Source organism: Paramisgurnus dabryanus, chromosome 7 (genome assembly GCF_030506205.2).
Source record: "Paramisgurnus dabryanus chromosome 7, PD_genome_1.1, whole genome shotgun sequence".
NCBI classification, from domain to species: Eukaryota; Metazoa; Chordata; class Actinopteri; order Cypriniformes; family Cobitidae; genus Paramisgurnus; species Paramisgurnus dabryanus.
In genome coordinates, this window is record NC_133343.1 from 23,925,172 (window position 1) to 24,069,350 (window position 144,179).

Consider the following 144,179-nt stretch of genomic DNA (forward strand, 5'->3'; position numbering starts at 1 on the left):
ACTTTACTTTCTATGTATTATATGTATTTAATGTATTAAAAATAATTTTGGCCAAAGAAAATTTGGCCAGTCCCAAATGCTGCACTTCATGTGGACTTCATATAAGTCTTCTTGACTTATATGGGCTGTGTCCATTATGTCGAAAAGACCTATTTGTCATTTTAGGTTTCAAAATTGTGCTCATAGGTACCCCTTTTCGGTTGATATGTGTATTTTTGATATGCATTTTTTTCCTGTGCAGGCAACAGACCTCCTCCTCACAGTCAAAACGCCATTACGTCACAAAAGTACAGACTTATGGGAAGACTGTGAGTGTGTAGGGTGTCATTTGGGACAGGGGCTACAGACACTTTTTTCTGTTACTGTAATTGAATCAGTTTATTCTAATGCACATAATTAAAACAGTAAATAAATAATAATACAGCACAATCTATATACTGCACAAAGTAATCGATAAACATTTAAAGCAACACTAAAGACTTATTGCTCTTTGCTCCCCCTACAGGTTAGAAGCGTAATTGTTCATTACCACTGTCGAAAATACTGCAGCATAGCTGGCTCTGATTGGATTGTAGGTCTGCCGTAAAGCAAGTTTTTGTAGTTTTCACTCGAACTACAGGACAACTACTCGGTTGGAAACTTCTTTAGTGCAGTTTTGGCCGATAGAGGGCTGCAAAGCTAATGTGAAAGTGCCATTCACCCTGTTTTGAGTGGATGAACCACTGAAACTTTTTTGGAAACGTTATTTTAAGGTTAAAAAAACTCTTTGGTGTTGCTTTAATAGGTTCAATAACAAGATACATTTGAAAAAGAACCTAGTTTATTTCATCTGAAGGCATTATAGTGTTATATATGCCTAGGTTATCTCTGCATCTCAACGGCTGATGAAACATTGCATTTCATTGTTTTACAAGGTTGACTGGGTTCCCTTTCAATACGGTTCACTTCGCATTGCGTCAGTTTGCTGACGCTATGGGGGGAAACTCCTGTTTACTCCGTGATTGAAGCCTATTGGTTAACGTCTGTAGAAAATACAGACCAATGACGTTTGAGCCCGCGCGGGGGCGTGGCACACGTCCCTATATAAGCCGGTGAAATACGTCAAGAGCTCATTACTTTTCTCCTTCAGCGCGAACCTTCTCGCTGCTCCGAAGAAGAAGCCCTTACTCGCCGTCGATCCAAGCACTGCAGCGGACTACAACACACCAGCGTGTTCCCCTGCCGCTTTCCGGTGAGCCTACAAGAGTATCTAAAAGAGCAGAAGCGCGTTGAGATAATGTCGCTTCGGCATTGCGGCTCCTGCCGAGCCCCTTTGCCCGTGGAGGATTTCCACAAAGAGTGCGTCATCTGTCTGGGTCCTGCCCACGCCGAGGCCGTACTCACTGAGGCGGGCTGCGCCCACTGCGAGCTCCTTCCTATCGCGGTGCTGCGCTCCCGCCTCGAGATCTTTAAACGGAAGGCTTCCCGTGCTCTCCCGCCTAAACAGCAGCGGAGCCGTGAAGCTGGAAGACGCCCTGAGACCGAGTCCACGCCGGCTCATCCCCCGCGTGCTCTGTCTCCCCGCCGTCATCCTGTCACCTTCGCCCGTGAGGACTTACGCCCCCTGCCGAGTGCTAGCGGCATGGTTTCCTTTGGGTCCGGTGACAACTTGGAGATGATGTCATCCTCTGAGGAGTTGGAGGATTGGGCGGCTTCGGATGACGACGCCCACGCAGCCGCCGCCGATGAACCTACCGAGTCGCGTCCTCACGACTCTGAGCTCATCCGCATCTTGACGCAAGCTACGGCGGAGCTCAATATCAAGTGGTCGCCGCCGTCAGAGCCTCAACTCAGCCGGTTGGACGAGTGGTTTCTGCAGCCCGGGCGCCGTCAATCATCCCGCCAACGGCAGGCGCCGTTTTTCCCTGAGGTTCACCAGGAGCTCACCAAATCCTGGCGTGCTCCCCACTCCACCCGAGCTCAGAGCGCCGTCTCCCACGTCCTCTCCGTAGTGGACGGCGCCGACGAACACGGCTACTCTAAGATGCCGCCGCTCGAGGAAACTGTCGCCGCCCATCTCTGCCCGTCTTCAGCCGGCGGATGGAGGGCTAAGTTGAACCATCCGTCGAAGCCCTGTCGCCTGACATCGACCCTGGCGTCGAAATCCTACGCCGCCGACGGACACGCTGCATCCGCTCTCCATACGATGGCGGTACTGCAGGTATACCAGGCAAAACTCCTCCGTGACATGGACGAGTCAGGTCCGGACCCGTCGACCTTTCAAAACCTGCGCAGCGCGACTGATCTGGCCCTTCGCGCCACTAAAGTCGCCACTCAGGCTGTAGGAAGAGCCATGGCCAGCCTGGTTGTTCTGGAGAGACATCTGTGGCTGAACTTGACGGAAATCAAGGACACGGACCGGGTTGCCCTTCTTGACTCGCCCGTGTCACCGTCGGGGCTCTTCGGCTCCGCTGTGGAGGGGTTCACCCAGCGCTTCACTGAGGCACAGAAATCGTCGCAGGCTATGCGGCATTTTCTACCGAAACGATCTGCCTCAGCGTCTGAGACCGGCCGCCCAAAACCGCCGCCAACTCAACGCCCTAAGCCAGCACCAGCTCAGCCCCAGCCGAGAGCTGAACCGGAGGTCAAGCGCCAGCGTCCTGCACGACCGGCTGGCCCGCCTCGACGCCGCGGTCCCCGTCCTAGGATTACGCTGGACCCGACGCCGGCACCGCCTCCCTGAAGAGAGTCTGAGGAGGAAAAGAGGCTCTGGTCCCGCTTCGGCCGGCCCGCCCTCGAAAGTTCTGCGTGTTTCAGTCCCCTCGGGCGCTGGACACACCCTCGCTGTAACAGCGAAACACAAATTTTTACCTTTTCACAAAAAGAGCAAATTTCCTCCTCTGTACACACAAACACACACACACGGCTTAACGTCCATAAGCATATCGACGCTCGCCGTCAAATTTCACGTTTGGCAATCCACCCCCGGTATGCCGGGCTGGATTCTAAACGTAATCCAACACGGTTATTCACTTCAATTCGCCCGGAGACCACCCCGGTTTCGCGGCGTTCTCTACACCACTGTCCCAGACGATCGTATACAGATCCTCAGGGAAGAGGTGCGTTCTTTATTACTAAAAGACGCGATAGAGACGGTCCCGGCGGATCAAAGCGAATCAGGCTTTTACAGTCGTTATTTTCTCGTTCCAAAGAAAGACGGCGGCCTCAGACCGATATTGGATCTACGCGTTTTGAATCGCGCTCTTGCCAAACGGCCGTTCAAAATGCTTACAGCCAGACGAATCATGGCGTTAATTCGACCGGGCGATTGGTTCATATCAGTGGATCTGAAAGACGCTTACTTTCACATTCCGATAGCGCCACGTCACAGGCCGTTCCTAAGATTCGCGTTCGACGGGACAGCATACCAGTACAAAGTTCTGCCCTTCGGATTATCTCTGGCACCACGCACATTTACCAAATGTGCGGATGCGGCTCTCGCCCCTCTCAGACAGAGCGGCATCCGCATATTGAATTACCTCGACGATTGGCTTATTCTGGCACAGTCAGAGAGGGAAATTACTGCGCACAAGACCGTTGTACTCCAGCATTTGGAGAATTTGGGGTTCAAAATCAACCTCCAGAAGAGTTTGCTCACCCCCACGCAGCGAATCACGTTCTTAGGCACGACGCTCGACTCATTAAAGATGCGGGCATGGCTTACACAGGAACGCGCGCTCACGGTCAGACGCGAGGCGGCATCGTTCAAAGCGGGTTCACATCTCCCTCTCAAACGATTCCAGAAAATGCTGGGTCTGATGGCAGCAGCATCCCCACTAATACCGTTGGGAATGCTGTTCATGAGGCCGCTTCAGTTTTGGTTGAAAGCGAAAGTTCCGCCCCGTGCTTGGTTGTCGGGCCGCTTATTAATCAAAATCACGTACAGCTGCGTGAAAGCGCTTTCGATATGGACATCCCCTCACCTTTTCCTCTCGGGCACGGAGCTCGGCTCCGTGAGCAGGAGGAAAGTGGTGACTACGGATGCGTCTGCGACGGGTTGGGGCGCTCACTGCGACGGCGAGCTCGCCTTCGGTGCGTGGAACAACCAGTTGTCTCAGCTACATATCAACCACCTCGAGATGTGGGTGGTTATCTTAGCGCTACGACACTTTCGACCGAAACTCCAACATCAACACGTTCTAGTGCGGTCGGACAGTATGACGGTGGTTTCGTTCATAAACCACCAAGGAGGGCTGAGATCTCGCTCCCTATCCAGGCTGGCGAAACGGCTTTTATTATGGGCTCACGCGAACGTACGTTCGTTAAAAGCGACTCACGTACCGGGTGTAGCCAATACGGGTGCAGACATTCTCTCGCGCAACGGTCCGCCGCCGGGAGAATGGAGACTGCATCCTCAGACGGTCGAGAGAATATGGACCGTCTTCGGCCGGGCGGAGATCGATCTGTTTGCATCAGACGAGAACGCGCATTGCCCGATCTTCTTCTCGAGACATCACGATGCCCTGTCGCAAGCATGGCCGGCGTGTCTTCTGTATGCTTTTCCTCCGGTGGCCCTGTTACCACAGGTCCTTCAGAGGATAAGAGAGACGAAATGCGCGATAATTCTGGTCGCTCCGTTTTGGCACAATCAACCGTGGCTCCCCGACCTATGGCAGCTGAAAACATCAGCACCATGGCCAGTACCGCTGAGGAAAGACCTCCTATCTCAGGCGAGAGGGACGATATGGCATCCACAGCCGGAGCTATGGAATCTACACGTTTGGTCTCTGAACGGCAACCTTCACGCCTTTCAGGACGAGTGTTAAATACTCTAACTGAAGCTAGGGCCCCATCTACCAGGCGCCTTTACGCTCAAAAGTGGTCTATTTTTTCTGATTGGTGCACGACGAAAGACTTAAACCCAAACACCTGTGAAGTGGAGCATATTCTCTCCTTTCTGCAGGAAATGCTGGACAGCGGTCGCGCGCCCTCGACGCTTAAAGTGTATGTGGCGGCGATAACGGCGAATCACGCCCTTATCGCCGGTCGCACCGTGGGAAAACATGATCTAATCATTAAATTCCTCAGAGGCGCTCGCAGACTACACCCACCGCGACCTAACACGGTCCCGTCTTGGGATCTGTCCACGGTCCTGAAAGCGCTGCGCGGTCCCCCTTTCGAGCCCCTCGAGCAGGCTGACCTGCGCGCTCTCTCGTTTAAAACCGCTCTCCTCCTGGCGTTGGCATCGGTTAAACGAGTGGGCGATTTACACGCGTTTTCAATTGACCCGTCGTGTCTGGAATTCGGTCCTAACGATAGCAAAGTGATCCTTAGACCGAGAGCGGGATACATTCCTAAAGTTTTGACCACGCCATTTAGAGTTCAGGTGGTTTCACTTCTCGCCCTTCCAACGGCGGACGGCGAACAAACCCCGAACACGCTCTGCCCCGTCAGAGCGTTAAGAATATACACGGACCGTTCTGCCTCATACCGCAAGTCAGATCAGCTGTTCGTAAGCTTCGCACAACATTCCTTAGGTATGCCGCTCACTAAACAGAGGCTATCTAAATGGATCGTCGAAGCCATTGCTTTGGCTTACGCCTCCCTGAATGAACATTGTCCAGTTGGTTTAAAAGCTCACTCCACGAGGGGTATGGCTTCATCTTGGGCTTGGTCTACGGGGATTTCTATCGTTGACATTTGTAACGCGGCCGGCTGGTCCTCGCCGTCTACGTTTGTCAGATTTTATAGCCTGGATGTCCCTGCCTTACAAGCACAGGTCTTATCGGCTTAATGATTCACGCGATTGCGTTTCTGTATGCCTTCACGGTGCGTTGCTAGCTCACCGTCATGGCTACCTATTAATAAATCATGCACAGCTCGCGGCGCGCTCAGGGAACCCGCCGTCTCGTGCTCTATTGTATATGCATCATGGTGCGTTTAGAAACTTCACTGTATGCGTATTACTGTCTCATATATGGTGCTTACACTTGCGCTCGCTAGAGCTATGTATATGCTGGGTTAGGGCCACATGCAGTGTCTCTCCGGTAAGGGCACCTCAGTCCGTTGTGTATGCACGGCGGGATGGGATTACGTTCCCCCATAGCGTCAGCAAACTGACGCAATGCGAAGTGAACCGTATTGAAAGGGGACGCTTAGGTTACTCACGTAACCCCGGTTCCCTGAAATAACGGGAACGAAGCATTGCGTCGCTGGCCGTGCTACAAACGTCTACGCAGCAAGTGTTATTCGGCTGCGCGCTTCAGTCGAATAATAATGAGCTCTTGACGTATTTCACCGGCTTATATAGGGACGTGTGCCACGCCCCCGCGCGGGCTCAAACGTCATTGGTCTGTATTTTCTACAGACGTTAACCAATAGGCTTCAATCACGGAGTAAACAGGAGTTTCCCCCCATAGCGTCAGCAAACTGACGCAATGCTTCGTTCCCGTTATTTCAGGGAACCGGGGTTACGTGAGTAACCTAAGCGTTTTTACAGAGACCCGTGATTTATTTTGAGTCTTTCATGTTTAGCACTTCAGATGGCATCATATATCTTAAGAAGAAATAGAAAGGCGGCTGTCAGTTACCTAGAAATTCCATCAGCTTAATAAAGCAAAAGCAATTCTGAACACACTGTCTAATGTTGGTCTTGGCCAGAGCGAATGAGCTAGATGCCTGATGGTCTGTGATGACTCTGGTTGAGAGGATAATCACTGATGTGGCCTGTCTCTCCCTCTACGCTAGAGTGTTTACATCCCGGTCCTAATGGAACACACATGGTTTAGCACATTGTTTAGCCAACAGTTTATCACAATTAAAGTCAAAACGCATTGCTGTCTAAATGACACTCACTGTAAATGTGATGTATTTTACACATACAATACAGTTTTAATCAGTTTTATTAAGTCATTAATTAAGCTTGTAGGTGTTTCTGTTCTGTGCTATAAAATTTATTCTTTTGAGAGTTGATGGCTTAAAGACCAACTGAAGTGTCTTGAAATGTTTAGCTTTGTTTGAGGCATGTTGTTATTGAACGGGGTGTCTCCTCCTCCTTTTAATAGTGTTTAGTTAACCCTTACATTCTGAAATCTCATGAGAAGCTTATGTACAAAATGAGGCTATAAAAATCATCGATCTGTATTGGCAGAACTGAGAGGCTTGAGTTTTGAATGTGTGCATCTTCTAAATGCGATTTATGTTTTGGAGAAAACAAGTTTATAGATATCCTTAAGGCAAACATTTTCATACTAAAAGCCTAAGTAGTATTCATAACAACTGTAGCACTGGTTTTAGTGATGACATAATTAAAATACAAATACTGTAAATATAATATTTTTATAATTAAATATTTGTAAATGTAGTATATATATAGTTCACATTTTAAATTTTACATATTACAAAAATCTGACTTTTCATGTTTTAGTGCTATAATTGGGTGCTTCTATCAACCTAGAAAATGTGAATAAGAACAACCCAGTATATTTGGTAAACCATTCTCTGCAAGCATGTGAAAAATAGATCATTAAATTGGCTCCCCTTGTGATGTCAGAAGGGGATAATACCGCCCCTCAATCTGCACTATCCAACCACAAAACTGCAATTTAGTGCAAATATCAACTTATTTGCATTTAAAGGGACACACCCAAAAATGGCACATTTTTGCACACTTACAAAGTGGCAATTTTAACATGCTATAATAAATTATCTACCGTATTTTCAGGACTATAAGTCGCACCGGAGGATTAAGTTGCACCGATCAAAAATGCATCAGTCAGACGAAATAACATATATAAGTCGCAGTGGACTATACGTGGCATTTATTTATAAAATAATTTCACAAAATCCGCGCCGAAGAACACACATTTGATCTGAGGCAAGTTATTCAACTAAACAATAGCACACAGAACAGCAGTCTGAATAGATGTTCGTACGTAATCGTAACATTATTTACATGATAGACTGTCAGAAAAAACTGTACCATTTTGTCGCTGGGGTGGTACCTCAAGGTACCATTTTGTACCTTAGGTATATAAACATAATACAATGTTGTACCTTTTAAGGATCTATTATGAAGCCTACCTTTAAAGGTACAGTTAACTGTTTTGTATCCCTAAAATTTAACGGGTACAAAATTGTTTCTTTAAGGTACACAATTGGTCCTTAGGGTATAATATTTACCCCATAAGGTACAACATTTCAATGTACAAAAAGGTACCTTTTAGGGTATCACCCCAGCGACAGAAAAAGGAACAACTTTGTACCTTTTTTTCTGACAGTGTATACAATAGCATACAGAACGTACCTGGAAGGCTGAAGAGGATAAATTAACCGAGCATCAAGTTTGCCGAATTGTAATTCAACATCACTGAATTCACTGAATTGCATAAATACTGGAGCACAAAACTTTTGCGGCTGTAGACGGTAATGGTCTCTCTTGCCTCAAATGTCAAAATTAATTCAAACAGACTTACAAGACGCTCCTGAGAATAAGACGCAGCACCAGCCAAATTTAAAACAAAAAAGGCGACTTATAGTCCGGAAAATACGGTATATGGTATTTTCAGCAAAAAATTCACATACTCACATACTCTGGGGACACTAAAAACTTATTTTGCATCTTAAAAAACTTGTGCCATTTAAATAGCTTTTGTTCATAGCATTTTTACAGAGCAAAATGCATATACAGAAAAGACTGTGGATAAAACTGGTTTTGGTTAAACATTTATAGACCACTTTTAATCGTTTTTTTATGCCCGTTCTCTACACAGACCTAGCAAAACCCTGTGGAGCAACACAAGAAGAACCTCCAGCAAACAAGTGTTTTATTAGCTGTTTGTATGCCGACCACAATCACCTAAGGGCAGCTCTCAAGCGCCTCTCTATTGTGAATGCTATTCAACGCAGCAATATATGTGTTTAAACGTGTGTATTTGTTCAAGTGCGCCTGTGTGCGAAATTAAATTCCACTACGATGAAATTATTATCGCCAACCTGTTATTTAGTATCAAACAACCGATGATTTGATCGTGCTTATCACTAAAAGTATCTTTCTGTTTAGCTTTAAAGTGGATAGATGTGACCCAGAGGTCACATATATGATGTCATGATTATCCTTAATCCCTCTTTGTATCTACTATATAGCATGTTCCTATTAAATATCAAAGGGATACTGTAGGTGTCGTGTATGATAAAGCAAACAAACTGAGACACGGCGAAGAATAATTAGCTACAGAAAATAAATCTGTTCTCGGGAAAACAAAAAGCGCAAGATTCTAGATAAGACTGAACCTGTCTCTCCAGCTGCTGTGCCGGCAGGGGTCGGCTGTTAAGGCGTAAATTACATTGACAAAGTGATAATGAGGAAAAATCGACACATATAATAACATGATTCAGATGCCTTGGAAAGAAAGTCAGTCTGCCCTGTACAGCAAGGTAACTAAACTGTAAAATAACTGAAACCATCATACAAATATCTAAAGGATTTGGTTATAATAGGAACTTTGTAATTGTAAGAGTATAATGACTAAGGTTTTGTTGTAATTTAATTATGTGACAGTCACAAAAGAGCAAGCACAGGCATATTTGGAGTTTTTTGAATCCCAAATATAAGGCTCCCTGCCAAACTTTCGCAGTGCAGCTTTTAAGTTTCTACCCTGTGCCTTTTTCCTTGACAATTATGTTTCCACTATGAAACTTCAGACCGACAAAAGGTTAGTTGCGACTTTCCCTATGATGGTCACCAGCACAGCAATTAGCCGGTGTTCCAGCGGAGGGGCCAGGTTTGCCGGAGCATGTGAAAATGCCATCTGTCATTGGGACACACTTCATGAAATGCTCTTCCCTGCCTCGGTTTGACTGTTCCCTTCAGGGAGCCACAAGGATCGTTCAACTCGAATGGAGCTCCGAGAAAACAATAAATTGTTTGCTGTGAAAAATAATTTGGCAGGGGCTGTGGGCACCGTACGCTGTGAAGTGTAGAAGAGCACATTCTCTCGCAGCTGCCCTGAATAGCAGACTGATTTAGAGCAACACCTTGCGCCCATGATTGGGTCAATGTGTGTAATATATATTTAGCTCATTATTTTTTGGCTACATCCAAGGGTGTAGATTTGTTTCGAGCATTGGGGGGTTGAAGTGTAAACTGTACATATGTTTTCATAAATCACTGTATATTGGAGGGGATGTAGTTGCTAGTTTTGATTTTTCGGGGGTTACTTGTACCCATCCTCTGGGAAACTATGCCCCTGGCTACATCATGTTTTAAGCTGAACAAATGAACAAAGCAATGTTGTGCATATAACGTTTTATTACTTGACAATATTGTTGACTAATAATTGGTTGGTTATCTTTCTATAAACATCCTACATTATTTAATTGTTTAGGTAAAGTGGTGTTTATACTGTAACAGTAACAATTTGCAGTTACAAAGTGACCTGAAGTCAATAAATGTTAATATAAATTGGATTTCTTTAATAATAGTTGATTTTTATGACATGACATGAGGACCAATGCTCATGTAGCACGGTTAAGCAGATCTCAAATGTATGAAAATAAGCACCAACAACTAGTGGGAGTGGAGACAGTGACCAAACTAATGATATAGTTAAACACATTGATGCACATCTATTAATATAACCAACAGTCAGGGATTCAATGACCTCCAAAAATTGCATTGCTATAAGTGTGAAGTGACTTAACAGTAAACAGTACATTATTAAACGTTTATGTAACACGTGTGTTCATTAAAAACATAGACTGTAAATCTTATTGCACTTAAAGGGACACTACACTTTTTTTTGAAAATATGCTAATTTTCCAGCTCCACTAGAGTTAAACATTTGATTTCTAATGTTTTGAAATCCATTCAGCTGATCTCCATGTCTGGCAGTACCACTATTAGCATAGCTTAGCATAATCCATTGTATCTGATTAGACCATTAGCATCGTGCTCAAAAATAACTAAAGAGTTTCGATATTTTTCCTATTTAAAACGTAACTCTTCTGTAGTTACATTGTGTAACTAGGCCGATATGGCTAGGAACTATAATCTCATCCTGACATAATAAAGGACTTTGCTGCAGGAGGTGCAATGATATTACGCAGTGCCCGAAAATAGTCCACTGCTTTTAAAAGTTACCAGGGGACTGACGCTGCATAATATCATTGCGCCTTTTAATTTTCTGTTGGTCTTAGTACACAATGTAACAATGTAGAAGAGTCAAGTTTTAAATATGAAAAAATACCGTCTCTTAGCATTAATTAACATTGGCCAAATTTGACCCGTGGGTTCTCCAGAGTTAATATAAATTTGGGAGGAGTTTTAAATTACAAAAAAATAAAGTTCAATTAACTTGATTTTTAAACTTACTTTTTAATTTATAGCATTTATAAATTATAATTTACTTTTTAATTTATAGCATTTATAATTTATAGCACTAGTCAAGAAAGTTGGAACTAGCTGTAAATTCAAGTTGATTTAACTTAAAAATTGAAATGCAACAAATAATTTTCACAGTGCAATAAATATCGGCTGCTTAACAGAACAGTAATTGACATTCAAATATGCATATATATATAAATAAATATATATATATATATATATATATATATATATATATATATATATATAATATTATATATATATATATATATATATATATATATATATATATATATATATATATTAAAAATATTAGATTACATTTTTAAAATTAGCTGTGTCATTATCTTGTCTGCTCAATAACTTTATCATTCTTACACTGTAAAAAACTTTGCTGCCTTAAATCTTTTTGTTAAATTTTGTTAAATCAACTCAAGATTTAAATCAAAGATTTACAAGTCATGTCAACAGAGATGAGTTGTCACAACTTATAAAATATAGTTGAGAAAAGTCAACTTAATTTTATAAGTTATAACAACTCACCTGTAGTTATAACAACTCCTCTCTAGTCAAGATAAACAATAGTAAGTTGAAATGACTTGTAAATCCGAGTTGATTCAACAAAAAATTTGAAGGCAGCAAAGTATTTTTTTACAGTGTAGTATAAATGTAACAATTATTGTGGTGGAGTGTTTATGTTGTTTAAAGTCATGCTATCACTAATAAATATCGATGACATTATACAAAAATATTGGATTTTATTCAATAATTATTGAAATTTATTTTTTATTAAATAAAATCCAATATTGTTGTATAATGTCATCGTAATTTTTTAGTGATAGCGTGACTTTAAACGACAAAAACACTGGTCAACCTTCATACGTAATATATAAAAAATGCTGAGTTATTTTTTCTACCCAAACGCTGGGTTAAGCCTTTTGGGTCGTTTTTTGGGGAGTTTGATGTAACCTAATCATTTGGGTTAATATTTGGGTTGTTTTTTACTGACAGTTAAATAAATGCACCCACCCCCTGTGATTGATCAACCCAAATGCTGGATCAAATTAAAGCTGCCGTCGGCAACTCTGGAGGATTGAGCAGTTTCCAAATATTTACAATTTCATGTCCCTCCCCCACTACCACCGAGTAACCTCCTTCGAGCTCGTCCTCGTCAGCGCGTGTGCACCAGTATTATTTTGAACGCATACTTAGCAAGAATACTTAGATTACTTACATAAAACTACGAAATACAATCAATGGTTGATAAACGCTTCGATCAATCCAACACGCTTGTGCACTTCAGGCGGATGCATGTGATATTGTAAGGCGCGCGAGGGGGAGGAGGGATCTGCGGCGCGTGCAGGTACTGTGATTGACAGGCAGATTTTACACAGCCCTGTGCTGATTGGACCAAATGAACTGGCCTGCGATGATTGGACCAAGTCAACCGGAAGCAGTGGAATTTTGCAAAACAAATAACAGGTTCCAGGTGGAGCTAGAAGCGGGTTTTTTTTCTTACACAGTCTAATTTGTGTTGTTCTGTGGGAGCATAGTGTTGGTTTCAGTGAATATGATCAAAAAATATGATCAAAAAAGTTGCAGACCGCAGTTTTAACTCCAACTTGACGATTTTGCCGCTAGATTTAGCGACTTTTCAGACCCCTTTAGTGATCCCAATATGTTATTAATAAAAAAGTAAAGGGGATATCATGTTGACATGTGTTTTTAATGTGGTTTATTTGATATCTGCAATAAAGTAACAAAATAAAATTAAGATAAATAAATAAAAATATATTAACTAAAAGGGTTAAAGTGAACAACCCAACTCAATGGGTCAAGTTAGCCCAGCGTATGTTCTATCCTTTATTTACCAAACCGTTGGGCTCTTTTTAACCCAATGTCAGTCTACATTTCAATGAATTGGGGTTTAGAGTGTACTGAAGCTGTACATCATAGTGTCACGGTAGGAAAATCCAGTGTTTTCCTCCGTGTCATGTTTGTGTGTGTGTGTGTTGTTCACTTACCCCTGCCATGTGCTCGTTAGAGCAATCCCTTTCACCTGTGTGTTGATTGTCTCGCTCCAGCTGTTCATCATTACATCATCTCCATATATACTCACCTGACTTTCTGTTCCCTGCCAGATTCTATTGTTTGCTCAGTCTCCGTGTTGCTTGGTTGTTTCGTGCTCTCTGGATTACGTGTTACTGTTGGATGTTTATTGTCGTCGTCGTCTTCGTGTGGATGTTCCGTGTCAGCCTGGATTTCACCACTGTTCACTACTCCACCAACGCCGCACTCAAAGCACCAACTTCCACCGTAGTCATCGTCGCCATTGCCTTCAACAACACCGGACTGGATTACTTCCGCATTACCTCTGAATACTCTCTCTTTGTTTACATTTAATAAACATTGTTATATTGTTCACCTGCGTTTGCTTCCGTCTTTTACAAGTCATTACAGAAGAATCTGGCCAACATGGAAGCAGCAGGTGGTCAACCAATCTCCACGTTGGAGGAGTTTCTCCAACGATCGCTGGCTCGTATGGATCATCAGGATCAAGCCATCGAAGATATGCGGAAGGCCGTCCAGGTAATGGTGGCGAAGGTTTCCGAGCTTTCTCAGCGATCTCCGGACATCACGCCTCCCACTGCGCCACCCATGCCGCCCGCACCATCTTCACCTCCAGGGGGTAGTTTCATCCAGGAACCGAGACTACCTATCCCGGAGAAATATGCCGGTGAGCCCAACTATTGCCGTACTTTTCTCTCTCATTGTTCTCTACATTTCGCCCAACAGCCCCGGACATTCTTCCTCGAGGAGACAAAGGTGGCGTTTACGCTCTCGCTTCTCTCCGGCAAGGCTGCCCTCTGGGGGACGGCGGTATGGGAAAACAAGGACAGCTGTTGTTCCTCGTTCACCTCGCTTGCAGAGGAGATGAAGAGGGTTTTCGACCGCTCCGTCGCCGGGAGGGAGGCCGCCCGTCTCCTCACGGATCTCCAGCAGGGGGAGCGGTCGGTCTCGGACTATGCCATCGAGTTCCGTACCCTGGCGGCGGAGTGCAGGTGGAACGAGGAAGCGCAGTGGGATCATTTCCTGCATGGGTTGGCGGATCGGATCCATCGAGAGATCATCACGGTGGAATTACCTAAGTCGCTCAACGGGTTGGTGGACTTGGCGATCCGGGTTGACGCACGCCTCTCCACCGCTGCCAGAAGGAAGACTCGAGGTCCGTCCCTACGTCAGGCAGAGTCCATGGATCAGCCCATCGAAGTTTCCGCCGGTGGTCTCTCAGATCCGGAACCCATGCAGGTGGGTCGAGCTCGGTTACCCCGGGAGGAGAGGAAGCGGCGGAGATCCTTGGGTCTTTGCATGTACTGTGGCGAGTCGGGTCACCAATGCCAGAGGTGCCCGGTAAAAGACCAAGCCCGATAGTAAAACAGAGGCTACTATCGGGCAGGATCTCCGCACAGAAGACCTCTACTACATCTACTCTCCTTCCGGTGAGACTACGGTGGTCCACTATGTCACACTCAGGGCACGCACTGCTGGATTCGGGGGCGGAGGGCAACTTCATCGACAGCTCACTAGCACGTAAGCTCAAGTTACCCTTCACTTCACTCACCCACCAGATTGCGCCCTTCGCCCTCAATGGACATCAGTTACCCACTATCAAGTACACCACAGCACCTATCACACTCATCACTTCCGGCAACCACACAGAGACTATTTCATTTTTTATTACTGACACTGCTCTCTCCCCCATAGTTCTTGGACATCCTTGGCTTCATTCCCATAACCCAAGAATTGACTGGAAACTGGGTTCTGTTACCAGCTGGAGCGAGGAGTGTCATAAGTCCTGTCTTGTCTCTGCTTGTGTTTCTGTTTCTGAGTCTGTGTTTCAGGGGAAGGCGGTGGATTTATCTACCGTGCCCGCGGAGTACCACGACCTGAAGGAGGTGTTCAGTAAGTCGCGGGCTGATTCTCTTCCTCCTCATCGTCCCTATGACTGTGCGATAGACTTATTGCCAGGTACGTTTCCGCCTAAGGGCAAGTTATACTCTCTGTCCGTTCCGGAGATGGAGGCCATGGAGAAATATATTTCTGATTCTCTGGTAACGGGGTTCATTCGCCCTTCCTCATCTCCAGCGGGGGCGGGGTTCTTTTTTGTGGGTAAGAAGGACGGATCCTTGCGGCCTTGTATTGACTACCGAGGGTTGAACAACATCACGGTAAAGAATACCTATCCTTTGCCGTTGATGTCTTCAGCCTTCGAGAGGTTGCAGGGAGCGTCCGTCTTCACTAAATTGGACTTACGTAACGCATATCATTTGGTTCGCATCAGGAAGGGGGATGAATGGAAGACTGCGTTTAACACCCCTCGTGGCCATTTTGAGTACTGCGTGATGCCTTTCGGGCTAACGAACTCGCCGGCAGTCTTCCAAGCACTCGTTAATGACGTGTTGCGAGACATGGTAGATCAGTTCATATATGTTTACCTGGATGACATATTGATTTTTTCTTCGTCTCTCCAGGAACATTTGCAACACGTACGACGAGTGCTTCTGCGGTTGCTAGAGAATGGGCTTTTTGTCAAGGCGGAGAAATGCGTTTTTCATGCACAGTCGGTTTCTTTTTTAGGACACATCATTTCGACTGAGGGTGTTCGCATGGATCCTGAGAAAGTTAAGGCTGTGGTAGATTGGCCATCCCCAGAGTCTCGCAAGGCCCTGCAGAGATTTCTGGGGTTCGCCAATTTTTACCGGCGTTTTATTCGCAATTTCAGCCAACTAGCCGCACCTCTGACCGCTTTGACCTCCCCTGGTTTGACGTTCAGGTGGTCAGACGCAGCTGAGGCTGCGTTTGCCAAACTGAAAAGCTGCTTTGTTTCAGCTCCCATTCTCGTTACCCCTGATCGTTCACGTCAATTCATAGTGGAGGTCGACGCGTCAGAGGTGGGGGTAGGAGCAGTGTTGTCCCAGCGCGCATCCTCAGACGGAAAGGTTCATCCTTGCGCGTATTATTCCCATCGTTTATCTCCTGCGGAGGTTAACTATGACATTGGCAATCGAGAGTTGTTGGCGGTCAAGCTAGCACTGGAAGAATGGCGTCACTGGCTTGAAGGGTCGGGTGTACCGTTCATTGTGTGGACGGACCATAAGAATCTCGAATACATTAGAACTGCCAAAAGACTTAATTCCAGGCAGGCTCGGTGGGCGTTGTTTTTCGGTCGTTTCGATTTTACACTTTCTTACCGGCCGGGTTCCAAAAACATCAAACCCGATGCTTTATCCCGTCTTTTTGAGCGTTCCGATCGTACTGCTACTCCCGAGCCCATTTTACCGGAGAGAATCATTATCTCCGCGCTCAGATGGGAGGTCGAATCGAAGGTTTTGACAGCCTTAGAAGGGGTAACGCCCCCGGCTCGCTGCCCACCGAACCGTTTATTTGTGCCGGAAGGGTTACGGTCAGACGTCCTCCAGTGGGGTCATGGTTCCAGTGTTGCTTGTCACCCAGGGGTTAGTAGAACTAGGTTTCTAGTCAAGCAACGATTTTGGTGGCCTGGTATGGCTCGTGACGTCCACGATTTCGTCTTGGCTTGTTCGGTTTGTGCCGTTGGTAAGACTTCCAATCGTCCTCCGGATGGGTTACTTTTACCGCTGTCTGTCCCTTCGAGACCCTGGTCCCACATTTCGCTAGATTTTATTACCGCCCTCCCACCCTCTAAGGGGAATACGGTGATTTTGACCGTAGTGGACCGGTTCTCGAAGGCGACCCATTTCGTTCCCTTGCCCAAATTACCATCAGCCAAGGAAACAGCGGTAGCTGTCATTGACCACGTCTTCCGAATACATGGCCTCCCGACAGACGTGGTCTCTGACAGGGGTCCCCAGTTTGTGTCCAAATTTTGGCGAGAGTTCTGCAAATTGCTAGGGGCGACTGTTAGTCTTTCGTCCGGGTTTCATCCCCAGAGCAACGGTCAAACTGAGCGAGCCAATCAGGACGTCGAAAGGGTGTTGCGATGTCTGGTTTCCAAGAATCCTTCGTCCTGGTGTCAGCAACTCTCAATTGTGGAGTACGCACACAATTCACTGCCGGTGTCATCTACGGGCATGTCTCCATTTAAGTGTAGTTTAGGGTACCAACCACCTAATTTTGTCAGTACTGAATCCGAGGTGTCGGTTCCCTCCGCAAACGCACTAGTCCAGAGGTGCCACCGCACCTGGACCAGAGCTCGCAGAGCTCTGCTCCAGGCAAGGTCACGCACCAAGGCCAAGGCCGATCGCCACCGGTCGAAGCCTCCCCGATACGTCGTCGGTCAAAGAGTGTGGCTTTCAACCCAGAATATTCCGATGCGTTCCGTCTCGAATAAACTTGCTCCCAAATTTATTGGCCCGTTTTCTGTTACCAAAATCATTAATCCGGTAACAGTGCGTCTTAGTCTTCCTCCTGCGTACAGGAGGGTTCACCCCGTCTTCCACGTTTCCAAAATTAAACCGGTTATTTTTTCCCGTCTTAATCCGCCTGCCCCGGTTCCCCCTCCGCCTCGTATCGTTAATGGGGAGACCACATATTCGGTTAACCGTATTCTGGACTCCAGACGGAGGGGACGCGGATTTCAGTACTTGGTGGATTGGGAAGGTTACGGTCCGGAGGAGAGAAGGTGGGTTCCTGCTCGGGACATACTGGATCACCGCCTTATTGATGAATTCAATCAACAGGTAAAGCAGGCTGGGAACGCCGAGGGGCGTTCCTAGGGGAGGGGGTACTGTCACGGTAGGAAAATCCAGTGTTTTCCTCCGTGTCATGTTTGTGTGTGTGTGTGTTGTTCACTTACCCCTGCCATGTGCTCGTTAGAGCAATCCCTTTCACCTGTGTGTTGATTGTCTCGCTCCAGCTGTTCATCATTACATCATCTCCATATATACTCACCTGACTTTCTGTTCCCTGCCAGATTCTATTGTTTGCTCAGTCTCCGTGTTGCTTGGTTGTTTCGTGCTCTCTGGATTACGTGTTACTGTTGGATGTTTATTGTCGTCGTCGTCTTCGTGTGGATGTTCCGTGTCAGCCTGGATTTCACCACTGTTCACTACTCCACCAACGCCGCACTCAAAGCACCAACTTCCACCGTAGTCATCGTCGCCATTGCCTTCAACAACACCGGACTGGATTACTTCCGCATTACCTCTGAATACTCTCTCTTTGTTTACATTTAATAAACATTGTTATATTGTTCACCTGCGTTTGCTTCCGTCTTTTACAAGTCATTACACATAGTGCCAAAGAACCAGTGATAATATTAACCACCACCACACACACAACAACTTTCCAAGTTGTCAAAGCAGCAATTTTCACTGTGTGCGTGCCCGAACACTTTCACGTATGAGAGCTTTTTGCCAATGTGAGTATGTGTCTGTCAATGCATGTTATATAATTAGTGCCGTCTCCTGAACCACACAGCCTGGTCTTAACAGGGTCAGCTGGTCTGAGTCAGTGCTGTCAACTTATCCTCCGTCAGACCAGATGGTGTCTGCACCATGTGAAACTCTCCACCAGTCTCTCTCTCTCTCTCTCTCTCTCTTTCTCTCAAGGTGAGAAGAGCAACAATGACATCCTGACCCCAATGACATTCAGTTCTAGCACTGCTATTTGTCCACTATAAAAAAACCAGCGGTACCCACGGTTGGAACAGAATTGAAGTCAGGCAGAACTAATTGGGCAGCAGGCTATTTATGAATCTATTTTTCACGGCCACCTTAATGGTGGTATGAATTAGACTGATGGTTGCTTGTTGACACGCACATAGGAACCATTTTTTTCTTCTTCTTGCTAATGTTCAGCGCGTATAGGAGAGGTACACCAAGGCTAATTGCTTTGTATTATGAAAAAAAAAAAAAACATTTTAGTGGAATAAATCATCCTCCATTTGTACTAAAGTGCTTTCCAATGGTGGTAATTATGTGGTCTGTACATTAAAGCTGTAAATATGCATCTTTCTCTTTGTTAAATGAATCTGTAACTTTAACCTGACAATCCAACGTAAAGATACATTTAACATTCTGAATGAAAATGTAAACACTTCACACTTCTCACATTGCTGTTTTACAGTAATTGCTGTTTTCTGACACCACTGTTAATTCCCAATTCAAAACGCATGCAGCCACATATTACATATGACTGCATCTTGTTATGTTGATGCTATTTTGCGCGTTTAACCTGCCAGCATTTTTGAAATCTGGAGGAGTTGCACACCTTTGCTAAGGTAAAAGATTTCAGAGCAAGCACGAAAAGGCACTTACTGTATGTGATGTGTCATGCCTGCATCTGCCCCGGTGGAATATGTGATATTTAATGCCTGTCTACCCACAAAAATACACAGCACACTGACGGTTGACCGGGAAGCATCACTGTTAGTCTAAGTAGCGTAACAAGCTGCAAACACACAACAACATCACCATGTTTATCTGAATAAGAAAGGTAGAAAGTTTGGATAGGGGTTACTGTTGTGAAATATGCATCCATTAGGAAGCCAAACACTGTCGTAACCTTCCAATGTGTACCGTATGTCAGGCTTAGTATTATAATGACCTGAAAATAGTAAATTTGAAAAATATTGCATGGTTTTATTACCCTAACCTCTCTGCGCTAAACAAATGCCTACTCTGGTATCTGGATAGTTTTAGTTTACCTTTGGTAAATAAGACTGCTGGGCTGTTTTATAGATGCCTTTGATTTAATTTGAAAACTCTATACGCGAAATTGGTTTGAGGACACGGACAATATACTCCAAAGGAGTTTTCATAATGGCCTATCTTCTCTCATGTCTTGAATGTAGACCCGGCTGACCATCTTTTACAAGGTTCTCCATCAAAATCATCACCCTGCATCTAAGGAAAACTCTCCTATCTCTCATTTATACGCGAATTGAACATTTTAAGATACAATCAAAGTCAGATGTATTTACATAACTCGCTCTTCTTTGATCTAAGAAACTTGCATTCGCTCTCCACTGCGGTTTTTGCTGATGTCTGAAGACTTGGACATTTCAAAGGCGTTTTGAAAGACTCGTAATTTCAGGTGAATTATCAGTCTTTGCATTAGGTTATTCTTTTGTGAAGTATTACCAAAAGGGAAGGATGGTTAATTGGGCCGAATGGTTTAACATTTGTAAAGGGACAATGCATTACATTTGACATTGTGCAAATCTAATTGGTGTGGACAAAGACAAAAAGAAGACTTTAACATATGTAGATACAGGTGGCTCATTTCCGTCTTATAATTTCCTGATAACACCTAGACCTTCGGTTTTATTTTTTTACAAAGAAAGGGACACAGGCTTACCAGAATTTAGTTCTTGTCATGAGGAAAAAATAGACGTGTGCACAGGGTAGCGTGTGTGAGAGAGTATGCCTGCCTGTAAAGTGAGATAAACTGACAGGAGGTGACAAATTTATAGCAGCTTTGTGCAACCACGATTCTGAGGGATTCAGGGGTTGGCCGCAAATAATGTGACATGTGTGACGGGGATTTCATCTTCTTGAACTTGCCATACTGCTGCAAAGAGACTACGTCTGATAAGACGCCTCTTGGAAAGACAGACATGAAGGGATGTGCTGTCATCTGTTTGCAAAAATGCAGTAAGAAGGGGATTTGAGGAAGGCATTAAGTCTTTTAAAACAATTAGAAGGATTAGCGGGGTTATTAGCAGTGTTATAAACAAACATACAAGTGGGAGCTCAATTTTTCTGTTGCGGCTGACATCATTTGACTGTCGGTTTCAAAGGTGCGATATTCCAATGGATTTTCTGCTAACATGAATGTCTCTTTTTCAGAAATTGTTTTGTTTATGGTTGGAAATCCCTTTACGGAATATAACACTTCACATAAAAGAATGAGCAGCTTTTTGTGTGCTTTTGTAGATATTATGAACATTAGAGACATGTTTTTATTCCAAAACAATCTATTTTTTTCTTTCTAATCTTTAATTGCTGTTTCTGTGTATTTCTTTTTAAAACAGAAAGTTTGGGTGTGGCATCGAACGCTTTGACCAGTGCAGGATGAGTCATTTTTATTTCATTTTCAAAGAAGACACAGACTATTCAAGGACACTTTGCTCATTATTTTTTAGTACACTACATTAAATGAGTTTTAAAAGCTAATGGTAATGAAGTGAAAGTATAGTTGCGTCAACTCCATTCACTCCAATGAAAAAAAATCAGCAATGGCAAATCACGGAGCCTCTTGAGAGTTCCCGGAAGTTACTGTCAGCTCCATGGTGAATGTGATGAACTTGATGAATGTTTTAAGACTAACGATGTTTAAAATAAGATTGTATATCAGCAAAAATCTCTTTGTGCATCAATGTTTTTGTAGTGTATTATTTCTCATTAAATAAATCCGTTTAGGGTATGTTAGTGGAAAACGGATCAGGCTAGGACAGGCTGAGTATAATGTTAGCAACACATAATAAAACCACAAACAGCTTTTTAAAGGTACAATTTGTAAAATATTTGCAGTAAAATATCCAAAATTATCCATTTTGTCTAGCTGATTACTACAATATATCTATAATGTTTTCAATTACTTGTAAATCATGAGAAAATTGGCCATTATAAACAGTGAAATGGGGCAGTGCAGTCACCTGTCATTGAAGATAATATCCACGTTACCCTCTGTTACCACCTTTACTGACGTTGAAATCACATGACAACCGTGTGGTGGACGATTGCTGAACATAGGCGCTGTCGGGCTTCTTGCTTGTTTATGGAAAACTTAATTCTGTGCTGTGTCAACACGCAGAAAGATCAAAATACGCACGTCCAAAAAAGTCTTGACCAGGTGCAAGATCAAAGGATGAATAAAAATGTAGAAAAAAGATCTGTTATATCACTTTATTTTAAAAATGTTTAAAAACAGCAACGTTTCAGTCAGAGACCTTCGTCAGGCAAACACACACACTGTGTATACACACCATCGAATTTGACTAATACTGTAACATCTATGACTAACAATTTATATTTGAACATTACATGAAACCTTACATGTAAGGGATAATGTAGAGGCAGCCGGTAGTTATCGGGAAATAAGCCCCGACAGTGTGATCAGGCGAAGCGGAGGGTCTTGTATCACACTTAAGGGGCTTATTTCACGATAACTACTGGCTGCCTCTACATTATCCCGCTTATTACACGGCTACTTGCCACATTAGAAAAAAAACTGGACATGAATATGAATTTGAAACATTTTATTGGCATATTTGTTCTAAATTAAATTTTTTATCCTTTAGCGAAACTTTGCACAGATGCATAAAATGATATTAATACCTTATTAAGATCCTCTGCTTCATACTTGTCTGTCTCCATTTTTTTCTCTTTTAGCCAGTCTTTGAGAAGTTTTAATGCCCATTCTGTTTTTTTTTTTTTTGGTGTTGGCTTCGTAGCTGTCATGCTCTATTTTGTCAAGTTCAGTCTCAGGAGGCTCTCTGTGTCTTGTCGTTGTTCGTTCTTCTATCCACTGTTTAACTGTTTAGTTTTTTCCGTACATGTTAAAATTAATGTCAAAATTTTCCATTCTTAATTGTGGTTGTCCAGTGTTTGTCACAAGATGGCGTCAAACAGTAATCTTTGTTGGTGTTGGAGGGATTTTAAACATACAAGTAGTACTGGCTATGCGTTATTACTTTGGAGCGGTTATTATTTGAAAAGAATGAACCTGCAAATGTCTCAACTTACCAATCCGAATCAAGCATTCCAGAGAGCTGTGTAATAAAATTAAAGAAAACAATGTCATGAAGCGCAATATTTATAATTTGATCACTTTACCTCATCTGTTAACATGACTTCTTGTTCTCGTCTGATTGATGGCCATCATCGGTTGAGTTAAAGACAAGAAATCCCATCATTCCATGCTGCTTCAGAGTATCATTAATCTACGTCATTGTAATTGTTTTGATCATGCACCTTCTAGCGGCGCATTATACAAATTGTATCTTTAATGGTATATTTAATTCTCTTTCTTCTTCTTCCTTTATTTCTAAACACCATTCCAGAATCTACGGCTATATTCATGGTGAGAACCAGTTAATCCATACACAAGTTTTATTCAGACAAGTTGATCCATACCCACTGAGCCACTGTGCCTCCCAAATTTCATTCTGTTAATGAAACAAACTACAATCTTTGTGTTTTTTTGTAGTCCAAGAAAAAAGATTTACATTGGAGACGATAACTCGCGTCATTGTTTACGTTGGGGATTGTACCTTTTGCATAGTTAACATGTACTAATATACACACTTACACACCAAAGGAAAAGAAAAACGTGAATCGGACAATAGGTGCTCTTTAAAGTGGTCGGAGGTAGTGTAAAACATGTTAACAAGGCACATACCAACAGCTGACCATACTAACATTCCTATATAATTAGATTGTATTTGTCAAAAAACGTTGTTGATGTAACGTCATAAAATACTACATACTGATATTGGTGTGACATATAAATGTTGTAAATCAATGCACTTCTTAACTATTAATTAAGAAAAATCACAGCTCTTTGCCTCTAACTCAATGTATTTCAATGGCTTACTATGAGCTTCCAGGAACTAACTGAAGTCTTCATGAATCACGTGAATCAACGTTCTTTCTAAAGGGCTCTGAGTTAGACCAGCATCAATAGAAAAGGTCATTATCGGTTCTCTCTCTCTCTCTCTCTCTCTCTCTCTCTCCCATAATTAGAGCATTAGAGATTTTTAGTCTAGCACAGCAGGGAAACTCTGGCTGAAAAGTCTGTCAAAGAAAAACAAAGAGTGATGTGGCAAGAGAGGGTAATCAAATTTTATAATCTATTTCATAAAGAACATTCTTGCCAGGCTTTTCTACAAATCCTTTTTCCTCTTATAAAAGACGATTTTCATTCGGAACTGGTCTGAGCTCGATATTTCATTATTAAAGCAGTTTCAAACTCATTGCAAAGACGTACTTAAATAGACTTAGGGTTCAGAGTCAACATAAAGTTCAACAAGTATCCACATATTTATACATCTGGCAGATGCTTCAATGCAAAATGACTTTGCATTATAAGATACAAATTGCTTTTATCTGTGTACGTGATCCCTGGGGATCAAACCATGCATTTGTGTTGCAAATGCAATGCTCTACCAATTATTGAGCTACAGGAACACATTTACCCCAGTATATACTGTATGAGGGTCAGTAGAAGCAATTGAATAGTAAACCGAATATCTTTTTATTCTATTACATGCACTTAGGATCTCTTTGCTCTCTGCCATTTGCAAAGTATTAAACACAATAATGCAAATATAACCTTTAGCTGGTTTTACATTTTACTGAAATGGTTCTTGTAGGCTGGATTTACACTTTATGTCCAATTCCGATGACTATATCCAACTATATATTTTTTTGACAACCCGCTTACATCACACAGCAAAAGTCCAGTGTTAAATTAACTTTCATAGAGTTGATTTCAAAAAATTTTCAGAGTTTATATAGCTCCACTCATCAGAGTTAAATGAATACTTTTAAAATAGTACAATTTTTAACACAAGGCCAGAGTTTTGACTTTGACTATTAAAATAACACTAAAAGGGATTCAGAAATTCCACACTGTTCAGAGTTCGGTTTAACTATTATAGGTAATACTATTTAACACAGTACAAAGTTAAATATTTAACACAATGCCAAAGCTTCTTTTACTCACAAAAGTGTTAAAGGGGTCCTATTATGAGATTTTTTTAAAGATGTAAAATACGTTTTTAGTGTCCCCAGAGTGCATATGTGAAGTTTTAGCTCAAAATACCCCTCAGATAATTTATTACAGCATGCTAAAATGGCCACTTTGTAGGTGTGAGCAAAAAATGTGCCATTTATGCTGCCCTACAAAGGCTAAGTGCAGTAACTACACAAACATTGGAACCGAGAAAAGTGCCCTTAAAGTTTTTACACCAGCCAGTCAAGCATGTTACTGCAATTTTGGCACACACTTTTCTCTGAAATGGGACAAAATTGAACCATGAAACTTTGTCACAAGACACAACAGATCTCACAAAGCCCATTTCAACCCTTAACTCAGTTTTGATCAAATGCGTAGTTACTGCGTTTTGGCTTTGTAGGGTAGTATGGGTGTGCCCTTTAAAATGCACATGAGCTGATGAAATGGAAACACATAAAACTTTCATTGCGGAGTCATGTGATCTCGGGTTGATGCAAGTTGACATCATTTGCCAATTTTGCATTTGTTTAATTGCATAATTTGCAAAAAAAAAAAATATCCTAGTATAACTAAGGCCTAGTCCTGGATTTATCTAAACCCTAAACTTTCTTGCGATGGAACAAGACTAATAAGAAAATTTGAAATATTAAAGTTCATGTTCTTCTTGATCCAATTTTTCAAACTTTAGTTAGTGTGTAATGTTACTATAATAGCATAAATAATACCTGCAAAATGATAAAGCTCAAAGTTCACTGCCAGGCAATATATTTCTTTAACAGAATTCCCCTTCCAAGGCCTACAGAGAACGTCCGGTTTGGACTACAGCCCTTTACGTCCCGGATGAATGACATCAATAGAAAAGTTTTTGACTAAACTCCGCCCACAGGAATATATCAATCGCCAGCTAAACGCCAGCTCAAACGGCTCTGCTAAGCTAAGCTGCTTTCGAATCACAACACATTAAGCAAATTACACAATCAGAACTCGATACGTATATCTGAAGGATGGACTTCATAGAACAAGGAAGACATCAGAACGTTTTTGGGATAGTGAAAGCAGCGGTAAATTGTGTGAAAAATACCTCGTTTTTTACATGTCAAACATGAACACATGTTATATTGCGCACTGTAAACACATTCAAACCTTAAAAAACACAGAAAGAACAGGACCTTTAAAGATTCTTAATGTAATATTTAAAAAATAGCCTATATTTGTCCCTAATAAAAATGTAGTGTCTATGGATGCTAATTTGATGGACTAGTAAATTATAAGAAGGAGGAAAACGTGAATGAAAATAATCTAATTTCTTTAAATTATCTGAAAACGATGTTATCTGTGGAATTCAGGGGTCCATTTATGGCTGTCAGTAAATTGCCCGAGTTCATTTTTGCAGATATCCTCTTAGGAATAAACCTGCCTGGAGTATCCAGTATAATTGGGACATTTGCATCATAATGACCTATGAGTCAATTTCCTACTCTTCTAAATTTTATGTTCTTGAATCTCAACCAAAAGGTATATAGTAATAAAATATGAACTTGCATCTATTTTGGCTAAGTACAGAGTTACAGAACAGTGTATGCAGTGTTTTGTGGTGGTAATTATATAAATATATTTCATTTACTTCTGCAAAAAAAAAATTCTCATTATCTGTGTCACATAAGGTGCCAATCCTTATTTTAATGGAAGTACAGTTAAAGTGGTCAAAAAATGGTCCCTATCTGTCAATGGGGCAGTGCCCTTTAAAAAGGTCCCAATATGTACCATTTAGGTACAGATACAGTATGTGTACATTTGGGTTGGAGTGCTATTGCTAATGCTGTCACTCTAATGGTTTTTGGTTTTGGCTCTATTATTAAAAAACTATTTGAGTTTGATTGCATTATATTTTTACACAAGCAACACATACATCTCTGCTACAAATTAACATTTAAAGTTTGTTTCTAGTACCATTCTTGGACAATTACACCAAAGTGACAGAAGTGCAAACGTTACAACTTACCCCTTACTTAATTGTAACAGGCAGGGGGTTAGTTGTAACACTTGCTAAAAATAAGGTTTGCAGGCAAATATTTCAATACTATTTTGTCTATGTACTTGAAGTGGATATTGTTTATATATCTGTCCATAATAGACATGTATCTACACTATGTATCCCTCATCTAACCATAGTTCACTTATTAATGGATACAAATGTCTAAATATGTTAGAAAAAGCAGCACAATTATGAAAAAAAAACATTTATTTATATGTGACCCAGTCTGTTAAAACCATACTAAAGTCTCAAAATCAAATTCTGAGATAATAAGCATCAAAGTCTGATTTTAGACATCCATTTCATTATGATTTCAATCTTTGACGTGACCTTATTCAATCAATATTAAAGATATGAACAAAAATTAATTTTGACACACAATTTTTGAGAAGACAGGCTCATTTATTTTGTTGGCAGCCAGCAATCATTAATGTGTAGCCTATTTAAAACAACGGCAAGAATTACGCTAATATTAGCTGTTTTCATATCATAAGAGCTGAGCGGTTAGTTGTAACAAAGCGTTAACTTACAACTAACCTCCGCTGAGTGAAAATATTTTCAAGCCTACCCAAAAAGCATATTTGATGCTATGTTTTAGTCAACAAGACACTGATTAATATGACATAATATTGGTTATGTTATCTTCCACACCCAACTCAGAAACCGAAAAAAACATATGATGAAAGAATTTACTTGACATGACACCAAAACACTCGTTCATCAATAACTCTACGGTAAAACATTATGCCTTCCCATACATTTGCAGGAGACCGTCTTTTGGCAGCGTGAAAACATTACGAGAAAAACAAATCGCTCAACTCTGTGCAACAATGTAAACGGTCCATGTTACAAATAACCCTGCGTTTGTTTTTTTTTTTGTTTTTTGTTTTTTGCCCCAAGCACCCCAACATGCAACATATGTATAACCATTTTGGCAGAATGCCATTTTACCACATCATATTTGAAACATTTGGATTTTATACTCACTTTAAAAACTGTGATCCTGCCTATGAAATCCAAGATAAATCCCATTATCTAATGTAAGATTAAGATCATCAAAGTTTGATTTTAATACTCTCTTTCATATTTATTTCAATCAATATCATAAAGGTTACATTTTCACAAAATATTCTATACAGTAAATCACATTAAATCAAAAACTGGTTCACTAAAAGATGATGAAAAGATTACTGGCACTACTGAAATGGAAACTAAGATATACCAGTGTTCCTTTAAGCTGATCCATATTGTTTAACCTTTGTAATGGACACGCGCTATGAATTTTAATGAGATAGGTATGTAAATGACAAATGAAAGCTTATCATTTTGGGGCTGTAAAAGGCTCTTGAAACATTGTGCACCATTAGTCGTGCCTGCCATTATTTAACAATTCATCAAAATGATTGAGCTGTAATTTAACACGGCTGTCTTCCGAGGCTTGACCTCTCTGCGATGCAAGAAACGCAGGCAAAAGTGCCACCATTCGAAATCACAGAGGAATAACATCAATGCATTTTATGTCATGCGGTGGCTTAAAACTCTGCTTTGAGAGTGTTCAATGCATATTAAAATGAAGGATCTGTGATAAAAGCCCAGTGCATTTAGATCTATTGAGAGGCCGTATCTGATATAGCAAATCAAATGTAATTAATCTTCATTGTGCAGGATACATCACAACAGTAATCTGCTGCAAGGCCCTAAGCGTCATTACACACTAGGGTGCCCGCAGGTCTTTAAAGGGTGTTTGGTGCTCTATTTGGGTATTGGAGCGTGCAGTGAACAAGCAAGGCCAGGGACATTACCCTTGCTTTGTGTTTTGACACCCACCTCATCAAGATAGCACACTCGGAGGTGTTTCACGCAGCGATAATCTCCATTTTAATTCCAATGTCATGTCTCAAGGAGCAGCTATTACATGGTTGTATTAGAGACTGTTTTCGGAGCAAGCTGTAAAAATGCGAACAACTTGCCTTGCTTGAAATTTAATCTCAACAATTTAAAGACACGATGTGATTGCATTTGAAATGAGTGGTATTAGCATGTTGTGTAAAGCATTTATAGTGTACAGTAGTCATGTTGTGCTGCTCATGCATGTAATTAAAATCCTATGTTCGCACCAACCTCATTTATTGACTTTGGGGCAAAGAAATATTGCCTGGTATGCAAAGAAATATTGTCAAACCTTCTTGAAATGATACTTATTCAATGGCCCATTGTTATTTTGAAGTTCAGCCGTCTGCAAGGAACAGACTTTTTAAGTCGCAAATCATTTTACACGCGGATGAACGAGTTCGGGGCAAATTGTATTTCCGTAATGTAATGTAAATTAATGTGCTCATCTGCAAAATCATTTAGGGATTAGGAAAATGCTGAAATAAATATTTTCTTTCATGAAAGATTAACCTTTCACGTATTCATATCTGCAGGCGGATGCCTGTCTGCGATGGGCAACTGGGAGCATTCAAATGGTAAACACGACAGGTCGATTGGTGAGATAATGAACAGGGTAGAAGATAATTTTTTGCCATTAACGCCTTTCATTTCAGAAGGCCTGGATACAAGCTCTGTTAATCAGATTGTGGGATGCAGGTTATAGAAAAATAGTAGCAGAAACAAGGTTTGCTTTGGGTGTAGAAAGATGTGCTGGAGGGAAAGGATGGGGTTGAGGGGGTCATGGGAGAGATGGAGGAAAGGGGAAGCGGGAAGGACTGAGCTCTAGGGAAATGTAATGATGAAAAGAGCACGATGAAGGTTAAAGGTGACCGCAGAGACTGGAAGTTGAGGTGTTGCCCTTGCTTGGATGTGCTTCCTGAGGGTATTGGGAATCATTACAGGGTCATGGAGTGGGGGAGCAGGTGTTGAATGAATATGTTGTCCATTCCGTTTCACTTAAGAGATTTACTGTAGACAATGAAGGATTATTTAATAAAAAAAAAGAAAATCCAGATCATTTACTCACCTCCATGTCATCCAAAATGTTGATGTCTTTCTTTTTTTTTCAGTTGAGAAGAAATAATTTTTTTAAGAAAAACATTCTGGGATTTTTCGACTTTATTGGCCCCAACAGTTTACAGTTCAAATGCAGTAAAAAATCGCAGTTTCAACGCAGATTCAAAGGGCTCTAAACGATCCCAAACGAGGCATAAGGGTCTTATCTAGCAAACGATTGTCATTTTTCGGCAAGAAAAAATAAAAAATATGTACTTTTAAACCACAACTTCTCGTCTTGCACCAGCCATGTGACCTGCCAGCGCGACCTCACGTAATGCATCATCACATCAAAAGGTGTGAGTACGGGAGACCTCCGGTGGGGGGGATGTGGGGGGTTGTGTTGGGGGGGTTGGTGGTCTGTGGGGTTAGCAAAGAGTGGCAGTCTGCATTCGATTTAATAGCGCTAATAATTATAACATGCAAACCCTTCTCGTCTTTCAGCAATCTCTCAATGCCTCTTCATACGGTATGTTTCACTTTAGGAAACCCTAACAATTTAATATAGCTTAACAATTTTATAAAAAACTAAAAAAAGATTGTTAATTCTTGTTAAGTACATTTAGCTAAATAGTGACATCTCTAGCTATTTGTCTGCCTTGAATTGACAACTCTCTTTCAAAATAATGTCATAAGGATTGTGATCTAATGATCTAACACAACCAGAAACAATGGTTTAGTCTAACTTGTGAAACGTAATTCCCAGAGACTCGTTTTAGGGGGTGTGATGGTTTGTACACCTCTAAACTGCACACGACGGAGGCATTTTTACCTCCAGTTGCTATGAGATTCATGAAAAAGTTGCCACCACTAATATGGCGGCACCTTTGACCCACGATCCAGCAGCCAACACGCAAGTATAACATTTCTTTAATGTCTATGATCTTTGCCTTCCCAGTGCGATTGTCCTGTTGTGATTTTTGTGCTGCGTTGTGTCTTTTTCGCCACCGTGTCCGATACTAAAATCAGTGCGGCATACTTTGCAAAACCGTAGGAATTGCCGATGTTGATTCACAGTAAGAAAGAAATTAAACTCCTCCGTCCAGCTGTTGTTAATTTGCAGCTATATTTTGTTTTTCCGCCGTAGCACCATCTGAGCTTTCTAATGCCATTTTTAAAAGTGATGCTTGACTCATCTTACCCTGTTTACCTGCGCAGAAATCAATAGCGCAACTGAGTTGTAGGTTGCCAGGTTGCGGTCAAAAATGGGTTCATATTTTAATGATGTGTTTATCGTGTGAGTAGGATGCATTTCATACAAGATCTGGCATGTTGACAACCTTGGAATAATATATTTATGTGATTATTCATATAATGAGGTAGGGCCATTTAAATTACGTGAGTTTTTTAGGAGAAATAACAAAATGGGAGGGGGTCGGGAGGTGTGAAATACAGGAGACTCTCGGGAAAAACAGGATTGTTGACAGGTATGCGTATGATGTATGCGAAACTACTGCCACAGTGTTAACAAGTGTTGAGAAAGAGGACCGTTCAGACATTATTGTATGTGGAATGAAATTAATTAATGTCTTTGTGTCAGTTTATTGTTTCAAATGGTCTGCAACATATGTAACTTGTGACCTTTCGACGTGCTTACGCAATTATGTGAGGCTGCGTTGGCGCTTCACACGGCTAGTGCAAGACGAGATATCGTGGTTTAAAAGTGCATATTTTAATTTTTCTTGCCAAAAAATGAAAATCGTTTTGCTAGATAAGACCCTTATGTCTCGTTTGGGATCATTTAGGGACCTTTGAAGCTGCGTTTAAACTGCAATTTTAACTTTTTCACCGCCATTGACAAAATTTCTCATCAATCAAGAGAAAACGCTTCCCTGCCAATGACGAGTAGTTCCGGCTTTCCGCAATAACGTTATTATCCACCAGGTGGCGCCCTTCCCCAATTTTTTAAACTCGGAAGTATTGCCCTATGGCAAGCGGCTGCATGTCCGTGTCTGTTTTAAAAATCGCACTGAATGGCATCTCTATGAAAAGTCAGTCACAAAAATTTTATTATCTCTGCTTTTTGCTCAAAATGTGGTGTTTTTGCAGAAAGAGCTGATTACAAAAGAACTACTGAAGGTAGGATGACACAATTTTTTTTTTTAAAGCAGAGGGTCTGTTCCTTCATTTGGTATATTGTATGTTTATATATTTAAAGAAGTAAATTTTCTGGAAGCCATTAAACTTTTGTGAAAATCATGAATAACGCTGGCTGGCAACTTAAAAAAAAAATGCTGGTGGTGAAAGAGTTAATCTGCATTTAAACTGTAAACTGCTGGGGGTCCAATAAAGTTTATTAAACTGAGAAAAATCATAGAATGTTTCTCAAAAAACTTAATTTCTTCCTGACGAAACAAAAAAAGACATAAACAACTTGGATGGCATGGGGGTGAGTACATTTTTTTTCTTTTTAAGAAAGTCGAGTAATCCTTTAATGTCAGTGCATAGCGAAAATTATGGTGCCAGCATGTTATACGCAAAATAACATGCAGATTTGCTTGTCACATGGGAAAAAAGTGAATCTAAATAATGTAAAATGTCCAGTTATACAAACAATCTGTAAACTGTTTAGTTTCAAAAAAAATTCCAAATTTAGCTAAAAGGCTAAAAGAGGCTGTTTAAAGGTGGGGCGCATGATCTCTGAAAGCCAATGTTGATATTTGAAATCACCTAAACAAACACGCCCCTACCCCAATAAAATCTTGACCTTCTTTTGATAGATCCGCCCCACACATACGTAGCCCAGGCAATGATGTCGGTTAGTAGATATGCCCCTTACTGCTGATTGGCTACAAGTGTGTTTTGGTACTCAGCCCGACTCCCTTTTCCAAAGTGTTTTTCAAAAATCATGCACATTGCCTTTAACAGGCATGTTGTATTACAAGGTCAATAATCATTAATAAATTATGTTTCCTGGGCAATAACTGTAGCCAGGATTTAACATTTAACACAGGAATTACATAATAAAAAATTTTACTCACAAAATGCCATTATCAGTAGCTTTTTTAGAAACTCTGTGGTAAAGTAAAATGACTTTAACATTACAGTTTCTTCAAAAATTGTAGCATTTTCTAACTAAAAACTATTTCTTGCCTTTACATTTTCAAGTAAATCCAAATGATCCAACATTGATTTTATAAAATTAATAATTTCCAACTAATATTTGTTTGAGCTTAAAATGAGACAACTAGCCCCAGTCTCTCATATATTGACAGACAGACATTTTGTATGCTTGTTTGTTTCATGCAACAATGCTGATTTTGATCAGTTTATGGTGACTGCACTGTAAAAAAAAATCCGTAGAAATTGCAGCTGGGTTGCCGGTAATTTACCGTAAATTTAAATGTATGGCAACATTTTGTTCAAAGTTAAATGAAAATTAAACATTTACAAGTCTTTGTCTTTACAGAGTAAAACTAAAAAGAACAGCATCAAGCAAAACATTCTGGGAAACAAAATCTGAAGCAAAAAAACAGAAAAAGGTTGATGATGATTTTTGGTTACCAGAATGCTTTGCATAAGGCTGTTATTGTATAGTTTTATTCTGTAAAGATAAAGAAATTTATTAAACTTTGAACAAACTCTTGCCAGTAAATAACATACATTAAACGGTAAATTACCGGCAACTAAGCTGCAATAACATTGGCATTTCTACAGAATTTTTTTACAGTGTGTTATACTTTAAAATATGATACATTTTGGTATTAAAGGGTCTTATTTTGACACAATTGCATGTGTTTTCCTGAATAAAAACCATTTGGTTAAGTGTTCACACAACAAGAAAATATATCATAAATGTCACCTTTAAACAACAAGGATGCCATTTTGTGTTCTTTTTTATTCTTGACCCCAGTCTCCACCTTTCTTTTTCGGTTTGATGAAACCAATTCCCAAAGCAAAAGACTGCCAGACGAATGTTTGCCTGCAGATCACAGCACCTCGCTTCAAAGGTGCATTTTGTATGTAGACAACTTTTAGATGATTTCCCCCGACACGACAGCTGAACACACCAGACTGTGTAAAATGACAGGCGGAGAGGGACTTTTGTTCCCCTCTGAAAAGCTTATGATAGGCATCATGATAAAAACTAATTTTGCCCAGAGCAGACTTCACTTGGCAAACAGGTGCGATAAATTAGCAAATATCCTCGAATACTTGCCGTTTTGAAAACCTGCAATAAATGTATGAGTTTGGGACTTGCACCATCCCACAAGGAACTGTGAAAAATATTAGCGAGGTTCTCTTTTTGCCCTACAATAACAATTGCAAATGTCAAGCGAGAAAAATCATGACCATTATGCCTTCAAGGACTTTTTAGAGGATGACATTGTGAAAATAGTGTGCATATTTGCTTAATATTAATGTTGCCTGTTTTCTGTATAGTACGTTAACTTGAGCAACATAAAAATAGCAATCTGTATACAGTACTGCAGGGGCTTGCAATACAATACAATAGTTTGCAGATAGTAATTTGACCAAAATAAGTACACGTTTCTAACTAATTGATTTGATTGAGATGGCTTTTTAAATTGACATCAATGAATTTTAGACTTCAGAGGACTGATGTGTGAAGTCAAAGTGAATTTGAGGAGTCAGAGGTTGGACACTTTTGGAACAGTCCCTGGAAAACTTAGGTCAGCCGGGATTAATTAGCTTTCTGAGATCCACACAGCAGATGTCAAGGTAATCTTGGGTTGCCGACTGCAGAGGTCAGTGCAATATCTCAACTCTGCAGATGAAAAGCGATCTCCCAGAATCCACTGGGTGGATAAATGGGGGCCTCATCAGTCACAAACAAGTCTACATCACTCAATGCAAATGCAGAGACGCACCACTTAACAGTGGCCTCATTACTCAGTTCAAGATACATATTCAGGTCACTTACTGTAGATGGTGCAGCTATAAAATGTATAGAAATTCAAAAGACTTGCAGATGTTTAAATGAATGTCATTATAATTTATAATTTAAGATCTATACCAGAAAATAAATAAATGGCAAATCTCCTTGATATTTTTATATTGACTGAGTAAAGCCATGTCAAAGATTAAAAATCAATTACTGGTATCAAACTTGTATGCTCCTAATCTGATCATTACAGTACATTATGAGACTTTACCCTAGTTTTCACAGACAGGGTCAGATATGTCCGAACCCCACTATCTCTTTTCTTTTCCCATTGGTGGAGAAGTCCATTCCCATATCTCCTCATGTGGGTCTTTGCAGTGGCATGCAACTAAGGATTTTAAAAATATACTGTAGCCAGCCACAGCAGAATTGGGATAAGGGACCTCATGCACCTTCTTTTTTTTTTTTTTTTTTTTAAGGGGCAACAGTGTACACACCCTCGTACTGTAATCATAATTATTCGTGTCAATTAAACATTATTATATGCCATATATTTTATAGACTATACAGACAAAAGAGAAGCATTTATGAATTATTGTATTGCTAATGTACACATTTACCTAATGAAAAACTCGCTCAACAGTCATGTGACGTCAGTAATTGGATGTGATAGGTCTAGATTTTGTTTTTGTTTTATTTTTTATTTAATTGCATTAAAAGCACATAATTTGTTTAACCTCCTAAGACCCTAAAAGCTTTTTTTGTCTATTATTTTCCAGATTTCTTCTAACTATTTTGAGGTTAGGAAGAACCAATAAATATAGTAACCAAATATTTTCTTTGAACATGAAGCAGTGTATTTGTCCATGTTTGTGTACAACAGGTTCCAGTTACACAAAATTAAGTATTATGGCACAAACAACAAAAAAAAATGTAATGTTCACATATGTGTCTTACGAGGTTAAAAATAGCCTATAAACATTATGGCTGGGTTAATCGTTTTTTTTTTTTTTTACGTGGTCGATTCAAAATCAATTCTCAAAGAGCAGAATCCAATTTTTTGTGTTCATATTTATTTTAATACTAGTCTTCTTCACTAGATCACTCTTTTTTTCCTTGCGCGATGTTACCAAGGAGCGAGAGGCGAGCCTGTCATTAATTCATTCAGTGCTTAAAATGGTGGTTTTAGGTGCTTCACATAAAAAGTCAGAGGTATGGAAGCATTTTAGATTTCGCAAGCAAGACGAAGATGATAGTGTTGTGGCTTATAATTTCTTTTTATTAATTACCCACTTGTAAACAGCTGTTCACTGTTCTTTTTTATTAATATACAGTAGTATTTATACAAAATCTATATTCATTGAGTTGAATCGAGAATTGAGTATAAAAATCGACCCGAGAACTTGAATCGAAAATTGAACCGAGAATCGAAATCGAATCGATAGCTTGTGAATCGAAATCGAATCGATCTGGAATATCTGAATCGATACCCAGCCCTAATAAACATATTGGTAAAACTAACACTTTACAATGAGGTTGTATAGGTAAACATTGGTAAATGCATTAACTAATTATGTTATAGTTATAACCTTATCAGTGTTGGAAAAGTTCACTTTAAACATGAAATAGTACACAGTTCCAAAAATTAACTAATTTATAGTTCTTTTGCCCATATTATATTTTATTATTATTATTGCCATTATATATAGAACCACAGACAGCAGTTATTTGATCAATTTTAACACTGAAGCTAAATGCATCAGATTTCATCCTCAATGGGCATGACGCCTATGACTGGGATGACCACCATCAATGTTCCCTCAGGCTTTGGGTTAATAATTAAATGTACCACTTTGAATGTGTTTTTATTTTAATAAATGTCCGTTTTTTATCTGAAGGACGTTGGATTTTGGCACTCAGAGTTGTGATAGAAAGAAATTATTATGTATTATTTATGTATTCTATATATTATCATAAGCTTCTGTTTTGTCTTATCTCAAGTGCCAGTACAGAATACATTTAGCTGTAAAGTGTCCCTGTAGCTTAACAGGCACAAAATTGCATTTGATTCCCAGCACTCTTAAAATAAATGTGCTAAATTAACACATCTTGTGTCTAGTTAAGGACAACACATCTAGTGTGTTGTCCTTAATTTAACACATATCTGTGTTATTTTTGGAACAACACACTTTGTGTTGTTTTAACACATCTTGTGTTGTCCCTTTTATTTATATGAACTCAAAATCAACACGAAATGACACATAATGTGTTAAAAACAACACATAATGTGTTAAATAGTTTAACACAAAACAGTGTGTTAAAATTAACACATCCAGGATGTGTTAATTTTAACACATTATTTTGTGTTACAATATTTAACACATTATGTGTTGTTTTTAACACATTATGTGTCATTTAAGTTCATAAAAAATAAAAGGGACAACACAAGATGTGTTAAAACAACACAACGTGTGTTGTTTCAAAAATAACACAGATATGTGTTAAATTAAGGACAACACACTAGATGTGTTGTCCTTAACTAGACACAAGATGTGTTAATTTAACACATTCGTTTTAAGAGTGAGGGAACACAGTAATAACATGTATACGAATGCATTGTAAGTTGCTTTGCATGCTTTGCATATGTAAATAGACTGAAATATGCCAAAATATTGTAATTATATTGCAGCATGCATGTACTTTATAAACCATGAAAAGTAAATATTTGCACCAGTGTTTTGCTGTTTATGTGCTTGTTTGTTTTTTAGCTTACCTTAGAAATGTAATCTCCCGATTCCCGAACACTTCCTTTGTGAGGTGACGTGTCAGCCTAAAAGCTTCCTCTCGCACTGTGATAAAACAATCGATAAAGGGAAAGCAGATATTTCTTCTCTCCTTATCTATGCTGCATATAATTATATAATATGCATGTGCACATATATAAAATATTTCCTACAATAGGGAGCAATGGTTTCTGACACAGAAAGCTTTGTCCATGTAAATCAGATACAGCTACTGTATGAATAATATGAGCTTTGATAAATAAATCAGCTGCAGAACCTGATTGTTGTACAACAGTTTTGCCACAGAGAGGAGCTGTAATGATAAACCACGTGCATTGTATTACAATAACATGCTGTTTGGTTTTATTAAAGTCAGGTTCAATTTTCTTTTTCCCTTTTGTTAGAAGTACAAATATGAGATATCAGCAAAGGGAAAAACAATGAAAAGAAAATTGAACAAAGGAAGTGACACAGTAACTTAACTGGATTTGCTACATTAACTCGGATGTTTTATAACACGCAGAATTGCAATATCAAAGCTGAAGATAAATGAGTTTCTGAAAGAAAATAAAGCACAAGAGCTTCTGCCCCTCGGGCAACAAGCTCTCATGTTAAATATACAGTACTGTGCATAATATGATGAATAAATCTGGAAGAAGTGTCACTGTGCAATTAATGCAGGAATTTCAATTAGAAAAACAACACATTAATTCCAAGCATAGCCCCAAAAATGCATTTACATACAATATATTTCTGAAGTTATAACATGAGAAAATGCTATTTTGTGTTAGTAAGGCAATTACATACAGTATAAGCCTGTAAAATGTGTTCATAAGAGCAGATACAAAGGTCTCTGGCAGTGATAAATGCCTGATACAAACGGGGTCTTTATACCTTTAATCCCCTTTGGTCATTCACCAAGAGGTATCACCGCAAAAGAATACATCTTAAATACAGAGATTATCCTTTTAAAAGCACTGTTAACACTCGCAGAGGTGACTTATTTAAAAGCCAAGCCTATTCAAACGACTTTAAGCAAAGGTAATGTGTTAATATCGACTTGTCCTTGAAAACACATCTGTAACGTTAAACTCTAAGAGCTCTTCTGTGTCAAGTGTTCAGTGTTAAGCTGTTTTTTTCTAAACATGTTTGTGAAAACAGCTTTAGCACACCAATCGAAGACAGCCTTGAATGCAATGTCGCTTAAATATCACATTGAAAACAACCTTGTTCTCACTTAGTGCAAAGTTAATTATGGAGAAATGACTGTTTGGGCATAGGCCAAAAGTTTGCCCTGCTGAAATCAAAAATTAATTGGCTGTCTAAAAAGGCATTTGTGCACTTCACAAATGTGTCACACGCAATCCCAATCCTAAAGGATAGGAGACAATGACACAAAATTATAATAAATCTCAATTCACACGATGCATCATTTCGAATTGATTATATAAATACATATTGATGCAAGAAAAACAGATGGGGAATAGAGTGGCGTAATACATTACAGATAAAGAAAACAAGCATAATTTGCTCAAAGAAGACGTCTTCCCTTCAGGTCAAAGAAATTGCGTGTTGAATGCTAACTATCCTCAGATGCAAATTCTACAGGCACATTAAAGTCCTGCAAGTATCTAAAGTCACCATAAACAGATGGCATTTCATAAAGACAGGAGAGTTGTTACACCCCTCACATACTAAACATGGAAAGAGATGCATAATGGCTTTGGATAATGACTACATCGCTGATCTTAGTTTTTTTTCTTTTAATGGATCTATAATTAATGCTTACAGGTCGCTGATGGCTCTGAGTGTACGTGAAGAATAACCACCAAATAATTCTACATCATTTTGAATCAGTTGTGGTTAAAGTAATGATGATAAGGTCTTTCTGAGTCTGCTGGAGCGGAACCATTATATTCTTCAGCTCAGCTGAGAGCATCGTTTGTCTCGAGTGTCGCCGGCACTTGACATTAAAGACGATCGTGTGTGCATTATAGCGGGAGCCAGCTACGATCAGCCAGCTACTTCACACCGAATGACCCTCTGTCAATCCTTTAGAGCCGGTGTATATTCAAAGTTCTTTCGTAGATGACTTTGCGAAAACAAAATAAATGCCTGCCCTCTGGTGTTGAAAGTAAAGCAGGCTCTATACCACATACAGATATTGATCATCAAGGTGAGAACATCAATGAAGCTATAAAAAGCAAGCCTTTTATTATTTTCACTTGCCGATCAATCATCATACTTTGTGTTTCAGCTGGGTTTCATTCGCTGTCATACCTGCAGCTTCATTATTTGTGACCCTGCACTGTCAAAAAAAAAGCTATAAAAAATTATGTCGCTGGAGTGGTACTCTTAGGACGGTTTCACATTTGGTGCGATTGCCTGGTCCGAACCCGAGTTCGATTGCTCCCCCCTCCCCATGCCCCCCAATGGACTGTGTTCACATATTATTTTTGCATCCGAACCGCGGTACGCTTGCATCATCAAGCTGCAGCCGGCGCGTTCTCATGTTGCTTGGTAACCGCTGTAAACGAGAAGACGACAAGCGTGATTGATGAACTCCAAGCAGAGAGATGGGCTGCGTCCCAAACCGCATACTTCCATACTATATAGTAGGCGAAAAGCACTACTTCTCGTACTCTTTGCCTACTATATAGTATGGAAGTAGGCGATTTTGGACGCAGTGATGATTTCTGAATGCCTCCGCAAAAATTGACGTCGGCGGACAGCCCGTTGTCATCGAAACGACTTTAGTATGTTTGGGGCAGACAGACGCAAGTGCGTTTCTGTATTATTTCTTTGAAAACAAAAACAAAGGTTTAAAAAAATAAGAACAAAAGTCAAGCAAGCATTCTATGCATTTTGTTGTCAAGGTAAGTGCACGCACACAAACCCACACGTCTATTTTGGTGGGAAATTCCATATAATACGTAATTAACAGTGGTTCACTTCTGCGATTTGGTACGATTGCGCTCACATTAGCAGCGAACCGATCTGGAGTTCATATGAACCGGAACCCAGACCACCCTTTTTAAGCGGACTCGAGTACGTTTCGCGGGTGCGCACCCGAGTTCGGAAGACAGCGTTCACATCATCCAAATGTACCGAACTCTGATGTCAATCGAACCCGGGTGCGCACCAAAAGTGCCAATGTGAAAACGCCCTTAAAGGTTCATTTTTGTACCTTTATGGTATACAACACATTGAAATGGTGAAGCTTTTTCCTACCTACATTTTAGGGGTACATAATAGATCCTTAGGCTACGGTAATGTACCCAAAAAGGTACATCATTGTTTTATGTTTAGTATGCATGTGAAGGTACAAAACGAAACTTTAGGGTACCAACCCAGCGAAAGAAAAGGTACAGTTTTGTATCTTTTTTTCTGACAAACAGTTTAATGCAGTTTAAAATTGCATTTTCAAAGGACTCTAAATATCCCAAACGAGGCATAAGGGTCTTATCTAGCGAAACGATTGTCATTTTTGGCAAGAAAAATAAAAAATATGTACTTTTAAACCCCAAATTCGCGTCTTCCTCCGGCTGTGTGATGAGCCAGCGCGACCTCACGTAATTGCATAATGACGTGGAAAGGTCATGTGTTGCATATAAACGCACATTTGTGGACCATTTAAAACAATAAACTGACACAAAGACATTAATTAGTATCATTCGACCTACAAAACCGTTGGAACGGTCCTCTTTCTCCACACTTGTAAATACTGGGGCGTAGTTTAACATACGTCATCCGTGACCTCTTGAAATGATGATGTATTACGTGAGGTCATGCTGCCGCGTCACAGGACCGGAGGAAGACAAGAAGTTGTGGTTTAAAAGTGCATATTTTTTATTTTTCTTGCCAAAAATTACAATTGTTTCGCTAGATAAGACCCTTATGCCTCGTTTGGGATCGCTTAAAGTCCTTTGAAACCGCATTTTTAAACTGCATTAAACTGTTAAGTGTTGGGGTCCATTTAAGTCCATTAAAATGAGAAAAATCCTGGAATGTTTTCCTCAAAAAACATAATTTCTTCTCGACTGAACAAAGAAAGACATCAACATTTTGGATGAAATGGTGGTAATTTTTTTTAGAAATTGGACTAATCCTTTAACTCTTACCCCGCCATCGACAAGTTATCATGTCAATAAAGAGAAAAAAAACATCATCATAAAAAACAATTTCTGATGAGTTTTTATGGTAGTATGTAATACAGTGATTGTCCACTAGATTATCTATGTTTTGATAATCATTCTGAATCTGATCTCTAACAAAATTCCTTCACAAAAATGCAATTATTTCAGCTTTTCGCTCAAAATTTTGTATTTTTGAAGCAATATACCCTTATTTAACACATTTACTCCTAAAAGGCCTAAAACCTATGTTATTCTAGGATAAATACCCTTATCTCCTGAGGGTTTTCAGAAAAAATACTAAGAATTGTCAACGTCTATACCAAAAACTTAATATCTAAGCCTCTGTAGCACTTAAAAACATGAAATAAAAGTAACCAGCGGTAGATGTAATGTTTCGGCACGCAGCATCAGGCACAAATGGGTTAAGAGTTTATAAACAGAGACATTTTTTTTGTTTTGTTTGTTTATTGTTTGTTTGAAAGCAGTTCTTTCATTTTATATATTTGTTTGTTTAGATATTTTCAGAAGAAAATTTTTCTGGAAGGCATTTTGTGAAACTTTTGTTAAAATCACAAAAAATGCTGGGGGGCAACTTAAAAAAAGGCTATGAGTTATAAAGATGTTAGTCTGATAATATCACTTCAGAACACATATAAGACAAAATCTCAGCACTTGAATCTTTTGATCAAGTGTTGCTGATCAAACGTCAGGAAACAATATGCACTACGTCTGTAATAATAATGTACTGTGCGTAGTCTGATCTGCAAAAGCTTTAGCCCCAGTTTCAGCATATGTTACTGGCTTGCACCGCTTTAATTTATTATGTGAAGTATTTAATTAAGGTATTTTACAGCTGCATATTGAGATGTCATTATACTAGAGCCTATCACCCTGTCTCTTCAATTTGGCCTCAACACAGCCACTATTGCAGTGCTCTCAAGAGAGAGTAAATATGTCACACACATGAAGGCGCTCTTAAAGAGAATGTTAAATCAGAACCTGAATGATGAATGCGTTCAAGAAAAAAACTGATTCATAGTCTGTCACCTCCAAAAACCCTCTGTTTCCATTTTCAGCACAGGCTGAGAAGCATCGCCAGGAAATGTGGGCTGTGACAGAACAAGAAGGAAGTCATTAAAATTTGACACATTAAAACAAACTTAGGATAAAAACGGTAGTATTGGAAATATGCAGTGACACATATGTTAACACCTCTATTTACAGTAGGCAGGTATGTTTTGATCACAGCTGCAAAGTAATTTATCTGTCTAAAGACTTTGTTGTGGTGTGTGTGTGTGTGTGTGTGTGTGTGTGTGTGTGTGTGTGTGTGTGTGTGTGTGTGTGTGTGTGTGTGTGTGTGTGTGTGTGTGTGTGTGTGTGTGTGTGTGTGTGTGCGTGTGTGCGTGTGTGCGTGTGTGCGTGTGTGTGTGTGTGTGTGTGTACCTGGTAATTATCACGTTGTGGGGACCAATTGTCCCCACAAAGATAGGAATACCAGTGTTTTTGTGACCTTGTGGGGACATTTTGATGTCCCCATGAGGAAACAAGCTTATAAATCAAACAAGATGATGTTTATTGAAAATCTAAGGTACAAGAAAGGTTTTTGTGATGGTTGGGGTTAGGGAATGGGGCAGGTAAAGGGAATAGAATATACAGTTTGTATGGTATAAAATGCATTACGTCTATGGAATGTCCCCACAAAACATGGAAACCAGAATGTGTGTGTGTGTGTGTGTGTGTGTGTGTGTGTGTGTGTGTGTGTGTGTGTGTGTGTGTGTGTGTGTGTGTGTGTGTGTGTGTGTGTGTGTGTGTGTGTGTGTGTGTGTGTGTGTGTGTGTGTGTGTGTGTGTGTGTGCATGCATGTGTACTATACTGTGACAGAAGTACATATACAGGTAGCAATAAAATATGTAACTTGATGACATTTTAAATGTTTTGGCTTTGATCATTTGTAGTTTATGTAACAGACTGTATGCTATACAACCATTATTTATAATAATTTAAGGACCTAATCAGGCTTCAATTTTAAAACTAAACACTGAAGGCTTTCTTATTTCAAGTCCGTCACACCAAAGTTACCTCAAAAACTTATTCTTGTGATCAGTTATCTGTAAATAGGAAATGTAATGCGAAACATCAATGTCAGAGTAATGCGTGCTGCCAAGATTCTTCATTGTATAATTTAGTCTGTTTGTTTGCTATCGACATTTACCAAATATGCACTTATGTGCGGATGAAGGACGACCTATCGTCACAGAAATATTTGAGCAAACTTTGAAATGTAATACATGTAAGCAGCTTCCAAAGATTTCTTATATATACCTGTAAAGCTGTTGACCTACAGATCAATTGACTAAAACTAGATTAGCATCTATATAAAAGGCATGGTAGATAATGTTTTCCAGAATGTTTTCCATGTTATAGTGGTTAAAGGAACACTCCACTTTAAAAAAAAAAATATATATATGCTTATTTTCCAGCTCCCCTAGAGTTAAAGATGCAATTTGTATAATCCGCGCTGCTAGAGGGCGCCAGATCAAATCAATAACAATGACGTAGATTAATGACGCACTAAAGCAGCGTAGACTGATGGGATTTGTTGTCTTTAACTCAAACGCTGATGGCCATCAATCAGACGGGAACAAGAAATCATGTTACACATGAAGTAAAATTATCAAGTTTTATAAATGTTGTGTTTGATGACATCTTTTTTTTTTTATTCATTATGTAAGGTTTCATGTAATGTTCAAAACACAATTGTTAGTCATAGATGTTGCAGTATTAGTCCAATACGATGGTTTGTAGCACAGAATTAAGTGTTCAGATGAACAAACTTACCATAAAAAAGCGAGTGGCCCGACAGACGCTATTACTTCCGCATTTGTCCACGACACTGTTGTCATGTTTTTTTTACGTCAGTAAAGGCGGCAACAAAGGGTAACGTAGATATTAACGTCATTTACAGGCGACTGCACTGCCCCGTGTCACTGTTTAGGGCAGCAATTTTCTCATAATTTACAAGTAGTTGAAAACATTATAGATATTGTTAGTAATCAGCTGGACAAAATGTATAACACCGGACTAGTGGTTTTTGGATATTTTACTGCAAATATCTTACAAATTGTACCTTTAAAGGCGGAGTGCACAATGTTTGAAAGCCAATGTTGACATCTGAAATCACCTAAACATACACGCCCCTACCAAAAAAGAATCTGGACCTTCTTTTGATAGACCCGCCCCACACATACGCAACCCCGGCAAGGATGTCGGTCAGTAGACACCCCCCCTTACTGCTGATTGGCTACAAGTGTGTTTTGGTAGTCGGCCCGTGTCCCTTTTCCAAAGCTTTTTTCAAACATTGTGCACCCCGCCTTTAAACTTTCGATTTTTAGAGTTTTGGAATCCATTCAGCTGATCTCCGGGTCTGGTGGTACCACTTTTAGCATAGCTTAGCATAATCCATTGAATCCGATTAGACCATTAGCATCGCGCTCAAAAATAAAATAAAAATAACCATGTTAAGTCCTTGATTATTACGCCAGAATGAGAGTATAGTTCCTAGCCATATCGGTCTAGTAAATCGAAACTTTGAATTTTCTGTGGGTCTTAGTACACGATGTAACTACAGAAGAGTCAAGTTTTAAATAGGTTATTATTTTTGAGCGTGATGCTAATGGTCTAATCAGATTCAATGGATTGTGCTAAGATATGCTAAAAGTGGTACCGCCAGACCCGGAGATCAGCTGAATGGATTTCAAAACTCTAAAAATCTAAAATTTTACTCTAGGGGAGCTGGAAAATGAGCATATTTTCAAAAAAAGTGGAGTGTCCCTTCAAAATCACTTAACATTCTGATAGTAATCACTTATCAGTAATCAGGGCTATAAAATGTTCAGCATTCCAACAACGCTCTCACTTGTATCATGTCACAGCAGTAGGCAGCGCAAATATAACAGCATGCCTATAATCCCTCCCACTCCGAAGTGTTACTGAACTCGATGGAAAAGCTAAGTGAGGTGAGCTGACCCGACCTGACCCAAACCAAACCGTCAGGAACTATGCAATGGAAAAGCGCCATTACTGTGGCTAGCCTCTACAAAATCTTCTGGCATCTCTCCTCTTCCATTACAATGCCTCCTTTTAACCAGTTTACTTGTCCTGAAAAGAGGTTTAGCTAAAACCTTGAGTCTCCATATTTGTTTACCATTACCTTGATGCAAGTAAACTTACAAACCAGTATTTTAAATAATACATTTCACTCAAACTACTTTTCAGTTTGAATCATTATTTTTCGGAATAGATGAAATGCATGACCTTACAGATAATGGGTTGTTGTTTTTGGCCTTATTACTGTGCTTCCAGATTTAGCTTCCAAAAGTCAACCAGCATGGACAGTGAATTAAACTTATCTGATAAACAAGCTTGTCAAATTCATAATTGTCCTCTCTTACACTTAGAAGATCAAGTTTCATCTGCTAATTGTGAACAAATGACTTTTAAAAATGTTGTTCTGTCCGTAGCGCACAGAACAGACATCATAATTTAACATCTGTGAAACAATAATATTACACATCTTTATGTGCCAAATAGCCCATATGGCCTTCACCAAATGTCACATATGGGAACACAATAAATGATCATTTTGGACCTTTATACTGTATTTCTTTCTGTAGTGAGTCAAAGCAACACTAGACGACGTTCAGTAATAAAGAATTTATTTGTAAAATTTGTGACGATGCCCTTGACAGATTTTATTCTGCGGTTGTAAACATATTGTGTTTATACAACTCTTGTTCAAAAATGTGTACAAATGTAGCATGCTCGATAAGACTAATGGGTTAGAAACATTCACGCCTCTATCTGAGTTTAGTTTTGAATCAAAATTTCACCCACTGATGCACATGCCACAATGACGCAGATGTCTTGATCAGGCACCCTGAAAAAATACATTTGTAAAATGAGCCTTTTGGTCCCATTAGGTCGTAAATGACTACTGCTCTGTCCACTGAATTTGGATTATCTAATAAAAGATGCATTTAGGACCCAGTAAAGGCATCCCCAAAAGCAATCCACTAGCAATTTAAAATGCTGCACATAGTTTCTTGTGGGTTCAGAATGATTTTGGTCTATTTGTTTCTGTCTTGCTGAGCTTGTCTAACAATCACCTAATACCAGTAGGTTTTATTGTTCAGATGTTGCTCTTTTATTACTCAGGAGATTTGAAATGTGATGAGAAATGTTTGAGTTCATATCGACTATAATGTCAAGAGATGCTTAGGTCTCCTGAGAAAAGTCTAGGAGAAACAATTAAGATATTGAAGAGATCTCATTTTTATTTATTTATCCGTCTTATGAGTTGGCTTTATTCTCTTAGATGAACACAGTGCATCAAACATCAATCGTCTGTGTTTCTACCTCCACAAAATGCTGCTTAATTTGTGTTTTCAATAGTTGATTTCGCTTTGATCGCAAATTACCGAGCCTGCTGAGAGAAATCATTAAAGACATAAACATAAATGCAAATCACATGGCACGTATTTAAATGGCTTTACAAATAATGCTTGCCTTAGGGTTAAGATGCTGATTGCTTTAAACCACTGCATATTCACAGACAATCCATAAAGCAAACTGCTTTTCAAGTCTATTATGAGTTAAGTAGTCTGCATCGCTCTGCAGGTCTCACTTTATTCATTCGTAAAGTGCTAGTTGAATTCTGGGACCTGGATGCAAATTTTCCAAATCCTCTGACTCTACATTACAGTAAAGCTCATCAAACTGTTTTTTAAGCAGGTGCAGGCCTGTCCCTCAGGGACTTATTCCACTTGTTGTGATCAAGAGGGATAATGTAGGACTACATAATCCTTTAAAAGTCTAAAAGCGAGGGGGTAGTTTAAAGAAAAAATCCTGGCGGATTTGGAATATTTTTTTTTGTATTCGGACTGGAAGGTGTGAGATTATGTAGTTGAGATTTGATGTTTAAAGTGGCCAGGTTGTCAAAGTCATTCTTTCATTTCCTTGCATCCCGCAGACACCAGGCAGCTTTCAGCACAGCAGTGTCCTTTTTCATTTTTGAGCCTATTTATATCAGCCGGTAGAGAGGCCTGAATTCCCAAAAGGACCAATTTTAGAAGTTGTTTATTCAAGTATGTTTTAGATCAGCAACATCTTTACTTTACCTACTTGTCTCCCATCTTAATGTTTTTTTGTGCTTTATCTTTATGTAAAGATAATTCTGGGTTCTGCAATGCCCCTGGGCCAAAAAGTATGTCTTGTTAAACTAGCAAAAGTGGATTCAGACACGCCCTAAATGCACTTGCGGATTGCGTTTTAGACCATGCGCTTAGATTGTTAAAACAGGGCCCCTTGTGCTTATCTATTTAAATATTTGGGGAGTTAAAAAATACATTTGGCAACTCTTGTTTCATAAAACCTCACTGCTTTAGACACAAGCTGCATTTTCACTTCCCTTTACCGTATTTAAAAAATGCGTCATTACGATGAAATAACATATACTGTATAAGTCGCAGTGGACTATACGTCGCATTTATTTAGAAAATTATTTCACAAAATTCAAGCCGAAGAACAGACATTTAATCTAGAAAGGCAAGCTATTCAACTAAACAATTAAGCACACAGAACAGCAGGCTGAATAGGTGTCTGTACGTTAATGTAACATTATCAGTTTTTTACACGATACAGAATAGCATACAGAACATACCTGGAAGGCTGAATAGGCTAAATTAACCGAACAAGCCAATGAGCATCAAGTTCCCAGAATCGTCATTCCACATTACTGAATCCATTACATTTCATAAATACAGGAGCAGCATATAGCAGATTTTCCTGGCTCTAGACGGTAATATGGTCTCTTGCCTCATAAATGTCAAAATTAATTCACACTATTACAAGGCGCACCTGACTATAAGACACAGAACCAGCCAAATTATGAAAAAAAAAAAAACGTGACTTATAGTCCGGAAAATACGGTAAATTTTACAAATTAAAATAGCGAATTGAAAAATGCCCCCAATGGAAACACAGCAATTTTGAAAATTGCAAAAAGGTTTTATGGTGAGGTGTTTTCAGGCAATTCAAACAAGGAATAAATTCCAAAACTCCAAATGCAGTTCTAAACGTAGGTTCGGGAGGAGCCAAAACATTCAGGCCTGTCAATCATCATCATCATGGGTGTATATAAGGCAGCCTTCAGGCCTTCCTGTCCAGCTGCTTTCTTTTCCGACATCCCTCCTCCTCCCCATCTCCTTCTTCTCTCTCTCTTTCTTCCTCTTTGCAGTTCCGTTGCAGGGGGTTGAACTTGTGGCTCGAGCCCCAGCCTCAGGTTCGCTCTCTCTGAAGGTTCAGAGCTCAGGTACAGAACTCCCTTCGAGGACAGCAAGCCAAGTTTGTTTACCATTAATCATTAATGTCGAGTCTTGCTGTATTTTGATGTCATCTGCATATCAGTCTGCGTGCACTATATAAAGTCAAACACACCTATCACCATGGTTTTTATAAGGAACAAAATTATGTTTTAGTCGCATAACATCGGTTATTAGTAGCATAATATTGTAATATATTTTTGACGACATTTAGAAAATGACGCTCAAGTTTTGCGCAAATCTTTAAAGGTGCCAAAAATGCATTGATACAATATCCAATGTCCAAGACAAATTTCCTTCAGGACCAGTAAAGTAATCTTGGATGTGTTACATTAATAAACACTGCTTATGTGTATATACAAGGAAAGCTCATTGCTACATTGCCAGCAAAGTGACTACAGCATTTCACATCACTAGTAAATTCTAATTGAGTGTAAAATCGCGATTGATTTGTGGACATACAAACCACATCAAGCCGAAAGGACAGTGCGAGTAATAAATTGATGTTGATATGATCCTGGCCCTGGGCAACAGGATGCCAAGTTTGTGAGTTGGTGCATCTCAATGCCATTGATCTTCCTGCAGATTCTTTTGTTCTCACAGGTAATAAAGCTCCACATTGATTTATTGGCAGTAGACGGCCACCATTCGCCTGCCTTCGCTCACTGCGGTATCTGAACCTCCAGAAGCCCACAGCAAAGTGCAAGATAAAGTTTGTGTCAAGTTACCAATGCATCTTCATCCTACAAGAACATAACAACGTTTACATTGAAGCGATCGGGGTGACAACATGGCCACTATTGATCAAGCACTGGCCCACTGCCTCGATGTTCTTTGTGAATTAAGACAAAACCTCCTCAACTGATGTTTGCTCTTGTTTTCACTGTGCAGGATAGTTTTCCTTTTTCATCGAGGATGGTGCACAGTAAATGTAATACAATGCACAGCCATTACAGAGGAGTGATAAATTGTTTTGTCAGTCTGGTGGAAAGACTGATTGTCTATATAATGTTTAGCTATTTTTTATTGTCGTATTTGTCATTATAACAACATGTCAACTCATTTTCTGCTCAACTGACAAACTCTCATTTTACAGGCTGCTGTGCAGCACGCAGGTGATTTGTGTACGCGTTCTGGCAATAACTGCTCTCTTGGTCATTTGTGTGCGTAGAGCGATTGCTACAGCGTGTGGTGTTTCACATGTGCAAATGTTGCAGTTACTGCAATGCGGTCGGGTCTCTGAACAACTACCATTATTCTGTACTTTTTCTCTTAAAGCATAAATGTAAAAAAATCAGCTTTTTAGATGTTAAAGGTTCCTCTTGCCATCTTATTACATGCAATTTCTTAGCCGTACGATCTTTTGACCTTTACAATATGAAATCTGTGCAACTCGTAAGTAGCACATTTGTGGAAAATATTCCTTCCATGAGTTAACCAAGAGACTTCTTAGCAAATTGACCTGCCCGTCTTTTCCTGACTGGAAATTCTGAATAGCTCCCAAACACTTACATTAAAATGCAGTCTTTTGGATACTTTTAGTCTTGTAAAAGGACTGTGCAGAATTATGACGAGACATTACATGCATTAAAGGAATAGTTCACCAAAAAATGAATTCTGTCATCATTTACTCCTCCTAATGTTGTTCTAAACTTTTACGAGTTTCTTTATTCTGTTGAACACAAAAGAAGATATTTTGATAAATGATGATAAGCACACATTGACTTGCATTGTAGAAAAATCAAATGGGTACCATCACTTTAAAAAATCTGCCGCATTTTTTTGTCAAATCAACATATATTTTTATGTTACTTTAAAGGGACATTCCACTTGACATAACGTATAAAAATCAAGTTGAAATTGTTTAACTTAATTTTTTAAGAGTTAAACATTTGATTCTTACAGTTTTGGAATCCATTCAGCTGATCTCTGGGTCTGGCGCTAGCACTTTTAGCATAGCTTAGCACAATCCATTGAATCTGATTAGACCATTAGCATCACGCTAAAAAAAATGACCAAAGTGTTTAGATATTTTTCCTATTTAAAACTTGATCCTTCTGTAGTTACATCCTGTACTAAGACCGACAAAAAATTTAAAGTTGTGATTTTCTAGGCAGATATGGCTAGAACTATACTCTCATTCTGTCATAATAATCAAGGAGTTTGCTGATGTAACATGGCTGCAGCAGGCGTAGTGATATTACGCACTGCCCTAAAATAGTCCCCTGCTATTGAAAGTACCCAAAGGGGACTATTTTCGGGCACTGGGTAATATCAATACGCCTGCTGCAGCCATGTTACAGCAGTAAAGTCCTTGATCATTATGGCAGTTTGAGAGTAAAGTTCCTAGCCATATCTGCCTAGAAAATCGCAACTTTAAATTTTCCGACGGTCTTAGTACACAATGTTACTACAGAAGAGTCAAGTTTTAAATAGGAAAAATATTGAAACTCTTTGGTTATTTTTAGCGGGATGCTAATGTTCTAATCAGATTCAATGGATTATGCTAAGCTATGCTAAAAGTGTTAGCGCCAGACCCAGAGATCAGCTAAATGGATGTCAAAATGGTTAGAATCAAATGTTTAACTCTAGGGGAGCTGGAAAATGTGGAATGTCCCTTTAACTTAAAAAATTTAGTTAAACAATTTCAACTTGATTTTATACGTTATGTCAACTTTTCACAAACCAAAACTTAAAATAGGTTGAATTGACTTGCAAAACCAAGTTGTTTTGACTTAATGCTGCATTTATAACAGTGTGTGTGCTTTCTATCATTTGTCAAAATATTGTCTTTTGCATTCAACAGAATAACAGTCCCTCCAGAAAAAAAGCAATTATGCGATCACATGATTCAACGCATAATCAGCCAAAGTCTGCATATTTATGCTGGGCCGCATTTTTTTTTTAAATATGCCACGCTCTCGCCGCATTAATTGCAGGTTTTCACATGCAAAATATGCAGGGCTTGCATGATTTCATAATCCCCGCATTTTTGTATCAAAATGTCACATATATCTTTGCAGAAAGGGCAGCCATGTCCCCTGCTGACATGAAAACTTTCCGAAGTGACGTAATTACGCGGCGTGGACATCAAGGTTTCATTGGCATCGCAGGGTTTGCAGCTTTTCAATGAAGCCTGCAAATCAGTCTAATTTGCCAACAAAAGACTGTGCAAAGCAGTTTGTGTTACATGTGTTACCCCAGTGTGTTACATGACAGTGGGAGCAAATTATTTTGCAGTCCGTGCAATTGCGTGTTGGACCACACGCGGAAGTCGAAGTAATTAAAAGTAACAAGTAAGTAATAAGAAATGACTCTTTACATTAAGGTAGTAGCCTAGTGAGAACAGGGTTTTGGGGAATCACTTTTTTCTCTTTTTTATCCATTTTAGCAAGTTCACGCACTTTTTGCAAATTCCCGCAATTTTTGCAAATTTCCACAATTTTTGCAAGTTCTCGCAATTTCATCATATAAAATTGCATAAATATCCCACATATTCCATCGCATTTTTTAAGAATACGTGCCGAAAGATCAAAGATTTTTGCCCGCAACAATCACAACAACTACAAAAAAAAAAAACGTGGCATTATTCTGGAAGGACTGGGATAAACAAACAAACTTTCATTTTTGGGTGACTATCCCTTAAAAAACTAATGTTGCACTGTAAGAAATCCTTGTTGCACATAAATATTTAAATATAAACAACTTTAATTAATAATTTATTTAAACTTTTTTGACTATTTAGAATTTGCTATAAATTAATAAAAAATAATATTGTAATAACTTAAGCCCATTCAATATATATATATATATATATATATATATATATATATATATATATATATATATATATATATATATATATATATATATATATATATATATATATATATACATATATATATATATACATATACACATTATACCAAAGAAAGTTTAAATGACTTTTTTACACTGTGGGGGATTCAGATATGCGAGTTGGCAGTAATAGTCTTATGGATCCTTTCTCTTTTTTTGGCTGAACTAACATAAAAAAAAGATTAATAATACTTTTTTCTGAATCCAGAAAAAGTTTATTATTCTGCAAAAATCAAGTAAACTTTCAAAAAAGAAGGTAGCTAAGTGTTTTAGATAAGGCTCAACTTATTTACTGTGCTAATTCTAGGGAAAATGTGTGAACACAGATTATGAAGAGGCAATTGACACTTTTTTGACAGCATAAATGTCATCTGTCATCATCTGATGTGCTAACACTATATGATTAGCATTTACACCATCTAAATGAACGCAATGTGAGAAATGGTGAGAAATAACTGATGTGGAAAAAACATAAAAAGTGTGAACATGAAAAACATGTGTATGTATTATATACTGAGGTGCACAAAGTAAGTAAAGAAAATCTGTACATTGTACAATATATTTACAAAGGCACACTGGATTTAATAATCTCTGCCCCCAGTTTGGCATCACTGTTACATTCCAACATAAGGCTTATTTGTTAAGCCTATTAATAATATATATTTTACGGTTCCGAGAAAGTGTAGCAATGCACTGTGTGCTGAATGCAAAGTGTGCTCAAAACAAACCAATTACAAAAGATATAATTAAGCAATTAAAATACAAATCCTAAATAAATAAAGTAAAGTCATAAAGGGAGTAATCGAAGAGAAATTCAGAATATCAAAGTAGAAAACACTGCATCTTAACTGCTGCCAGTGAATAAAGATCTTTTCATAATTACCTCAACAGTGCATAACAAAACTGTAGGGGTGCATTATCTTTCATTACATGTTCAGATTTTTGAAAAATCTGATATAGTTCTGGTAAAAATAGTCTATTGGCAAAATTAAACACAGAAAATGCTAGGTCAGCGTTGGGTCAAAAAGGGACAAACCCCCATTGGGTTGTAATTTAACCTAGGCTGAGTTATATTGTTTGATCAAATAGAAACATTTTCTAGGTTAATTTACCCCAATGGGTGGATTAGTACCTTTTTTAGAGTAAAGCTTAGTATTACCTTCCAACTGTGGTTTAAAATGGCATTAGAGGGGACCATTTCGTGAATATGGGGGCATATACACCACACTGCTTATATTCAAAACTCTGTGTCTATAAATTAATAAACAAATCATATCCGGTATTACAGTCAAAATTCTGGACATTCAACACCCTCCCTTCAATAAAAATAAACACAGTTATCTCCCTTCAATAAAATAACACAGTTATCTTACTAAATCTAATTCACTATTTGATCAAAGTCTTGCATCAATATACTTCTTCAAATACTCATCATATATTTTTTCATTAAGTGCACTCAATTGCAAATATAAAATATCTTACATTTTCCAATAATCCAAAGTGCCATTTAGCAATAAAAATAGGCTGATACGTAAATAAAGCAACCATTACTCGATAACAACCATGATGTTTTAATAACAATTTATCTACAAAACTGACTGACATCACTGTATTCTTTCAGAAAAAAGCTCACCGTCACTGAAGCAAAAATGAATAAAAAGAAAAACATATAAAAATTACAAACAAACATGTATTCTTAAAATCCTTTTCTTTGATCTAACTATCGTTTTATACAATAAAATGTCTCTTTTCTTTTGAGTACGATGATCTGTAAGTCAAAAACGTCTCTTCCGTTAAAAGTCTACAGCTTTGACCCATTAACAGTCTTTTTTGCATTTTTACACTTGTTCTGTAGCTTCTGTCAGACGGTTGTCACACGTTAGCCGTTAGCTGCAGAGTTTAGTGGTCTCGTAATCCAGAGAATTTGGGAGACGGGTGCTGAAGGACTGTAGTGAGGTGTGAATGCGCACCACCTCGTTGGCTGTTAGTTTGAGCCGGTGGCGTAGCAGGCAGGAGAACAGATCCAGAGGCTGCTGGCCCGGAGGAGAAAGTCTGTTCACCCGATCTCTGATCTCTAACAGCTGCAGCAGGGCCGAGTCCTGCGAGCCCTGCGTGTACGGGTAGTCCAGCTGCAGGATCAAGTCCCGGATAGCCTCCGGGTCAAAGTGCATGCTGTAACCGAACACTTGAATGCTGTTGATCTTCATATACCCCAGATTCTTAGTAGGATCGGTTATTTCCAAAGGCTCCAGGTAAACGCTCTCATTGACCCCGGCGCCTGGAGTTTTAATGCGGCTCCTCAGGTAAATGTGGATGGTTTCGAAGAAGGTCTTCCACTTGTTGCCCAAAGTCAGGGTCCAGTTAAAGCACTCCAGCGGAAGGTCCAGCTTAGCAGACTTCCAGTCTGGAAAATTGTTCTCGTTTACGGGAATCAACCAGCTCTCCGAGTGGCTTCCCCCGAAGGGATTTATAAAGAGGGTGAGAGCTGGTTCAAGAGTGCTGTTTTTGGTAAGGCAGATTTGAAGGGAGATGCCTAAGAGCATGTGGACCAGGTTGGATTTGTATTTGTTACTCTTCAGCGTAAGCAGCATCCTCTTCCTCCACGTAGGGTCGAACCAGCTGTTTAGCCGCATGTCGTTGCTGATGAAAATCGCGTGGACCTCCAAGCGTCGATCAGCTCTTTGAAGGAGGTAACGTAGCTCTAGGTCCTGAAGATCAGTCTCGAAGCCCAGGTAGTTCTCTGTGGAATCTGCCACCATTGGTCGGCAGGTACCTTGACTTAACGTGTATCCCGCGTTGCAGCTTCCGCACCGCGTGTGGTTGTCGGTAGCACAGACGGCACAGGAAGCACCTTCTCCCACGGAGCACGGCGTGGATACCTGGCACGAACTGTGGTCATAAGAGCAAATGCAGGTGTGCAGCTCTTCTGAGAAGGAGCCCAGCTGGTTGTTTTCAGAGCAGTAGAGCAAAGACTGAAAGTGGTTCAGCCAGTATGATTGTGGCCTATATTAAAGAAAAGATAAGATAAATATCAGTAAGTATGCCTAAATGATAACCTGTGAGATTAAATTGTCATGTTTCTGAAACCAGAACAGCAGCAGATGACAAGATTAAAACCTTCACAAACAAAATGAAAACACTATAACACACAAAAAACAATGCCAAATTAAAAGCGTATATAATGTACCTACAGGAATGTCCAATATTGTATCTTTAGACCTTCAAAGTTCAAATTGTTGCATGCAAATTCATCTAACAGTTCGTGGGGGATGTACATGGGTTAAAGGTACAATTTATAACCTTACATAATGAAATAAAACAATGTCATCAAACGCAACATTTATAAAATTTGATAATCTCATCTGTTAACATGATTTCTCATTCTCGTCTGATAGATGGCCATCAGCGGTTGAGTTAAAGACAACAAATCCTATCATTCCATGCTGTCTCATAGTGTGCGTCATTAATCTGTGTAATTGTTATTATTTTGATTGTGCGGATTGTACATATTGCATCTTTAACATACACGTTGGTTATCATCCTTATTTTTTTGTCATGACTAATTTATTATTCATTCAAAATACAATTAATTTAAGTGTATATATAATTACAATACACTCTGATTTTAATGATTTTTAGGGGGCAACCCTCAGATGAGGTGGGCTTATTTGCAGCAAAGTAATAATGGTTTAGTGAGTGTTAGCCAAATATGACCAACAAAGCAGAGAAAGCATTTTATGTGAAATTATATAAACTATTTAAAATAAATAAATGAGTTAAACAATTGTTGAAGCCAATGAACAGTTAATTCCCTCTAAAGTTTGGCCTCTGTATGTAAATATAGAACTACAGGAATTATGAAGAGTTTGGTTCCAAAATTCAAAAAAAAATTTGTTAACACAAAAATCAGTATTGTATCAGGTCATTATTAAAAAGTAAATTCTTAATTTTACACAAAATCTGATATCCGCCATGTTTTTTTTTTGTCATCTTTTCTCCCCTTTTTCCCATACTGCTATAAACGCCAGTCCTCAGCAGAATGCAATAAATCCGCTCAACCAATCACAGCACACCATTCCACGCATTGTAAACAATAATAACGTGCATTGAATACACACAAAATCCTAGTTTTCCTCCTCTACTTTGTACTTCGTGACCAACAAACAAACAAAAACAAAACAGTAATTTTGATGGCATTGATAAACCTGTGGTGGTTTCTGTGGTGGGGAAGACCGTTAGCCAGTCAGGCGAAGGAAAAATGCTGGCTGTTGTTTGTTCTCACACGACAGCATCAAGCTTTTGTCATGCTAACACATTGAACCCAGGGGATTATTTTACTCGAAGTGAACGAAAATCAAGCAGGACCAAAACATTTAACAGCTGATCGCTGTCAAAAAAGTTCAGAGACAATGTCCCAAGGATGACAGCAGCAATGACAGTGTTCTTAATATGACAAAGTAAGTGTTTTGATTAATGCCATTAATGGTTTTTTATTTTTATCAGTGTATACCACTAGTCAACTAAATTAATATAACATGGCAAAGAGGAATGAACATTTATATATTGATTCAATAGATTTATAGCATTTTGGAAAAAACAAAAAAACTTTTATTGCATTTTGTGGAAAACATTATCAGTTTTTTTAATAATTAATCTTTGAAAATCAAATTATGGATTTACATTTTTTATGTTTTTATAACTTAAAGATGTTATGTGAAAATTGTAAAAGAAAATTGTGGTTTTCATCTTGTCACTTTCTTGGTATAGAAAACAAATTTTTACCATTTTTTTTTTATTAAAAATGGATTTATTACGTTTTGGAACCAAACTCTTCATATATTACATCTACATGTACTGTATGTGTACTTATTTACAGTAACATGGATCACTTTTAGGAATTACAGTAAAATTTTGAAAGCTCATCGATCCTAAAACCGCTGTGTCCCTCATTGGCCAGCTAATCTGTACATTGTGATTGGCCTGAATACCTCTGACGTCAGCCTAAAATGTGATGCTACTTACCATGTTTGAAAAATTTGCTCACAATGCAATGGTGACAGGAGTTTACTTACAGGCTATGAGTCCAAGTGAGAAGAGTTATGATAATGTCGATAATTGTCTACACACCAATCCCAGAAAGTAAACTGTTGCCTATGTTGCAGACGATAACTCCCATCATCGTTTACTTTGCGGTATGTACCTTTTGCATATCATTAACATGTATTAATACACAATTACACACCAAAGGAAATGTAAAATCTTAAATCGGACGATAGGTGCTCTTTAATCTTTGACTTTACTCAGTCAATATAATTTTTCTTTGAAATGAATGTAGTAAATCACAAAAACATGATGTTAGCTGTGTTTACATAGATTGGGTAACCATTTGTTTTGTTTTTCTGCAGGTTGCAAAGACAATCTTTTCTGCTTTGTTACAGCAATTTCTTCATGTTTTATTTTCCCAAACCACTGAATAAAATATACTGTATACAGTAACAAACCAATACCAAAATAACTGTGTGATACAGAACAAACAAACAAGTTGTGCTCTAAACCAACTCTGGCCCTATTGTTTATGAGTAAAACTACACTTATTATTCCCCTGAGAGTTTTGAGAATAACCGTCTGCAGAGCAAAGCTGATCTTGGAAGCAGAAATCAATCACTTACAGCTCATTTATGTGTGAAGCCTTACAAACAGGCACTACACAGGCCTATTCAGCACTCCCTATTACCGGTAACCACACAGACGAGCGTTCCTCCACATAGCCTGCGGAGTTCGAAACACGTGCCACTCCAGAAAACAAGCAATAATGATGATAAACCCCGCACACAGAGTCCTCTCCCTGGATACAGTGAGCGGAGGCATTATTTCATTTCCGAATTAAGTATCGCCGTATTCATCACAGCAACAATGAGAAGATAATGAGGACGTTCTCCGCACCTTTCCCGTGGTAAGCTGATGTGGGGTTGCCTGTGGCACCTTTTGCTCAGGCTAAAGAGCTTGTACACCACACGCTGGGCTCTCCTGTAGAGAGTCTTCATGCTCGCCTCCAGCTGCTCGTAGCGTCGCTGAAACACGCCATCCAGCGACCACAGATGCTGAATCATGGAGGAATTGAGGAAAAAATTCTGAGGGAGCCGCATCAGAAATGTTTTGAACTCATCTGGCGGGGAAGAAAAAAGACACAAGCATTGTCATGTCTGAGAGAGGAGTTAAATGCCCGAGTATGTCGTCTTTCATCGCTCTGACACATATGAGGAATAGTTTGACTAAACTTTTCTCGAAGCGTTCGTTCCGAGATGCATTTCATTTGAGCTGATGAGGCAGAACCTTTGATATCCCTCATAGGAGGACACATTTACGACACCTGAGGAAGTGTGTATGTCTGGCACTTACTGGCACTTTTTGATAGCTTTAATAACATAAACTTGAAAGTAATTGCACTCGGTGATATTTTAGGTAGAAAAAAAAAGATGACGGTGTAGAAGAGGAAAAAAGCAGTGCGTTTTAATTTTGCCTGAGCTTTTATGGTCACTGTGGGGTGACCTCGAGAGGCAGTAATACAGTACCTAAACATTATGCTAAGTGCTTTTATTCATGCTTGATGAAAGATGCTGGACAGGCAATAAACCATTTTACAGGTGATTAATCCTACTCAACATATTATAAAGCAATATGTTAGCAAGATTTTTTTTTTGTCCAATTCAGCTTTATCTGAAGGGCGTTGTGCAATATATATCAGTATACATTGAAAGTTGTTGAATATGTACTGTACTCAACCTTTATCTTGAAATGGTCCGGATACATTCTTGAGGACGTCACTGCTTCAATTTTTTAGGTGTGTAGTGCTGATTTTGCTACAATTTCTCTAAGGTTTTTACACTGCTATGTATTTTTGCAAATTTCTTGTGTAATATTAACTCATTCCCTGCCAGCCATTTTTTGAAAAGTTGCCCTCCAGCATTTATTTGTGATTTTCACAAAAGTTTCACAAAATGTCTTCCAGGAAATTTTCTTTTACAAATATATAAAAATACAAATATATCACATAAAAGAACAGACCCTTTGCTTTCAAACAAACAATAAACAAACAAAGAAAATGGGGAAAACATTTCATCCTATCTATATTTTTTTCTTTGCTTATAAACTCTTAAATATGGGTATCTTTCTTTAGCAAAAAGCTAAAATAATTGCATTTTTGTGAAGGAATTTTGTTAGAGATCAGATTCAGAACGATTATCAAAACATACATAGAGTTTAAAATGAGTAAATAACGTTTTGGCTTCAGTTTTTTCATAAACTGGGTAATCACGGGATTGTAGATTAACATAAAATTTTTTATTTATTCAAATGTTTTTTCTTAACTCTTTCCCCGCCAGAATTTTCCATGATTTTCACAAAAGTTTAATGCCTCCCAGAAAATGCTCTTTATAAACATACATGCTTTAAAAAAACATGTTTCATTCTACCTTCATTAGTATTCTTTTTATCATCCCTCAAATATGGGTAGGTTTCTTCAAAAACACCAAATTAGATATAATTAAATTTTTGTAAAAGACCTTTGATAGAGATCAGATGCAAGATCGATCCTCAAAACTTAGACTAGGGCTATCATAATGATTAAATAATTAAATTAATGATTAAATTAAATGATTAAATTAAATAATTATCACCGCAATGATTGCACATCTCTTTAAAAAACACATGGGGGAGCTGCAGTGCCTGTATAAACAGGAAAGAGACAGTATCAGATGTCTCCTATCAGACTGGCTATTATTTAAGGCCTGTTCTGGTATAGTCAGTTTATTTTGATTGCATTTTTATTTTTAGTTCTTTTTCAGACACTTTATTTTGTTTATTTTATGAAGAATTTTCAGTTTTTGAAAGATATATTTGTGTGAAAATTATTTCATGAACAAACGAAAAAAAAGTATGAGAATTAAATGTCAAAGCAATAAAAAAGACAATTAATCGTCAAAGTCCTAAAACAGGCAATTAATAATCGTCACACTTTATTAGACAAATAACCGCCAGCCAAATTTCATAACCGTGACAGCCCTCACTTAGACAGACATACAGCTGTTTGCCCTAGGGCGATACTTCCGGGTTATATAAGTTGCGAAAGTGCGCCACCTGGTGTATAATAGTGGTATTTCGGATTGACAAGAAAACTCGTCAATGGCGGGGAAAGAGTTAAACTCCTATTTGTTTGATAGTCAATGAAAAAGTATATATAAAATTTAATTAGATTTTTATTTATTTTTAAGGACAAAAAATTTGCAATAATACTATAGATTCTCTTATACAGTACTGAATATACTACCAAGGCTCCAGACTAACTTTTTTCACTAGGAGCAAAGTGGCCCCCAACTGAAAATTTTAGTGCCGCAACCAGAAAATTTAGGGGCACACACCAAAAATCAACATGCTTACCAAATATTCACATTACTTTTATTTTGCCACTGTGTTACTAATAAATACTTTAATAACAGATGCAGAAAGTACAATGTGCTGTTTCAAATTCAGTGTCACATCACAAAAAAATGTGAAATTTACTGGTCGCACATGTGCAATTGGATGTAAAATTCAGTGGCACACTCTCACATTTTGGTGGCAAAATGCTACAATTTGGTGGCAGTCTGGAGCCCTGACTACTATATAATAAATTTTTCCATATGAAACACAATAAAAAGTGCTATATAAATAAATGTAACTTGACTTACCTGAATCTTCAAATTCTTTGTAAATAAGGGCCCATGATTCAGAGATTCGTGTAAGGCTTTCCTCCATGGCTTGAATATCCGTGTAGGGACAGTTGCATTCTGGAAATTTAGGATCACACTTGCACCAGCAGTCATTGTCTCTGCAGACAAAAGTTCCCTCTCCGTTGCAGGCGATATAACTAAGAGCTGCTTGGACAAAAGTGTCTCTGAGATAATCTGGCAAAATGACCTGCAAGCCTTTGGTTACAAAAAAAAAGAAAGGTTGTTAAGAAAATAACCGGTCTAGGTGTCATGATCAGAATATATTATGTAGAATATTTGGTGTTAAAAATTATAAATATTTATGTAAACTGTTTTCCATGAAGCTGCTTTGAAATAGCGCATGTATGCATATGAGAAAATGTGTTATGCAGTCACACAGGAAGTCACTTAAATGAAATGTTTCTCATGATCTTTTATCTGAAGGTGTATGATTTTGTTTTTGCAAATAGAAAGGTACTTGTTCCAACAAAGTAATCTTTTTTTATAACATAATTTTTTTAGAACTGCATAACATCAATAATAAATAGCCCAGAACATCAATACTCTCAAAAAGAAGAGTACTCTCAAAAAGGTGGTTGACTCTTAAAAAGTACATTTTACAAAATCTAGGCAAATGGTGGATGCTTTGAATATACTAATAACATTCACTTGCAATATTTAAATTTGTGTTTTCAATAGTTTTACTGTTATTCTAAAATGTGTGTCTGTTTTACAGTGACAAACAATAAATGTGCAATGCGTAATGTCAATCCATAGGCAGTCATGATGTAAATACCCAGTAAAGTGGTTTGCGGGCATGTGATTACCAGATGAGATGGTGTCGGCAATTACAGTGTTTTATATTCAGCAAATGTGGCACATGCCCAAACTACTTCATGAGTATCTTTGCAAAGCTGTTACAAACACTTTATTTCACACTGAAGCAAATATTAACATAAATGTCAATCACAGTATTAAAATGTTATACTTTATAGCCCACACGGCCTGTTTCCCAGACAGGACTTAAGTCTAGTACAAGACTAAAATGCTTGTTTGAGCTGTCTTAACTAAAAACAGCTTGCACTGACATATCTTAAAATATATCATTGCCATTGTTTTGTCTCAATACCAGGAAAGTTAATTTTCAAGATATGTTTGCAAAAACTACTTAAATGTCCTATTATAACCAAGGCCTAGTGTTGTTTAATCTAAACCCTGTCTGGGAAACTGCTCTATTATGATACAACTTATACCTTGCAGGTGGACTTTATTTTCGGGACTCTGAACCAGTACAGAACTGACAGAATCAAGGTTGTCATAGTTACTGCAACCAAGAGGGCCCGTCCTGGTTTCAGTTACCTGGGAAACAAAATTCAGACCACAAAATTAGCAATTTCATCATAAGATTGCCATGGCAGAAAACAGTGTGTGAATATCCTAACATGAGTGTTAAAAGGATACTCCAGTGTATTATAAAAATTGTTCCATGATTTTCTCACCCTTAAAGAGATACTCCACTTAAAAAAAACAAATAAAATAGGCTCATTTTCAGTTAAACATTACTGTTTTGGAATCCATTCAGCTGATCTCTGGGTCTGGCGGTACCACTTTTAGCATAGCTAAGCATAATTAATTTAATCTGATTAGACCATTAGCATCACGCTCAAAAATAACCAAAAAGTTTTAATATTTTTCCCATTTAAAACTTGACTCTTTTGTAGTTACATTGTGTAATGACAAAGCCTGCTGTGCACTGCTCGATACTTGTGTTTGAATAGTCACTAGTAAATTCTTTAAATATAAAACCATAGGCTACTTACAGGCTGTGTGAGTCAGAAGCGGGCCGAATTATGATAATGTGCATTGAGTACACGTTAACTCTTTAAGGAAGTAAAATGTTGCCTACAATACTTGTGTTCATTGTAGTCCAAGAAAGGAGATTTCAGTTGGAGACAATAACTCCTGTTATCATAGACTTTGGGATTTGTAACTTTGCGGATCATTAACATGTACTTACAAACACTTACACAAAAAAAAAGTTAAATAATGAAAAGGAATATAGGGGCTCTTTAAAATCCTTGATTTAGACTTCTTATTTGTGACTAGTATTTTGTTTTTGTCTCTTCTCTGCATCTCCGCATCCGTCACTATATCTAATGGATGCACTTTTTTGTGCTTTAAAGTCAAGTTGTTCCCTGGTCCCTGTTTACTACTGTTATAAAGTTTGGAAGCGCAAGGAGATTTTTTAAAATAACTTCGATTGTGATTGTCTGAAAAAACAAAAATAATGATGTTCATCGAAGATGGATTGAGGGGGAGTAAATCTTGGGGTAATCTTCATTATTCACTGGAGTATCGCTGTAAGTTCACCTGTTTACCTGGAATCCTGTAGTTTAATGACATAAGCAGATCTAGCCTGATAAAAGGTTTAAGCTTGAGCCTCTACATTTAATACAACCTCCATTCCAAACTCATTTAAAGGTGCCAAAGAATGCATTGATATTGATTTTAAATTGTTCTCTAATATCTACAAAGAAGGTATGTGACTTTGTACGTAAAAAAATATCCAGAGATGGTTTTACATGTCCACTTACAATTGTTCTCTAGAACAGCGGGTATGCACGTGACGTCACCTTCTGCAAAAGTGACTGTGGTTACGCCCACTAAGTGGCAAAAAGTCTGAGCGAAAGCATTAGCATAGCGTGAAATACGCGTCGAAAATAGGAAAAGTAATTAGTTGTGTAATTGACTGTGCTAACAGATTCAACAAAAATTTAGAGCAAAAACTTTTTCTAGACTGCAAAAAAACACTCAAAGGAGAAGTAAATCAGTAGACGTAGCCATATATCAGGTATGTCAAATTTTGGGATAAAAAATCCTATAAAAAATACACCAATGAATACTCTTATTCTTTGCAAAGTTTTGTCAGTGAGCCTTCATTTAAAAAAAAAACATCCATTATGATGAGCCTTGTGTTCTACAAAGGTGGGATGGTTTAATAGTGTTAGGCAAGACAAACATATGTCAGGAAAAGCAATGTCGGGCCATATGCCAATGTCCACAGACTACTGGTTGTTTGGCAAGTTGTTAGGGTCACTGTTAAGGCCAACTAAATTCAATTTAAGCTGATAATTGTCCGTTTTACTGCCGTTTTCGCAGCAGCCACTATGAAAACCAGCCATTGTCTTTAATGTTTTGCAATTCAACAGGACGAGCTCCAGCGTGGTCACGTGGAAAAGTGACGTCGTTGCATACCTTCCAATAAATGAGCTGTTATTACCTTATTTGGAAGGGTCATGAATAATAACGTTGAGCTTTGCTCTGAAACTGATGAGGCTGATGTCAGTAGCTCACCTTAGTAAATAGACCTTATATGTTTGGGGCTGTATCAGATTAAGATATTGATTTTGAGGAACAACCAATTGTTTGGAGATTGGAAATGGATGTTTCTGCGTGGTAAGTTTGTGTTTTTTAAGTATGGACCTGCAGTATAGAACTTCAGCCAAAATGCTAGCACATAGCATTAACTAGCATAATGTGCTTACTTTGCAATCAAAACTGTGATATTGGAATTAATTTAATGTTGGGTGCATACATCCCGAATGAAATTTTCACGGTGTTAGGTTGAGGCCATGTTTACATTAGAGCATTTGCGTTTTAAAACGGCATTTGACAATGAAAACGATCCTCGTTTATACTGGCATTTTAAAAAGAATCTTCATCCACACTATACACCACCATAAACGCATGAAACATGACCAATCACGTAACTGGGCATGCGCATAAAAGTGTAAAATAACTTATTACTCTAATAATAGCTTACCTTTGCGCGTTTACGATAGTGCGATATTGACAAAAAGTCATACATGGGTCCATTTGCTGGCAACTATAACAGACACTATTTTTGAACCTATAAAAATGTGTTTGGGAAAGTCTTATACTGTTCTATTTCCCCCCTACAACATATTAATATGAATAATAGGTTAATTTTGATTTTATAACTAAACAGAAAGGTCTTTATGATTTAAAAAGAAAGCATTCAAGTGAACAGTACTAAACAGTAGCAAACTTGAAGCAAAAATAAATTTCAGCAAATGCAAACTTCAATCAAGCATAGTAAGAGGTGAAGTATTGCTTTAGCCTACCAGAAATTAATTTTTAAAAGTGTGCGAGGTCCGTGCACTTCCTCCGTTAGCAACACACAAATAGCTAAAAGCGCAAGCGCCTAAACGAGCATTATATTAATGACGTTGATTTTATTGTTTTTATTAATTTATATTCACAAAACGTATCAACAAAACATCGATTAAAATTAAGAGACAAATTATCTGAAACGAAATTCATTTTAAAGTAGCAAACAAAACTTACATTAAACTGGAAAATAATGTCTGACCCATTACAATTCTCCCTTCATATTGGCCTTTACAACGCCTATATGGAGTTTAAAATTACAGTCTATCTTTCGTAAGCTAACTAAATTTAAACAAAACATAAACACTTATACTGTTCTAGCTCCCCCTACAACATATTAATATGATTAATAGGTTAATTTAGATTTTATAACTAAACAGAAAGGTCTTTATGATTTAAAAAGAAAGCATTCAAGTGAACAGTACTAAACAGTAGCGAACTTGAAGCAAAAATAAATTTCAGCAAATTCAAACTTCAATCAAACATAGTAAGAGGTGAAGTATTGCTTTAGCCTAGCAGAAATGCTTATTGCATTAATTTTTAAAAGTGTGCGAGGTCCGTGCACGTCCTCCGCTAGCAACACACAAATAGCTAAAAGCCAAGCGCCTAAACGAGCATTAATATTAATGACGTTAAGTTGATTGTTTTTATTAATTTATATTCACAAAACTTATCAACCAACATCGATTAAAATTAAGAGACAAATTATCTGAAACGAAATTCATTTTAAAGTAGCAAACAAAACTGACCCATTAAAATTCTCCCTTCATATTGGCCTTTGCAACGCCTATATAGCGTTTAAAATTACAGTCTATCTTTCGTAAGCTAACTAAATTTAAACAAAACATAAACACATTAAACCCAACAACACTCAAACATTCATATAAAACAGACATTATATATAAGGATACATGTTAAAACAATCCGATATAGCGTTTATAATAGCTGGTTGGTAGATGTTTAATATTTTTGGCAAAACCTCCGTTGCAAACCAACATTTATATGAATAAAATAATTTTTACTTTGAAAATGATGCGCTGTCACGTTAACGTCAGCTGTTCGTTTACATAAGACTCCGTCTACGTTCATTTACACTCAGAGCAACGTCTGAGTTCTCAAACTAAAACAGGGTCTTCAGCGTTTGCGAACGAATCCGTTTATGAGGGTCGAAAACGGTGATGTAGTGTAGATGAAAGGCGTAAACGTAGCAAAAGTAACGCGTTTTAAAGCATAAACGCATTAATGTAAACATAGCCTGAGATTACCGTGTTTTCCAGCGTTCCTTTGCATGCACGGGGGTTTTACATTCTATGGCACCTTTAAAATAGACTATAACCATTCTGTCCATTAACATAAGCATTATAACAACTTCACATGCTTGGCGTCCTTGTCCCAGACATGAAGATAATGCAGTGCTGTTAGTCTTGTAGATAATAACCTACAGTTCTTTGTCACACTGATTCACTGAGCTAAAGGAGAAGCCAAGCAGACAGTCGCACAATGAGCTTTTCTTCCTCTGTTACGAAATGTATTTAATCGATTTTCCTCTTTATTTAGGAAAACAGCAGCCTCTTGCTCTCTACACTGCAGAACATCTAACCTCACTGGAGGGTTCGGTACTTAATGATGGCCAGGCTCTGTATAGCCGTATTGACTCAAGCAACTCAATTGACCTTTATTGCAAGCTAGCCCCACTATAATCCGCATTTGCAATATGAGATCACACTGAATTTTCTTCTGCTTTTCACCCGCTCCTCTCTCTCCTCGTGACACGGAGGAGTGCGCATAATTGATTCACACTTTTCTCTTTCATGGTGCCAGTGATCCTTCATCAATTCAGCGATTTCTTTCGATTCGGCCTGTCACATGAGATCTTTGCCAGACTGGCAGCTAGATAAGGTGAGACAAGGTTGTCTTATGCCACTCCATCACAAACGCACTGAGGAGTCCAGCGCCCGTAACGTTGAGCTCCGAAGCACGCGCATTTGCAATATATGCATGTTCGCTTTCGGCGAGATTCAAATTGACATCATCTTGACCTTTAAAGTTTATGTTAGAGTAGATTGCAGTGCAATCTACGGTGTCTTGCATTAAAATCAACTTGCAGTAAAAGCATGAACTGTGAAAAAAACACTAAACTCGGTTACGCTGCAATTGATTTAATAAACCATACTCGATGCAATCATATGATATATCTTTTTTATTATTTAATGTGCCATATGATATGCCATATGCTAAAAGAGAACTGATTGATGAACAAGTGGGGCGTGATATTAGATTCTCTTTACGGATAACAGCTGTTATTCAAAGCAAATACTTTGCCTGTCATAAAATACCTGGTAATGGCAAATTATAGGCCACCTGGACCTTAATGTGAAACATCAACAGTCTGCTGTTGATTCTCACATCGCACAGATTGCAGGTATTTTAGGAACACTTGAAATCCAAGTTTAGAGGATTGCTATCATTTTTTCTCTCTAGTTTCACTAATAAACAAATGCAACATGACTTGTGCATGGCATTCAATGCCACACCATTCACAGTAATATTCTTTTCAAAGCATGGTGGAAAAACCTTTTCACAATAGATGCTTTTTGCTTCAAAAGGTCTAAGAAAAATGCCAACAGTCAATTCTTTTTAAAGTGAAAAAGGTTTGGCTCTCTTCCTGTAGTTGCAATTCTGTCAGGCGAATGCAAATGCTACTGAAAATCATCAAATCGGGATATAGCGACAAATTCTCGATTTGCTAAGTAAGCACACAAATAGGCTTTCCCCTCCACGGTGCCCAGTAGGGGGTGCTAGGAACCTCTTTGTGCATTTAGTCTGGTATTAATACAGTGAAATTTTCTCCTGGGCCTGTCCTGTGAAATGCAGGCACGGGTCAACCCCCCTGCGGAAATGATGCATGTGTTGAGTACCCCTGCTGTTTTTGCGATTCATTTAGTTGCGCTGTTGGAGATGTGTTATCATGCCTTTAAGGCTTCTTCCGTCACTCAAAGAGCTCTTTTGTTATTTTCACCAAACACTGCATATAGCAATACACAAGCACACCACTGACACCTGAGATCTGCCCTACCAATAATAAATATGTCTAGGCACTGCAGCATTGGTGCTGATGGAAAGCACAGTTGTATATAAAGAGATATAGGGGGTAATCTAAGTGTTGCCTGTAATATATGCGTCGTACTGAGCATTGCCAAGCCGGAGTAAATAACTTTATTGGGTTTTCAGACAGCTTTGATTGATAATGACCAATTCAATACAAAACTTTAATGCCGGTGTAAGGTGTAAGAACAACTGCAAACATAATGGATGGTAGGTAAATGTGAAAATCAAAGATTTTCTGCAATGATTTTGTTACCTAAAAATATACATTTTACCAAAATAAAGATTGGGATGTGACATATGTGATATTAAGAATTCACAAAGCCTTATTACATATTTTAAAGAGCACCAATTATCCGATTCACAATTTTACATTTCCTTTGGTGTGTAAGTATGTATTAGTACATGTTAACGATATGCAAAAGGTACAAATCTCAAAGTAAACAATGATGTGAGTTATCATTTCCAACGTAAATCTGATAAGGTTGTAAACGTAGTTGATAAGGTAGTAAAGACGATATTAGCTCTTGACAGCTTTGCATTGTGAGCTAATCTTCAAAACATGGTAAGGAGCGTCACATTTCCGGCTGACACCAGAGGCATTCAGGCCAATCACAACGTACAGATTAGCTGGCCAATCAGGGACACAGCGCTTTTCAGATCGATGGGCTTTGTATAAAATTAAAGCATTTGAGGAAGGCAGGGATATCTGGAGCAACAAAAATGTACGGTATGTGGAAAACAATGTGTTTTTTTTAACCATAAACCACACTAACACATTGTATTATACCAAAAACACAAAATAAAGTTGTTTTTTAGCAACAAAATGGGTGCTCTTTAAAATGGGACTCATGGATAAACAAGTGTTTACTTCATACAGTAATGCAGGACCTCCCTTTTTTAATAGATTTAGAAATATAATTGTAATTTATCTTTAATTATTGGTTTTAGTGACCATTTACAGCTGGTTGTAGCATATGCGATACTCTAGCATTTTGTCGTATAATAGGGTCTTAACAAGGCTAAAGGCCCCCCAGAGTAGAATACCCTTTCGATTTTATTTTCTCCTAAAACACTAAAAAGCAAGAAAAAAAAGCCCACTGCACTTTCCTAAACATCTGTTTGTCTCTAGCGTGAAATGTTCCGGATCTGTTGTGTTTAATGACAAAATAATGAATCTGAGGTAATTTGATCTAACGTTAAACAACTATTCAAATGCAGATGCCGCTAATGAGACGACATGAAACTTATTACACATATTTTATTGAACTAGCCCACTGTACAATGTTTTAAAAGGTTTAAAACTGTAGCTTTTTTGTCACTGGGGTGGTACCATCAAAGGTTAATTTTTGTACCTTTTATGGGTATACAACACATTGAAATATTGTACATTTTGGGGTCCTACAAAGACCAATTTTGTACCAGTTAAATGTTAGGGGTACAAAACATTTAACTTTACCTTTAAATGTACACAATAGGTCCTATAAGATGCAGTAATGAAACCAGAAAGGTACAACATTTGTTTATAACATTATTAGTGTTGGGGGTAACACATTTCAAGTAACGTGCAATACATAATAATATTAATTTTCTAAGGTAACGAGTTAAGTAACCCATTACTTTTTAAATGTACACATTAATATTTTAGTTATTTTTTCAAAAAAGTAGTGCAAGTTACGTTTTAAGTTTAATTAATTTGATAACAAATGTATTGAATTAAACTAAACATAGTCACATTATGCACTCTATATGTACATGCCTGTGTGGGAATAGTTTGAGTCAAAAACTGAGATGTGTTCTGCCATTTGCCCTATATCTATAATCCAGTATATACGTATACCCTCTAATGTAACTTCTGCTAATAACATAAAATTACCAGGCATTCATTGGTCAACCATACAGTAAACGAAAGAACGTGCAGACCAGCCAGTATACGGAAATTGACTTTTACAATGCAGTACCGCATGACACAGATAAAAGCAAGAAAGATAAATGCAGAATGCACTTTGTTAAACTGAGCGTTATTATTGTGCAGTTAAAAGAGGAAAGCTGTGGATTCTGACTTTAATAATGATATACCTTGATGGCAGTGGAGGCAATCTGGATGTGATGTAGTTTTCTCAGAGTGCTCTCTCTGTCTATGAAGTAGGAGGCCGCCAACTGGTGAAGGGCTTCCAGAGTCACAGCGGTGCTATTGCTGGTGTAGTCGCTCGCCTCTACTTTCTTACTCAACTTCCTCTTGTCCACAAATATAGTCAAAGCCTCTTCTCCTATAACACAGGATACCACGTTTACCAACACAGAAATGGTTAACAGTAGGAATAACATTGACTAACAGAATAAAGGGCAAACTGTAGCACCCACACGTACATGTGAAAAGTAAAAATCATAAAAATGTAGCCAGCTGAATAAAACAGAAGGAGAAGCTACTTTTAAGTAATTCCTTATACCCCTAGATAAAGTTAATGTTTTTATTCATATTCTACATTAAATATGACATTTTATTCAGGGTAATTTCTCTATGTTAGGGCCCATGTCAAGAGATGTCTGTTGCCTCACCCTCAGTCTTTGTTTGATATCTATAATACATGTAGCAAATCAATGCCTTTTTTTTCTACCTCTAAATGATTGCATGTTGCAAGTTTTTCATTTGGTCTACATTTCTTATCCAAACACTCTAGCTAAGTGAGTTGTGTTTACAGTTGACTGTAGCCCTGTCATTCAAACTATGCGTTATCGAATTATTATGATTTATGTCCATATGTTCCACTCCTTCCTCTGCCAGTTGGTTTGTATTCCAGGCAGAACGTTGTTGCAAAGCCAGGACTTGCATCTTCAGTTTTATGTTTTCACCTTACACAATATTGCTTGTTTTCCAAAGCACTGAGGGCCACAATAGTTGTGTCTTACTAATTCATTGCATTACGTGAAGCAACTGTTAAGCGCATCCTATTGTGGGTTTGAGAGCTGAGCGAAGTAATAGACACTTGTGGATTTCAGAAGACACCCCTTTTGCAAACATAATTCTGGCTTTTGTTACCAAAATAATTCATTCCCTGGCGACCTTTCCTGGACTTTTGACTATTATGCTGTATGGACTAGCATTGCCGTGTTGCCATCATACTATTATAAAATTCATCCTTGAATAAATTCTTATTTTGAGCAGGGTTTCTGGTTAAACAGACTTTAAAAATTATGGACGTAGTGTCTCTGACGTCGCCCATAGGTTTGTGAAGAGCTTTTTTGAAGCCAATAGTGCCGTCGCCATCTTGGCCACACATCACTGTGCATCACTAACAGATAACCGAAAATGGGTAAAGAGGCGCAACGTGGGTGAAGCTGAGGTGACTGATTGCTGAAACCACACCCACCTAGCTTGATAGTAGTGACAGCAGTGGCATTTCACCCGTCACTCAAGTGGCCACTTCCTTAATGATTCAGAACTTTATCAGTTCCCGCCAGCATTTTTTTTTTAAGTTGCCAGTGCCAGCATTTGATTTTATCAAAAGTTTAATGCCTTCTAGAAAATTTTTAAATATATAAGCAAACAATATATCAAATAAAAGACCCTCTGCTTTAAAAAAAAAAGTTTCATCCTACCTTTATTTTTTCTATTTTTATAACCTCTCAAATTGGGGGAGGTTTCTTCAAAAAAAAAAAAAAAAAATTGAGCATAAAGCTAATAATAATTCTATTATTAAATAATTGCATTTTTGCGAAGGACTTTAGATAGAGATCAGATTCAGAGCGATCATCAAAACATACACGCAGATAAGAGCATCACCTGGTGGATAATAGCAGAAATACGGATTACCGGAAAAACTCGTCATTGGCAGGGAAGCGTTTTCTCTTAATTGACAAGTTTAATCGTCAACGGCGGGAAAAAGTTAAAGGCACATGTTATAGGGCAGTGGTTTTCAAACTGGGGGCCGGGGCCCCCAGGGGGTCCGCAAGATGGTGCCAGGGGGGCCCCAGTTTTATGACATTTTATAAAATACATTAATTTATCATGAATTCTGTGTAATTAAACCTCTAAAATAATAGGCCAACTAACCAACAGCACTACTAGGTATAATTTAATATGTTTTTTTTAATTAAAATATTACATTTTAAAACTGTTTTTATCATAAATTGTCTTTCGGGGGGCCGGGAAAAAATGCACTGTACACAAGGGGGGCCGCACACTGAAAAAGTTTGGGAACCACTGTTATAGGGCAGATTAAAGCAACACTAAAGAGGTTTTTTTACCTTAAAATAACGTTTCCAAAAAATTTTCAGTCGTTCATCCACTCGAAACAGGGTGAATTCACATTCACAAACAAGGGTACATTCACATTCGCTTTGCAGCCTTCTATCGGCCAAAACCGTACTAAAGAAGTCCAACCATCGGGTCGCGGTCCTGTAGTTCGAGTGAAAACTACAAAAACTTGCTTTACGGCAGACCTACAATCCAATCAGAGCCAGCTTTGCTGCAGTAGGCTAAATTATTTACGACAGTGGTAATGGACAATTCCGCTTCCAACCTGTAGGGGGAGCAAAGAGCAAAAACTCTTTAGTGTTGCTTTAAGGCAAAGTATGTCACTTTAATACAACTTGGATTGGTGTAGTACATTTAATTTAATGTAATTTAAACATGCATGAATAGGCATCAGCTTTATGAGTGTAAAAAAATCTTTGTTTTCTTGTTAAGACTAGGTATTAGCTTTTCTTGCATGTATTCTCATAAAAAATGCAAAACTGATCACATTTTTTTTTTATCTTAACAGATGCTTTAGACAGCATGCAGTGGGATAAAAAAAGATCTCTTGAGAAAGACACATTAGACACATTAGTCAGGTGTCTCCTCTCGGGTTTTAAAAAAGATTTTTAACATTGTCGAATATTGTAATCAATCTGTCTGTGCTGTACTACCTTAATGTACATTAACATTTCATACTGTTATTGCACTCTTAGAAAAAACGTGCACTGTACGTGGACCCTCGCGCATGGCTAAAAACTGATCTATAGCTTAAAGGGTACATTTTAGTATCTCAAGGGTACATATTGGTACATTAAGTAAAGAACTCTGTAAGACCTTTTAAAAGAGTCCCACTGACAGCTTTCATACTTTTATTTTTTGATAGTGCCTATGTCAAACTGTTCCTCACGTTGGTTGTTCAACTCATGGTTGGGTCAAATATGGAAAGTATTATGTTAATTCAAACCAAAAGTTGGGTTAGTTCACATTTTAACCAACAACCCAGCATTTTTTAATGTGGAAAACTTTTTTATGGATTCCTAGAATCTTAGGAGACACATCTGAGACAAGGTTGATGCATAAATATGAAATAAGTTTTTGACATTTCAACAATTCTCCTCTGTGTATGTACTGTATGTTTTGTGCATAATTAACCACCATGAGGATGTGTCACGAATGCATTTCGATCTACCTCCCAGTGTAGCTGACAGCAAAAAATGGGTCCCATATTTTCTGATTAGGTTGTCAGTAATTAGCTGAGCGGTGGGCCTTCGTCCCAGGAGGCGAATATTGCGTACAAACTCTGGGGTGAGAGGCAAAGGGGAGCTCAGGAAATCCCGTCGCTCGACAGCCAAGTTGTTCACTTTCCACCGGCCAAATTCCCTGCATGGGGAAAACAGAGACAGTAAACAGGCATGTCCCTAATGATCTGTTTTCATTAACATCTCTCTACTGCTATAGAGATGGTAGAAGGAGGCCTGCAGGGCAACAACCACTCCTGCCAAGCAGCATCTCTAGCCTCAGGTCCTGAGAGCACCTTGCATTCGGGAATGAATGCGATGCGAGGGGTGCCATCTCTGAATGCACAGCTGACAGGTACTGTGTCCAATAAACACTTCATGACAAAAAGCTGCCTTGACAGACAGACTCATATACGTGTGGCCTGCAGTGACAAGCAATACCTTTCATAAAAGTAAAGAAGAAAAAGTTATACCATAACAAAGCACTCAAATGCTTCCAGGGAAAGAGACAAACAATGTCCCAGGCTTTGGTGATTCGTGCATCGCCTCCTTAAACGTACGTGATTAGATGTTTGTTTTAACTTTTAAATTTAAAGAAAGACAAAAATACTTGAATGCTTCTGCATCATTAGTAATGGAGGGGGTCACGAAAACACAAATAAGCTTTTAATGCAAACTGAATCCTTAATTTAATTACAATTTTTAAGTGCAACAAATTTATTTCCAGCATTTATCTTTTTAATTATTATTATGATTTTATTATAACACTAATCCGACTAATCTACAATAATGGCCGTAAGCCATTCGAGACACATTTGATCAAAGCCATAAAGTCCATAACAAAAAGGTCTTGGCAAGAAATCAAAGTACACAGCGCACTAAATTAAAGCAGTAAAGCTAAAAAACAATCAGCATCTCTGTGACCAAACATTTCAGTCTGTTCTGTGCACCTGCAACAAATGGATTTGTATGGTTCAGATGTTAAATGAGTTCTTTGAACCGTTTTCTTTGAGCGGACTGATAGATTGCAAACTGTTCATAAAAGACCATTTGATTCATTCGTAGTGGCGTAACGTTTATGCAAAGACATATATCAGCTATGAGCGCGGGGTCACCTTTTGAAGTGGACATAAATTGTTGCACTTGAAAAATTGAATGTGGTTTTACAAACTAAAACCGGGCACTGGGACATTTGAAGTAAGCATGAGCCAATACACCAATGGATCTTGCCTGGGGCAAAATACTAAACGCATGTTTTCCGCTTATTTCTAAATATGCAGTTAATGAAGCAATTAAAATACTTGTTTTTAATTTGCACTGACAGAAACTATTTTGTTTTTGCTTAGAGGACAGGTCAGGACTGATGCTCTATGCTTTCTCTCTCTGGTGACAACTTAAAATGCATACAAAGCAACACATTTAATTCGCACAGTTTCAGGCAATTAAGCATTCAAGCTATTTCGGCTCCGTCATTGTCTTTCGTCTCTATATTTCTATGCTTCCCCGTCCCGTATTTTAAGCTCTGCCTTTAGCAATTATGCACAAACTAAAATAGACGCATGCCTCCATAAAGACATTGGCACAATCGCGAACGCATTCACACTTAATCCATCTCAAAACGTCCTCCAATCATTGTGCTTCTTTGCTACAAGTGCTTATTTTCAGCCGGCTGAGAAACAGTGAGTATCCTCATAAACAGGTGATGGATGGAGTTGGGGTGGCCTTCTGAAAGGGTATCTATCACATTAAATCAGGAGTAATGACAGGAGCCCCCTGACCCAGATGTTTGATTGATTCATTTCACCAAATGCCCTTAATTCCATCTGCTGTTTTGCATTTCGAGTTATTCGTCCAAAGCTGGTCCTGGATTTTGGTCAGAATATCATTTCCAGTAATTTTATAAACTCTGCTCGCAGCTGTGTAAACCTGAAAAACCCTTTTGGCATGTACCTGCACCAGCAATTGGGGTGATGACTGTTAGCTTGAATTTAGAAGATACATCTTAATTTTCGGATGGCACCAGATAAGCCACCTCTTCAAATAGACAGACCGTCCTTTGAAAGCTGTGATGAGCTAGCCTTTGGGAGTTCAAGGTGCGTACAACACTGAGGTAAGACCCAAAATCCTTCTTGTCACCCTGTTTCTGAGTACGATAAGCTTGGCTTTCCTTGTCATGGTAAGATTTTGTGCCTGCAACAATAGCGAGAGCAGTTTGAAAGCAAATCTTAAAAGCAAGCAGCAGGGCTCGTGCTACATGAAACGCTCATTATGATAGTAGCCGTCATCCGTCTTCACAACAGCACTACTTGAGATGATATTGACTCCCGTTGCTGTACATTTCGATCGGCTTCATTTCGTAACAGCTTTTTGCTTCTGCGCTTTTGATCTTGAACAAAAAAAAAACACTCTAGGCGTACGTCATAAGCCTTCGTCGCTGCCTATTAAAAAGATGAGTCGAATATAATACAAAAGGAAGAGGCCAAAAAAAGAAAACTTTAAATAAGGGCAGCTGTCATCTTAAAATGAAATAGCATTTTATGATGTGACCTCTTACAAGTCATTTCAAACTGATTTCCCACTTACATTATTAAGATTGCGGCAGAGAATTGCCAGAGTCCGAGCGCACATCATCGTCCGTGCATCTATCCTGTGGCAGTGGCTCGATAAAGCAGGTGGTATATTTGGACCCAGTCTTTGAGTGTTATGACATGGCATTTTCTCAATATTCCAGCCAATATTCCTCACAGCGAAATCTCCCGAATAAAACTGAGCTATTTTCAACAAAGAACTCATTAAAATTCTTTCATATTCAATCAAGGAGAACGTGGAAAATTGAAGGAGGGATGAGATGGTGCTCTTTCATTATCCAGACGACTGTTACACACCAGTGTAAGGAGAAGAACCATTTCTGGTAATTCATCTTCCACCTGTCACCGAAGATTATTTGAATTGAGCAATGCAACAAAGCTGCGCTCGCGGGAGAAAAAGCTATTCCGAAAATAATTCAGCCACTTACAATCTCTCCAGGTCTCGTGTACGCGTACATTGTTTGTTATCGTCAGGAAAATACACTGAGAAATACGAGATTGTGTAAACGCTCCAGGTTTTTGCTGAATTTGGGTTGTGCAACATACAGTATTAAAGCGAATCTGCATTATTCAGAAGTGCCACAAAGGGAACATAAGACTTTTTATAGAGAGCTGTGTTGCATTTATCAACTTTTCCATTATGCATTTTGTGTTTACACATCTATAAACCCCTCCCTTGCTAACCCCACAATGATCCCAGCTGCTCTCAAGTAATGTATTTCAACATACAAAAGATTAAGCAATTTAATGAGAAAGCATTCATTTGAAAATTGTCCTTTAACTACAGCATGCATGTGTACGTAGCACCTTTTCAATTAGTATTTTGATATAACGCTTTGATTTAATCAGGGAGTGGTTGTAATCTTTCTCTACCACAGCCTTGCTGATGACAGCAAGCTCTCGAGGGAACAGGTGATAATGCCGAGTATTAGAGAATTAAGAACACACTAATCAGCTGGCCACATGATAAGACTATTAATCTTGCAGAGGGTGCACGCAGCCCCTGATGCACCAAGTTTAGCCAACAAACTAAAATTGTGCCAATGTTTTGATGAAGGGCCAATCAGAGCAGCTATGAAGCAGCTCGCACAAATCAGATGATGTCAACCGCTGCTTCTTAGAAAACAAATGAATAATCAATAACGGTCTATGCATTGATAGTACAGTAAGGATGTTTGACCACCTCGTTTTAAAATTTAGGAGCTATAATATTTGCTAACCTTTCTAAACACCAGAATATAACCAAAGGAAGTTCATATACCAGCCTGGTCTCACTGTTAATACATTGTATTTACACGTAACTTTAAAAAACAAAAAACTTATTTTTTGTACGTTTAAATAGATGCTAAAACGTATGTAGACGTATTTACAAAATTTAAACATAGCATTATTACTTTTTTACAGCTAAAAAACGTAAAACATTTACGTATCTTTCATTCCATAAAGATTACTGTATAATTTAACCATTTTAGCGATATGTTACCACCTTAACCCTACCCCAAGCCTTACACTAAACCCAAATCTTACCCTAAACCCAAATTCTTTTTATACAAAATGTTTAAGTACGCAATGTTTTCTTATGCAACGTAATGGACAGATATGTTTAGAAACATATTAGTAACAATATAGCTTTCAAAGGATATTTTAATGTAATACAGTCTTCCTTCTGTCACAAAACCCTTTTTTAATTTCAAACGTACACCAACGGAAATGGAAATTATGCAAATATGTCACGTGGCACTCAAAGAGCCAATGAGCTTTTGATATCACTGCCGTAAAGCAATGTGTCGTAAAGCTTCTTGAGGCGCGATATTTGAATTCACATTAACGGACGCGCGGTCTGACTTTACGGTTGCTGATGAGAACTCTGAGCAATATCGCTGGATAAAGGGCTGAATTTGGATCTGTTCCTCGCAATCGTATGATTTTTGAAGATGTGGATTACAGCAAATGAATAAAAGTAACATATTTTGTGAATTTATGTTGTATTTTGTTGTAATTATTGCTTAGTAGTATTAATAACGTATTGCATAAAAGACATCAGGAGAAAACAAGTTTTTGTGTGTCATGGCAAACAAACTAAATATAAATACAGAAATGCTGTTCATTTTACAGTTTTAAAATGTTAAATATTGTGAAATTCTCTGAATATCATAATCATTTCATTAGGTAAATGGGTAAACTGTCTTTAATAAATAAGTCAGAAAATATGACTGAAAACATGTCATTGTTATGAGTAAGAAACGCCAATGCCCGCGATTTTAATATTTATGAATAGGGATTACTTACGTACAAATTTGTACATTTGTAAAGCTGAAAATACGTAAATAATTTACGTATTAGTCCTGTCCAAACGTCGATATTGTACGTTTCAGTGTGTTTTAAACGTAAGTAAATGTACGTAAACTGAAACGTAAAAATATACACGTATTCTCATGAGATCACGTTGCTTATACAGTAAACTTAAAAATTGTTCTTTCTCTGAGTTTACTTCAACAAATCCAAAATTTGTGGAATATTTTTTGGCATATTTTTCATGTATTAACAAATAAAAAGGGATGTGAAGGGGTTCGCACACTGGACACGCAGCTCAGCGCTGCGCCGTTCTAAAAAAATTGAACACATTGTTTTCTATGAGTGTACGCACACCCACGCCGACAGGTGGCACATGTCCGCGGCGCCCAGCTACGACTCAGGAAGTTGCTCTAATCCCTGTCGCGCCACTAACATAGTTTAACATTAAATAACATAATATTTCAAATCATTAAATCATTAACAATTAACATTGGCTGCTAACGTATATTTAGCATTTTAAAGTAGACACTATCTGACTAAGCTCACACTATTTAATGTGCACTTCCAGTGTACGATACCTCCGAGTTGTCCTAGACACGACTCGACGCGGCGTTGAGCTGCGCCTTCAGTGTGCGACCCCCTTCACATGCATTTTTTTGTTAATACATGAAAAATATGCCAATAAATATTCCACAAATTTTGGATTTGTTGAAGTAAACTCAGAGAAAGTAAAATTTTTAAGATTATATCAACTTCCTTTGGTTATATTCTGGTGTTTATGAAGGTTAGCAAACATTTTAGCTCCTACATTTTAAAACGGGGTGGTCAAACATACTTACTGTACTATCAATGCATAGACCATTACTGATTATTCATTTGTTTTTTAAGAAGCTGAGGTGTGCGACCTCAGGAACATCCATGTTTGATTTGTGAACAAGGGGGATACAATGATAATTCATGTTTTATATAACAACAGATACCACAGAGCTTCAGATTGTTAGACTAAAGTCTAAATAGAGTAAAGGTGAAAATATATGCTGTACCCATACCACATGTCTTGGTCTTGTCCATGTTTAAGAAATTTCAACCATAAGCAATACTTTCTGATGTTTGGTTGTACTGGAAAAATGTGTATAGATCTATTCAGATGGGACAAGTTTTTCATTATTTAAAGTCACATGTTCTGGATTAAACTGTCAGGATAAAGGTAAGCTGTCGCTGGGACAGTGCCCTTTAAAAAGATCCCAGTCAGATATGCACCTTTGAGGCATCAATATGTACTTTACCTTTTAAGACATCAATATGTACCTTTAAGGTACTTTTATGCACCACTTATATACAAAGATGTATTTTATTTTTGGAAAGGGTACTGCCCCAATGACAGCTTTTGCACCCTTTTTTTTCCCCCTATAGTGAGAAATGTAAAATAGTCAACAAGATCTCAAGGGAATTTGTACGTATTTTAAGAGGTGGGTAATTTGTATTGATTCATACAACCACACTTTCGCCCCTGTGATGTTGGAGTTTCATTATTTCTTCTAATAATACGATTTTATCTTTTACATATGTTTGTATCAATCACACTGTACGAATTCATGCGAATTAGCAAACTCATTAATAGTAATTGTATTAGTAAATAGTCAAATTTATCTTTTAACTTTATGTAGAAATCAAGTTACTTTAAAAAAAAAAGTTCAGGAGATTGCATTAAAATTAGGGGTGGCCAATATGGGGGGGGGAATCATATCACGATTGTTTTAGGACTAATCACAGTTTCATGATTTTATCACGGTTCTACTGAGCCTTAATACAGCCATACAAATGCCCCCATTCAAAAAATGCAGTCCTACAAAGTAAGAAAATATGCGCAGACAGTGCGCGGACAGTACGCGCACAACAGCGCATGCGCGAGAAAATATTGAGACAGGACACTCCACTACAAACAATTATGCAAAGAAAATAGACAGCATTTACACATACACTATCTCTTCTATTATTTTTCACTTCTTTCAAGAATAGAAAGCTGTGGAGCATTTTCTTCACCATAAAGAAGTTTGGTTCCTTTTCTTTGTTTTATTGATGTTTGTTCTGAACTTTTTTTGCTATGGTGGATCGGCTACTTCTCTTCACATACCCAACATATTTGAATGTACTGTAAATGTCGCAAATCAGTGCTGCCTTGACAGCCTGGGTAGAGTAATAATTTGAATAAGAAACAATTTGTATTGCAAATGTGCCGAATACGGGCATCTGCGCATAGCTGCGGTGACTTTGAAAGCTCAGCGAATGCGGAAAACGCGCCTTAATTTGTTTGATGTAGGCACGATACAACAATATTTATGAAAAAAGTGGATTGTGTCATTAATCGTTCACGCTCAATAGCATCATATCGCACACCCCTAATTAACATGTAATCAATAGATTAATGAGATAAAGCATATTTGGCCTGCTGTCCAGGGGGAGGGCTCAGAGCTTGAATTTTAGCCCGAACCCTGATTATTTCCCCCTTTTTAAATGGGATAGATATACACACATAGAATGAGGTGATGGGTTGTAGGAGGGATGCTGCAAAAAACTGTCACAGGGCAGATGTGGGGGACAGCTATATATATAGAGAGACCTTTTTGTGTTGATTGGCTGGATTACATGACCTTGGTCCTCCCGAACTTTGTTAAATAAACTTTTATATTTATAATTTAAGTTATTTGTTTTCAAAACTTACCCAAATATAAATTTACATGCTTTTATAGTCTCTTTAATAACAGACTGAAATATACAAACTGATTTGTACAGTATATTATCACTGTACTTCTACTTTATTCTAACATTGTGTAACTGAGTGGGAAATACTGACACCGACCCTGACATTACAGCAAGAAAATAAATTATTTGCCTTTTGTTTTATTTTTCACCCGATGGCAAAAACATCTGATCCTGCAGTATTTCACGTTGGCCTAAACACAAGAGGACATGCACTGTGGAAATGAGATATCACCAGTCACAGACACTCAAAAATATGTCTATGAAATATGAATTTCTGCAACCTCCTTAGGGAAAACAAGTCCCGTCCGAATAGGCTTATTTATTCTATACAACCTTGTATTTACTCTAGTTAGGGCCAGTAACCTACTTTCACAAATGCACTGTACTCTATAGCCGTGAAAGTAATATCTTGACCGCATGATTGGCGGATGAATCATGAACAAGTGGGCACTCTGTATGCAAGTATATTTTTAAAATGCCATTTGAAGACATTGAAATAAGATTCACTGCAAAAAATGGGCATTTGTGATGCAGCAAGTCGAGTTATTGTACAGGCTACATGTATGGGACACATGCATAAAGCATATAGGGATTGGCTAATTGAACCATTTATTTACATTGACACTAGAAATCTTCAGTTTGTACACTACGGTGCCCACAATTTTGCCTGTGTGAAATGCATGACCTCGGCTGGAATGTCATTTCAGTCTTTATAAAAACGAACCACTGTGTAAGTCTACAGTAAATTTGATTAAATATCCTGATCTCCTTTCAAAAGATCATCTTTCATCAATGAGCTATTTGGAGTCAGTTCATGACCTGATTTCCTCTGCACTCATTATAATGGAATTATTTTAAGAAGGTTTAACAAGTCGTAAACCAAAGCGTGCCTGTGCACTTTAAAAACTGAACAAATAAAATTTATGTTTTAAATAGCACCCACCTATAGATCTTGTATCTTGTAGAAAATCCTTGACGGTTCCTCTCCACAAATTCGGTGTACTCCTGTGAGTGGTGAAATGGACCCTTGTCAGAGAGAAGCCAGTCTAGTGGGCCAGCAGGACCTTCTTCGGTTATACTGCCAGAGCTTGTCAGCCAATAGTGCAGGCTGAAAGTTAACAGCACCAGCTCCCATAGAGCCATGAGGGAGCGGCACAAGGCTTCAACAGCACAGGTCACATATCTTCAGCACAGCACTGAAGATCAGCATGGTTTCAGCCACACAAATACTCCCCTAAAAACACAAATGACAGCAGTAAGCACACAATCACCTTCACTTGTACTTAGAGATGAGCCGTTCTTATAATAAAGTGCACACACGGAGAAGCACATATATACAGTGGCAATTAGTGGGAAACTTTAAGGAGTTTCCTTGAGGCCATGAAGGACTCCAGAGAGAGCTTGTCAACATCAGGAGGAAAGAAAAGTAAGATGATTCATTGTGGGAATAATGTACTAATTGTCTGTAAGTGGGAAGTATAATGTATTCCCATAAAACTGTTCTCTGAATGGTAATGAGTGGTTTAGTACTTGGGAGAAATAAAGTATCACCAAATTAACAGTAAAAAATGTAAGTGAAATAATAGGATCCTCTTGTGTTTTAGCATCATCCATGCAACCCTGATGTAATATGAAACTAAGTTCTCCCAGAAATCATGCTGCTTACATTAAATGAATAGTGCAAGTTCTGCTATCATATACAGTATGCATCCTTCCAAGGGATGCACCGAAATGAAAATTCTTAGCCGAAACAGAAAAAGAGGAAACCAAGGCAGAAAAAAAAAACGAAAGAAATTATGCCAATTGTTAGTACCACTGCATTAAAGGCTATGACTGTTCAACCCAGTCTCACCCCATGGCGTCAATATTTGACGACACTTGACCATGCGTCAATATGTTGATGCGGAGGGTATACCTTTCGCGTCATTTTTTGACGAACTGGGGACTTCAATACTATTAAGTCCGTTGCATTCTCTTTCCTATTTTCTTACCATTTTCGCGTCGGTTTAGGGTTAGATTTACATAATGACATCCCTACCCAAACCTAACTCTAACCCCAACGCCAGGTGACAACTGTTTAATTACGCGCACCTAACTCTAACCCCAACGCCAGGTGACAACTGTTTAATTTCGCGTACACTGTTTCATTTTGCGTAATCTAACCCTAAACCGACGCGAAAATGGTAAGAAAATAGGAAAGAGAATGCAACGGACGTAATAGTATTGAAGTCCCCAGTTCGTCAAAAAATGACGCGAAAGGTATACCCTCCGCGTCAACATATTGACGCATGGTCAAGTGTCGTCAAATATTGACGCCATGGGGTGAGACTGTGTTAGACTGTGTACTAACTTTACTAGGGGTGTGACAGATCACAAAACTCACGGTTCGGATCACATAACAGTTTTTGAGGCACGGATCCGATTATTTTACAGATCAGCAAAAAAGGGGTTGGAAAATCTAATAACAAGAAATTACAAACATTTATAGAAAAGAATGAAGTTCCACATTAAGTAAGGTCTGAAATTAGCATTAGGTACAGAAATCGAATTAAATGAATAATAACACTGTCTTTATTATATAAATTAAATATAATTATATTTTTTTTAGAGCTACAGAAGTGATTTGCTTTTTGTCTTGGGTTGTTTGATTAACATTAATGACACAGACATACGTAGGTTAATTAAGGTTACTGTCTCTTTAAGAACAAATATGCACAGACTGGTTTCTGACTGTAATCTATAAGACATAAACAAATGTTTTTATTAGAAAAAGAATGTGGAGATCATTTTGTTTATGTGTCCTGTCAAATAGAAAGATTTTATGTTCGCTTGCTTTTTGAAACGCGTCTCTCCGTGTATGCACTACTGAGTGCACTTAAACGCGCGTGCACACACAGACGGAGGGCGATTTCCAAATGTTCCACATAAAAACATTACGTTGTTTTTCAGTGATCTATTTGACAAATGTATTTTAATGGACTACAGTTTGAGACAAAATAGCGCAATCGCTCTAAAGTTTACACATCAAGAGTTCTGATCTTTGAAGGGATGATCATGTCTGACTGGAGCTGGACCGGACACATTACAGAAATCTGCTCACTTTAGGGCCTTTTTGTGGTTAAATTGTTTAAAATCACTGGATGTTAACATTTGCAAGCCTTTGAAACACGTGCAAATGCTAAACTTTCCCTACTTAAATTTCCGTATTAATCCGCAAATCGCATGCAAGCCAATCCGTGATCCGTACTGATTCACGACCTTGGAAGCTCGGGAACACCGCAGACATGTTGCTTCAGACAAGCACTTGCAGGTCGTGTTTCTGTTTGCATCATCACAACATTTCGGCCATATTGTTTTGGTAACAAAAGTCTTTCAGCCGAAAACCTAAAATGCTCTTTTGGGCCATTTTATAATATGTATATATTTGGTGCATCCCTTATCCTTCTGTTTATTTCCATTCAGTCACATTGTGGGAATGGTGACCAAAGGCTGCCAAGCTAAAAAAAAGAAAAACATAAAAGCACATTTGCATTTGGCGAGGAAAAGACACCACAGCCCTCAAATCTCATTTTCATTTACATACATACATTGAAACGTGTCACAACATCCCACAACCAAGTTTGTCAATGTTGCTTAATGTCATTTGTTCTCATGCGTCTTGTAACACCCTAAATTTAAATGTGCACAAATGTGACTTGACAGCTATGGCAGATGGGAAGATCTTCAGTAAATGAAGATTTCAGTTTCAGTCTGTTCTCCACACTAAGCCTTTGAATACTGCACATGAGTTACAGACCAAGAATATTTTATACTTTTTATCGCAAAATATGTCATTTTTGGATGGACTATACCCCAAATCCAAAAACATTTAGCTTCCAGCCCAAACCACAACAGAAGATACGGTGTAAATGCAGGCACTTTATTTCAGTGGTAAACAAATGCCACGAGACTGGATGATAACGTTTTCAACATCTCTTTTAGCAGTTACTTCTCAGCGTTTGCTGGAGTCCCACCCCTTGTTCGAACCCTGTTATTATCTTCCATTTTTCCACCGAGTGCTGTCAATCATTTTCTGCTGCAGTGACCAAACCAGATGTTGGAAAAGAGGCTCATTACTGTATTCTGATGACAGTCTGTCAAGTCATGTGTGGTATGCGACCATATGTGTGGGTGACATTCAAAAATCATCACACTTATGTGGGACAGTGTGTCAGTCAATAAATGAAAATACAAACTAGGGACATTAATGTGAAGTATTTCAAAAGCATGCAATGCATATGCGTAAGATTACATGTGTCAATTTTATGAAACGTATTTAGACATATTAAAGCTAATTAGACAAATATAAAATATAATACAAATGTTAAACATAAAGTTGTTGAAACAAAATAAATTATTGTGCATATTAAAGAAGCATTATTATTACAGTTAAAGGGACACTCCACTTGTTTGAAAATATGCTCATTTTCCAGCTCCCCTAGAGTTAAATATTAGATTTTTACAGTTTTGGAATCCATTCAGCCAATCTCCTGTTCTGGCGGTACCACTTTTAGCATAGCTTAGCATAATACATTGAATCTGATTAGACCATTAGCATTGCAAGTTTAAAAATAACCAGAGTGTCTATATTTTTCCTATATAAAACTTGACTCTTCTCTATTTACATCGTGCCTAAAACAGACGGAAAATTAAAAGTTGTGATTTTCTAGGCCGATATGGCTAGGAACTATACTCTTATTCTGGTTTAATAATCAAGGACTTTGCTGCTGTACCATGGCTGCAGCAGGTGTAGTGATATTACGCATTGCCCGAAAATAGTCCGCTGCTATTGAAAGTAGGGATGGGCACGAGTACTCGATGATCGATTGTGATCGATTACAAAAACGATGATCATGTGGGTTTATTTATTTATTTATTGTGGATATGGCGGCATTTTGATGTCTGGTTAGCGTTACAAATGCATGTGGTAGTAAATACTGAGTCTGGAGATGCGTTTTTGACGTCATGTGGCGTTAAGCAGATCGACGTATGACATCAGTAACATTACCATGCATGATTAAAAAACAAACAGATAATTCCACGCGACCACGCCGCAGCAACCCGCCGATCTGCGCAATGCGCGGCAGCCCGCCAGCCCGCGAAGCCGGCCACAACTCACATCACTGAGGCACTATGGTTTAAAAGGATGCCGTGTATTTCAGAAATACAGTCAGTCAGGTGCAAAATGTACAGCGCCGTCAAAAGTTCAATTGGTTATCATCTCATATTTAAACATTAAATGTCAAGAGATACCAGAGAGCCATACGAGCATTAACATTACATCTTGACTGAGGTAAGAGGACGACACGACACAGCTAAACGCTAAAATGATAGCAAAACACTTAAAGCTGCTTAATGTTATGAAGCTTGAGCTTTGACAAGATGTGTTTAAAAGTGCGCTGTTTATGATGCACATCCACAAAGGGAGTTAAACTTTCTTTTTTTTTTTTTTTTTTTTTTTTTTGAAAACTTCTGTTAAAAACATTTAATTCATTAAAAATCTAGTATGTGTTCATTGTTCTGTCATAGTTTCTTCGAAATTAAGTTTTATTTGAGAGTCTTTATATAAATATATTTTCATTTTCACCATGACGTGTACCTTTGATTGCCCCGCCCCCAGTTAATCGAGTACTCGTTCTTCAGACCTATGGATTAATCGAAATGAAAAAATGACATAAATGCACATCCCTAATTGAAAGTTACCAAGGGGACTACTTTCGGGCACCGCATAATATCATAGCCCCTGCTGCAGCCATAGTACTATTAAATTGCAGGTCTAAGTACACGATGTAACTACAGAAGAGTCAAGTTTTAAATAGGAAAAAAACTCTTTGATTATTTTTGAGTGCGATGCTAATGGTCTAATCAGATTCAATGGATTATGCTAAGCTATGCTTAAAGTGGTACCGCCAGACCCCGAGATTGGCTAAATGGATTCCAAAATGGTCAAAATCAAATGTTTAACTCTAGGGGAGCTGGTAAATGAGCATATTTTTTAAAAAAGTGCAGTGTTCCTTTAATGCAGTAGCTATTGTGAAATAACCATGAACAATATAGCATTTAATAAACTTAGTTAACGTTAATTTCAGCATTTACTAATGCATATTTTAAAAAAGCTGTATCTGTTAACATCAGTTAATTTCAGTTAACATGAACAACTGTTTTGGCATTAACAAAGATTAATAAATGCTGTAAAACTATATTGCTTATAATAGTTCATTAATGTTAACAAACACAACCATATTGTAATATGTTACTTTTTATATTAACTCATTTATATCAGTTCAAAATGTATAGTCATTGATATGTAAATGTGATATTAAAGGTGTCCTTGAAGCTTAACTTGGTGCCAGCAACCCCAAGGTCATATGCTTGATTACATTAAAACCCATAAATTAATCTAATGTATAGGACCTTGAATTAATTGTTTTGCATAATAGCGTCTCCTAAAAGGCATGAATATGAAAACACTATTTAAAGTCAAGAGTCAACCTGTACAGTAGCTTTCACTCCTATGTGTGGTCTTTCTTGTGCAGAGTGCCTAAGGGATCTGTACGGTTATGTATGTAACATGCTGATAAGCACATCTGTAAGGACATGAATACAAGCCCAATCCGGGCTACAACGCTTTCTGCCGTGATTACAGCAAGGCTTTTCTGCGTGACATCTAATTCTTCAACGCAGACATCCGTACTTCTCCATGCATATTGATGAGGAAGTCTCAGTGGAACACAGTAACCACTCAGTAGGGATTCTACAATGCATTGCACTTTAGCGCCACAGTGCACCGCAAAAAGCCTCTTTCAAATACCACATCTCTACATTTTCAACAGCAATTCTTTTCACTTGCTATTTTCCCGCCCTGAGTAACAAGCAATTTTGTTCAAAATCACTGTTTACACTTCTCCAGAGAGCAAAGCGTTGTTGTACATATCTCTAGTTTTTGCACTTTCAAATTGTATTTATTTATTTTTATTTATTCTTGTATTCTTCTAGATTTTAGCGTTTTTTAGGCAGGTCATATGTATGTAATGTAAATATCAAGGGCACAGCAATCAGAGCAGTTGAGATCAGAGCAGTTTAGTTCTTTATGAATAGCAAATAGCAAACTAATTGCTTTTATGTCTGTACCTTACCCGAACCTCTGTAATTAAAATTATCTGAGATACAACTTGAAACCTTGAGTTTACAGCAACCTAGATCCCGACCTGTTGTGTACCCCTAATAAACTGAATATTTAAACATACGCATTGAGAGCACAGTTTGTTTAAAAGCAATCTACTGCTATAATCGCATTACCTGCACTCACCCACACAAATAACAAGATTTTGGTTATTATCTGCAGGACTTATATCAGATGTGTGCCATTCTCTATTTGGACGGGCATCATCACTACTATATATACCTGTATGCTTAAAAACAACACATTTATAATACGCAAAGTTTTGTTTAACAAATCCACCCTGAACTATTTGTAAAACAAATAAAAAATCTAGCCTTTATATACTGAACTAACTGAACAGAAAGCAAGCTTGAAATAGGCTTTATATAACAGGTACAAGTACGACTTTATATTGATAAAGGCACTTGGCACTTTTCTGTGAAGGTGCTTAGAAACTGTTTAATGTAAAGTGGCATTACTAAAACAACTTTTGGCATGAGGTTTAGAGACGACTGAGGTCTAGAGATTTTTAAAGTCACCTATTTCATTGCTAAAAAAAACAACTTAATTTTGTGTATTTGGTATAATACAATGTGTTTGCGTGGTTTATGCAGGGCTCAACATAAAGGACTGCCCGGTGGCCCGGGGAAAGCGTGAGAGGCGTTGGGGCCAGTAAAAAGTATTGTCACGTGCCCGATCAGGCCAGTGCTTCACCCTCAGTCACTAAAATATTTTTTAATAACAGTTTGCTGTCAGTTTACAGGCAAAGCAGAAAAGTTGGGAACCTTTTTTCATTGAAACATGTCTGTTGTATAAATATTTGGCTTTTGAATTATTATTTTTAAATGTGTGACCCTGACATTTTTTTATGGGGGCCAGTGAACATTTTGGCAGGGCAAGTGAAAACCTGAACCACTGGCCCGACCGGGCCAGTATAAAAAATTATTTGGGTTGAGCCCTGTTATGGTTAAAAAAACTAATTACTTTCCACATAGCATACATTTTTGTAGCTCCAGATCTCCAGTACTCAACGATTTGAAAAGCACTGTGTCCTTGATTGGCCAGCTAATCTGTACCTTGTGATTGGCCAGAATACCTTTGACGTCAGCCGGAAATGTGACGCTCTTACCCTGTTTGAAAGATTCGCTTACAATGTAATGCTAACAGAAGTTAATTTACAGCCTGAGTCTGAAGCGGGAGGAATTATGATAAAGTCGGTCTTGTCTACATCACCAATCCCAGGAAGTAAACTGTTGACTAAAATCCGTGTGTTTGTTGTAGTCTAAGAAAAGAGATTTTCGTTGGAGACTAATAACTTGCGTCATCGTTTACTTTGTGGTATGTACCTTTTGCCTATCGTTAACATGTACTAATACACAATTACACACCAAAGGAAATGTAAAATCCCGAATCGGATAATTGGGGCGCTTTAAAAAAGTCCTACTTTGTATTAGGTGTCTTTAACTACTACTGTATGTGACCCTGGACCACAAAACCAGTCATAAGGGTCAATCTGAAATAAGGATGTATACATCATCTGAATAAATTTGCTTTTTGTTTATGTATAGATTGATAGGATAGGACAATACTTGGCCAAGATACAACTATTTATTTATATTTATAAATCTGGAATTTGAGGGTGCAAAAATAATAACATTGAGAAAATTACCTTTAAAGTTTTCCAAATTAAGTCCTTAGCAACTACAAGTTTTTATACATTTACAGTTGGAAATGTATTAAATATCTTCGTGGAACCTGAACCTTACATAATATCCTAATGATTTTTGGAATAAAAGAAAAATCAATAATTTCGACTCATACAATGTATTTTTGGCTTTTGCTTCAAAGCGTGGTTTTGTGGTGCAAGGTCAGATATGTAGTTACATAATATATGCAACAAAAAAAGCAAAGAAATGATTACAATGTAACTAATTTGAACATACACATTGTATGTTCAAAAAATTGTATTTGCCTTATTTGCGTACAACACACGTGTATACAATAAGTACAATGTGATGACTGTTATTTGATCGAAGGGCACAGTAGTTAAAGACACCTAATATAAAATGGGACCAACTGATGTACATTACATTTGTATTTATGCATGCGGCAGACACTTTAATCCAAAGCGACTTACAGTGCATTACAAGGCCTACATTGTATCAGTTTGTGTGTTCACAGAAGTGTCTGACCTTTTGGACTGCTAACGCAATGCTCTACCAGTTGGGTTACAGGAACACCCTATAAGATATACATGTCTACAGGAACAGTTATGCAAAATGCCTATCTTTGGGATGAACAGACACCAAAAAGGGGGAGGGGAGCGTGTAAACACTGTAAATAAGGATAATTAAGAAATGAAATAAGTCGGCGTGAGAGAAATTAAGCAAAGCCTGGGGGAAGGAAAGAATAAAAAATAACTACTTTCTGAGAAAATGATTATTCAGAGGTATGTTAGATTAAAAACATACCCCAGCAGAACTTTTTTTAAGCCTTTTGTGCAGAGAAATTATGTACAGGGTGTTGCACGATCATTTTGGCCTTGCTACATGACACACAATTTTTCATTTAAACTAGATGTTGCAAGAGTATTTGTATCACAACCTGCAGGGCTTCCAATAGCTATGCAAACATTCATATTGTAATTTGTCATGTAAATGGTGACTATGACAAGGTCCTGTGTATTACCCTAGAGGGGCGAACGATTTTAAACCTACAAACTATGGATGCTGCCTAGTAATAATAGAGGAACAGTTCATACAAATGCCTGTCTAATCGACAAAAAGACAATCTAGCGGTCTGTTCAGTGAGCACATTGACTAACCATATTCATTAAGAAGCGGCGAGACTTTTAGATTACAGACTAAAAATGTGATTGCGGGGGTTTATAAATAACTGAATGCAAACGAATGGCAAAAGAATGTCAGAAAAACAAAGAACTTATTCTTTGATACATTAGTCACTGCAGCCCATTCTTGCAATGGAAATGAACATCTATACGTGGTAATTAAATTGAGAGACTTGAAGACTGCAGGTGCTCAGAATTACCAGCATAAAACTGCCTCACAATTTTCTTCAGAAATGCATTTAACAGCAAAGTCTTTTACAAGCTTCTCCAGGTGCACTTAACTTGACTTCTCACATCATTTTCTCAAAGCTTCACTGTGGAGATGTCATTTAAGTACAATTAACTGAAAGTTTCCTGTTGAATTGAACTCAACAATTGACTCAAAACGCGGCTTGAACTTCACTGAGAAAATCTTTTGATCATAAGTATACACAACAAGGGACGCTGTCAACTCCCTATATTTGTTTCAAACTTTGTTTTTCAGACATTAAAATGGCTTTTTTCAGGAAGAGAATAAAGGGTCACCCTGGTAGAAGTGAACAAACTCAAAACATTATATTCTTACTTAATTTATACCTGCACTCAAATAAAAAGCTCTTTGGGTAAACATAATTCAATCATGGACAGTGGTTCAACATGTTTGTTCACGCTTTATTAACATGAAATTAACATGTAAGCTCTAATAAACTATTTCATGTAGATAGAATATTACTAGGGATGCACTGTAAGGAAATTCTTGGCCGAAGCGGATTTTTTTTTTTGCCAATTTTCTCACCATTGCACAAGTTACTTTTTTAGAATGTTCAAAATGTACTATATTTATTTAAGATATTTATATAAGATGGTGTCGTTATCGGAAGCTAGTTATACAGTTTATAAAGTTTGAAATGTTTATAAAGTTGAAATGTTTTACAAAATCGCATCGATTACCTGCAGATGACCTTTGTTAACCCCTCTAAATCATGTGTTAATTTGGAAATTTAGCTTGACCGTCACTTTAAGCCTAGTTAAGAAAGTTAATTAATTGTTTAAAGGGGCCATGGCATGAAAATCTGACTTTTTCCATGTTTAAGTGCTATAATTGGGTTCCCAGTGCTTCTATCAACCTAGAAAATGTGAAAAAGATCAACCCTGTAACTTAGATTTGGTAAACCATTCCCTAAAGCATGTGTAAAAAAGGTAACTGAAAATAGGCTCTCTTTATGATGTCATAAGGAGCTCTTATTATAATAATACCGCCCCTTAATCTGCACCATCCAACCACAGCACAAAGAGAAAGAGAGAAAAAATGAGAAAAAGGAAATAATTCATAGCACAATTGAGTTTGAATTTCATCAAACCACCATCATTGTGATCAGTGTTTGCACTCCATCCGCTCATTTGCATTTTAAAGGACACACCCAAAACGGCACATTTTTGCACACACCTACAAAGTGGCAATTTTAACATGCTATAATAAATTATCTATATTGTATTTTGAGCTAAAACTTCACAAGATTTATTTGACATCTTAAAAAAGGTTGTGACATGGCCCCTTTAAATAAAGTGAACAGCATCAAAAGTCTTATTTTTCGAGTGTGTATGAAAATGATGTTGCCTTGTGTTGCCCCTGGTTCAACTGGTGCTACATTGCCATCTACAATTTCATCTAAGCAGCATTTTCAGCATCTCCGAGGATTTAACCTTGGATTACAAAAGCCAACCTAAAGTGGTTTCGAGGCTGAGATGATGAGATTTGGGAACTCTCAAACTTGAGTTCTCAAAGGCATATCAGTCAGTCATGTTCAGAGGACAGACTCAAGTGCACGCTTTGGACTCAGGGCATCTGTTCAGTTCTTTGGTATAAAACCTGTGCAAATGCACCGAGGTTTGGCCTACCGCTGGAAGCATGCAAATGTAGCTGTGTTTTTGATATGCTTCCCGCTCTAAATCTGTGTCTGTAGGGTTAGGATTAGGATGGAAGTTTGCTTGGCTGTTTGCATGAGCATGCACGAGAGTTGAGGAGACGGTTTTACTGCTGTTTGTACAACCGGATCCCATTATTTGTAATTCCGGTTCTTTCAGGTTTCAAGACTCCAAGGCATCCCTCAAACCACTAAGTCTGAGACAGGAACTGAAAAACTTCACGTCTGCTTCTCTTTCGCTGACTGAGCTTTTACTACTAATTAGCCAAGTTATTCACTAACCTCTGACAGTCAACTTTGTCTTTCATTGTGTCCCTAAGGTAAGAGGTTTCTTAGTGAAATAATCTGCCTGCATGGATAATTATTTATCTATGTTTCATTTTAAGACAAAAGGAGGTGCACAAAGAGATTTGTGGTGGTGAGTAATGTATCAGCACATAGATAATAGAACAAATATGAAATACTGAGCTTGATTTTCAATGAATGACGCCGAAAGAATTGTAAAAAAAGTCTGACAGCTATTGTGTTGGGTTTTAAATCCAAAATCAAACATTCTCTCTAATCATGCCGTCATGAGAAATGGACCTCTGAGAGATGACAACCCATGAAACAAAAATAATTGTTAGATTCTACATGAAACACTGAGCATCAGACAATGTTTATCTGACATTGCAAATGACCTTGTATATGCAGGAAATTACTTACCTACAGCAATCTCTTTGTTACTTGTTACTGTGTAACTTTTAGAAGGATCTCTTGACAGAAATGTAATATAATACACATAACAATATTATCAGTGGTGTATGAAGACTAGGGTTGCCGATAGGCAATAGTATCGTGTATTGATGATCGTCAGACATATCGCCAATAGCGGGCTTTCATTACGATAGTTGTCGAAGGTTATTATTATTGTCATCTAGGGATGCATCGATACCGATACTGGTATCGGGTATCGGCCTCGATACCACATTTTCTAAAGTACTTGTACTCGTTAAAAGTCCCCCGATACGAGGAATCGATACCACGGTCTGAGAAATGTCTATGTTTGAGCGGCGTGTAAGGGGTTAATGCCTCTTGTGTTGTCCAAAGAGGCAGAGTTTACAACAAACTGGAAAACTAGTCCCTTGTTTTTTTGTTAAATCTGTTAAAAAAAAACAGTTAAAGTTTTACAGTTACCTGTAAATTTAAATCATGTTTTTTATTAAGTACTCGGTATCGGTATCGGCAAGTACTGAAATGCAAGTACTCGTACTCGTATTCCAAAAAAGTGGTATCGGTGCATCCCTATTATCATCTTCATAGTTTTACATTAACATGCACATTGTATGCTTTTCCTCACATTAGAGGGTTTGTGGGCTTCACTTTGCGCAATTGCTTGTAACATGTGCGGATTCCTTCTCGCACACACCTGAACTTAATGCGCGTGTCTTGGACTCTTGCTCTGACCTGAATGGGCGCAGCATGGACTCCTTCTAGCACCTGAGCTTGCAATACGCATGGCTCTGACATTTCTTTGAGGTTTTTAGCGTGCAGAGGGTTAAAACCAGCGAGTATGTTGTTTCAGCTCCCTGGACCGCAGGAATTTGACGTGCTCTGAGTAATGGCATCACTTTTAAGAAGGTTGCAGTCATGGCATTGTTGCCTTTGCTTCTTTTTTGTCCACCAATCAGGTGACTTGTCATAAATGAGTCAAAAATTTACAAATAAATAAATGAGTAAACTACTGCCCCAATACTAATTCACATTCTCACCATAGATGCTGCTAAAAATCTACACAGTGGACTTTCCGATAATGTATGAAAAATTTAGAAGGAGGAGTTACAAACTGCGGGAGGAGCAAGTCACGAGTCAATACTTTATATAACACTGACTGGATAACTAATGATTCACTACATGTTTGTGTCGCTTATATCAGTGGTTCTTAACGTTATTCCTGGAGGCCCACTGCCCTGCACATTTTGTATGTCTCCCTTATTTAACACACCTGATTCAAATCATCAGCTCATTAGAAGGGATCTCCATGAACTGAACTGAGTCTGTCAGATAAAAGAGACATACAAAATGTGCAGGGCAGTGGGCCTCCATGAATAACGTTAAGAACCACTGGCTTATATAATATGCACTCACGCGCTTAATTCCAACATAACACAGAAGTCTTACTTACCGCATGCAACTCATGACCCATTTGGGACTTTTCAGTGAAATCCAGCGTTAAACAAACACACACGCCAAACTCCGCTGCTACCCCGGATAAACAAACTATATCCATTTTTTTTCTCATAATTCTGGCTATCTTCTCCTTACATCCAAAAGCACACTTCTTCTTTCGTGCTATTGTTGAGTCTTAATATAAAACAAAGCTATCGCGTGAAGTGATCCCTGTAACTTAGCACTCTTGTTTCTTGCTCTCCCGCTGATTGACGCGTGGTTTTCCGGGGGAAGTGCCCATAAAAAGAAGTGATACGTATGGCTTACCCCTGAAACGTCAGATGGAACCATATTCGAAAAAACTTTCCGAAACTTGTACTAACCCTGGCGAAGTGCATTCGGCACAAATATAGTAACACGTCCAAATGCTTTTTTGACACTTAGCATGTGTTTAGCATGAGGAAACCAACTCTTAAACTGTGTTAATAAGTCAGAATGCATGAAATACCGTTGACCCCCCCCTTAAAGGTTTCTGTCAAATGTATAAATTAAATGTAATTAATTAAGTAATGTGAAAAACTTCATATTTCGCTCAAAAAGAAAGTGAAGCAGTCGTGATTACGGCTGGGCAAAAAATTGATTTTTTGATTAATCGTTTTTTTTGTGGTCGATTCAAAATCAATTCTGAAAGAGCAGAATCTATTTTTTTCCATAGCCTATTTATTTCCGCAAACATTGAACGTAAGATTAACGTTAATCTAATTACTAGTCTTCTTCACTAGATGTAACCCTCTTTTTTGCTTTGCGCGATGTTACCAAGGAGCGAGAGGCAAGCCTTTCATTCATTCCTTAAATGCCTAAAATGGCAGTTCAGGTGCTTCATCGACGTTGATGCCACCTTCACATAAAAAGTCAGAAGTATGGAAGCATTTTAGATTTCGCAAGCAAGACGACGACGATAGTGTTGTGGCTTTTAATTTCTTTTTATTAACTCTTTCACCGCCAGCGTTTTTAAAAAAAGTTGCCAGCCAGCGCCAGCGTTTTTCATGATTTTCACCAAAGATTAATGCCTTCCAGAAAATGTTCTTCTTTAAATATATAAACATACAATATACCAAATGAAAGAACAGACCCTCTGCTTTCAAACAAGAAAAACCGTTTCATCCTACCTTTAGTGGTTCTTTTGCAATCATCTTTTGAATATGGGTAGGTTTTTGCAAAAACACCATATTTTGAGCAAAAAGCAGAGATAATTCCATTTTTATGACGGACTTTTCAAAGAGATCCCATTCAGAGCGATCTTTAAAACAGACACGGACATGCATCAGCTTGCCATAGGGCAATACTTCCGGTTTTAAAAAGTTGCGGAAGGGCGCCACCTGGTGGATAATAGCGGTATTGCGGAAAGACGGAAAATCTCGTCATTGGCGGGGAAGCGTTTTCTCTTAATTGACGAGATATCTCGTCAATGGCGGGGAAAGAGTTAATTACCCACTTGTAAACTGCTGTTCACTGTTCTTTTTTATTAATATAGTATTTGTATTAAATCTATATTCATTGAGTTGAATCGAGTATAAAAACCGACCCGAGAAACCAGGAGCGAAAATTGAATCGAGAATCGAAATCTAATCGATAGCTTGTGAATCGAAATTGAATCGATCTGGAACATTTGAATCGATACCCAGCCCTAGTCATGATGCCACCAAGGTGCGATGCGCTCTTTTTTTGGACTGGCAGGCAGTTGAAAATCTGTACCTTTTCAGAATGCAGTGTCGGTCGCATTTTCTGCATGGTTTTAGATGCGAAATATGAACCGCCCTTTATGCAAATCAATGTGGCTGCCAGAGTGTTGGTGAGTAAACATTACATTTAGTATCTATCACATAATGCTTCTGAGAGCACAACGCCTTTATGGGCATAACACGCATTTTATTAGGCTTTAAAAATGCTTTTCAGTTTACATATCTAGAGTGCAGTCATTGCAATTTTTATATAAATATATAAATCAGAGTCATTAGAATACAAAACTATACTTATAAAGCTTCTGATCTTTAAGCAGACATGAACAGCAAAGTAGCCGTTCCCTTGATCATGAATATAATCATTTGTTTGTTTGATCCATTATCATAAGCCCATATGTTTTTATTACTCATCCAGTTTACATAGCTGTGGCTAATAAAGTAAGGGCATATGTATATAATGTGTAAAGGTTTATAGTGGATCAAATTAATTAACCATGACCATTAAACAAAGGGGTTCATTCCATTAAAATGTCTGTTAGTTCGAATAAAAGCCCAACAAAGAATTGATTACAGGTTAGATGTAATAAAACCAAGACGCTGCTTTAATTGCTGTTTTAATTATTACGCTCATGATCGTAAAGTTCTCACTTTTACATTTTTATTTGGCCACAGATCAGCCTAAAGCCTAAAAGCAGTACGGGGGAAAAGCAGCAATTAATCTCAGCAAACCACACAAGGTCTTCTTTTTAAAAATGGGCTCTGCCAGTACAGTACAGCAAGAAACTTAAGAGTCTCATCGTCAAACAAAGGCTATTATGAGTTGGCACTGAACGTGAGGAAATATATCAAACTAAACTGATTTACATTGAAAACTGTGAATTGCTTTGCAAATGAAAAGAATTCAGTGAAATCCAAATCTGCCGCCTTCGAGTTTTTTATGTGTCACTCACAAGATGTCGTTTTTTCGTCATTACGATGCTAACCTTTAAGCAGTTTTGCTTGTTCGCATATCTCGTATTGTTTGTCATTTTGTACAAGCATCAAGGTTTTTGTTTGCCTAGTTGAAAGGTGCCATGTCACATCTTTACTTTGTTTTCAACCGCGTACTCCTGAGGGCCTCTTTGTTTTCAAGCTTTAATCAGTGAGCCGATGTCTTTTCACACGTTTGTCTCGCTCGCGGAAACCTCTGCGTCGGGATGGATCCGACTCATTATCATAAAATAATGGGCTACGGCTCACCGTCGTAAAGCTCCGATCTGGCTCGGGCCTGTCTGCTTGCTATATGTTCGACCCATCAGTCCACAGTGTGAAATTTCTGATGTGCTGGAATTGCTGCAGAAGGGCATTCACGCATGAGTCATTCATTAATTTGAGGACTTGTTAGGGAGCCACTTTACCTGCAGACAGTCATTTGTAGAAAAAAGGCTCCATTGAGGCATATTCACTAGAGTAAGAGAGGTATTTTGTTGGCTCTCACCGGTCCTCATCCGTGGCTGTATCGCACATTAGTATAGGATGAATGAGCCATTGAGCTAACACAATGTTGGATGCTGATGCTAGCGCGTGTGTGCATGTGTGCACTAAAAGGTCTTTTTGTCTTTTATGTGGCCACCGAATGCTCTAAATGGTGTTTTTAGAAATGGCAAAACCGTGCCAGCAGATAGCAATGATGAGAGACAGCTTGGATACAGAAGCGCTCACGCACACACCGAGCCAGGCCCTTCATACAGGGAAATGTGAACACAGCATTCAACTTGTCACTGTTGTTGTCCCAGTGGCTCTTTCTGCAAAAGCATCCACTGTGCAGGCTAACAGCTCTCACACAGAGAGAATAAACTGAGCAATAACTAACACGAAAGTTGATGTGCCTCCATGAACCACACTAGAAAATGTATTTTCTAAAAACAACAAGCTAGATATGTAGTTAGTCACCGGGTACACTGCCTGTTATACAGTACTCGCTAAAAGGATCACAATTTAAGAAATTGCGCAAAAGTGTATGTTTTTTTTTTTTTTCAAATAGTCAGCATGACTCCAATAAGCCACCAAGGACACAAACTGTAAAAATAAATAATGAGAAAGTTTAAAAAAATGCTCTACAGGCTAAATCATACTGATTCAACATATGCCAAAAACACTGACAATCTAATTTACAATGAGTTAGTTTGTTGGCCTTTGTTTGATCACTCTAAATTAGTTTGTTGACATCTGGCTCAATAAGAATTAGCCATAAGGGATTGACAATGAACTCCACTCCACAACTATATAACAACAAAACATTTAACGCTCTCTTTGGGATCACTTTTGATTGATAAACAATACAAAATGTACAGAGGAGATCAAAATCCATTCGAATTTGTCCATTTAAAATCTGCAAGCTTAGATAAGTAAGGGATGATGTACTGTATAAGCAGCAGGTTATTTTCGCAGAAATGACAGTGTGATCAGGTTGTTTTACACTAAAGGGGCTTTTTTCTAAATAACAACAACCTGCTGCCTGTGCATTATCCCGCTTATTAAATAGCTATTTACCTCCTAAGTAAAGTGAGGAGCGTAAAATATTGATTTGAACATTTTACGAATACAGACATTCCAGGAGGAAAACACGTTTACTTTTGGTTTTTTAAGATAAGACAAGACGGTCAAATGTCATGAACATAATTGGTTTAATCATAATATAAATATAATGTCATATATGTTATTAAAGGACATATCTATTTTTAATTTTGTGTAATAAGAAACTGTACCTGTCAAAATGATTTGCTGCATCCGGGTTACTGTGTGTTATAAGTTTTGAGCGGTAGTTATCTGAAAAGAACGAACCTTGAAATGACTGGCCAATCAGAATCTAGCATTTTAGAGAGCTGTGTAATAAACAACGAAATCCTAGTTATCTTTATTGGTGTTAAAAGGTCTTTAGTCATAATTTAATTTCATTGTTTTTAAAAGACATCTTTTAGGTTGTGTGTAATTCAGACACTGCCGATGGATAGTGTGAGCATGGGGTGAGATAACATTTTGTCTGATCACTGACAGATGATGGGAAACTCATTTGGAAACAATCATCTTTTTGTCATTTTAGTTCAACTGAAATTCATCCCAAAAAGTATAAAAAATATGAAGTTATTATTAAGAATTCAAATATTAATAATGGACTGTAAATGTTTCCGAACAGTTTATTTGCATTCATAGTTCAATTCAGACTAGTGTGACATCATACACAAGCGCTAGGCTTTTTGTTTCACGGACTGGATCAGAATCATGTTGAACACTGAGCCTGCTGTGTGTATAAAGAGGTTTGTAACACAGCACCACTTCAATTTTTGCCTTTTACTGCTCTCTCCATTGGCCAGAGAAAAGGGTTTGCAGGCACGGTGGTTTCAACTCGATACAGCTACATCATGTCTTCATCTACATCCATCACTCTTCCACTGTTGTCTTGTGAAGGGGGTGTCTATATATGTTATTACTAAATATTGCTTCAGGTATATGTATTTATTGCTTTCAGGAACTGTTACATTTTAAAACAATTAAGACCAAGGTACAGTATATTTACCAACCTTGACATAGACATATAGCACTATATTAGTAGCCGATTGACTGGGCTGTAAACTCACTTGATAGATTTTGTATATAAGCATTTACAGTAGCAATGCAGTCAATGAATGATGAATTTCTGAATTTCACACGTTACTTAAAACAAGGTTAATGGTTAAAGTGAATTATTGTGTGTAAAATAGAGAGAGAGAGAGAGAGAGAGAGGGGGGGGATTAATTATATATATATATATATATATAATGATCAATTATATTGCCACAGAGTAACTACAAATATCATGATTAACCTTTAGTTGTGTGCGTGTGTGTGTGTGTGTGAGAGAGAGAGAGAGAGAGAGAGAGAGAGAGAGAGAGAGAGAGAGAGAGAGAGAGAGAGAGTTAAGAAACACATGGCACAGCTCAGTAGGACATAAATACGTGAATGGTGTGGAGAGATCACAGCTGCAGCTCGTGCATGTAGTGATGCTCATCATTCATAACACTCGGGTCACATTTGTTCAAAGTTGTCCCGTGCAAGCCAAAAATTACATTTGAAAACCGTGTAAAAAAACACAACTTACCACAACGCAGATCAGTGTTCAAACTTCACAGCGTCCCATTCTTTTTTTTATACAGAGCAGTTTTATACAGACTATTTAACCGGCATCGACGTTAAACCTTCGTAAGTAATGAAAATGTTCGCGTAAAGACAAAATGGACGAAAGGTCGGTCAGCACCTCCACATTTCAACCGGCGCTACTTCGCTATAGTCCACTGACGAACTTCGGTAACAAATCACTCCCATTATAAGACGAAGCCGAGGTTATCCGTCCGGTGCTGAAATGTTCCTGGAAACGAATATAAGCGCTAAATCAAACGATGTCTTTCCGAATATGTATATCCTTATTATAAACACCACAGACAATTAAAACAGACCGCCGCTAACGGTTAAAGTGCGCGCGTCAGTTCAACATCCGCCAACAGACTGCGACACTGCGCGGCTTCTCGCTGTCTATTGAAAGTGCCAATGGATATTCCTTTATAAAGTCAGCAGCATCACATAGCTCTGCTTGACCCTCCTACTCTGCATCGTTGTCCGTGTATGTGCGTGTGCCTATGTGTGTGTGAGACACAGAGCCAAATTTCAATGGATAGATGCTGGCAGACACCCGGCACTCTCTCTCTCTCTCTCTCTCTCTCTCTCTCACCCATTCACATGTTTTAAACACAAGCAGCCCTCTGTAATGGCTTTTCGGGGGATATGCATAAAACCCAGACGAGCCAGGAATGACAACTACGTTACCAAATCTGTCCCACCTCACAAACGACTTTAAACCATTGTCAGCTAAAAGTAATATAATCCAGCACAGAAACAGAAAGTCATGCCCTCTGGGTCAACAGGTCAGAGCCACTGATTCTCGCACCCACACTGTATTTACATTTACGCATTTGGGAGATGCTTTTTTCTGTGCTTTCAATCTATACATTTATAGATAACTGTGCTTTTACAATCTATACAAAAGTAATGCTGTTTCAACTAAACTACAGGAAAAGAGGCACTGCAACCTGATAAGATTCATTCTGTACAAAAAGTGTGAATTTTAATGTCAAATTGCTTGATTCGTTTTAAAGTGCTGTTATGTGAAATGTTTGCAGCATTTTGACATTGGTCAAATATTGGTCAAACCAAAGTGACTGTAGTGAGAATGGCTCTCTAACAATGGACAAATGTGGCACAAATCCATTACAGAGGCTGACAAAGTGAGATTGTGAGTCTTCTGGCGATCTGAGGAAACATAGATTCGCATTTGTGTTATCAGGAAAATATTTTGATGGATTAGTTACATGCACTGTGAAAAGGGAAAAGTTGGATCAACTTAAAAAAACCTTAAAAGGTTTTTTTGCCTTAAGTGAAAATGTTAAGTTTAAAGGTGTTACCAATTTAAAAAAATTGTTAAAGTTGATCCAACTTTTTACGGTGTGGACAAAAATTCAGAGTGAATAAACTCGGAGTGCAACACTACACATGAACTGTCCATGGTGCTGAACTGTCATGGCACTGTGCTTTACAGTAACTATCTATCTGAATAAATACTCTCGTTCTGACTTTTCCTCTATTGCGGGGTGTATTAGTCTACAGAATTAACCAAGGTTTAATACAGCTACCGACCGAATCATTGATTATGCATGGAGAGTACATTAAGACGTGTGGCCTTCTGGGATTAGAGTTGTTGCGCTGAAAAGGCCTATAACAGATGGCTTGCTGGATGTCTGCCCGCCCATCATTCGAAGGCCAGACATTTGAAAGTCTGAGCAGTGTTTCATACATTTTGACATGCAATCAAGTGTAAATAGCCTCTTAAGAATCTTGAACTTAAGTATCAATAATGATCTATGCTAATAGGTAAATTAATTGAAATGGCGAAATTGCAAGTGTCTGAAATACTTTTCCTTGGAGTCCTTCCAAATCCAATGGGCTTGCATTTATTGATGTATTAAAATCAAACAAAAAATGATCGCTAACTGTCACAGGGGTGGTTCCCTTTACCTTTGAACTGACATTAGTTCATATTAATACCTTAGATGTATATATTGGTACCTCAAAGGTACATTTTGGTACCAAATGAATACTTACCATTACCCTAAATTGTACATATTTCAACCTTTTTAAAGGGAACTGCCACAGTGACCGCTTGGGACCTTTTTTTTTAATAGTGCAAAAAGATTCACATTGTAAATGCGTAGTTGAGATGCTCTCTGCTTATTCTGGCATACAGTTTGTGGCACAGCACGAGCTCAGGTTCCAAGTAGAGGACGCATCGGAAGCGGCGAAGCATAGTAAGTCCGATTTGTAATTTAAATGTGCGTATAAATATGTATTCAGTATGTCTTAATCAAAGTGAAGTGAAAAGTAAAAGTGACATGTTTTGTCAAGTATGGAGCGCATATTTGAAATGTGACCTCTGCATTTAACCCATCCCAGTAAGTAGTGAACACACATTGCATTGCAAGACGTGTCACATACACACATACACGGAGAGGTGGGTAGCTATCCATACACCAATTGGGGTTAAGGTGCGTCAAGGGCACCTTAGTCGCAACCTGCCGGCCGTGAGACTCAAGCGGGCAACTCTTGGGTAACAATGCCAACTCTCTACTACAACTACCCCAATCAAGCTCACCACATGAGACTACACGAAAAGTATCTTTCATTGTTAAAAAAACTTTTTTTTTTTAAACAACTGCATATGTTCATTGCTGTGGGTAGACTTTAAACCTTACAGACAGCTGTTTCATTGCATCTTTAAAACATATTAGAGGTTCATTGAACCCACAGGATTTTATTGGCGGATCGAATTTTCAGTAGTGTTTTCTTGCCTACAGCACCTTTATCATGTGGTTCGCGGATCCTATCAGTTCTTAAGCTTTTTAGTCCCTGCTGAGCACAGTTGGAGATTGAGATTATCTCTTACTCAGTTGGGAAACTTCCTCTGGTGTTTGAATTTAATGCTGTCAGATTCTGATGTAATTTGACCTTGGCCTTCCTCAATATCCTGTGGTGAATATAGAAGACAGTTGATTCAGATAACTCCATTCCGTGAGCTAGCAAAATGAATTTAGCTCTGTTGGACTAAGCTCCGGTTCACCCCGAGCCTATTCGTCCTGGTTTATCACTTTCCAGAATACCATCACCCAGAGCTGTTATCTGTTTTACATTTAAGCAGGCAGAATTATTCTTCCCCCTCTGCGATGATGAGAAACACACAATGCCTCCCACAGATTAACACATGCTATGTTTTTTGATAGACTCATCTACTAGTGAAAAAAATTGAAATGAAAAGCGCATTCTGGTCATCATGGGGTAAATTACAGCACGGGCTTATCTGTTCCTATCAGTTTTGTTATTATTATTTATTCTTTTTTCTCCATTATAAATCTCTTTATTTTTATGTACTCATACGGTTTTATTATTACCTCAGAGCAGATTTTCTCATTGATTTTACCATTCACATTCTCTTGCTGAGAAACATCTGCAGACGCTTTGATTGTAAAGGACTATTTTTGTAACATTCATATCATGAAAGCTCATCTCTTTGTGCAGACGTTCCTTTTTCAAACCTCCGCTTATGCCAGCAAAATGTCCCTAAGATTCAATATACTAAAGATGTGCTAAAATGAAATTGATAAAAGCATTTTAATGCAGGTAAATGCATTAATCATGTTGCTCAGCGGTGTTGCGACTAATTTCAATGTATTTGGATATAGATAAACCCTGCTACAAAGGTAAGATTTTGTCCCTCGTGACAGGTGGCCCGCTCTGAGCCTTGTATAAAGATAATATTGTTCCTTTCATAATAACTCATATCACCTGAAGTACTCAGGGCTGAAAATTAGCCTGTCAAATTTAATCTTTAAAAATGCGGCAGATAAACCATGATAGGACAAGGGTTGGATTTCTTTCATCAAGTAACCAATTCTGTAGGTTATTTAAAGATTAACCAGACATTGAGAAATGTTACATTTTAGTTCATGTCATTAACACACGAATGTACCAAGGATCCATCACATCTGATTCATCAACTGTATCATCAACTTTAATGCTGTATTTGAATTACTTTATACATTGAAAATGTTATCTAATAAAGGGGTTAACAAACTATACCCGTTTTGTACAAAAACTCCTTGGTTAAAAGGGTTTGTCTGTTTCCATTTTGAATAATGCCAGGTTTCAGCATTCTTAATCTCCTCTCTTTTTTTGAGTTATAGAGAGAAAAAGCATAACATACTCTTTCAGTCCATTTCCATTTTTCAAACATACACACACACACATACACATGCGCGCATGCACGCACACAAACACACACAATATCAATAGCCTGAGTGGTAGCCTGACAACTAAACAAGCAACTGCTATTCTATATTCATACAGTCAAAACACTTCATCCAGACTAATAGTACTGAAATTGGTTTTACCCAGACAAGCATAAACACGGCGTTATTTGACATCCCTGAATTAAAACCTAACAGCACACATTGCAGAAGAGACGGAAATCTAGCGTCATTTGCTCCAGAGGCTGTTTGGATAAATCTTTGAGGTCTGCAATGACGGTTGTAATTCAGGGTCATAAGAATGACTGCTTTGTGACAATGTTGAGAAGAGAGCTGGCAAAAAGTGCATGGCTCAGCATATGATATGGTGCCATTAAATTTCAATTTACAGCCGGTTTCAGGCGTGTCTGTACTTCAACGAAATGTGAAGGCACCTCGCCTTCTGACTTGGAAATGTGGCGGATGTTGCAAATTGACATGGCATTTCAGTGCCGTGAATCTATTTATTAACCTTATCACTGCTTGAACTGCCTTAACAATGCCTTTCCACTGCAGAGACCTGGGCAGCGTTGTCAGCTGCTAAGATTTAAAGTGAAAATACCGGCGGCATTTTCCAAACGTACGTAGAAGTGTATTAGCCGTCTCTCTATAAAAAAGCAGCTGTCATTGAAAAGCTGTGTTATTGACAGGTAAATGTGTAAGGGCTAGTGAGTGAATTACATTTTTGCAGCAACATGCAAAAAAAAGATTTTGTAGGGATTTATATAACAGTTCTGGCCCTCGAATCTGACAGGACGAAAGTCGCCTTTCATAATTTTCAATCGCTTAACCTTAAAGAATTTTAATCATTGGTTATGCAAGTCAGTGGAACCTGTAAGTTTTTGACTAATATGTAGTTGACATAACTTATAAAAAGCTAAAATTATTTAATTAAATTTTTTAAGTTAAAGTAAAACAAAAACACATGTTGATATAAATTTTTTTAACAGTGTTATTAAATATTTATTAATGTAATAACAACAATAATAACAATGATAATAACAAAGATAATAATAATAATAATAATAATAATGGTATAAATATCTAATAATAATAAAATATAATAATAATAAAAAATAAATAAATAAATAATAATAATAATTATTATTATTATTATTATTATTGTTAGTAGTAGTAGTAGTAGTAGTAGTGGTAGTAGTAGTAGTAGTAGTAGTATTTTGAACATATTTATCTTACAGGGCAAAAAGAATTATCTAATAATAATAATAATAATAAATAATCTTCTTCTTCTTCTTCTTCTTCTTCTTCTTATTATTATTATTAGATTTTCTTATTAGATTTTATTATTATTAGTAGTAGTAGTAATAGTAAAAGTAGTAGTAGTAGTAGTGGATAAGACACACGCCTTTGGTGTGAGAGACCTGGGTTCGAATCCACTGTGACACATCATTGTGTCCGCAAGACACTTAACTACTACTACTAGTAGTAGTAGCAGTAGTAGTAGTAGTGGTAGTAGTAGTAGTAGTAGTATTTTAACATAATTTTCTTACAATAAATATACAATAATAATAATACTAATAATAATAACAACAACAACAACAATAATAATAATTATATTATAATATAATATATTATAATAAAAGATATTTATTTTTGCACTGTAACAAAATTATGTTAAAAAATGGTCCCTATCTGTCACCAGGGTGGTATCCTTTTAAAAAATTCCAAAAAGAGTGCATATTAGTACCTCAAAGGTTCATTGGTACAATAAGTATACATAGCTGTACCTAAATAGTACATATTAGCAGGGACGTGCACAGTGGGGTTGCTCAGGTTGTCCGTCAACTACCCATATGCCCTTCTCGCCTCACATTGCCCTTCCGAGATGGAAAAAAATTAATCGTAGTTTTACTTCGTTACAGTGGGTGGCCGTTCTTCGTTCCTGTCTTTTAATTAGTTACGAAACGTGTATTTTATTTTTAAATTGCCATCTTGAGTTTCTGGGACATTCACAAATGAATGGCTCGTTTGAGTCGATTCCTTAAAAAGTATTGCAAATAAACAGGGTGGTTGGAAACAGAAAAACATTTACAGTTTTTTATCATCAATTTTAATATTAATAAGGGTCTTCAGAAATTAGGTTTCCAGACATAATTATGTTCTCATAATCATCGTAAGCGCTTTTCAGGTTTTCCCAGACAAACACCATAGAACAAGACTGTAGACTTGCACTCCATCCAGATTAATTCCTGATTAATTTGTTGGCATTAAGCGACAGAGCACATTGGACACCTGTTATGCTACTGGGAAATGTATGCAATGACCATTCTTCCCTCTCGCCCATCTCAGTTTTTCCTTTTCCCGTTGCCCCAGAGACGTGGAGCGATATGGTTGTACAAACAGTGATTGACGGCACAGTTAAATTACTGCGAAATTCCAAGAGAGCCTCAGCCACTTGGGAGGGCCGACTGCATTCTCCTCAAATCAGGCATGGGCATCCCTGTGTGTTCTTCAGGCCTAAATTAACAGTTCTAAAACAGACCCGTGAGTCTGCTGCTAAACAAAACGAACGAGGATAATGCCAAGTTAATTAACACAGACCCAGATGCTCGGCCTTTTGAATGTTTGTTCTGCCAGAGAGGAAATATTCTGCACTAGATATGTTTATTTTGACGTAAGTGCCTGAGTGTCAGTGGGACAGGCAAAGCGAGCCTCTCTCGCGGTCTTGCTAATTTGGTTTTACTCTATTGGTTTTCTTGAATTGTATGATTAATTCCAACGTCCTGGCATGCGAGGACACTGATGGTGATGGGGGGTTTGTAATGGAGCGACTGTTGTCAGAAATGAAATGAGAAACTAAACTTGTTGACTGATTATAGCTGGAAGTACGAAGTTATTTTGGCAAAGTTATATTATGAAGCTATATGTGGTAGAGCATTGCATTATAATCCCAAGGAACACATATATAATGTATACCTTGTAAAACACTATAAGTCACTTTGGATAGGAATAGTCGTTAACACAAAATCTCATTGGTTCTTGCGTCTTGCGAAGAAATTTTATATGGCAACTATGAGACACATAAACCAATGACATTCGAAGTTACCAATGCGCCACCATATTTGAATTTAGCACTGAGATGCATTTGTTTTGGGTCACAATGCTTTTTGGTCCTTCAGCATGTTGAGTCATGTCATGAATATAAAAGAAATGAGATTTTAAAATAAAATCATTCAGTTTTGTTCAGTTATAAAAAGTAAATCATGTAGATTTGGGATGGGATGAGGTAGGTAACTAGTTTATTATTATTACATTGATTTAATTTAACATTATTACCTGTTAGTCAGACGCAACCTGTCACACTTCACAACAACAGGGACAATGTCTTTCGGATCATTAGTCCCAGGCAAAAATTAGATCTCGCAGCGTGATTCACCTTTAAAGATCCCTTCACTAATGAATGATTCATATGCATAATCATTAGACCGCAATCTAAAATCCTGGCATACTTCTTTTAATAACAACCCTTTCAAGCTCAGATATAAATAACAAACTGCAAAGAAGACTGATAAACCTCTCATCATATTTATGTTATATATTGGTGACTCCATAATAGTAGCAGTACATGTTTAGATGTAATTTAATAAGTAATCACAGCCTGCCTGTGTGGTCATTAAGCAAACATTTCTCTTTAAAAAAGAAAACATTAGTCTTATCAAAGCTCTCCTTGCACCTCATCAAACAGTTGGGGTAATTGAAAGGAGAGATAGCAGCATGTGTTTATTGGTCTTCGCCTTTATCAACCCTGGTTTTAAGAAAAGATAATTAGAGGGCAAATGAGTGACCAGAGCACTGGGGACACGGGGATACTGTGATATTTAAAGAATCCTACCAGTCTAACCGATAACCACCCCATCACCCAATCATTTAATTGACTTGACTTAGCATGCTATATCACCCAAATTACAATGGAGAACAAGGGACTCGCATTCAAGGAAGGTCATCAATCTTCTAACAGCTCACAAACACCCTCAGAAGTGTTTTACACGACCTGATTAGATTTTCTTCTCCATTTTTTTTTTCTTTCCACCCAGACGAGTAGGCAGCACGGTAGTTGAACCTTGAAATCAGCTATGAAACTCATCTGATATATGAGGCGATATATTCTCAAGATTATGTCATTCGTTATGCTGTTGCATACATCACAGGCCTCTGCGATATATCCCACAACCTTTGTACTACACAAAAACAGTCTGTTTCTCCATTATGTCGGCTTATATGGCAGTACCTGTGGCTACCTAATAAAACTGAAAAATGTCCACATTTTCTTTCGCCGGGGACCGCGCGGTATCGATTTCTCTTAGGCCTAATCAATCACACTGGTAAGTTTGAAATCACATGTGTTATTAAGCACCATACTTCAGCCATCGGACAGAGCGCATTCGATATGTGCATGTTTGCCACATGTGACTAATGACACAAACAAATTGTTATCTCTCAAGCTTAAACAAACACTCATTTCGGTCCACAGAATCAATTTTCGTTTGTGCTCGTGATTTGGCAAGAAAGCCGCAGAAAATGAGTATGGGTTTTGCCGTTGTCAAAGTATGACAGGTGATGGAAGCAAATTTCTCAGTTACAAAATACGTCCCAGTGCATAACTAAGCCGGTTATTATTCTCAGCCCTGTGCTATAGGCACACTTAGGACCAAAAGCACTTATGCACGCACCATTAAATAATTACAAAGGACACTTTGAGAAATACCTAAGACATCAACATCTCCCGTGGGCTTCAGATGTGCCCAGACAAATCAAGGACTAAATTGGCAAGCATAGCATGGTAATGTAAGCCTATTTGATATCACTTGAGACATATCGAACTAAAACAATGTTCATACTAACTGATTAAATTAAATTTAACAAAAAAATGTTAACCGTTTTTCAATATTTTACTATGTTCTTATCTTAACTTTTATAAAATTATTGCGTGCACTTAATCTTTGTACATCATGAATGTGTTAGCATTTAGCCTAGCCCCATTCATTCCTTAGGATCCAAACAGGGATGAATTTAGAAGCCACCAAACACTTCCATGTTTTCCTGCTTACGTAGGATCGTACCGCTTACATCAAGCAGTACCGCAACATCCAACAGGAAAATTAAACTGCAGTAGCCACCGTTCAACCTGAAGAGGGCAGCACTGTTTTTACACCATGTAGCATTGAAACACTTTAGTTACTCAATTCAATAAACAGCACTAATAAAGCCCAATTCTTACAGATCATTAAAGGGGTGGCTCAATGGTATTTCAAGCATTCTGACTTATTAACACAGTTATAGAGTTGTTTCCTCATGCTAAACGTAGGCAAAGTGTCTAAAAAGCAGTTGGGCGTGTTACAGAGTATTTCTGTGGCGAATGCACATCGCCAGGGTTCGTATACTTTTCAGAGTTTTTTTTCATTTACAGGTCCAGCTGACGTTTCAGGAGGTTTTCTATACGTATCACTTCTTTATATGGGCACTTCCCCCGGAAAACCCCACCCACCCATCAACCAGCAGGAGACGCTAGAGCTTGCAAACCATATCATGCGACACAGCTTTGTTTAATTTCAAAACTCAACAATGGCACGAATGAAGAAGTGTGTTTTTGGATGTAAGGAGAAGAAAGTCAGTCTTATGAAAACAATGGATATAGTTTATTATCCGGGCAGTGGAGTTTTGCTTGTGTGTTTGATGTGCTAGATTTCAGTCCCAACAGGGTCATGAGTTGCATTCGGTAAGTAAGACTTCTGTCTTATGTTGGAAATAGGCACGTGCATATTATATAAATGACACGAACATGTAGTGAATCATAAGTTAAACAGTGTTGTATAGTGTTGCGTGACTCGTACTCGCTTCTCCGGTGTTAGTAACTCCTCCTTCTTCATTTTTTCGTATGTTATCGGAAATATTTGGTAAAGCTAATCTTTATTTTATAAATCTGATTAAACTAAAGACTCTTCAGAGATATAAAGGATGTAATACTACTCTGTAGGTACTCCAGATTAACATCAGAAATGCAGAAACAACTAAAAAAAGTTGGTTTAGGGTTTAGTTACTTTTTAAGTAAATAAATTGGACAAGGACAGCAATTATTTATTTATTTATGTATTTGGTGCTCAAAACTAAATTTTTGTTGGCAAGGAGATCTAAAAAGTACAGAGAAATTACACTTTTTAAGTTGTGCTTGCTTAAACAGCAAATAGTTCAAGTTAATAAAAAATAATGCCTTTAAAAGGTGGAAAATTTCCTGGACCTCAGAATATTTAAGTTAGTCAAATTTTCTTTAATAAATTAGGTTTACACTACTTAATCCATTTAGTTACATTGAGTATCAGGGTTTACAGGGCTATTTTTTTTACATTTTTTCAGGCAGTGTAGCACAGAGAAATTAAGCAGCATTAACCTATATAAGCTGTGCTTATGTACACTGCAAAAATGACTTTCTCACTTAGTATTTTTGTCTTGTTTGCAGTAGAAATTTCTAAGAATTCTTATATCAAGATGTATTTATGAGCAAAATGACTCAATAAAAAAAATACAATTTAAGTGAATTTGTGGTTAAAATAAGCAAAAATATGTAATAAAGTGTTTAGGAAAAAAAGGTAACTTATTTAAGGAATTTTTTTCTCACCCCTTTGGCAGATATTATTGCTTGTTTTAAGCACAAATTCACTTAAATTGTATATTTTCTGTCCAAAAACTAGACATATTTTCTTACAGTAGGTCATTTTGCTCATCAAGAAAATGCTTTTTAATTTAAGAATTTTTAGATATTTGTACTAAAAACAAGACAAAAAACTAAGCAAGAAAGTCATTTCAGTGTATACCATACTGCTATTAAAGTTACTGCATATATGTACATGTAGAAGTACAGAAAACTCTGTAAAAAGAATCCTGCTGGGGCTCATTACACCCACGTTTCACATGCACATACATATTCCAACTGCACAACAATATTTTCTTCACGCAACACTGTTTTATAAAGTACAAAACACGTTTTAAAGAGTTCCACGGAACAGAGAAACTAACATCGAACCAATCCTGAGGCAAAAATGACATTCTTTCAGGGGAAAAGAAATGGGCCTTTGCAAATTATTCAGCACCAGCTGTTTAGAAATTCAATACATACGAAATACTTTAAGCGTTCTTCGTTTAGATGTTTGATAAGGTAAAGTATCTGCAGTAAGAGCTTAGAATGCTGTGTTTTCATTCCCCATTGCTTCCAATTGAAGTAAACAAACATCTATTAAACTGGAGCACCTGTCTTTTTCATTAATGTCACTGCAATACTCATCTGGCGACATATGAAAAATTCATGGAGAGTTTTAGACGGCAGCCAAAGATCTTTTACGAGCGAGACCGAGTATGTTGCTCGGAATTAGGTTTTCACAAATAATACTGACCAACAAATCTTTCTTTGGCCCTTTAAATGATTGAAACCAATCAATATAACAAAGTTAAAGCACCAAGCATGAAGCTAAAATTGGACTCTCCAGCATTCAACAGGCTTTTAAAAACTTCATCGTACTGTGTCATGGGGTGCTAAGAAGAACGTTTAACCTTCCTGCACACCTTGTGAAATGTTAATTGGTTGTTTGTGGTATGCTTGGTTCTTGCTGAGGGTAATAGGGTTTAATGCAATTCATTTCTTTACGTAACAAATTGTTTAGTGGCATAGGTATTTGGCATTTCACCGGAAACAAAAAAGACATGGCATCAACAAAACACACAAGCACTCCCTACAGGTCCCTCATTCATCACTTAAACTGATGTAAAACAAGTAAAGATTTGAATTTAAAATAATCTCAGAGGGGAAAACTCTCCAACCTTGACCGCGGTGCTAAATGCATGCGAATAGTTATTTTGAAATTGATAGGAAGGTATTGACCTTGAAAAAAAACGTATACAGCATAATTGCACTGCAGAGGGAATAACAAACTAAAATCTCCTAGAGTCGCTCTCAGCTTGATAGTTTCGCTTACAATGCCAGTGCTGTGCTGTCATCTGTTATCAGGTGATAGCCTGCTCTAAACTTGTTTGGTTGGCTGGATTGGAAAGGTACCCCTGACACTGATTTTGTAAAGAGCAGACAGTGATGTCTCACTGCGGCCGCCAAAGAGACAGACTTGCCAAGATTACGCAATCATTTTCATCATTAGGAGTGATGCATGAGATTCTTTTCTCCCTGAATTTGTCAAGATATTCAGTCACTTCCACAGCGGTGAAAGGAAGTTAGACAGTGGGCATAGATTCATTTGACTTTAAATGTGAAATTATCATCTTGGAAGTGGTAATAAAAAGAGGGTTTGAGCATTCACAGTTGAGAGGAGCTCGATATTACTCAATCTTTATTGCGAGCTGAAATGGAAATACTGAAAGCGCACCTTAAATTAAATACAAAATTTAACAAACATAATAAATAAACCAAAACAGGCAACAAACCTAAAGCCTGGAATACACTCCACAAGTTTTGCTCAGATTTGCAGTTTTGACGACTTGACAATTGTTGCACAAAGTCTAAGCCAGTCTGCAGATTTGGGGTAATCTGCATTGACAGTTTTGCACACTTAATGTGCCCTATCATACACCTGACGCAATGCAGTGCAATGCGCGACACAAGTGTTTTTACTAGTTTCACCCCAGCGCAGTTATCATTTTCACGTCCAGCGTCACGTTGTTTAAATAGCACATGGACTGTAAAAAAAATCTGTAGAAATTACAGTTGCAGCAACTAGCTGCCTGTAACTTGCTGTAGATTTTACATTTATGTTATTTACCGGCAACAGTTTGTTTAAAGTTAAATAAACATGAAACATTTTCAGGCTTTATCTTCTACAGTAAGTTCCTGGAAAACCAGCTGCATAATTACTGCAAATTGTTTACAGTGCATTATTTGCCGCTTGCTGGCTGGTGTTCAGGCGCATTGTTGGCACGTTGCTATTTTAAAGCAACTAAAATAGACTATACGCCATTAACCAACTAAAACCTGGTCTAAAGTCCAAAGTCAAAATACAACATGCGTTTGCTTATTACACACATGGATGCGCAGCAGCACACAAATGTTTTTAAATATATAAAATGAAAGGTTTTAAATGTAAAAAATTATTATTGAGTCTCTTGGACATATATGGGCCAGTTTACAGGATTTTAGAAAGTGTAAAGCTGAGATCAGCTGGCAGAAGAGCTGCTTCACCTTTGGCTTGGAAAGCTTTTAAAAAGTGCAAATATATATTGCATTTATTTAGTTTTTTTTAAATGCAGTCCCATAGATTTATTGTACATGATGACTTTGTACCTCTGGATATGGTGAAATGAGAACTATTTTTAATTAATATTTTTCAAAAGACTCACGCCGCTGTCCCAGTGCTGAACTCTCCACACGTTATCTCCTGTTTATTACAAACAAAGTATTTTTTACCTATGACAACCTTTTTTTTAGCATATTTTTATTTTTATAAAACCTTTTTGAGATTACAGTGATCATGCATAACACTTTACTATTTTATTTAACTTAATACTCCATGACTCCATGTGGAATGCTTTACCTACAAACATCCGAAGCCTTGATAGCTTCTCCAGTTTTAAAAATAAGCTTAAGTATTGGCTATTATCAGAACAAATCTGCAATCATCTATAATTATGCTGTAAATTATGTGTTTTACCTACTGATTTTTATATTTCACATTCCTGGACATAAGTATTGTGACGTTTTATGTGATGTTTTATGTGGTGTATATGTAATGTTGTATGTTATTTTATTTGTTTACCTGTCCAGGGACAGCAGATGTAAACTAGCTTTTAGCTAATTCTAGTGCAATTACATTTAATTGTGCATTGTCCATGTAAAAATAAACAATAAAATGAAACAAAATTAAAAATGACTGAAATAACGACTTTCGGAAAGAGCCAAAGTCTTAATTACACAAAAAAACATTATAACGAATAAAACACTACACAATTTTTTAACACCAATCTTAAACTCTTGGTGTTCTTCCTCAAAGTTTTTCTGCCTACAAACTCCTCAATGTAAATAGGCAATCCACCTTCGTGCAAGCGCAAATGTGAGATGAGACTCTCATTGGTTTATTGCATATTATGCCCAAAACACACATTACTCATTACAAGAACAGGAAGAACCCTTTTAGACTGTGCGCTAGGCGCATAGACCATTTCTCCCGTCGTTAAACTAGCAAAAGTGGATTCGGACACGCCCTAAATGCCCTTGCGCTTAAATCCATGCGCTTAGATCTTTAAAATAGGGCCCATATTAGAATATATCTAATCACTACAGAAACCGTATGCATAATAGATTAGTCTCAATATTTGACACACATCGGCATAGATAAAACAACTGACGTCACCCACCTTTGTAATCTGTAATCTGAGTCCCATTGACTGCATCAACCCAAGACCACATGCAAAAGTTGTTTAAATTTTGTGATTTAGCACAAAACAGTCGTTAAAATACCTAAAGCGCCCATCTTATATGCATCTAAATTTAGTCATGTGTCTTCTCAGAATGAAGTTTGTGTTTTTTGTATTCGGAAAATCTGCTAGTGTATGATCCTCAGTCATGTAGTGCATGGTTTGCTGTTCTTCTCTTACAAAGATGGCAAGTGTATGTTGCCTGGTGTTTCAAAATCTGTTTAGGTTTATTTCAGGCATTATATACTGACAATATATTCAAAACAAAAACAATTGAAAAATAATATGATGCAACTGGCATCCTAAAACAAATGCATTTCTTTAAAAGTAAAAAAATGATTTGAGGCTTTATTTGGGAATGCAGATTTACCTCTACGGCTACACAGCTTACACAGTCTGGCATCTGTGTTTCTAAAATGTGTGACTCTTGAATTGTTCCTTTAACATGAAGTGTTTATACAACCACATAAAGGAAAATTCATTGAGGGGCGGATCACACAGAATGTGTTTATGGCAGCAGGAGGCGCCTTTTTCCAAATAGTTTCCTATGGGCAGTGCGTGCTGTTTATGCCCACCGAACACCTCGCATTTTTGCCGGCTGCTGCACCATGCGTTTTTGCAGGAGCACGCTGAAGTTGAAAAATATCAACTCTCATTGGAAAAAACACTGATGTCATTTGCATATTTTCCATTGTCCAATCGATTACGGAGAGGGGTGGCCTTCCATTGTGGTGATTGAAGCTTACAGTTGCTTGAAACAACCGCACTTACTGTCTCCTGCATGTTTGTGCACCTCTCACCTTCAAACAAGGTCAGAGCAAGCGTCCTCTTTTTAAAGTTTCTTCTAATATGACAGTAACAGCAAGCCAAAGTTTCAAGAGCGCTCACGCTCTAATATTTGATTGACAGGACAGCTGCCTTGGTGGTTGTCTAGCAATATAAAAAAAATGCAGTGCACTGCTTATTTCTGAAGTCAATTAAATAAAGGCATTGCAGTCCGCATGTAAACGTGTTTGGTGTGAACTGTTAACGTGCCGTTTAACAGATTTAGCCAACAAACTGGTATTTCTCAATGGCCAGAGGCCAGGATTAAGCAGGTTTGACATGAAAGTATTTGATGAACTTTTAACAGTGCTGAGAGCTGTTAAGGTAATTTTCCTGTGGAGGTGGTATTTAGCAGCTTTTGCATCTGAGCTCTTCGTATTCTTCTGCAAGGTTAGCATATCATAACGCATGGCACCTGCTGTGGGTAGTTGTAGAAGCTAAGCATACAACCAGATCTTTTAAAATGTTGCAGATATTTTAGAATATTCTGCATCAACCGCTTACTTAAGCTCATTGCAGAAAAGTTGACATGGGTTTAGGTCTGAACTTCTTTTGTGCATTAGTTGTCTGTTTAGAGGCATAGCCTGGCTTTGACCCAAATATTGGTTTCAACATTATTCTAAACTGAATCCTCATCTTTCATTCAAAGATTTTGAGCTGTGTGGGTCCGGAGATATGCAGCCGAGTTAGACAACAGTGAATTCCTTCAATTTGTTTTCCTTCTTGTGGTTTTATGAGCATTAAAATTAGACGCAGCATGAAATGCCTATTACCCTCCTGAAACACTGTGGTTACCCTTGGGATGATTTAACTGGACACTGCTCTAAAAATCTGTTTGTACTTTGCTTTATACTGTAGATTAATGAGTGTTTTAGTCTTCTGCAATTGTTTTGTAACCCTTTCCAAGCTCATTTGCCCTTACAACTCTGTTTTTTAGAGCTTCTTAGAAATATCTTTTGATCATGAATGGATTCATTTATAGGCCCTTGCCATTAGAAACCACAAATCTGCATCTCCCACAAAGGCAGTGTAATGTATGTCAGATCATATTAATTTATGAAATAAATGTTTTCGGTGGTGTCATTATTACTATTAGATTCCTCATGGTTTAATTGGCTTAAAGATGCTCTTGTTGCATTATTATTACATTCCTGTTCTATAGAGAGATCAAAATGACTTTTCTGAACATTTGACTATGTATGGCCACAAAGACAGAGTTCTGCACGCAGAGTATATCTAGAATTCTAGATCATAGGATTAAATTATCAATGTCCACATAAAGCGTAAGACGGTACAGCTCCTGGACTTTGTCGCTCTTCAAGGGGAAAAAAATCAACAAATGTCAATCAAAGATTTCTGTCTCTGCTATTGAAGATATGAGAGTAGAGCAGGAAGGCTCCCCACCTTGCTCTCTCCTACCTTTAAGCTTGTATCCTTCACTTTCATCCTCTGCTGAGACCCGAGTCCTTGCCCAAGGCTTCCGTCTCACTTGGGAAGCCAGCTCATCTGGGATAAAAAGATAAAGATATTTTGGATCGTTGGCTTGTGTTAATTAGCTCTTGCTGACCACATCAATCAGCAGTGCTTTGAACTGAAATATCATATGGAGGTCTACATGCCACTGTAAATTACGTCCTATGTGCAACACATGAAAGGTGGAGGTCAGAATTCACTTATAATATGGAATAAAATATGGAATAGTGATAGCGTATCTATTTTTAGTATTATAATCATTCTATGTTCTGAACATTGTGCTAGGCTGTAATTTCTGCCATTATGCTCAGGTTAGACTAAATGTAATCAATTTTCTCCAATATGCAGAAAAATTAAAGCATGCGATCTGCCCAAACTCAAGCTATTAGGGACAAATCATTAGAATACAAAATGATGAGTGTTGAACAACATTTCTCACACTTCTTTTACATGCTTCATTTTTGATTTTAGTCAACATCAAATTATTTATTCTTTGTGATGCCAAGTTGAGACATTTTAATCAATATATAATTTAGCGAAAGACTCCAGCACGCCCACCCCGTGACCCTGCAGAGACACGGGTTTGAGAATAGGTGCAGTTTTGTTAACTACACTAGTCAACATTTTAAGTGGATCAGAAAAGTTCATCAAAGTTTCCAAAGACAAGAATGTGTATTGGGAATTGTTTTTTTTAAGACAACTTTTATAAGAGGTTTGATCCACCTTAAATGTTGATAAGTACACTTTAAAAGTCGCTAACTGTCGCTGAATTGCGTCATGTTATAATTAGGATATCAGTTAATGTAATCATGTTGTATTTGCTTTCTAATCCCATACTGTCACGGTGATCCGTGTCATGTTTTGTGTCTGTTCTATATTGTCATCACCTGGACACTTGTTAATTATCACATCATTCATTCCACCTGTGTGTCATTAGTCTTTGTGTATTTATACCAGTGTTTCTGTCACACTCATCGCCGGATCATTGTCATTGCTTATCATGTCTGTTTCCTGTGTTACTTGTTTTGGATGTTACTATGTTTTTGCTACCCTGTTACTCCTCGTGTTTTTGTTTCCCCATTTTATTATTAAATGTTATTTATATTTTGAACTCTGCGTTTGCGTCCTGACTCCCGTCCCGTGTCGTGACACATACGCAAAAAAAAATTCTCTGGCCAAAAATATATTTTAAATACATCCTTAATACAATTTGTAGAAAGTTATGGTCAATGGAATTTATTTTTGAATTTGGAAAAATATTTAGTTTTAATCTTCATATATCAACATATAGCCTATTTAAAAATGTATTTCAAGCAAATATATTTCTAATTTCACATCCCATATGGCAAAAAAGTATTATATTAGATATGTATTATGCTAAAAAGTTAATTTTATCAAAACATTTTTTTAAGTTTTAACCTATTTAAAACTGTTTACATGTTTGTATAAAAAAATATTGCATTTGCGATGTGAAGATATTACTTATTATTTCAGCGAATATATTTTTTTTTTGCCATTTTTTATATTTTATTTTATTTTTTGCCGTATGGGCTACTTTGGCATTTTAAATCTGTTTCTCTTATTCTCTGAACAGTCACAAACTGTAATGTAAATCTCATTTGTATATTCTCTGTTTCTTTTATCAGACAACAAATGAAGTATGAAATAGTGACAAACGGGGCCCTATTAAAACTAAAGGGCCAGATTTACCAACAGCTTGCGCCAGCGCAAACCAACATTTTGGCGTTAAATAACCTGATATTTTTGCCTTATTGCATATGCATTTTTTGCATATGGAGTTTTCCTTTTAGATGCAACATTTATGGGAGAAGATCAACAAATCGAGATCAACAAAACAAGTTTGTCATTGTATGTGCCTTGCTATTTCTCCTGTCTTGTCTAGTCGGTCTAGTTCCTAGTATTGTGATATTCGGATTATCTGTTCATTTTGTTATTTTTTCATAGTCTTATCATTTTTTCATAGTTGAGTCTATTTTTATCACTTAGTTTTTCCGCTTTTTACCTGTGCTCTCTGCTGTCACCATTTGCCAGGTTAACCACTGCTCTGCAATCTCTGAGTGGTTGTCGTCACACTCTCCGCTGCAGCTTCGACTGCTTGGCTGCCAGAGGCGCTGTCCAGCGTACCATCGCAGGGTCCGTAGTCGCGGTCCGGCTCGTCCGGGTAATTTCTCCGTGGCAGTCCTATCATTCACCCAGCAGTGGATTTCTCAGTTGGCCTTCGTCCATTGGAACTCTCTCCCTGTCTACGCAAGCGGCACTCTCTCCCTGTCTACGCACAGCGGCACTCTCTCCCTGTCTACGCACAGCGGGGCAACTCTCTCCCTGTCTACGCACAGCGGCAACTCTCACCCAGTCAAGCACTGCGGATCTCTCTCTCTCTTTAATTCAAAGCTCTTGAACACTGACTCTTTGAATAAATATTGTGTTTCTGCAATTGGATCCTGTCTCAGTCTCCCTCTCTAAGCCCTGACAGACGAAGTCGCCAACTAATGGATCCAGCAGATGCCGAGTCAGTGCGTACTGCCATCGCCCAGCAGGGAGCCTGGTTGGGTCAGCACACGGCACAGATTACATCAGCCTCTCGTGAAGTCGAGGATCTCTCGTCTCGCTTCACCGAGCTTAGCGCTCAGCTCGATCAGGTCAGTCAACCCCGCCAGCCTTTGGAGGCGGAACCCCATGCCGCCAGCCCTCCGCCGTATGATGGCGATCCCAACTCCTGCCGGGCATTCCTTTCCCAGTGTTCTTTAGTGTTTGCACTTCAGCCCCGACGATATGCTACAGAACAGACCCGGGTAGCTTTCTGTATTACCCTGCTCACTGGGCGAGCGCGTGAATGGGGCACTGCGGTCTGGGATGCCCGCGCGCCCTGCTGTCAATCTTTTGATGCCTTTCGGCGTGAGATGGAGAAGTTGTTCGACTGGTCTGTTCAGGGTGATGCCGCAGCCGCCTGTTTGGTGCGTTTGGTTCAGGATAAGCACTCAGTCACGGATTATTCCATAAAATTCAAGACTCTGGCCACAGCGTGCGGTTGGAATGACTCAGCTCTACGTGCTCAGTTTGTTGACGGCCTCAATTATGAAATCCAGGATGAAATCGCTACCCACGAATTGCCTCGTCCTCTCGACGATATCATCGAGCTCGCGCTCAAGGTTGAGGCTCGGATGCTTCTTCGCCATCACCGCCGCACGCTGCGTCATCGGGTTCTCCAGAGTGAATCTGCCAATTCTACCACGCCCACCTCATTGTCTTCATTCACTGAGGCTGAACCCATGCAGCTCGGTCGCATGCGTCTCCCTCAGAAGGAGAGAGAGCGACGTCTTCTAAATTCTCTCTGTCTCTACTGTGGCAAGCCGGGGCATTTCGCTAAGGGGTGTCCGTTAAAAGATCCAGCCCGCCGGTGAGACCGGGAGTCCTGGTGGGCGTGGCTTCTGAAGAAATCTCCCGTATATCTAGCTCTCATCTACCTGTCATTCTGTCCTTTGGGGGCAAGGATCATCCCACCTCGGCCCTTCTCGACTCTGGTGCCGAGGGTAATTTTCTGGATGAGGAGCTGGCTCGCTCGTTGGGCATTCCCGCTGTTCCCCTCAAGATTCCTCTCGTGGTTTGGAACCTTAAAAGGGCAGCAGACAGCGCAGGTCTCTCACTGTACACCCCCGGTTAGTCTTTTTGTTTCTGGCAACCACCGTGAGGAGATTGTGCTGTAACTTCTAGGCTCTTCTCTTTCGCCCATCATTTTGGGTCATGCCTGGTTGGCACAGCACAATCCACACGTTGATTGGCGTAATAGTGTTATTTTATCTTGGTCTTTGTCATGTCATGTGTCTTGTCTTGGTGCTGCTTCTTCTGGTTCTGTTTCTTCTGTCTCTCAGGTTTCTGCAGCCGATTTGACCGGGGTCCCGGCGGAGTATGGAGATCTTCATCAGGTGTTCAATAAAGCCCGGGCCACCTCCCTTCCTTCCCACCAGCCGTATGATTGCGCGATCAATCTCCTCCCTGGCACTTCTCCGCCTAAAGGTAGACTTTTTTCTTTGTCCGGTCCTGAGAGAGAGGCTATGGACCGTTATATTAACGATTCCCTTCGTCCCGGTCTCATCCGTCCCTCCACTTCCCCTGCGGGGGCAGGTTTCTTTTTTGTTAAAAAGAAAGACGGCTCCCTGCGTCCATGCATTGATTACAGAGGTCTTAATGACATTACCATTAAGAATAGGTATCCCCTGCCTTTAATGTCGTCGGCCTTTGAATTGTTGCAGGGAGCGCGCGTCTTCACCAAATTAGATCTGCGCAATGCTTACCATCTGGTGCGCATTAGGGAGGGAGATGAGTGGAAGACAGCTTTTAATACACCCTCCGGACACTTCGAATATTCCGTTTTACTGTTCAGTCTATGTAACGCTCCGTCTGTCTTCCAGACTCTGGTTAATGACGTGCTGAGAGACATGATCAATAAATTTGTGTTTGTGTACATTGATGAGATTCTCATCTTTTCCCCGTCTATGCAGGTACACACTCAGCACGTTCGCAGAGTTCTTCGGCGTCTCCTTGAAAATCAGCTCTTTGTTAAGGCGGAGAAGTGCGAGTTTCATAGGGATTCGGTTTCGTTCCTTGGTTTCGTTATTGCCGCGGGTGAGATCCGTCCAGACCCTTCTAAGATTAAGGCGGTAGCCGAGTGGCCAGTCCCCGACACTCGTAAGGAGTTGCAACGGTTTCTGGGTTTTGCCAATTTTTATCGGCGATTCATTAGGAACTTTGGTCAGATTGCTAAACCTCTCACTGCTCTCACTTCCACTAAAGAATGTTTCCGTTGGAATAATGACGCTCAGGAGGCCTTTGATAATTTAAAGTCCCGGTTTATCTCTGCTCCTGTTGTTTCTATTCCAGATCCGGAGGCTCAGTTTATTGTGGAGGTAGATGCTTCTGATGTCGGGGTAGGCGCCGTGCTTTCTCAGCGGTCTGCGAAGGACGGAAAGGTGCATCCTTGCGCTTTCTTTTCTCACCGGTTGAGCCCTGCTGAACGAAACTACGACATTGGTAACCGGGAGCTGCTGGTGGTTCGATTGGCTTTGGGTGAGTGGCGTCACTGGTTAGAGGGGACCTCGGAGCCCTTCTTGGTTTGGACGGACCACAAGAATTTGGAATATGTCCGTTCAGCCAAGAGGGTGACATCGCGGCAGGCTCGTTGGGCACTCTTCTTTGACCGTTTTAACTTTACTCTCTCGTACCGGCCAGGTTCAAAGAATACTAAGCCTGATGCCCTCTCTCGCTTGTTTGGTGATCCTGACGTCGAGAGGGACGAAACCATCCTCCCTGAAGGGCGGGTGGTGGGTGCCCTCAGTTGGGGCATCGAGCAGCGGGTGAGGGAGGCCGGACGAGAGAGTGAAGTGCCAGAGGGGTGCCCGGCGGGTCGGCTTTGGGTTGCGGCAGCGCTTCGCTCTGAGGTCATCCGGTGGGGTCACGAGTCCAGGTTTTTCGGCCATCCGGGAGTTCGGAGAACGTTGGCTACCGTCCGTCAACGTTTTTGGTGGCCCGCTATGGGCTCCGACGTCAGACAGTTCGTTTTAGCCTGTCATGTATGCGCTCGTAATAAAGCGTCTCATCAGCCTCCCATTGGTCTGCTTAAATCTCTCCCCTTACCCACCCGTCCTTGGTCACACATAGCCATTGATTTTGTCACCGGCTTACCAGTTTCTAAGGGTAACACCGTCATCCTCACGGTGGTGGATCGTTTCTCCAAAGCGGTTCATTTTATTCCCCTACCTAAGCTTCCCTCTGCCAAAGCGATGTCTCAGATATTAGTGGAACACGTCTTTCGCCTCCATGGTTTACCCACAGACGTGGTATCTGACAGGGGTCCCCAATTTATCTCTCGATTTTGGCAAGAATTCTGTAAGCAGATCGGTGCCACTGCCAGCCTGTCTTCAGGTTATCATCCTCAGACCAATAGGCAATGTGAACGGGCTAATCAGGATCTTGGTCGTACGCTCCGCTGTCTGACGTCTCAATGTCCGAACTCTTGGTGCCAACAGCTTCCGTGGGTAGAATATGCACATAATTCCCTACCTGTATCATCCACTAACATGTCCCCCTTCGAAGCCTCGATGGGTTTTCAGCCTCCTTTGTTTCCCTCGAAGGAATCCGATGCGGCGGTTCCGTCTGCTCTGGCCTTCGTCCAACGCTGCAAACGCATCTGGAATAGGGCCAGAGACGCTTTAATTCAGACTTCCAGACGAACCCAAATCGCGGCCGACCGGCACCGGCGACCCGCCCCTCGCTATATTTGTGGACAGAAAGTATGGCTCTCGTCCAAGGATCTGCCTCTCCGAGAGCCTTCACGTAAACTGGCTCCTCGCTTCCTTGGTCCATACAGTATAGTTAAGGTCATTAGTCCGGCTGCGGTCAAGCTCAGATTGCCTTTAGCATTCGGTCGGATTCACCCGGTTTTTCATGTTTCCAAGATCAAACCTGTTTTTTTTCCCGTATTAATCCTGTCCCCTCTGCTCCCACCCCTCCCACCCCTCATCTAGTGGACGGTTCTCCTGCTTATTCAGTTAAGCGGTTATTAGATTCACGTCGGCGGGGCAGAGGTTTTCAGTATCTCGTGGACTGGGAGGGCTACGGCCCGGAGGAGAGGTGTTGGGTACCGGCCCGGGACATTTTGGACCCTGAGTTGATTAACGATCTCCGTCGGCGACAAGGTGAGCTCCTTCTGGGACCGCCCGGTGGCGGTTCTGGGGGGGGGATACTGTTAGGACGTCAGTTTAATTGGTTGCTTTGTTTCTGTGTTTTCATTGTCTGTGTTTATGTTTTACAGCTCTGCCCATGCGCGTCTGTCACTTTGGTTCTTCATCTGCTTGATTCCTTACACCTGCGTCATGCACCTGCTAATTATTTACCCCTCGTTTGGTTTGCTATATTAGCCTTTTGTTCCCTGCGAGTTCGTCATTGTATGTACCTTGCTATTTCTCCTGTCTTGTCTAGTCGGTCTAGTTCCTAGTATTGTGATATTCGGATTATCTGTTCATTTTGTTATTTTTTCATAGTCTTATCATTTTTTCATAGTTGAGTCTATTTTTATCACTTAGTTTTTTCCGCTTTTTACCTGTGCTCTCTGCTGTCACCATTTGCCAGGTTAACCACTGCTCTGCAATCTCTTAAAGTGGCATCCTAATGCAGGCACCAAATCTAACCCTAAACCGAAGCAATAATGGTTTGAAAATAGGAAAAAGCAGTTGAGCAACATATACGTGACAATGACACATAAACAGATATTTGAAATACGATCACAAAAAAACCTTGGAAATTCGTGACAGTATCACGAAAAAGAATCATAAAATTACGTGACTATAGGTACATAATTTTGTGAGACTGGGTAGAAAATAAAGGAAAATAAAAGAATAAAATAAAGAAAGTGGAGTCACTAGGAGAATTTACACATTACAATTTCAACAAATTTTCAATTTGTTGGGTGTCATTGCACGTTTGAACAAATGCGAGTTTCATTTCAGAGTTTGAGTACTGTCTGCAACCTACACAGTGTTCTGCAAATCTATATATTGTGTGTGTGTGTGTGTGTGTGTGTGTGTGTGTGTGTGTGTGTGTGTGTGTGTGTGTGTGTACCTGCTAATTATCACGTTGTGGGGACCAATTGTCCCCACAAAGATAGGAATACCAGTGTTTTTGTGACCTTGTGGGGACATTTTGATGTCCCCATGAGGAAACAAGCTTATAAATCTAACAAGATGATGTTTATTGAAAATCTAAGGTACAAGAAAGGTTTTTGTGATGGTTGGGGTTAGGGAATGGGGCAGGTAAGGGGAATAGAATATACAGTTTGTATGGTATAAAATGCATTACGTCTATGTAATGTCCCCACAAAACATGGAAACCAGAATGTGTGTGTGTGTGTGTGTGTGTGTGTGTGTGTGTGTGTGTGTGTGTGTGTGTGTGTGTGTGTGTGTGTGTGTGTGTGTGTGTGTGTGTGTATATAGAGTACATTTACATTTAGTAATTTAGCAGATGCTTTTGTCCAAATGAGGTAACAATAGAAGCAATTAGACTAACATAAGACCAGCAATACATAAGTGCACTAGAACTAGTCTCATCAAGTCTAACACAGTATGCATAGCCAAGGGTTAGTAATTATTTTATTTTGTTTTGACAGAAAATGTATAGGTTGAAACGATGGGTTTTTAGCTGATTCTTACAGACTGCTACAGAGTCAGCAGATCTTGTCGCAACTGGCAGATCATTCCACAGTTGAGGAACAGATCCAGAGAAGGTACGCGATAGTGATTTTTTACCCTTTTTGGGATGGCACCACAAGCCATTGCTCTGTGGCAGAGTGCAGGGATCTAGAGGGTACATAAGTCTGTATTATCGAGTAAAGGTTAGGGGGTGCTGTCCCAGTAGTAGTTTAAAAGGCCAGGAGCAGAGCTTTGAATATGTTGCTAGCTGCTATAGGAAGCCATTGTAACCTGACAAAAAGAGGAGTGACGTGCACCCTCTTTATCTTATTGAAGACCACTTTTGCCACTTTTGCCAAAGTTAAAACGGTCAAAGAAGAGTGCCCAACGAGCCTGCCGCGATGTCACCCTCTTGGCTGAATCCAGTTAAGCGGTTATTAGATTCACGTCGGCGGGGCAGAGGTTTTCAGTATCTCGTGGACTGGGAGGGCTACGGCCCGGAGGAGAGGTGTTGGGTACCGGCCCGGGACATTTTGGACCCTGAGTTGATTAACGATCTCCGTCGGCGACAAGGTGAGCTCCTTCTGGGACCGCCCGGTGGCGGTTCTGGGGGGGGGGATACTGTTAGGACGTCAGTTTAATTGGTTGCTTTGTTTCTGTGTTTTCATTGTCTGTGTTTATGTTTTACAGCTCTGCCCATGCGCGTCTGTCACTTTGGTTCTTCATCTGCTTGATTCCTTACACCTGCGTCATGCACCTGCTAATTATTTACCCCTCGTTTGGTTTGCTATATTAGCCTTTTGTTCCCTGCGAGTTCGTCATTGTATGTACCTTGCTATTTCTCCTGTCTTGTCTAGTCGGTCTAGTTCCTAGTATTGTGATATTCGGATTATCTGTTCATTTTGTTATTTTTTCATAGTCTTATCATTTTTTCATAGTTGAGTCTATTTTTATCACTTAGTTTTTTCCGCTTTTTACCTGTGCTCTCTGCTGTCACCATTTGCCAGGTTAACCACTGCTCTGCAATCTCTTAAAGTAGCATCCTAATGCAGGCACCAAATCTAACCCTAAACCGAAGCAATAATGGTTTGAAAATAGGAAAAAGCAGTTGAGCAACATATACGTGACAATGACACATAAACAGATATTTGAAATACGATCACAAAAAAACCTTGGAAATTCGTGACAGTATCACGAAAAAGAATCATAAAATTACGTGACTATAGGTACATAATTTTGTGAGACTGGGTAGAAAATAAAGGAAAATAAAAGAATAAAATAAAGAAAGTGGAGTCACTAGGAGAATTTACACATTACAATTTCAACACATTTTCAATTTGTTGGGTGTCATTGCACGTTTGAACAAATGCGAGTTTCATTTCAGAGTTTGAGTACTGTCTGCAACCTACACAGTGTTCTGCAAATCTATATATTGTGTGTGTGTGTGTGTGTGTGTGTGTGTGTGTGTGTGTGTGTGTGTGTGTGTGTGTGTGTGTGTGTGTGTACCTGCTAATTATCACGTTGTGGGGACCAATTGTCCCCACAAAGATAGGAATACCAGTGTTTTTGTGACCTTGTGGGGACATTTTGATGTCCCCATGAGGAAACAAGCTTATAAATCTAACAAGATGATGTTTATTGAAAATCTAAGGTACAAGAAAGGTTTTTGTGATGGTTGGGGTTAGGGAATGGGGCAGGTAAGGGGAATAGAATATACAGTTTGTATGGTATAAAATGCATTACGTCTATGTAATGTCCCCACAAAACATGGAAACCAGAATGTGTGTGTGTGTGTGTGTGTGTGTTTGTGTGTGTGTGTGTGTGTGTGTGTGTGTGTGTGTGTGTGTGTGTGTGTGTATATAGAGTACATTTACATTTAGTAATTTAGCAGATGCTTTTGTCCAAATGAGGTAACAATAGAAGCAATTAGACTAACATAAGACCAGCAATACATAAGTGCACTAGAACTAGTCTCATCAAGTCTAACACAGTATGCATAGCCAAGGGTTAGTAATTATTTTATTTTGTTTTGACAGAAAATGTATAGGTTGAAACGATGGGTTTTTAGCTGATTCTTACAGACTGCTACAGAGTCAGCAGATCTTGTCGCAACTGGCAGATCATTCCACAGTTGAGGAACAGATCCAGAGAAGGTACGCGATAGTGATTTTTTACCCTTTTTGGGATGGCACCACAAGCCATTGCTCTGTGGCAGAGTGCAGGGATCTAGAGGGTACATAAGTCTGTATTATCGAGTAAAGGTTAGGGGGTGCTGTCCCAGTAGTAGTTTAAAAGGCCAGGAGCAGAGCTTTGAATATGTTGCTAGCTGCTATAGGAAGCCATTGTAACCTGACAAAAAGAGGAGTGACGTGCACCCTCTTTATCTTATTGAAGACCACTTTTGCCACAGTATTCTGGATCAGTATATTATGCATATATACATATGTTTGTATGTATGCAGTTCATGTGTATGTGTGTGAAGAACCCTCCTTGAGCTATTCCCTTTAAGGTGCCGTCACCCGACAGGCATAAGAAAAAGAAACAACAAAAAAGAAACAAGTTTACTTAACCAAAACAGGCAAGGACTTTGATTGATGTCTGTGTCCGTGTTTTCAGGTAAAAGGAGACATATGCCACGTCAAACCCAATGCCACAGTGTCATCTACCATACAATTTATTCATGGATCTGAATTCATTACCCTACAGATCAAGAGCTGTCTAACTCAGGAAGGTATAAGCAAGCATCTGAATCTGTAATTTTTAATTGATTGCTCATTGTTTAGATTCTACCTGTTTGTTATCTAGTAATCTGAACAGTGTTTGGTTTGTCAGAGCACTGACTAGCAATGTGCAGAAGTTAATCAACTACCAACAAATTGTACATTTATTGACATAATGACATGTGCAGTTCCAGAGAGATTCGGTTCCTCTTTGTTTTCGAGCATGGGTGCTCTTGAGTGAGCACAGTCAAGCTGCAAACTCATTAATGCTGAATTCACAAGTCCTTCTGGCACCGACTGATTATTTATTCACCCTCTCCTGAGTCACTCGAAGAGGGAACATTTTTACCCTGAAGTTTCTTGAAAGGCAAGAGTTATGAGACCGAAACTATGTAGCTGACATATGCTGTGGTATTATTGCAGATTTTGGTTATTCCGGATGGTTGAATAACACTGCAAGGCAAATATATGATGTGGAAGTGAACTGGCCTTACAGGTGCAACAGCACCATATTTTGTTCACGTAACTTAACTGGTAAAGCATGCCGCCAACATTGCCAAGGTCACAGATTCGATTCCCAGTGGATACAACATACTGACATAATGCATGGCTTAAAGGCACTGTGAGTTGAATAAAAGCATCTGCCAAATGCATAATTGTATTGGTTTCTATGATGCAGGGGTGAAGTGGTTTTTAGAGAGGTGATGTATGGTTTGCAGTCATCTTAGTACAGCAAGATAGTAATGAAATATAAATGCTTTAAATGAATTAAAAAGTACAGTAGCTTACACAATGTTATAAATAAATGGTATCTTGTCATAATCATGATTTTGTGACCCTGCTTTTTTGATTGATTTTTTTTCATTCTGTAAAAATATAACCTTGATATCTTACATATTGACTGTGTAAGGTCATGTTAAAGATTTAAATTGAAAGTGAAATCAATGAGCGAAATCAAACTTTGATTCTCCAGATCTCACAATTCAGAATTCAAACAGATCATCAGTGGCGGACTTAGCAAGTTGGGGGCCCAAGGCAAAGGTATGTATGGGGCCCCACATCCGATCTATAAAAAGAACAAAAAAATGTTTTACTCCAAAATGAAGATTGAAAGCAGAGAACACACAATGTGTAGCACTACACAACAATGAGGGAGAAAAATGATGTTACTAATCTTTCACATGCCCAAGACTGTGATAAAAGGTAAAAAAAATCCAGTTCACAATCACTTTTTATATTGAAAATAAGCAATTGTGTGTGTTTACCCAAATCAGATTTGAGTTTAAAAAAAAAAAATCTTTGGCAATTAAAGTGTAAAAATCCTGATTTTTTTTAAACATTTAGCAGTTTTAATAAAGACTGAGGTTGATTAACAGATTTATGCAAAACATGAAACCAAATATTTATTTGATTTTTACAGCAGTTTAATTTAGTGGATGTTTTCTTCACAAACATAACGAAAGGGCATTTTCCCAAAATATGTGTCAAGTAAAGATTTGTCACCAAAACACAGAGAAAGTTGTGGCCAAATTAAGACTCAACAGCACCCCATAGTGGACGAAAACATCCCCAACATAACATAAGGGTTACATTAGTTTTTTCTGTAGTAATGTTATTTACTTCACCACAAAATCATTTTTATGAGTGTAGGGCTAAGGCTATTACTAGCAGAACTAGGCGGTTGACTCACCAAAGCCCCATTTTCGCATTTATATTTGTCTTGATTCGTCTCTGTTCGTGTACTTTCCCAGTCCTCCTGTCACTCTGTTTTTTTTATGGACTAGTCCATTTCATTGTGAAAGAAGGGGTGTATGTGTGTAGTGACAGATAAACATGAACTGGACATTTTAACTACTATTTCAAAGTTTCAACATATTTCTTAAAGCAGACATATCATGCTTTTAAATCTGTCCTTTTTATATATAAATCATCTATTTGTGGTCTATATAAAGCGAAACTGCAATGCTTGGGTCTGAATTCCTCATTATTATAGCCCCACAGGCCCCCTTTCTACCCCTTTTCTGATGTGCATCTGAGAGCAACTCGTTTTGGTACTGTCTTTTTAAATGCACGTCATACCCTGCCCCCTCTCCAGGTTGCAGAGGTGACACTCGGTTAAACTCCACCCCGTTCGGCCATTTTTGTAGTTTTATAGCAGAGATACGATTATCTAGCTGCACAGAAACTTTTTATTTACTCGTTATTCACAAAATGTCAACAACGGAAGACTTGTCTATCCAGCCTTATATGTTCGCGCCAGAGTCGGAAATGGAGCGAGATGAAAATGAAGACGACGAACCTGCAGAACAACGTCTGCATACGGAGGTATCGCAATGGTGTGTTAATGCCGGCTGTCTTATTTCAGAATATTAACAATTATAAAGTTGACTATTACTCTTAGTTAATTGTAAGTTGTTGTAATATGCTATAACTTAATCCCGGGTTGATGACCACATGCGACATCCACAGGCTGCAGCCTTCGGATTGAGAAACAGCACTGCTAAACCATGACAACCGTGTACTTTACTGTTTTTTTAAGTTATTTACAGCTTACCGAAGTGCTTTGGTCGTCGTCTCCAAAGATAGAAGTAATTGATCCCTCAATCAGACGAAGTCTATCGGCAAATCCTACTTTATACTGGTGGAGGTTGGTGAAATAGTTATCCTTGAAGTGCTTCGCGCATTAAAAAATGACATTTCCGTGAAAAATAAAACTCAACCAGGCACAGGTTCAACAACCGAACATTTTGATTTACTCTCTCGTAACTTCTGCATCCTTGAGCTTGGACTACAATATCGCAGCGAGAAATTGAAAATGGCGGATTGCTCGTAGTATTGGGCTGGAAGTCGATGTCCTTATTTAGCAGTTCCGCTGCAAATACTGTGACGTAATTGTTCAAAAAACGTAATAGATAATAGAAAAATCAGAACGGGTTGGAAAATATGACCAAAACAGAATATAAAGATATCAACAAAGCACCTGAAGAGACTAATTTCAACTTTTATGTACTTCTAAACACTACAAATATACAACAAAATGCATTTAAGAGCTAAGAAAGTGGATTTAGCATGATATGTCTCCTTTAAGAATAATACAATTTGCAATGATTTTATGAAGTGTTTTTGATGATAAGGGTTTTATTTATTTATTTATTTAGGTTTGTTGGGGGCCCCCCTGATATGACCACTGGTAGGGGCCCCAAGCAGCCACCTACCTATGCCTCTATGTTAAGACCGCCTCTGTAAACCATGTAAAACTTTCAGTGTAGTTTAAATGATGCTTTTCTTACAAACTTTGCCCCTCTAGATTTCGATCTAATCTTTTGCATTTTTTAACACTGCTGGTGAAACCTAACATCACCAACTTTATGGTTCCACATTGTTTTAGCTCAACCGCACTGACAGGTGCAACTTACTATTAGATACATTGGCACTGCTTGCTTGTCACTTGCATTTGTCCACTGTCATCGGTTTTGTCCGCCTGGTTTAGACATGTTTATATTTTAGATAAACAAGATAAAATGACAATACTTGACAAAGAGTGGGCATCGTATTCCAATGGGAATAACAACGGACGGCGTGGTTTGTCCTTTTCGGTAATTAGTTATAGTAAAAAAAGTTTTTTTTGTTCTTTTTAGTTTTACTTCTTAACAAAGCTTTATTTCTGCCATGTTTTCTGATTGAATCTGATTACATTTTTTTATAAGGAACTGGTATAAAGATATAGCTTATTATGCAGAGATTGGGTGTAAGAATAGGCCCGCCTAATTGAACAGTACATATAAGATTCACATTTTTACAGTATATGGGTGAAGTATATGATGGCTGGTAAATTAAAATTCATATGACTACCTCAAGTAAGGTGCTGATGGTAAAAAAGGAGAGAGAGCGAGAATGTCATTAAAGGAGATTCATATTCTCCGGAGCAGCAGCTAAATTGCCTTGCTCATGCTATCAAAGACATGCTAGCCATCTTAAGCTGGATCTCAAGCTGGATAAATCTGCACCACAGATACATCAGGGATTTTTGCACCAAAACTCACCAGTACAGCTTATTTCTGCAAAGATATATATATATTTTTTATTTTGCAGATTGTCTCTCGTGGTTGGCTCCCATTGAGAGTGCCTTGTTTGTGATGGACTGGCATTCTGTGTGCATCGAGTAACATTATGCCACTGTAATTGGCAGCTTTGGCTGCGTTGTGACCACCATCACTGCTTTTATAAAAAAAATCTTGCTGTTGTAAAATTTTGGAGTGAATTTTGCTGATATTTCAGCCAAGCCGTGTGTTGTGTGTCAGAAAATTTATTTGAACAAATAATTTAGGGTTCCATATATAAAACTACTGCTGTGATTTGTCTCAGATTTACAGGAATGCCTCAAGTTTTGTGATGTGAATTGCATGAATGTAAATATATTTTGGAGGCTTCCAAGGTGTAAATATGAGGAGTTTGGATGCATAAACCACTAAGGGCGTCTGACATGTGTTCTTGTAAATGTGATTTTTTTTCTCAGGCTCTTATGTATAGGTTCAGTAATTTCACTTTGATAGCAATGAAAAGGTTATTTGTCAGTAATTGAAATGCATTATTTTCACAAATGTCACTTTTGTAATTTCATTGGTATTTCGATGGAAACCCCTCTAAGTGCATGCAATTAAGTTTTTTGTAAACCCTCCCCCCCACACTTCTAAAAATATCTACTTTTACTCTAAGACATAGTAAACAGTTTCAAAATCACTAAAGTTGCAACCAGAAACATTGCAAATGATGAAAGTCATATTGTAAAAATTAAGAAACTGATTAACATATTAGGGAGCACAGTCGTTTTGCGTGCCATCATTCAGCCAATTCGTCTTCTGTACACTTTGGAGAACTTTGCTGAAAATATTCTGTAATTTGTGCCGAGAGCATTCAATTAATATCATTATCTTATTTTGACAAAAGTGGCATTTAGAAGTTTTTGCAACTGTGCATTTCCTTTTAACCTTTATGACTTTGTAGTAGTCTTGCAAACACAAATATATTGTTGACAAGAAAGGTAACATGCAATTACTGTACAGGGCCCGGTTCCCCGATAACGCTCACTCTTAGCACCAAAGAAGACTCAAAAAGATATATCTTACCAAAGTTGTTTATGTTCCTAAGTTTGTTCCCCAAAGTGTCCCATAGAAAGCTTCTTAACATGCTGCCTTTAAGTTTGACGTAACAATGGCGCTGTCCCAAGTGAAGGTGCTGAATTATGCGCGATCCATCGCTCAGGGATCGATTTTCCACTTCACGCGAAGGTGCATTACAGCGTTAAAAAAGACTAAACGTTGTATTCAAATGGAACATTACTCAAATTATTACAGTAACATTTATTTTATCCGTAAAATATAGACTATTAATTAAATTATCAGTAATACGGGTAAACAAACCACTTGTCACTTGTGCCGCTTCTTGACATCCCAGGTGAAAAAAAATTCTATTAAAAATATACTTTAAAAAAGTGTACTAAGTATATTTTCTAGATTTTGTACTATTTTCGTCAAATCCAAGTATAGTTAAGTGTACTCAATTATGTATTAACTTCAACTTAACACCTATTTGATTACACTTCAAGTGTAAATAGTATGCTAAAATGGAACAACTTTTTTTAAACTTCAAGTGCACTAAAATACACTCCTGAAAATCAAGATTTATGAGTAATTAAGCACACTTACAGTACAATTGCATTGTATTGCAATTTTAATGGAAATACACTTAAAAAGCCATTGCAGCACAAATTATAGTTGTGTTTAAGTACATTTTGTGCATACTGCTATCATACTTATAATTAATTTAGTATGCCTCTGTAATATTTCAAGTGCTCTACAAATGCACTTCCTAACTATTTTTAGTGCTTTTAAAGTGTCCCACTATGACAATAATAATGTTTTTAAAGTGAATTTCAATTATAACCTAAACATCATAGACACGTACTTTCAGTGCAATATTATTATAGTGTATTTTTTATATTTTAAGTATATTTAATTTGTACTTTTATCCCCATTTTGTTATATTTAAGCATGAATATTGCTGTTACACTACAAGTGTATAATATAACAATTCAGTTCAAATGCACACAAACAGATTACAAACTGCATTTCAAAAAAGGATCTTTATTAATGACACAAAAGTAACACACAAAACAGATATTGGCAAAATGGGGAACCTTAAACAGTCGACTTTCTTTGAAATGCCGGGAAGAGAACAATTGCGAACAACTTGTACTATATGGACATCTAGCTCTGATTTGAACTACTGGAGGCCTTGTAACTGGCATTGTTGCACTTCCTCCGTAGAAGGTCCCAGATCTCTGCCACCTCGATGTTGGGGAATCACTCCCTCACTGCATCTGTAAAACAGGAAAGAGACATTTCAATTTCAATTTTATTTATATAGCGCTTTTCACAATTTGTAGTTGTTTCAAAGCAGCTTTACATTAAAAGAAGCAGGGGAAACAGAAAAATCGACAGACAATATAAGTAGCAAAATACAGCGGCTATGAATAAACTTTACAAGTGAGCAAATTAATAATGTCTCGTATACAAGAGGGTGCTAAGTTAAGCCAATGTTGCTTGACTCCCCGGGGTTAAAAAAACCCTAGGAGAAAAACCTCAGGGAGGAACAAAAAGTCCTAGGAGGAAAAGATATACACATATATATATATATGGGATGTAAACGGATAAGGAGATTTAACGGGTTCCGTCTAGGGCTGCACGATAAATCGCATGTGTTTGTCAGGCGCATCTCCTCAGTAATGCCGGTTCCTTGATTAGTATTAAATCGCCATCAGCTGTTTTCAGATGGAGCAGCTTTAACTACAGAGCCGTAGTTCCCTGACAAGCTGGGCCATATCGCATACATATCGCAGCCGATACGTCCGCGATAATTAATGCGAAATTGCCCCGATTGTCAGTGAACTACGGCTCTGTGTAGTTAAAGCTGCTACATCTGAAAACAGCTGATGGCGATTTAATACTAATCAAGGAACCGGCATTACTGAGGAGATGCGCCTGACAAACACATGCGACTTATCGTGCAGCCCTAGTTCCGTCGGTGGTCAGGCATCGGCTGGGCATCACGTTGAAGGGCAGCCAGTAGATCAGTGGTGTGTTGACCTCCACGGCAGCCAGAACTGGTCTGTTTGTCTCAATGTCCTCGGGTTTGAGGACGAGACAGGGAGAGAGAAACAAAATCCTATTAGCGTAGGGGCCATTCACATGTAATGCAGTGTCACACAGTGTTGTGTTTTAATATCTGCTCGGTTCCAGACAGGCTAGCTATTGCGGCATTAGTAAATTACCCAGACGAGTTATGTGAATGCTTTGTTCCGTACAAGCTAACTTTTGCGAGATAAGTATAATTTACTAGACAAATTATGTGAATGCTTTGTTAAAGAAAAAAAGTCTTAAAGAATAATTCCGGTATTAAACACTTTGAGTCTCATTTCTGGTTTGTTTTGGATGAACTACAGTGATGGTCACTGAAATTTTGACAATGGGTCGTGTCTTGACTTTTTAACTTGTTTAGAAGCGTCTCTTGACTGCTTCAGAATGGAAGTCAAGGGCCATGCACAAACATGTCATTAAAACAACACTTAACGTTCATTTTCAAAACTGTGCTACTCACAGAGTGGTTTGTGGTGTTCGTTGATGATTAAAAACAAATATATCAGAGCAATGTATGATTTCAATCCGTGTTATTTGCTATAGTGGATCTATTTTTTCAGACACCTCACAACCACGTATATACTTCCCCTCTATATTTGAGTCTGAAGCGTTAGCACACTCTTGACCACTTGATGGCGACAACCACTTTGCCTAACAAGGATGCTGAACGGAACTTGGTGTCTAGCGTATAGACAGTCACAATCGAGCTCAAATTCAAACCTAAGGCTGGTCACTGAGCCATCAAATATGGGAAAAATTTGTGCCCTACTCCGAGGGCACAGTTGCTCTGCTCATGCTAGCCTTTTGAGAGAAACCGAGCGAAAAAACTACAACCAGATGTAAACAGACCCTTTTCCATTTCCGGCGGCAGAGTGATATATCAGCGAGCAATGAGTCTTCCAAGAGAAGTCAATGGAATTTTACAAAATGCCAAATAAAACACCACAGAAACTGTATTTCGCTACACTACTTGTTTTTAATCATCAACGAACACCAAGAACCACTCGGTGAGTAGCACCCCTTACGAAAATTAACCATGGTTTTACTACAGTTAAGACCAAAAAAACCATGGTTACTGTAGTAAAACCATAGCTACCACAAAATAACAATGGTTTTGACAACCATGGTTTTCAAAAACCATAGTTAAACCATGGTTAGTGTAGTAAAACCATGGTTTTGCTCATAGTAATCAATTGACCAAAAAAAAACATGGTTACTACACTTTTACCACAATAAAACCATGGTTAATATTCGTAAGGGACAGTTTTGAAAATGAAGGTTAAGTGTTGTTTTAATGACATGTTTGTGCATGACCCTTGACTTCCACTCTGAAGCAGTGAAGAGACGCTTCTAAACGAGTCAAAAAAAGACACGACCCATTGTCAAAATTACAGTGTCCATCACTGTAATTCATCCAAAACAAACCAGAAATAAGACTCAAAGTGTTAAATACCAGAATTATCCTTTAATGGAGCATTTCACCTGTAGAAACATTAATCTTTATTGAAAGTGTCTCATATTTGTAGTGGAAATGTAACATACATTTCGAATTTGGTGCCTATTTGACTAAAAAAGGGGTGTTTGTAGTCTCACCACCTCAACAAAGATATTGGACTTCCTTCTTTCAATGATGCAAAATTATAATTTTTTACATCATTGAAAGAAGGAAGTGCAACAATGAAATCTGTATTTCTCCTGTCTCAGGAAATGATGCATGACCATTCAAAAACATGACTGGGGTTCTAAAGATACAAAGCTTAATACAAATGGGTGAAGTGTCCCTTTAGATTTAAAGTGATTGACTGTGTCTGATTCACAGATACCAGTTGGCAAATCATTTCAGAGCTTAGACACTTTTGATATTCTAGGGAAAATTAAGAGACCAGAATTTTGCGACCGCAGTGTACGTGTTGGATTGTATTCTGATATTAATTCTCTAAGATACGAAGGTGCTGGGCCTTTTAAGGTTTTATTGGTGATTAATAGTATTTTTAATTGTATGCGATATTTGACTGGTAGCCAGCATGACATGGGCATGAATTAAAACAATATTAAATTAAAAGATTAAACTTAACTTACATCATTTTTACACAGAAACCTCTTCAGCGTCAGCAAGGTCGACCACATGGTACATGACCTCTGTAAACACAAACATGGATAGACATCATATTAAAAAAGAAGACAATCATACAACTTTAAAATATATTTTGACTCCAAGCTTCTTTACAACAACATCTAACGTTAGTTTATCTTAAACTTAAAGTGAAGCTGGCTTGGTTACTAAACAGAATAAAGCTATTAAAACAGGCTTGCAAAATAAGCAGCATCTATCAGAACTTACCTACAGCAATGAGCTTTTAAACAACAGAAATCGTCTAAGGTTATCGTTTAAAATAGCAGAAAGAGCCATTTGCTACAGTTAGCTGAACATCTCCAACACAAGTAATCTTGCCGTTTTATTTTTAAAGTTTTAAACATCGAATTGATTCGTTTATCAGGCATTTTGCATGTTACTTTGCTCACTGAAAAACCGCATGTTCAAGTTCCTAACGTTACTGTGTACAGTGTATAACTTACTCTTAATGTTTCCTGTGTGTGCTTTAAATTAAAACACTTCTCGCATAAAGACAAAAATAATCACAGTGAAGAACAAAATAGGAACAAATATGGAACAGATCTGCGCGATGTAAAGGAATGAAAGTCAAACTTACCTCAGCCGTACTGTTTAGCATGAAAACGAGTCAGTAGCGGTTTGAAAAATGCCGTTGATCCTGATTGGTGGGAATGAATGGGTGGGTGCAGGTGCATTCTGGGAATTTGAGTCTTTTGCCCTGGCGTTGGTACTGCTTTAGCATGCTGCTGTAGATGTATTTTGACTACAATTTCCAAGTTGCATTGGATGTTTTTTTTTTTTTTCATTATTTTGGATCCTCTGCTGGCACTTTATGTACTTTTTATAATCTGCGTTTTCACACTGATTTGTTCTTTATACTTTATCAATAATAAAAATATTAAATATTTTTATAAAATGTATAACGTTTACAAAACATGTTTAGTTGACAAACATGTTGACAGTTATTTTGAGTGATGCTCAGATTTTCTTAAATAAAAAAAACCTTTATCAATTAAATTACATTAGCATAATAATACATGTATTTAGTAAACACACTTGTAGATATATAATGTTTTTATGTTATGTGCTGCCTTGAACCCCCCACCCAGCTTTGAAAACAGAGACAGCAACTCTGTCATTAACCCTTCACACCTCACAACCAGCACTCCTTACAACCAGCTGTGAGGATTCCTAGAAACTTCCACCAGTATACATCCATATACACAAGGTTTCTGGATGTTTCACGAGTTTACTTCTGAGTATTACGTTTCCAAGCACTCTGCCTCATTTATCTGGCAAACCTAAAGTTTAGCAGGGATTTCCCATCCGTATTTGTCTGGATACAGCTCTTTTCATGCAGTGTATAGCCTACATTTTATTATTCTAACGTATTTTATGAAAGTACTCTGATATGCAACTAAAAATACACTTATTTTATAGTGTACTGTATAAAGTGTACAGAAGTCACACTTCTAATGAAGTGAGATCCTAGTATGCTAAAAAAGTAAATTAACAATTAATTTCCAAAAAATATACTTCCCATAAGTATATTGAATTGTCACTCTAAGTATGTCAAATTTAATACACTTAAAAAAAATAAACTTCTATACAATTTAAAATACATTGACAACAAAGTACACTTTCAAAAAGTACATTTAAAAAATATTTTAATTACTGGTAAATTAGTATACTTATTTTTTGGACTCTTAAGTTGAACTTAATTACATCTTTTTTTAAGTATACTTTCAAAAAGTACATTTAAAAGATAATTGAATTACTGGTAAATTCATTATACTTATTTTTTGGACTCTTAAGTTGAACTTAATTACATATTTTTTGAAGTATACTTTCAAAAAGTACATTTAAAAGATAATTGAATTACTGGTAAATTAGTATACTTATTTTTTGGACTCTTAAGTTGAACTTAATTACATATTTTTTGAAGTATACTTTCAAAAAGTACATTTAAAAGATAATTGAATTACTGGTAAATTAGTATACTTATTTTTTGGACTGTTAAGTTGAACTTAATTATATCTTTTTGGAAGTATACTTTTAAAAAGTACATATTAAATACTCTTTAAATTAAGTACAACAAGTAGAAGCATACTTGTTTTATACTTCATGTACTTCAATCATATTTCTAATACACTAAAGTATACTACTTTTTTACCTGGGATGGGTTTAAAGACTTTTAAAAATTATGTAAAACACTTTAATATTAATGATAAGGTACTTTACTAAACAATTCAGAAATTGCTTTAATGGCTACTGAGATGTATGTGTGCCTTTATGTAATGTATCTTTATTGTTCTTAATGGTAAAATTTATTTTACAGTATGAATCATATTATATGTATAGCCTAATATATATTTATTATGTATGCAAACATAACTTTTTAAAACAGTATAATGTAATATGTTAAAAGACACACCCTAATATAAAACTGTCAAATGAAATATTTAATAAATTGTATTATATAATACATGACATTATTGCTTTTAGTATAACCAATTCAAATGTTTAATCTTTCCAAATAAATTATAAATGTAACGTGATGAAAACGCTATAAACATAGAGGGAACAGTCTTCGATGGGGATCAACTTCGACACAACACCGGCGCCGTCTTTGATTCATTAGTTCTGATACCAAATAAAGTCAACTGCATAAATGATCCTGTATCCATTGCAAACATATTTTATTATAAGTCTTAAAATATCCATAACGTAAAATCATTGTCAACATACTATAGTTTAACTTGTACTGCGCTGTGCTGATTTTTAAAGACTGCTACACAGTGGGGGCGATAGCGTTTTGCGCTAAGAGAGATCTTACGAATGGTCCAGACCAACCTTACGAAAGTTTGACTTACAGAAGATATATAGCGTACAAAAGTTTTGGGAATTGTGCCATAGAGTTAAGAGAGAGGTTACGGAATAGGTTAAGAACTACAGTACTTAGCAATAAGAACGTTTTGGGAAACCGGGCCCAGATTATTTCTCTTGCCAGTTGTCAGACTATGTTATCAAGCTCTGCATTTGTTCTGTGATATATTGTATTAATAAGACATACAAATATCTGGGAGTTGTGTAAATAGATCTACTGTCCTCAACACAGTTGTAATTTTGATTATAGACTTGTCTCCAGCGTTTAAAGTGGATATTATGTTGTTGAAGTCCAACTACTTAGTGTTTATTTGCTTCCTTATGCTAAACATATAGGCAAAGTGTCAAAAAAAAAGAAGTTGGACATATAACAGAGTCTGAGATATGAAGAATGCAACTCTATAGGTAGTCAAGATTAAAGAGCACCTATTGTCCGATTCCTGTTTTGACATTTCCTTTGGTGTGTAAGTGTGTATTAGTACATGTTAACGATATGCAAAAGATACATACCCCAAAGTAAATGATGACGCAAGTTATCGTCTTCAACATAAATCCAGTTTCTTGGACTACAACAAACAGGCAACAGTTTGTAGACTGTAGATTGTAGGCAACAGTTTACTGCTTGTGATTGGTGATGACAAGACTGACATCATCATAATTCTTCCCACTTCCTGTAAGTTAACTCCTGTTAGCATTGCATTGTGAGCGAATCTTTCAAACATGGTAAGAAGCGTCACATTTTCGGCTGACTTTAAAGGTATTCAGGCCAATACCAACGTATAGATTAACTGGCCAATCAGGAACACAGAGCTTTTCAAATCTGTGCGTTTCAGAGAGAGTGAAATCTGGAGCTTCAAAAATGTTCGGGATGTGTTTTATTTACATAAACCATAACAAAAACACATTATATTAAATACACAAAATAATGTTTTTTTAACAATGAAATAGGTGCACTTTAACATGTGATTATCAGATCTCATGTGACCTTTAATTTATGCTGAAAACCCTATATGGCTATTTAATATCCATATTTAATTTGATATCCTTGGCGACACCATTCCCTGCTTTTACTTTAAAGCATGCCTTTCAAAAAAATGAGAGAAATGAAAAATATCTACTTCAGAAATCTCTGTTCTCCTTTCACAAGTATAGCTAGTTAGTTTGAATATGCAACAAGTCAACGCTGCTCTTCAAATTGTTCGAAAGGACATTTCATCATTTTTCTCCACATAACTTTGCCATGCCCTTCCTCAGCCGAATAACCGGTAACCAGCAGCAATGTCTAATTGAAAAGAGCCCATGCTACCAGTTTTCACAGGAATCATTTTGAGCAATGACATGAGAATTGACTAAAGAAATGCAGGACCTAGGAATCCCTTTCAAACAGATGCAATTTCATGCTGCTTTAACACTGAGGAAATCATCTTTAATTCAAGAACACAAAGCTTTCATCCCCTCAGCCGAGCAGAATGTCAACACGAAATAAAATCATGTAACAGGAAATAGTTACACACATGCACTCTCACTTTCACTTGGTCTTTATGATGACCATGGTGTGAAGTTTTGTACAGGTAATGTCATATGACCGGCAACCAGTGAAAAGTATGGCAGCTATAGGACGCAGACATATTGTATGTCTTAAGAAAAAAGTCCAGGTCCTGGAATATGCACTGGATAGGGTGTGCAGGTGTTTATACACACACATTCTTTCTCAGTCAAACTGAATTTAGAAGTGAAGCAGAGAGAAATATCTTAAAGGGCAAAATAAATAATAATAAAAAAACAAAACAAAGGTTTTATACCTTAGGCAAGA

General features: G+C 38.3%; 1 protein-coding gene and 1 long non-coding RNA gene across 4 annotated transcripts; both read right to left on the bottom strand.

Annotated features, from left to right (window-relative positions):
* Positions 1 to 53,364: 53,364 nt before the first annotated feature.
* brinp3a.2 (bone morphogenetic protein/retinoic acid inducible neural-specific 3a, tandem duplicate 2) lies at positions 53,365 to 102,802 on the bottom strand. The gene is made up of 8 exons (XM_065272715.2): positions 102,237 to 102,802; positions 83,220 to 83,510; positions 74,582 to 74,772; positions 71,232 to 71,422; positions 63,110 to 63,215; positions 61,836 to 62,072; positions 59,053 to 59,275; positions 53,365 to 56,112 (listed from the first exon to the last, which is right to left on the bottom strand). The coding sequence occupies exons 2-8, from the start codon at positions 83,417 to 83,419 to the stop codon at positions 54,996 to 54,998; spliced, it is 2,265 nt and encodes a 754-aa protein (XP_065128787.1). The 5' UTR covers positions 83,420 to 83,510; positions 102,237 to 102,802; the 3' UTR covers positions 53,365 to 54,995.
* Positions 102,803 to 136,294: 33,492 nt separating this feature from the next.
* Positions 136,295 to 141,650, bottom strand: LOC135757950 (uncharacterized). Of its 3 annotated transcripts, none has more exons than XR_012336973.1 (2): positions 140,079 to 141,650; positions 136,295 to 139,506 (listed from the first exon to the last, which is right to left on the bottom strand). It is a non-coding gene; the product is annotated as an uncharacterized lncRNA (long non-coding RNA). The 3 variants fall into 3 exon arrangements; XR_012336974.1 differs by having other exon boundaries at positions 139,945 to 141,650; XR_012336972.1 differs by having other exon boundaries at positions 139,709 to 141,650.
* Positions 141,651 to 144,179: the final 2,529 nt, after the last annotated feature.

What these genes read in the sequence shown, in the direction of transcription:
- brinp3a.2 (XM_065272715.2), bottom strand. Translation starts at nt 83,419, where the DNA reads ATGGCTCTATGGGAGCTGGTGCTGTTAACTTTCAGCCTGCACTATTGG. An exon ending in GCTGTCAGCTACACTGGGAG is followed by an intron (nt 71,423 to 74,581) that starts GTAGATCGAAAT and finishes CCTGTGTTATAG; the next exon opens with GAGAAGAGGCTTTGACTATA. An exon ending in ATCAGCTTACCACGGGAAAG is followed by an intron (nt 56,113 to 59,052) that starts GTGCGGAGAACG and finishes TCTTTAATATAG; the next exon opens with GCCACAATCATACTGGCTGA.